This window comes from Pteronotus mesoamericanus, unplaced genomic scaffold (assembly GCF_021234165.1).
Source record: "Pteronotus mesoamericanus isolate MK-2021 breed Mesoamerican mustached bat unplaced genomic scaffold, CSHL_Meso_final contig_657, whole genome shotgun sequence".
Lineage (NCBI taxonomy): Eukaryota > Metazoa > Chordata > Mammalia > Chiroptera > Mormoopidae > Pteronotus > Pteronotus mesoamericanus.
Genome location: NW_026555229.1, coordinates 9,083,005 through 9,227,183, shown reverse-complemented (window position 1 = coordinate 9,227,183; position 144,179 = coordinate 9,083,005). Strand labels below are relative to the sequence as shown.

The following is a 144,179-nucleotide window of genomic DNA, read 5'->3' as shown; positions in this document are numbered from 1 at the left end:
CACTGTACCCATTGAACAACTTTCTTTTTCTCTCTTCCCCCAACCTCTGGGAACCACCAGTTTACTTTCTGGTGTCTTTTCTTATAAGGGCTATAATCCCTAATATCTTGAGATATAATGGAGGGACAAAGAATGCTTAATTTAAAATAGAGTATGCCTAGGGAACTTACCACTGTCCTCATGCATCAAATACCTGCCATGCATAGCTTCTGAAGAGACTGCTTTAAATCCTCTTTGGAAGCAAGTGAGATGTGAACTATTTTTATTATTTTTAGAATCTGGTTAATTTGAGTGGTCAGCATCAGAATCCAATATTGGAAAGTACATAGAAAAAAGAATTATGTCAACTTAAGAAGACATTATATAACTGAACCATCTTTTATCATGAGCTAAGATTCCCCTGGGAGGAAGGAGTTCCATACCATTACAGATGTTCAGATAAAAGCGGCTAATAAAACACAAGGATTTTGTCGAAGGTCATCCAAACATCATGCAAAATTTAACGGAAATGTTCCCCTTATTCTCTTCTAATGGTGAAATTTCTTTATGGTTTTGGAAAAGAGAAAGCAATGGTTTATTAGATATTTGGCATGACTTAAGTACAAAATTCAGTGTTGTATATGAGATCTAGAAAGTTGGAAACTGAAACTGTCTTGTGGATATACTCAAACACCGCATACTTTATCAAAGTTTAAAATACATATGGGAGGTAAAGGGCTTCCTTCCATTCCTGGTCATAATATACTATAAAGGACCATCATAAACTACCATGAAATGGGAAAATGTATTAACTGACTGCATTTATATGTTGAACACTAGGAAGTACTGGGATACGATGCCTGGGAGGAGGGAACCGAATGAAGTGAGTACTACAATTTCCCTGGACTAATGACTCGGGACAGCTTTTGAACTATGTGTGCAAAAATAGGGCAATGATGGGGGCCTGCTCATCTTGCTGAATGGAAAAGATAGAGATCAAAATTTAAGGAGACTCAGGTATATATAAATATAGGTAGAACCCTGGAACTGAGAGAAAAATTTAGAAAGAAAATTCTAGAAATCTGTGTAAAGATTCTCTTAAGGGATTGCTGAGTGATAAACAACCGATCTACAGGGTAAAACGACAAGGATGAACCAATAAGGATCCCAGGGCAGTAAGATGAACAGGATGCAAATCTCACAAAGTTAAAGAGGTGAAGCTTTAACCATTCAGAATGGACAGTCCTTTGTGATGCCCCAGAACAATGAGTGAATTCCCCAGAAATTTCATACTGTAGGATCAAGGCTGAACTGTCTTAGAAGAAAGGCCACTCTAGCTCTAGACCTATCTAAAAGCAAGTTTAAGTCATACCTTGAAGCAATCATATGGAGCCACACATAATCTAACTGGCAGACAGAACAGACTTCAGTGCTCTTGAATAGAAGACAAAATATAAAACATCAACAATGTAACATTCACCAAACTGAGCTATTACCACACATGCCAAAAAGCAGGTAAATGCGTTCCATAAACAGGAAAAATATAGGTCATTTAAAACATACCCCTCAGGAAAGGAGCAAATAAACGGAGAGGCAGTTCATATTCATGGATAAGAAGATCCAGCATTACCAAGACGCTGGGTCTTTCCAACTTGATCTGTAGATTCAAAGTAACCTCAATCAAGACCTCAGCAAGTTATTTTGCAGATATTGACAAACTGATTCTAATCAGTACTGCCAATAGAGTTATCTAAAGTACTATTGATAACGTCCTGTACTGATAACAGTGCTCTGTGCTGGTTTATTGCCATTCCAATCATACAGCATTTTCTTCTGGATTAAATAATGTACTCTAGTTGTCCCATATTGTAAAGTTGTTTCCCAGCTGGATTTTAAGTTCCAAGAAGCCCCCTACAAGTCTGAATTCTGCCATATACCCCCTAGCAGTGTTCTGTTCAGTCTTAAATTTACAATAGATAAAAACATTCTCATCAAGAACTCAGCATTTTTGTACTAGTACAGTGACCTTGAATGTCACAGACGGTGCGTCTTCTAGAGCAGTTTCCCAGGGTGGGGTACACAATTTACTGATGACAAATATACAGTTTCAGATGCTACACCAGTTATTTAAAACAAAAAAAAATTAAGCTTTCTATATTTATTTTAGTATGTATTAGAAAATATATAAGCAGAACACAAATCCTATAATTTCACAGATGATATTTTGAAAGACAAGGCTTAAGGTGGATATTGAGCCAAAAATAGAGAAGAAAGTAAAGATTTTAATTAATACAGGGGGAAGATGAATGTGGCAAAAATTATCAAGTTGATGTGGGAAGGTTTGGATTTTGTGGATGGGGGTTACTACTTCAAGATACACACTGGAGTGATTTATAACCGAAACGTAAGCACTGTGATTTCACTGCTATATTACATAGCCGCCTTCTGTACCTCTGCTCCTGCCAGCCTGCCACAAGCACAATCAAAACCATACACACACACACACACACACACACAAGCACGCATGCACGCACACAAAATGTAAACATTCCAGCTGACCACTGTTGCAATGATCGAAATGACTTACTCATGGACCTGATGGGCTCTAGCAGTGAAGCCCAGATCTCTGAGTTTATCCCCTGACCTCTGGCCAGTACCTCACTCTGTGGTTCATCAAGAGGAGGCTCCAGCAAATGGGTTCCAGGGTGTTTGCTGTGATTTATGAGCTTACAAACTAGGTCATGAGTAGGAAATAAGTGCCATTTATCAGCTTTACAGTCTCAATGGCATGGAGTTGGAGTTAAGAGCAGATTCTTAGACCTAATAATGAAGTAGCACCCACCTACCTGACAAAACAGAGGCTGCAGCTCACCTACTGCCCAAAGCAGGGATTTCATGCTATTTCTCACCAAACACTACTTTTGCCAAGCAATTTTTCATTTTCAGTTGGAAATCTGAAAAAAAAAAGGACATGTCAAAATTAATGTTGAGAATTGATTTATGAATTAAAAAATTGTGCCAAATTAGCACTCCAGATTTAATTTTATGTGTAGCAAGCTGCCAAGCAACGTGCAACATTTGCAGGTGACTGGGAAATTGTCACAAACGGCAAACAACGTCCTCCACCACCTTCTGCCCAGGCAGGAGAGGCATTGATTCTGGATCTAGGTGTTAGATATCAAAGGGACCTCCCTGACTATGGGACAATTTTAGATTATTTCCAATCTGCATTTTATATGAAGAACTTTCAGGTCCCAGATTTTAAACAATAGAAACTACTTTAATTCAGGTGCCTGTACTTAAATTCACATCTTGGGTCAGGAAAGATGAAAAAAACAGCCTATCTTCATGAACTGCTCTAAGAACCTGTAAGAACAACACTGTACAATGTTTCTCTCTGTTAAAAAGAAGTCTGTTTTTAACTTTTTCAACTTTTATAAAAATCAAGAAGTTACCTTTTTCTTTTTTGTTTATGTCGAGCACTATTGTGAAATAGGTTGTGATTTGTGTTGCATGGAACCTGACTTCTTTTCCTCTGCCCCCATATTCTGACTCAATGTCAAGGAACTCTTTAATAATGTCAAATCTTGACTGAATTACATAAACTTGATGTATCAAAATGGGACTTTTATTTTCCTAAGTGGACACCATAATTCTTTTCCTATTTTTAACTACCCCTTCTTCATGCCAGTCTAGTTTATTATGCTATATTTTATTATATATATTATCTATTTTATGTTCATAGAAGGGTACATTTTGTAAGAATCTGAGAAGACATCTGGTTTATTCTCCTTTGCACAAGGGAAACTGCGGTCCAGAGAGAAGTGGCTTATCTAAACTCACATGGAGAGTGATTGGTAGGAAGTCTGGTCCTTCCTGCTTTCACTCTCAGGCCAGAATATGTCCATGACACCCATCTGTTTGTTATAGTGGGGCCGGGGTCTGTGTTCAAGCGAAGACTCTGCTTTGTTCCCTATAGAAAGAATATCTTGAATGCTGGGTGAGCACATTTTTGCACACTTGGCCTCAATGCCACTCTTGAAATTTTAATGTGTTTTCTTGTCAATCAAATCAATGTCCAGAATCCTATTCTGCTCCTGTGCCCTGGAGTCTAAGTGCCTTCAGCATTGCTAGTGTGAATTTTGTCCTTTCTTTATGGGCCACAACAGAGTGAGAGCTGAACACTGGCAGAATCTAAAAAGGGAAGAAACTTTCCACAGGCTGGGAGATAATATAAATATCAGACTCTTGTAGGGGCAGAGGACACAAGTAAAATATTCAGAGGACGCTTAGCCAGAGGCCACACTGCAGGAGCCAAGTAAGTTACCATTTATTTCTGCATCCACATAATGCTTCTTATGTGAAGGTACAGTACTTGATGCTACAGAAAATGCAGAAAAAATACCTCATATATTCTTATGCTCAAAATTAAATTAGGAAGCCACCTGAAAAAAATTCTGGAAGAGGAGCTGTCAAAAATAGAAAAAGTTAATTCTAACAACCAAATGAAAGACACAAGCAAAAACAAAAAAAAAAGGTGTGTAATTTCCGTATAAAGTATAAGTTTTTTAGGGCTTTGGATATTACAAATTGCAACACTAATTGACATTTCTTGTTCACTTATTATATGCCAAGCACTGTGCTAAGTATATTTACATACATTAGCTTATTTAAATTCTTACAGCAGATGATATATTTTCCCTTTTAAGGATGAAGGTACTCAACCTAGACACCCTTTAAGTAACTAGCCAGAACTCACACAGTTTGAGGTATTGGAGTCAGGAGTCAAGTTCAGGGATTTTAATTAACAGCACACGTTGGCCAAAGAAGCCTTCATGGAAGGAACGGAAGTGAACCCAAAATTGTTTGTGATTTGAGTAGATGAAGATTAAAAAGAAGGACAGATCACTGAAGGGAATAAGAAGAGGCAAAGGATTTAATGGTTTAGGAAGCTTGTAATTTATGCCAAAATCACGTCTCTTGGGATCATATAATTGGCATGCTGATATATGTTACAGCAGGTGCCTGACAAGGTGGTTGCTTAGCATATCATGAACTGGAGGCACAGACATGGATTATATCCCTTATCCAGACAGATGACTTATGAAGTAACCCTCCGTTTGCTATTTCAACTAGAACAAAAGCAAGACAAGCCTGTTGAATCACCCTGTCATTTCTCATTTATTCTGTAATTTCATCTCCCCTAGGTGTGGGAAATATCACTAGCCAGACCCTCTGCACCTAAGAAACATCAACTTGAAGGAAAAGATACCAGAAAAAAAATAGATCTCTAATAAAGACGCTCTTCATCCAAAAGCAACACAAGTCAGGTTTGCAGCTTTATAACAGTGAGTCTGGCACTGCAATCAGAGGCAGAGATTAAATGTTTCTAGCTGAAACTAGAGATAATATCATTTTACACTTGAGTAGTGCTTTATTCTTTTTCTAGGTGGTTTTTGATATATTCTATTTTTAAAATTTGATCTAGTATCCTATTTCACTCCTCATAAGCGAGGAACCTAGGGCCAGAGAGTTAAAGATTTTGCTAAGATGATGCTGATGTTAGTGACAGAATTAAGCAGGATTACAGGCCTTCTAGATTTTGCCTGGTCAAAATAGATAGTGTATGCCTTTGCTATTAATTTTATTTCATTTACATAATTGTGTGGCTCTTGTTTTAAGGAAAAAAGAAAAATTCCATTTTTCTTCAAAATCACCACTTTCATTTCTTACAAGCTATATATATGTATGCATGTATATATGTGTGTATGTATACATATGTGTGTGTGTATATATATTTTTTGTTAAGTATTTCTGTCCTTTTACACTGTTTCTTTGAGCATTGGGACCATGTCTTAGACTCTTCGTATTGTTCATAGCCCCGCCACACACCAAGGCCCGGTGCAAGGATGCCCTGCCCTGTGTGCTGGGTGAATAACTGACTGTGCCTATGCCACCTAAAAACAGAGGGTTGCATGTTCGTAGTTAATCGCATTAGGGCTAAGAGGTAAACAGACCTGGCTCTGTTATTTATTATTTGTAGTATTTATAGCAAGTTTCTTCAAGTTTCTAATTTTTAGGTTGTTTTTTTTCCTTCTCTTTTTTTCTTTCTTTCTTTCTTTTTCTTTTTTGTAACATGAAGATCCTAATAGAACTTAATCTGATAAGAGTGTCTGAGAATTGAATTGCAAAGAATTAGTACATATGAGGTGCTTAGCACCATTTGTGGCATTGGTAGGTTTTTGGTTAATTGCAGCTATTATTATTTAACCCTGCTCATGTTTGGCAAAAAGAAGAGTCAAAAGGTCTTGCATTGCTGTAGTTGGTTACTGACATGTTTAAATATGTTTTGACACAATGAAAACATTCCATATATCATAAATATGGAATGTTTTCATTGTGTCAAAACATCCATTTGAACTCAGCAAGGTGTTACAAACATCCTTTAAAAACATCCATTTAAACTCAGCAAAATGTTAATTACAAAGAAGCACACTGTGTTCATTGAAAACACAACCTTGAGTTCTCTGTGCTGTGTGAGAAATAATTTAATGATTAGTTCTCCTTCATTAATACAGGAGAGATGGTTTTTGAAACTTTTTGTCCTTTTCATCTTGGTAGTTCAGCTTGTGCGGATGGTAGGCTTTGATGGTGATTTTGATGATACCAACTAACTTCTCTCCTTGTAACTCTGAGTGTCTATTTTGTGTTTAAATCACTGAGCCGAAGGCCTCACTGCTCTTCAGAATGACATATACATTGCCAGTAATTACCTTCCTAAAGTGGAAAAGGAATTAAAATAAAAGCCTGAATGTAGAAGGGGTGGCAGGTTTTTGGAAACGTGTATCGGCAATTTGAAGCATGAATAATTAATTTTGTCTTGAGATTAAGTTCAGTGTGTGTTTATGATCTATTGAAGAAAAAAAAAACACCTCTAATGGGTTCTAAATAAATTCAGTATCAATTTAAACTATTAGAGGAAGTTAAATCAAAATAATTAGGATATTAAAATACTTCGTGCATTTCCAATCACTGCCTTATTGAAGCTCTGGATCTTTTCCAAGGAGCAATAATAGCATGAATATATTAGAATGTTTGCTTCCCTTAGAATGTAACAGTTTACTCATATAAAGATGATGGAGAACTTGCAGGAGACAGAACACTAGATCGATGTGTTGACATATTGAAGGGAGTGGGTGCTATATAAATGACAAATTATTTTGTACATATAGATTAAAGACAGCATGGTGACAGTTTACCATTTAAAATGGTTGAACTTGGTTATTCCTTATTCACAGTAGTTGCTAATTTCACACTACATTAAGGGAGGCATTGTTTTGGTGACATTTTCAATTACTATAGAATGGGTTGGTAAAATCTGAGTAAGATTAGGGTGAATTCCAATACAACCCAATACAAAAAGGGCTTGATCCCTTTTTATGTTTGTGTGGAGCATAGTGAACACAGAAATCAGTTCACATATCAAGGATTGTGAGGCATACTTTGACACTTTTCTGAAGCAGCACCTCATTTGGTTGTAAATAATTTCGGTGATGCTATTTAGTGCCAGCCACAGTGGAATGCCCATCAACATTCGAGAGCTCTCGGACAATCTGGATTTAATTATTTTGGTGTTTTAAAGGAACTGGTCACTAAGTGATTTCCCTGCAATATTTCAATGTTTTCCTGTTTCTTTTCTCCTAAACATTTTCCAGCTCATCTACTTTTAATATTGTCCCTTGAAAATATTATTAATTAATCCAGAAAAATATAATTTGATAACTAGATATTAGAGCTGTCAGACAATTATTACAGCAATTTATAGTTTGCTTTCCTTTTTTTTTAGAGAGAAGCTAGAATTTCATTGCATCCTAAGTAATTTATTCTGAAATGGAAACATTGCGCTGAATACTTTGCTTCTTGGAGAATCAGGAAAGATAGCCAGGATTTGCAGAAATAGGTCCTCTCTCTGCAACAGATATCATAAAGTATAATTCCTAGCAATATTACAAACGATCCAGCAAAATAAGAGTAGTTTGAGCTCCAAGGAGTTTAATGAAACTATAAACAAAAATTAACAAGCAACCACAAATTATTCTTAGTAAAATTATGAAAATGTTTGTTATATATCTCAATGAGAATGAATAATAGATACTTAATTCACTATTTATACAGACATAGTGAGTTTCCTTTGTTTGAAATGCCCAGTTTGTAATGGTAATGGCAAGGCATTGTTTCACTGCCTCATTAGAAAGGGGTTGTTTTGCATTCAAAGGTTGTATATTTTCTAAAATAAGGCTGAGATTCAGCAATTGGAAAATTATCTTTAAAGGCTTTTGTCTCACTTCAGGGGATTCAAATGGAAGAGGCTCTAGTATTGATGAGGGAAAGATTTTTTTATAGTTAATTTCCATATTTCTAATAGAGAAAGTGTGTCTACCTTTGTCCCAGGACAGTGCTCAGGCATTCCTGCCTCTTCCTTCCTTTGTGGTCTGCCTATGCTTTAAAAATTCATCTTCTGCGCAGCAGAGCCAAAATAACCCTCTTTCAGTCTTCCTCAGTATGTGGATAAAGACTGCGTGAGAGAAGCCAGAAAGGCTGACAAAAGGAAGAGACCTCACTATGGTAGGGGAGCTTTGGGTTTGGAGCCTGATGGTCCTATGTTTTCTTGCTGACACCACAGACTTCGAGCAAGTGGCTGTGTTTCAATGATTCTCCATTTCCTCACTTGAACAATAAGTAAACCAATAATATTTTGCAAGTTTCTCATAGCAATAGAGAGGAATTATGTAAAATGGCTATCACAGTGCCTGGAAAATGTCTGCCACTCAATAAATGCTGGCTAGTAGCAATAAAAATAGTCAAGGTCACAGTTGCAATAGTAATACTGACACACAGGCTGGGTCAATTTCCTAAGGTGATCATCAGCAATGTATTCACAAATTATTGTTTTCTTAAACTTATGTCTTTTTTTTAAAAAAGATGTTATTTATTTTTAGAGAAAAAGGAAGGGAAGGAAAAAGGGAAGGAGAGAAACATCAGTGTGTGGTTGCCTCTCACATGCCGCCCCCGCCCCCTCACTGGGGACCTGGCCTGCAACCCAGGCATGTGCCCTGACTGGGAGTTGAACCAGTGACCCTTTGCTTCACAGTCTGGCACTCAGTCCACTGAGCCACACCAGCCAGGGCAAACTTCCAAGTCTCTTAAATCCAGTGCCTACATGGGCCAGCTGGATAGCTTGGATGAGTGTCTCAGAAGAGTGTGTGTGCTGTGAAGAATGGCATGTGACATTGAGGCTTCTGGTCAGGAAGCCAGCAAGCAGCTCTGGTACCTCAAATACCAGAGAACACAGACCCTGTGTAACTGGGGCAGGTATGACTTACTCCCAGTCAGTTTATTGTGTATAAGAGCAGTGTGAGTTTGAACAGCCCATGATTGCAAAACAGATCCAGGCTGTCAATGACTGTTTGGAATGTCTCATCTATAGAACAGAAAGCAAGGTGGTTAATACTAATTTAACATATCCCATATGCTGGTGAGCACACTTATAAGTACTGAACATATATTACTATATTTAAACCTTCCAATGACCCTGTAAGATAGGTATTAATGATCATATAATGATCACATCCATTTCACAGGTTAAAAAACAATGAAAAGAGATGTTAAGTAACTTGCCCAAGAGCTCTGTTATTTGGTAACAGAACTTAAATTTGAATCTACGTTATCTGACCATATAGTTTTTGTATTTGACCCTGGGATTTACAGACTCAAGTAAGGAATTCCTCTTATTTATAGCAACCGTTTATAGAAACCATTTATAGAAACCTGATTTATTCAAAGTGATTTTAAAGGACAAAACTGTATAGAACTTAAATTGTATTTTAGATATACATCAACATTTACTGAATATGTTAAAAAAATCAGAGCCCTGAATAAGGAGCAGCAATGAGGATAAGATATATAAGTTTAGTAAAAGCAAGAGAGCAATTTATTAAATAAGAACAGAAATACATGACTGGCTGTTTCATAGCAGACAGAGGGTTTTCAAGGGAAATTTCTAAAGGTTTTTGTTATTAAAAGAGGAAATTTGATTAGCAGTTAAATTAGCAGTAGGAGGGCTTGACAGACATGTTTCCTTTTAGTTACATCCTGAAAAATAGGTTTTATCTCAGTGGACAGACATTAAAGAACTAGGGGTCAGCGGAATCAAAGATTTAGTGGCAGAAGAGACTGCATTCTAGTAAATACAAAGAATAGTCCATTTACTCTTTAATTAGGATTTGTGGAAGAATGGAGGAAGAAGGTAGAAAGTTATATGAGGGCTGCGAGGTGCCAGCTAAAGTATTGTGTTTTCTTTTTGTTATAATTAATTGAGTCCATTCCATAATCATCACACAGCGCGCGCGCACACACACACATACACATACACACACACACACACACTGGCACCACCAAACTAACGCGAAGTTTCCGGAAGGACCAACATATCTCTAACGATTCAGCCTGGTCAGGCTTTGATGTTGGTGTCCACTCACCTCCTCCCTGCCCTAACAGGATTGTGAACAATCCGAGCAATAAAGAATCTTCTTTCCTTGGTTCATTAAGAAAAAAAAATTGTAGGAGATAGAGATTTTTCAGAATGAAGCTATAGATGGGGAAGGGGATTATGAATGGCCATGTATGTGAGCTGAGGATTACTAGACCACTACCCACGCTGAATTACAATTCTCACTCCACAAGAAGAAACATAAACTCACTGTAATCTATTGCTAACACAATATTGTTAGACAGTCACAGCAATTTCAAAATGGCTCACGCATGTTTGCTTCTAGAATGAAATGTTCATGCTTTCTGATTACCACTAAGTAGGTAGAGGTGGTTCTTTTCCATTTTCTTATTTGAAAGAATATTTTATTAGTTTAGAAAATATAAATGCAATTTCAAGCCTAACTAATGTGAAGCTCTTACAATCCAATACATGATACCTAACAGGAATAAACTAAGGTAGTGAGATAAGGCTATCCTTACTTTTTGGCTCCTAGAGTTCCTTGTTATAACATGTTTTATGTATATAGAGTGTTCACTACAATACAGGATAGGAAACAGGTCTGTGCATTTGCTGTCATTGTAACATTACTTACTATTTCGATTCATCATCAGCCCTCCCAGGCTGCATTGGAAGACGCACACCCTAAATCTATTTTGGTCATTAACCTCTTCTGTAGTGGTGCTGGATTCATGAAGGCTGACAAGGCAGAATTTGGACAATATCCTGCGCAAGGCCATTGAATTTTGCACCATTCACTGTGTATCTATTTATTTGCTGCCAAAGCCTTTAATTTGCTGTGTTAAATTACAATAGTAAAAATCGTCAACCCAAATTTTCCCCATCAAATACAAAGCATTAAAACACACATTACATTTTTTAAAGCACACATTTCTTATTCTTTATTATGTTGTACTTACTATGTCATTTTCCCTAGGGGGTGGGAAAGTGATTCAGAGGGGCCTGTCTTTGAAGTTATTTTAATCTTTATTCTCTCTGGTTCTTTCCTGGACTCATTTAATCTGCTTGATTTTGGAGTTATGATTATATCCTCCAGATAACAATTCATGACATCCTTCCAAAGAATTGTTCATTAAAATCTAATTTTTACCTTCTAATACTGGCTTTTTAGCTAATGAAATCTGCCATAATTATAAATATCTATCTCACAAAACCCCAGAATTATTAGTATTTATATATAACATCAAAAAATGAGGGAATAATATTAACATTGAAGTTAAAACTTCCCTTTTCATTTTGATGAAGTTCATAAATATATAGTTGTATATATTTAAATAAAAAAATCTTGTTTAGCATCTTTCAATATTTTTGTGCTATCATTAGAACTCTTTTGAATGGTACCCAGGGGAGACCATATCTAATTTCCTTCATGGCAGGAAAGACATCAGGAAACTTCAGATTCATTATTTAGCTTGATGATCTGAAAAGACTGAGAAAAATTTTCTGTGATATTGGGCTCTGGTCTACCCAAGGTGCCCTGTAATAATAGCCTTTCCTCATTTTTTTCTGAATTGTAAGATGACATCTTGTCAAAAAGTCAAATCGTTTATGAAGAGTTGGAACACTTTGCTAGCTCATAAGTTTAAGCTCTGCCTAAGCAAAACAATAACCTCTAAACTTTGCTGACACTGACAATGTAAGAGCAAGAGTGTTCGCTATGTGCACCTGTCGAGGGCCATGCTGATCTGCGTCCAGTCTGTCCAATCCAAAGCAAAGACTGGGGGATGGATAAGGAAGGTCCACAAAATATGAGTTCCACTGAAGCGGACTTCTGTTGGAGGGGAAAATGGACATATTATGGGATAGTGCAAAGAGGATGGACTTTGCCCAAGAATACAGGGTTAGAAAGTGGCAAAGCCGTGATTCAAATCCAGGTCTGTGGGCAGCCAAATTTATGTGATGTACCTGAGTCTCCTTTTCATTACTGGCAAAATGAGAATCATAAAGCCTAGGACCGTAGGGCTCATCCAAAGTTTAGGTAAGATGTTTATCCACCGTTTATTGAATGTTCTCTATATGTCAGTTTACTGTTTTCATTGAATACCAACTAAGGCCTGGGGACTAGAAGGAAAAATTAGCCAGAGTTCTTCAGTGACTGAATAAAGTTCATTGCCACTAGAACAAAGCATGAAATGAAGCCCATTGTTCACAAAGAGATAGCCTTCAGTTTCTTTCCCTTGGGCTGGTGCTTGAGACTCATACTATTGTGTCTTCCTTGAAGACAATTAAATGTGAAATATAAACTCCTGGTCCGTCCCCACCGCCCCCTTCCCAGCACTAAACTTCTGCTTTGGGAGGGCAATTAAACTGACATTCTGCATCAAAAGATACTTTTTTTGATAAATATAATTTGTATTCTTCCAGCGTAAAATGAAAGAAGACTTAACCAGGTTTATGTTCTTCCTCTTATTTCCACAACAGATTTCATTTCAGACACCTTGGCTAAATCTGATAGTTTTTTATCCAATATTTCATGAGGGGTTACACTGGCTAACCTCTTTGAATCTCATATCAAGAAGTCCTCAGCCTTTGAAAACTGAGTAAATCCTTCACATTATTTTGCTTATTTGTTCCCATTTTAGCTCTAATAGAAAAAAATGAATTATTTTCTTATGACTTTCTATACAATTTTTTAGATTCATAGTAAGTAAAACCTATGGTTTTAAGACCATCAACTCATAAGATTTTTTAGGTTCGTTACTATTTGTCATCTCTTTATGTGGGGTCCACAGCAAACACTGTATGTATTAATAATATATATTTTATAAATATTCACTAACAACATATATTTCATATGAATTAATATACATCCAGAAATCTGCACAGTAAGATAAAAAATAAGAAGAAATAATTTATTCTTTTTCCTGACCTCTAAACTCTCAGAGATGATTCATAAACTTTTACATGACTAACAAGTCAAACTAAGTACAATGCATTATTAAAAACAATAGTTATCATTTAATAAATGACATTTATGTGGCACACACTGTGCATTTATTATCACATATAAAAATCACATGTGATCTTCACCAAATTTCAACAAGGTATTGTAGCTACAATTTTTTTCTTTCTACAGGAAAGAGAGACTATACATGATCACATGGCTTGTTAAGACCACCTGACAAGTGTATGGTAGAGATGAGACTGGAACTAATGCCCAAGGTCTACCCACTGTTGTAGAGACTCTTTTACACATAGAGAGAGTTATATCAAAGCCAAGAGGGTATTGGGATGGAATGAGAGTAGCCAAAAAAATACCCTTTGAGGATATGTGTTCTATCAATATATATGCCTCTGCTAGGGCACAACCTACTGTGATGTTTTATATCTTTGAAAAACAAGTTATTTAGTAATTTGTTTATGCTGATACTGAAACAATGCATTTCTCATAAATACTAAGGCTCTTGGAGGTCTAAGCTTAGGAATATGAATTTCTTTACTGGGTGAAGTGAGCACACATCTTCATTTAGGAGACAAACCTGAGAAGCCCTTGAAATGAGGTTTAACCATTTGTTTTATAATCAAAGAACTGAAATTAAGTTGTTTGTTCAAATCTGTGGACATGTTTTAGGAGAGGAGATGAAAAACTGGCATTTGCTTTTTTTTAACTATTTCTATTTAGTTCATTCTATTCATTCATCCATTCCTTCCATACACATTTACTCTATGATTCTGTGCTAAAATTGTGTACATGTATGTATTGTGAAATAAAACAGCATGGAGCTTAGAGTCTGCTCAGTAGTGAAAAAGCCCTGAGAGTGAAGTCAAAAGACTTGGGCTGAAGTTAGGGCCCTGTGGTTAATAGTCATGTGACCATGAGCAACCAGCTTAAACTTTCTCAGTAAACCTTATGACAGACACTGTGTGTTGACTTCCCCTAAAGCCATTTTTTTCTCTCTTCCCCCTGCTAAAAGAACACTGATTTGGTTCAGATATCAAGCCAGGCAATATGCCTGAGGGAATATAAACTCCTTTTCTAGCACCAACGGTTGAATAATTTTACTCAAGCCAGTCATGGTTGTCCCCTCTCCATTTTCAGTCATTGCTTTAGGAAAGGACATGTGACCAACCTATTGCTGCCAACAAGGAGTAGGGGGATGTTGCCTGAGTGAATTCTAGGAAATACTTTCCATCCCAATGAAAACAGAAAGTTCAGGAAGAGAAAGATTTTCCCCTTTATTCTTACTCTTTCTATGCTAAGGGTTGTCATATGAGCATATGATATTGCTTTAGCCATCCTATAAACATGAATGGAGGATATTGCTAATCAATATGGAAGAGTAGATAAGTTAGAAACCCCAAACTATCTATCTATATTACCTTTATTTATTATTCTTAATAGTTATTGATATCTGCTCTAACATGCATATGAAACATATCAATATACATTTATCTTTATGTATATCTATCCATCCATCTAATTTCCTTTTTATCTCTTTCTTCCATACCCAAACACAACTAGAATAAAAGAGCGAGAATGACAATTATTTTGTTCACTGCTGACTCCCTAGTGGGATAAATAAATAAATTACTCTTTGACAACATTCTTGAGTTATTGCACAGGCCTCTAGACCTCTTATAAACCCTTATTATTTATATGACTTTACCCAAGTGTTCTGTTATTTACTAACAAGTAGATTTTTAATTTATATAATATATAACCCAGATTATTCTAAACCTATAAAATTTTGTATAAAATTGTATCCTGTTGATTTATTTTACACATGTTTAACAATTTGTAAGGTTAAATATATTTTTATACTTGTAGTCTCTACTCGTATTCTCCTTTTATAAATTATCTTCTTCCTATCTTATTCCTTTTGTGTACTTCAAAAACAATTTTTAAAGAACTTATGCAGAATGATATAAAATAGTTTTAATTTCTATATGTTTTTCTATAAATCTAGGCATCTACAGAGAGAAAGGGAAAATCTAGTAATAATCCCCATGCTAGGCTAAAACACATGAACATAATGTATTCAAACATCATTCTTGTCCTCAGCATATGTGTCCTCAGCCTGAAAAACAAGTTAATACTTATATAATGTCAAGAAACAGCAGGGGAATAAATATACAATATTTTCTCAAATATATGAAAGATAGTACAAGAGTTAAAAATGTACTCCCATAGCCATTTGTGTGCATTCAAGCTTGTGCTTATCTCTTTACATTATAATTATTTGCTCATATGTTGATCTTTTCTACTAGAATATAAGAATTTTAAACTTGGGCCTGCATTATACTACTATTTGTGTATCCGGCAGCCAGTTACTTTGTATCTCAGCATATGCTATGTTAGCACTGAATTAATGAGATATCAATAAGATATCATTAGTTTGAAAATACTTTGCAGAGAACCTGCATCTAAGTATTGAAGAGTGAGTGAGATTTGAAAGGACAGAAGCGAGCAAAGAATATGTATGTTTTGCATGGAAAAAATTGATGACTTAAATCACAGACATAGGAATGATTGTTTTATGGTCATGGATCAGTAAGGTATAAGAACTAAAGCAAGAAGGAATAAAACCATGGAAAGATAATGATGGGAAATGGGGTTCAGGAAGCCACAGATCATGGAAATCCTTAAAAATCAGGATAAGACACTGAAATTCACAGGTATTACAATAGAGAGCTTTGGGCAGAGTGGTGAGATGGTGGGAACAATGACCAAGCATGAGAGTTGGACAGAGAAGTGCAGAACAAGCAGAAGAACCAACTGGGCACATATCTTGTGACTGGTTTCAGCAAAAGAGGCAGGGACATAATGACATCAAGTGATCTCACTCCATCATCCATGGTCCATCCTACAAAGTCTATGAAGTCTAATAAAACATCGATATTTCCAACTCTATTTCACTCTCAACCTTTAAAGATTCCTATGTTTATTCAATACACATTTTGAACGTTATTCATATGTCATGGAATATGCAATTTGTGGGGATTCAGATGTTCAGAGAACAATGAAAGATAGCAAGTTGAAGTCCTCTGCCTCAAAATGCTCACCTCAAATCTATGAACTTATCTACGAAATTTTGAATAGAACGCTCTTTTATAATGTTGTGGAATTGATTATATATTTTATATCACAGGGCCAAACTCAGTTGTGTTACACTTTCATGGTTCAGTTTTCTGAGAAATTAACAAAACTCCAATGGTGATAGCGTATTAAAATCCACAGAAATGGGGTTGAGTGGAGAAGCTTATAATAGGCATCATTTTGCTACTGCTATTTATTTTACTCTGCTAATGACATGAAATTATATTCCAAAGGCCAGTATTAATCACTATGTTGATTTCTTCTGGAGGAGGTAGACTGCTGTACTATGTACTGAAGGATTTCAAGGAAAAAGAAAGTAAACCAAGAATCATTAGTACTCAATTAAGTGAAGAACAAATAAACCTGATATTTTTTTGGCCTTGTGACTCCATGTTTCTAGGGATGCTGTTGCTTAGATTAACAAATATAGACATGACAGGAAAAGTTGACTTGTAAGTATTAAGGGAAAATGGCTAACTTAAAAATTGAGTCATAAGACATAGGATAACTATAACATGGTAATGTGAACATATGAAATTAACAAGGCTATCTCAATTAAAAGTAGATGTGAAATCACAGTAAGAGTAATGGAATTTTTTTGTTGTTACTGTTATTGGTTGTGTTCAACTACAATAACTCCATTTTCCTCTAATTCTTTCTGATTTTGATAAGGTCACAGGTAAATTATCTTAGTTATAATTCATGCCTTTTGTATTTTATTTCTACAGTCTTTATAAAAGCAGGTGGGGGGAGGGAAGTTACAAAAATGCAGTACAATCCAAATAGTTGTCCAAGTCTCCAGAAGGCATCCTATATTTGCTCATGAATTCATGTTTATCTTTATTTGTTTTGTTTTTGTTTTTCCTTTCTCCCATATTCTTCTGCTGAGGCCATCAAAAATATGTTGATATACTACTTCTTCTTTCTCTCTTTGCTTACAACAACTTCCTTATTTCTCATTCTCCAATTCCGAAGACCAAGAGAGATGATATTTCATCCCCTTATTTTTTATTTATTCTATTACTCATGTTATAAAGTAAAACTACTTCATGTCCTCAGTGCTTTCACAAGTTTCAACAGGGCAGTTCTTTTCTTTTACTGATTTAAAAAATTCTAACCAGTCTATTCAACTATTGGATATAAATTCACGAAAGCTGGATTATAAAGCTGTCAATGATCAATAATCTTCTCTACTCAAGACCACTCTTCCTCTACAGTATTATTCTGTTATTCTTGGATGAACTTAGTGCTCATCAACTCTCTTTTCCTGAGATAAGTTATTCCTCAAAAGTCTATGGGGTTCATAATACGTAGAGGCTCTTGGAGGACCTGACTCACCTACAGACATGATCAGATAAATCTGAAACCTTGAAAGAATATAATTCAGCTTCCAACTTGAAAGCACCCACTTCAATATATAGGTGCACTAATATTGTTTTACATTTGATATATTTTTATTGTGTACAAGTATCTACATATAGAATAAAATCTTAATTTCAATATTACACAAAGGTCCTAAAAATATTTTTTCATGTATTATGCATTTAATGGTTAATTATGAAAAGAATGAGGATCAAATTTGACTCATTCTTAATTTCAATGTTAATATTTTAGTAATTCAAACATTTAATAATGAGTGTTTTTATAACTTGAACTTAGTTATCTCGGTATAGGCCTACATCAAAGATGTTCTAGTTAATCTTTTTTTTTTTGAGGTGTAACTTTTTTTACTGTGTTTTTCTCCATTACCATTTATCCTCCTTATACATTCTTCCAACTCCACCCACACCCTCCCAGCTGCAATCACAACTCTGTTGTCTGTGTCCATGTGTCCTTTACCTTTTAGGGAGAACACAAAGGTTTCCATAAGCAGAGACATCCCATGCTGATACTTGAGCTTGGACTGTGAAAGAAGTTTGTATTTATAATCCTACTACAGTATTCAATCTTAAAAGTAGATGTATCAGCCATTGTATAGTAGGTCAACCCCTGAACGGTATAATTGATAGAATTATTTGCTTGACCATCATATAGCAGCGATGTTCATATTAAATTAGTCCACATATTCTTGACTATCCATTTGCAGTTTAATAATTGTGGAAACTTTGTGTACCCTTATAATTATTTTAATTTGAAAATTGAGAACAAGGTTGAAGGCACAACTTGTTAGATGCTGAAAATAACCCTCAATGACCAGGAGTTTAGGTCTGATTTATTATGCAAATAAAGAGGCAGAATAATATATTCTATTTAATCATGCAGAATTTTTTTTGATGGAGTGTCCAGGCACACAAATGAATATTCTATGAGTCCAAAATCTTCTTCAGAAAGAAAGATATTTATATGGGTTTGTAAGAGCAAGGCGCGAGAACTGTGATTTACAGAAAATGGTTCGTCAATTTTGGAAAACAGTTTGTCTTTAAACAAGTGAATTTTATAATAAGAAAATTACCAAAAGCTTTTAGCTACTCAGGTTATTTAAGTGAAAGATGAATTCATCCATTATGAGCTATAAAACCCATTGATTACTTGACTTATTATTTAAACCTTATGACCTGAGGACCTTGTCTAACTGATATATCTGCCCTTCACCCAGAATGTATTTTTGAAGAATGATTTTATGATACTGCAGCATTTCAGGTAGGCACTGTTCTCTCAACAAACATGAGGAGATAATTCACATAGGTGAAAGATAATAATTTTAGAGGCCAGGAGGATTTTTTGGCAGCTATTAACCATTGCCACACCAGTGCCAAAACTCACGTTTCTGGTCTAAAACCTGAACTCAGGGGAGAACCATGAATAATTTTGCTTCTTACAGTATTTTTAGGGTCCAAGTACTATTCATCAAAAATATTATTATTATTTTTTGATAAGGACTAATACACATGTCAGAGTAGAATAATTAGGATGAAAAAAAATTTGTGAATCATTGCTAGGATTAGGTTGATGTGGGTTGTTTAGAGAAGAGAAAACAAATATTGCAAAATTTCTTTATTCCTTTATGCTAACTTTTCAGGTAGGTATAATTATCCTTATTTTTTAGATGAGAAATCTTCAGAGAAGTTAAATAATATTTTCAAAAGCATACAGCCAAGAAATAGCAGATCTAGGATTTCAAAATGGATTCCTCTTTTTTGCATACTTTAAGAGAAGGAGCATCAGTGATTTAAGAACTTGATTTTTAAAAACTATAAGATATCATTGTAAAAGATTTATATACATAGGGCCCAGCAGCATTAAGGCCTGCTCGAGTGTGGTTGGTAGAGTAATAATATAGGTGTAATAATTTATAGTTCTAATTTGAACATCTTACCTAAAATGTCATATGGTGTGCTTGAGTGCTATATTACTATGTTACAGAATTACATACTTATGATTTTGTAATAAAAGATTTTGTAATGATGAAAAAAGAGGCGTTATTTGTGCTAGATCCTGTATACATATGAAGATATAAAATATATATGGAAAAAATCATCATGAGTATAAAATTTGCACTAATATATTGCTAACATGCCAACATACTATGGGCTTATATAATTGACAATTATCTTCTCGTTCACTTCAAAAATAAGAGCACTAGTTATGACTAAATTAGTCAAGATTGCAATATTCATTGAAATGCTCTAAAACCCAAAATGAGCAGACTTCTTTCAGATTTCATGTTATCTCCACAAATCTCATGAGAACTTGATACATTTTTTCAAGAACATTGTAAGCTTACATTTTTTTTGGAGGGGGAACAAAACATGAGATAGAATTTGCACTTAAACTGGCAGATTTTAAAGTTGTGTTATTTGTGATGTTGAAAAGATGCCAAGGACAAAATTAACTTATGATGTTCTTAAAATAATGATGGCCACCAGCCTTCCAGTATGTCTAATGTGGAATCAGTCTCTGAAAAATGCTCCTTATTACTGAAATAATAATAATGCAGAGTGTTGGGAAAATTATGTTTATTTCATTGCTGCATCTTAAAGAGTCTTTGATGCTTCAGGGCCGTCTCTAAAGTAACCTTTCAACAGAATTTGAAAACAATTCTGGCTATTTACTATGTCTAGTCTTGCTCATATTCTCCCATATTTTGGGGTAACTCTTTCATAAGACTGTTGAATGGGGACATAATTTTTGCGTTTGAACGTTCATCTATTTCTACTAGTCTATTCCTTCTTGAAGGTATATATTTATTTCTGATTTTGTCATTAGTTGTCATGAGCACGAATTAGCTGCTTTGTTCTACATGATGGTAGGTTTCTCCTTCAGTGATTTGGGGAAGGAAAAGATCAGATTTCACAAAAATCCCATTAATGCCCTTGTTTAAAATAGGACCAAGAAGAATAGGAGTGAAGAATAGACGCCTTGATGATGGTTGCCCAAATGGCTTTTGCTCTCCCATTTTTTCTCTGGAGCTGTAGTAGTCTGAGTATAGCCTTCTTTCCGTTGTACCAGCTGTGCCATCCTCAGGCAGCACCAGATACTAGGGAAGAAAGGCACGTATTGGGGCTCGTATAGGATCCAGTGGTTGATCAAGGTAATGTCCCATTGAACTTTATCCATTAGAATTATCTGAGAGCAGAACCCACTCATGTTTTGCATTTGTGTCCACAGTACTTAGCAGTAACTTATTTAGAAAATGAAAGTGGCAGACCTATTCTCTTTCACTCTCTGTATTTCAGTACACTCACACCGACATTTTGTGGCTCCTTATACTTAGCTAAGGGGCTGAAAACTTAGGAGTAATAACCAGACTGCTTGGTGGAGCTTTTGGGGACATTACAACAATGTTTGGGATGATTCTGCATGTTATCAAAATAGGCAAATTTGGTGGAGGTATGGTGGAAGGATAGACAAAGGGAGAAATTAATTACAGTAGATTTTTTAACAGGCATAGAAGCAAAAAAGGGATAGCCAGAAACTTTCAGGAAACATTTGAAACAAATACCTATTTCAGTGACCTCACAGGGTTACTATTAAGAGCCCATGTTTTGAATCATATGAATAATAGTAAATATGTCAAACAGTATGGTTGGGGGTTTGAGGTTGCTAGTTAAACACATGCACTTCACCTCCAAATTCCAAATCAACGGGCCAGCTTCATTTCTGCTGATTTTGATTTAAGAACATGGCAGGAATGTTAATTTATAATGGGTTTCCTAGTAGATTCTCTTTCCTCTCCAAGTCTAAAGTTCAGGAAGGAAGACCACATCTGCAGAGCACACACTTACACAGCTGGTGACGCAGAGATGGTGGCCAACCCATGCCTTATCAAGCACAGAAAAGCTGAGATTCTGAGATTCATGGGGTACATTTATCCTTTAACATAATCCTGCCTAAGAGAGAAGAAAGGACCAATGGCTGAGGTACTTGAGCGTCTCACCAATCAGATACATTTTTCCCCCTCCACAAGGAGAAGCTGTTAAGAGAGGGAAGAGGGTAGATTCTTTTCCCCATGTCATCTGAACGATACACGTTCCTTATATACAGGTTGGCAGGAATTAGGGGAAAGAAATGAGGACATTAACATTATTTTCCTGATGATCATTGTGGCATCCCTGGTCTTTTTAGTGACACAGGATTCAACTCTTTGGGAGGGTCTTTAGGACAAAGGCTTAGTGACCAGGAGGACTGCAGACATTTTCACAGTGAGGAGAGGAACAGTGGTGGCAGCTTACAGCATGATCCCTCTCTGTCGCCTGTAACCCATTCTTATCACAGAGACAGTGAACTCTAGAGCCTGCTTGTTCCCTACTCAGATTGTCTTTCCTTGTCTCCTACCTCCCTAGGAACTCCCAAACCCTGTGGAAAGAATTGGGTGACAGTACATTTTATAAGTTGTATGATACAAAAACCCTAGAGCAGTCCTTTTCACAGATTGATCTCTCTTTGGATCTCTTTTCATAGTTTACAAAGACCATTACATAAAGGCCACATGGCTACAGAATTTTATCTTAGTAGTGTTTAGGTATTTCTCTCTCTCTTTGTATCTCTCTCTCCCTCTCTTTCACACACACACACAGCCTAAAAATTGCATGATTTATAAGCCTTTCTATATAAATGTGGACTGGAGGTGTGTGTGGGGAGGGAAGGCATTCAAGAATCATTGTTTATTATGGATCCACATGACAACAGCAGAGACAATTATAAACCCATTAAGAGAAAATTGACAACACAAGTGCACTAAAGTTGTGTTCCACTTGTTTCAATTGTGTTTAATGTAAGTGGCATTCTGTATTTTTCACAGTGAGGCTTCTAATCAAGGCACGGATAATCTTCTAATTAACTGTCTTTGTCTAACCTGAGTAAAATGCAGCTTTGTTTTGGGAAATCAAGTAGGTTATCTGATCCATCCAGCTTTTACCATGAGGCCTCTCTCTCCTTTTCCCAACAGCTTTGTCATAAGAACCAGAAGCATAGTATTTATACACTGCAAGCCTCATGCCGTGATGGAAAATATTATGCCAGTATCTTTACCAACTGGGCATATTACAAAACTGGGAATTGTGAATTGGTCATAATTTCTAATTTTGTATCCAGCGGCTTTGCTTGTCATTTGTAAAAGCGATCCCTAGCGATCCCTAGCCAGTGATTCTTAAGCCTGGCCGCACCTTAGAATCACCCAAGAGGGTTTTAATACCCACAAATGCCCACATTTCCATTCCAGAGCAACATACAATGATCAGAATCTCTAGAGGTAGGACCCCCTGGGAGGTGGTTCTAATCTGCACCAGAGTTGAGAGTCACTAACAGAGACTAAGGTTGGCTCTTTCTTTTTGTAAAGGGCCAGCTGGGAAATACAGGGTCAGGCACAAATAACACCCTTTTTATAATTATACAATCATAACCATGTAATTCTGTAACATAACAATGTCACACTCATGCATACCATATGCTGTTTTAGATGAAATGTTCAAAGTAAAACTATAAATTATTACATCCATATTATTACCCTACTACCGCACACAAACAGGCATTACTTCTGCCGGCCCCTGCATTTTAGGTTGTGTCACAACTATTTCGCTCTGTCACAACTGTTCACCTCTGCCATGAAAACAGCTGTAAACAATAGGTAAGGGAATGGGTATGGCCACCTTCCAGTAACACTTTTTTTATGACTATGACATTGTCATTTGTAATAAATACATATTTGGTCTTCTTCCCCATTTCTGGCAAAGAGCTCCTAAAACCCTTGAGGTTTCCAAAGTGACTTGAACATAAAGTGTCTTTTGTTACGATAATGAGGCGACTTTTGGAACACACCTAAGGAGGGGGGTTGGTTGCCAGGAGAACCAATCTTGGGACTAGAGGGTTAGAACTTTCAGTCCCACCCTCCAGACTTCTGGGTAAGGAGGAGGGGCCAATGGCCATTGACCAATGATTTAGTCAATCATGTCCATGAAATGAAGCCCTCATAAACAGGGTTTGGAGAACTTCCAAGTTGGTGAACATGTGGAGAATTGGGGAGAGTGGTGTGCTCAGTGGGGGCATGGAATTCCCTTGGCCCTCCCCCAAATCCCTTGCCCCCGTGCATCTCTTCCTTCTAGCTATCCTGAGTTATATTTTTATAATAAACCAGTGATCTAGTAAGTAACACATTTTTTTTTTAGCTGCCCTAGTAAATTAATTGCACATGAAGAGGGGTCATCGGAACCTCCAATCTGTAGCCAGTCAATCAAAAGTACAGGTAACAACTTGGCCTAGGGACTGGCATTAGAAGTGTATGTGCATTGGGGGGAAGTCTTGTGGTACTGTGCCCTTAATGTATGGGATATTTTTCTGTCTATGGGTAGATAGTGTCAGAATCGAGTTAAATTCTAAGACACACAGCTGATGTCACACACATTGTAATCCTCCCTCCTCCCACACACATTGTAATTGATTTCCAGAACCCTTTCAATAACTTATAGCAGGAAGCCATGTTTGACCTGCCAATATGAGTTTGGATTAACAACCCATTAATCGTGATTTTAGCCTCAGAATGCAGTAATTAATTTAATAAATGAGCACTCGCCACTATGCATTGACAAACAGCTAAAGAAAGAATTAGTTTTATAGTGAAAAAAACATCTGGGTTCAAAACCTTGCTTGCACTGCCACTAATGCTGTGTAAAAATATAAGAATGTCACTGAGTCCTTGTGAGATGCAGTTTCTTCACTTTTAAAATGGGAATAATGATTCATAAGTCAAAGGGCTGGTGTGCCACTAGATTTCTTATGAAAATGCCATAGTTTCCCTAGCTAATAATATTTCATATTTATTGAGTATTTACTATATAGCAGGCACTGTTGTCATCATTTCTTATTTATCACATTATTTCATTCTCTCTGAAATAGATAAAAATGGCACAGACTTACCTTCAATGAATTTTTACCACAATGGAGGAAAAATATATTCACAAATTGCTACATTCCAAGAGGGAATGAGGTTAAGTGGTGAATGCTAGAAGATTTGCAATGATCTGTTCAGTACTGATGGGGAAATCACGTATATATGCATTACTTAAAATTTTCAGAAAAACAACTGGTAGCTAAAAGCTGGATCTAATTTTATTTTGCATATCTGGGAGAAATAGAAAGAAGAGTATGGGAGAAAATAGGTGTGGAAGTGGAAAACTATGGTGTGTATTCAGAGATGGAAGCCTGGGTATGGAGTTGTCCTAGTGGAAAGGTGATTGTTTAGGAAAGTTAGCTTAGAGTCAAAATATGCAGCACTCTGATTTCCAGGTTAGGTAGTTCAACTTACTATAAATCAATAGAAAAATATTTAAGGTTTTTAGAGGTGTTATACATTGAGTGGTGATTTAGAAAGATTTATCTAACAGAGGAGGGGAGAAACTGTGATATAAATTTTTTATTATGCTCATTACATAGAGCTGTAATGATTAAACAACTTCATACAGGTAAAGCTCTTAGAGCATTGTCTGGTAAAGAGTAAGTATTATGTAACTGTTAGGAATTATTATTGTTTCATAAATAATATGGAATCATTATCCAGCCTTTTTCTTATTTTTCTTTTTTCATTTGTCTAATTTAACATAGCTTTAGAAGAAATTATAGAGGCATGTACATCTAACATTCTTTACTTATTTTAAGAAAACAATTCCAAAACTCAGAAATAAGGCAAAGAAGATGGTGACAAGATGTCGGTGTCAATCTGGTGCATTAACAAGCCTGTCCACAGATTATTGAACTTAGACCTAATACATTTACAAATGGAACCATAGGAGGCTTTGAGCAAAGGGGAACCTGTGTGCCCAGAAGTACAGCAGTGGAGTGTTCAATGAATGTGAATGGGAGAGAGGAAACCAGAGCTCATACAAGTTTTCCAGCTAAGAATTTACGAGAACCTTAAAGATTGTGTTGACAATAGTCATGTAAAGGAGAACATGGATTCAAGGGTCTTGATATGCTGAATGCCATTCAGAAGTAGAAGGAGACTGAATGGGAAGAAGTAGGAAGGAGCATAGATCAATGTTTTCTAAATAACAGAGTCATTAACAAAACTAAGGAGGTTTCAAGAAAAAGATGATTTGTGGTGAAGTTGTGGTTGATTTGTGGTGGACATCATTTGACTGTATTCACTTGGAGGTATTCAGAGTAGAGCTGTCTTGCAGACAATGGGAAATGTGGGAAAATTCAAACCAAATAGGAACCCTGTAATTCCATAAATAAGACAACTGAAATCCATGAGCAATTTTCCATGCAGAGATTCCCTGCAGCTTCTTCCTTTTCTGATAGTTCATAATTTGGTCAGGGCAAAAAAAAATGATATAGAAAATACTTGAATGTGCAATAATCCTCATTCTCTCCAGCAAATCACTAATCTGTGCTAACATATGCCTAGGGTACAGTGTTTTCCACCTGTCTTTACTTAGGGAAGACTTTTTGTGCTTATTACCTCTTTGATCTGATCTACATTTCATAGTGAGCTAGGTAATTCCTGTTTTCTCATTTCATGGTTGATACATTTGAAACATTTATTTACTCAAGAAGAACAATCACCAAAAAATCTGAAGTTAAAACAATCAATTATAAAATATTAAAATGGGTGAATGTGAAAACCCAACATACCTTTCTGTGCTCTTTCCTAAGGAATTACCAGTGATAGAGTCATTTAGTGTTGGCTGAAGGTCTCCTAAGAAACAGTGTAGATATGAGAAGTCTGAAGGACCTGGGAGCAGTGTTTGAAGGTAATTTGGAATCAGAAAAAGTTTCTGAGATGAGAATTTGCACAACCAGATTCTTTTAAGTGTATGATGTATACTCTATTATGGTAGACAAGACTGAAAAAGGACAGGTGAGTTAGCAAGCTCTGAAAGTGGGTCATGAGATTATGACTATTAAAAAAATACATGAAAGATATGCAGAAGTAGAATTGATAATGTTTAACAAAATTTTAGATGAAAGGAAGGAATAGAGAGAAACATGAATCAAAAGCTACGACATATTTTTAAGCCTGGGTAGCTGACGAATAGTAGTACAATTCCACATGTCAAAAAAGCTGGCAGGAGAAGATGAAATTTTGTTCTTTGTTCCTGAGCAAGGGGGCCGTTGAACATGAATGTTAGATTATCTGCTAAGTACGTTTATGGAGAGGAGAGGTGGTTATGAAGTGAAGATTAGGGTAAGGAGGAAGTCTTCAGTTGCTCTTTGGGTTGGAGTTGAACAGTAGAAGGAAGTCTTTCTTTTGCTGACACAATAGTTATCTGAGCCCTAAACTCTGGTAAAATAAGAAAGTTTCCTGAGTCCAGCTTCTAGGAAGTGTCATTGCAAGAGACAGAGCATACGTGCTGAGCCCTTGTCCCAGTGGAAACACCACATACATACCTGATGGGTCACTGCCTCCAGGTCACCAGGGGAAGGGTTGGGGAGTATGGACATGCCAGGAGTGGGAAGCTACTAGAAAACTGTAGGCTCTTTACACAATGTACAATTCTATACCACCTCCTAATATTATTTGAGTGCTACTTTTTTAAAAAATCATTTTTGTTTTGATTTTTATTTTTAGACAATTCAAGACTCCCACAAAATGCTTGCCAATTTTTTTTTTCAAACAAATGTCTGCTAATATCAATGTAGTAGTTCAAAAAAAGTGCAGGCTTTGCTCTCCTCTTAAAATATCAGAAAAGGCCAACCCTCTGCATTTTACCTTCCTAGTTCATTGAAAATGTATTTGTTTGGGGAAAGTTGTTTATTTTTTTGTTTGTTTTGTTTTTTCCTAAGCTTTGTCCTATACCCACAAGTAGCCCAGCAAATGTAATGGTTTCTGACAATAGATTGTGGTTACATTAATTGTAGGATAGTGTTACTTATTATGACCTTTATATTTTGGGTGACTGAACTAAATCCTCCATTGTTCTGCGGCTACAACCCCTGTCTCATACCAAAAGAAAGACCTATTCCAAAACAAAGCAAAAACACACAAAAAAGCAGTTAAACCCATGAACTCCTATATGCCCAGTTTTATACAACTAATCAGCAATCAGTTGTAATACATTCATTTAGTACGGTTACTTGGAAATTTTGGCCTGTAATTTATTTTGTAGCCCTTATTTACAGTGAGCACACTGATGAATTCTGCTAATGAAGCTGATACTGATAATTTGTTTCTTTAGCTATACTCAGTTTTACTTTATTCTCTAGTTCTTTTGAAAAATCATCCTTCAAGTGAATAATGTCAGAATTTCTGTCCCTACAATCTGCTACAACAACCATCTGTACCTGTGCCCCCTTTTAAAAGCTTCTGTTGATGCAGCTACTTTTAAAAGAACCAATTGCTTACTTGAACTAATCAGATTGTGTTGATAGCTAAAGTCGCTTTTATACTTCCCAAGTAAGATTTATTATCAGGTTGAAGAAAACCATTCTATTTTATAGTAACAAATACCTTCTATTATCTTCTCCATTCATTTTTTAGCTGTATTATTAGTTTCTGGAAGGTTTCCTAGTTCAGTAACAATCTCCAGCTCCACTACCACTCAAAACATGCAAATCTTTACTTACTTGTGTCTTTATGCTTTTCCCTTAAAAAAAAAGCTTCCAGATTCTTTGATGAAACAAATAGCTGCCTGAAGAAGGAGATTAAGGAAAACTCATCTCTATTTGTTGCATCCAGTGACTCTACAACCAGTCACCTTGTCACCAGTAATTATTGTGTGGCAGCTTTCATTTCAGAAGGTACTAGCGAATGGAATCACACCAATCCATCTCTAACACTGTCAGCATGCCAATGAAAATGAGTGAAATTGCAAGGGGAAAAATCCTGCATCTGAAACAAAACAAACAAAACATACAGGGTCCCTAAGAGGGTTTTTATCAGGACAAACAGTATCAGTTTAGCTCAGAGAATTAGGAATAAAGAGCTTCTTGTTCTTGGTCTCTGTGTCATAAAAGCAGAATATACAGCCACATGCCAGGTGTTGCTGGTGGCAGTGCTTTAAAAATGTAAGTTCTCTTTTAGATAGAAAAATTCTTTTCTTTGGAGGCTAATGTTACCTTCTTATATTTTGCCTCTTCATCAAGATTAACATGCTCATCTACTACTCATAACATCCAACATTTCCTACTCCTATGTAAGTCCAACTCAGCTCAAAGGGGCTTAAACAAAAGAGAATTTCTTGCATCCTACCCTTCTCAGATAAAAGCCCAGTACTGGAGTTTGCTTTATTAACAGTTGCACTCAGAACATCAAGTAATATCATTAGAACTTAGTCTCTTTCCTTCTATTTATCAATTCTGTCCTCCTCTTGGGCTGTGTTCTATGATGGTATATGCATCCCCAGGTATTTATCTTATCAGCTGAGCATAGCCAGTAACTCCCACACCTGCATTTCATTGGCTTGCGTCCTGGGCCCATCTCAGAAACAGTGGCTCCAACTGGATTGCCTGGTGTACATCTAGTTGACTAGGAGCATGTCATTTGTCAAAACTTGAGATGAAAGCAGGAGAAAGATGGTTTCCCAGTGGAATACCAGGGTACAGTTATTGGTGTATGGGTGAATATATGCCAAACACACAGAAACAAATGTAAACAATCTACCAGCCTTGGAAATGTTGTAACCAGCGACTTTTCTTGACTTCCTTTGTAAAGAAAGCCCCTTTCAGGCCTTGGGCAGAACAAATCCCTCACCACCTGGCATTTTCATAGCACTCAAATGTGTTTTGACCATAGCTTTTATTACAGTCACATTATTATTTCCTTAGACATCTTTCTTTCCATGAAAACAAAAAAAAATTAATTTTCTTTTCCCTCTTGTACACACTTGAATAGTGCTCCCATAGTAGAGTCTCGATAAATGTTTATGACACAGAATATTATACAGTTGGTTTTCATATATTCAGGCCATTGGACTTTGGTTGACATTTCATTTTCTTTCAGTGAGTCTAGGATTTTCTTCCACTGAGAAGACTACACTGATGGTTTTGACTTCTACTTTCTACTTTCAACAAATAAATCGCCCCTTAAAATTTCATGTGATATACTCCATGAAGTATTTTTTAGGCACCCTGATTGTTGTAGAGCATTGCTTGCTTATTAAGTGTATTAATTAATAATATAATTCTTGCCATGTATGTGTTTTTACAGTATGTCTAGTCAAATATATTGAAATGCCTTAGTTTACTGCACATTCTTCTGTAACTTTTAGAGCCATTACATGAATGCTTCAATAACATATGGCACATTGAAAAGTATGAACCACAAGAAGTAAAAGGAAAGAAAGTATATCATGAAGTTTGGAATTGCTGAAAAGACTTCAGCTAAATATATGTTAGTGATATAAATGAAAATACCAGTAGTTAAATCTGTTTATAGGTGAATATAAGTGACATTTCTTCATTTCCTATTTTCTACCACAGATATGTTTTATTTATGTAGTTAGAAAAAAATGCAGGTTTTTAAAAACTCCAAAGGGGATAATTTGGTTTTATATTATTCATGTTTTCTCTAATATTATAATTTTGCCATTATCAGTTTTTTTTTTGGGGGGGGTGTGTAATTATATAAGATTTGTAAAGATAAACTACAAATCAACCTTTGGTCATTGGTATTTCAAATTTTGAATTAGTGGTGTTTTAAATTAATGAGGACTTTGTACTCTTGGATTTACTATTGTATTTATTTTAATACAAAATTCAATAGATAATAATCTGCTTATAATTTTTCAAAGATAAGGAACAGCCTTTAAATAATATAGTGGTTACCTTAAACACTTAATCGTAACACAATGGAGAAATAGAAAACCTAAAAATTGGATGGTATTTCCTTAAACACTGGGTTAAATATTAGACAAAAACATCAAAATTTGGGAAATACATATCTGTTAAGTGTTGTAAGTGCCCTATATTCTTGAGTTTGGATCAAAGACACATGAATGTCTGTGAAGGCTTATATAATCATTGAAAAAATGATTATCTGTTAGTTGTCTGGTTCTGAGCAGGATGCTTGGAACAGGCAATGAGTAATACACAGTGACTATTATCAGAGACCAAAAATATGGTAGAAGAAATTTACAGAACAGAGTTTGTCATGTGCACCCATAATAGTGAGTTCAAGAGACTCTGGTGACTGTGTAGGGATTCAATAAACAGCTGACTCTTGAGTTAGGTCAAAGGAACCTGTGAGAGTTTACCAGTGGGCAACGGCAGGGTGGAGGACATGCAAGGGGAGCTGTATGGTTTCCAATAGAATATCTACTGTTGAAAACTCTAAACTGTGCTCTACTAATTAGCATGGTATTGATCAGTTAGATTAAACTAGTAAACATAGTAAAATTCAAATTTTTTACATTGGTTGAGTTTTGGAGAATACCTAGTTAACATAACAAATTTTGTTTTAATTCAACATATTAATGTCTCCTGTTCCACTCAAATATATCAATGAATCCAATGTTTTAAAATGTTTTGAAGCTTCCTAAGTTTGTGATGATAAAATCACAAATCATCATTAACCTTTACATGCTACAGCACACAAAAATGCTTTTAACTAATTTAACAATGACCTCAAGTTGTTTAAATATAATTTTAAATATAGGAGTCAGCATTTAAGATACAGGTGGGAATTTTGTATTGTAATGTAGCATGTAAATAAGTGTTTTATTCATTTCTGGCTCTGATAATTTTTTTTAATAGGAAGACCCTTGAGACACACATCTAAGATAAGGTTTGTACTAAGATTATAAAACTTGTTTTAGCTCGCATCAGTAAGTAGATGCTAAGGGCAAAAAGAGATTATGTAACAGTATAAATAATCTTTCTTTGTTATTAGTCATTTTCTCAATGAGTTTAAAGAAATATAAGAGAGTAGATCCCTGGATAAAGGGGGTACAGAGAGCTCTGGAGACACTTGAAGAGAGACTGGGGAGAGAGACTTAGGGGAGAGAACGGAGACAGTAGCCGGCAAGATCCCAGTGCGGACTCCTCCCCCATACGGCAGCAGCATGAGAGGACCCAATAACCCCGCCCCCAGGAGGGACTCTGCCCCTGCCCTGAACTGTCTAAGGCAGCCTGCTGAGTGCAGAGTGACTAGATTAACAGCTGAAGAAGACAGCCACAAACAGTAGAACCCTGGAAGTCTCGAACAGACTGCCTAAGGTCAGACAGGGACGACATCTGACATCATCAGAGGCAGATCCAGAAAGAAAAAACAGCAGTCTCCTACCATAGAAGTTAACACCACAAAGTCAGAAAATCAAGATAGATCAAATACAGAAGCAGAAGCAAAAGAGAAGAGTCTCACAAATAATGGCAAGACAAAGAAAGAACCCTTGGTTGAAGGGAAAGGAGGGATCCCCAGAAAGAGAACCAAATGAAATAGAGGCAAGTAAACTATCAGATATTGAGTTCAAACAAAAGTTCTAAGGAAGCTCAATGAGCTCAGTGAGCTCAGAGAAAATTACCAAAAACCACAGGGAAACTATGAGGAACTTACTGAAAACTATATCAGCATGAAAAAGGACATAGAAACTATCAATAAAGGACAAGAAGAAATGAAGAATACAATTTTGGAATTAAGGAACACAGTAGAAGGAATCAAAGGCAGGCTAGATAAAGCTGAGGACCAAATCAGCAAGCTGGAGGACAAGGTAGAAAAAGGCTCCCAGAAAGAGCAAGAAAATGAAAAAAGACTCAAAAAGAATGAAGAGGCATTTAGGGAAATCCAGGACAATTACCTGAAATGTAATAATATCCCTACAATAGGGATACCAGAAGGGGAAGAGGATGAGGAAGGGATAGAGAACCTGTTTGGAAAAGTCAGGATGGAAAACTTCCCTAACTGGAGGAGAGAAAAAGTCACACACGTCCAGGAAGCATGAAGGGTCCCATTCAAGAAGAACCCAATGAGGCCCACCCCGAGACACATTGTCATTAAAATGGCAAATATCAAAGACAAACAGGGAATCCTAAAGCAAGCAAGAGAGAAAGAGGTAGTAACATATAAGGGAGCCCCAATATAGCTAGCAGCTGACTTCTCAACAGAAACACTGCAAGCCAGAAAGGAATGACAAGAAATACTCCAAGTCATGAAAAGCAAAGGTCTGCAACCAAAACTACTTACCCAGCAAGGCTCTCAATTAAAATGGAAGGCGAAATAAGGAGTTTCCCAGACAAAAGACAGCTAAAAGAATACACTTCCACCAAACCAGCAATGCAAAATATGCTAAAGGGACTGCTTTAAGATGAAGGAAAAGTTTCTATGAATACCCAGTTCCTTTTGGAGTTGCCAATACTTGATATTACCAATATTTTTAATATTCATTGTGACAATGAATTTATTTTAATTTTTCCTTTACTATTTGTTGAAACTAAACCTATTTTTATATATTTATTGCCTATTTCTATTATTTTTAAAAAGATTTAAATGACTTTTTGGTATTCTTTATCCATTTATTGATTAAACGTTTATAGACTTTTTTCCCTAAAAAAAACAAACCTATTAACCATGTTTTAGATGTGTTGCAAATACATTCCTATTCTATTCCTTGTTCTTTAACTTTTTTATATGTATATTACTGTATAGTCTTAAATGTTTAATATAGTCATATTGTCAATATTTACTTTATAGCTTCTGGGTTTGAATATTTTATTTCAGGTTATGAAAAATATTAGTTCTATTTTCTTCTAAAACTCCTTAGATTCTACATCTTGATTTTTAACTCATCTGAATATTTCTTGTATGATGTATGAAATAGGGCTCTATATTTGTTTTATTTCAAGTAATAGTGGTCCATGCCCCTTATTTGTTGAATAAGCCTTATTTTACCCATGGATTTGAAATATCAGCTTAATCATATGTTACATTGTTAGACAGACATATATGTTTGTCTCGATAATGATCATTATATTTCATTGATCTACCTGATTATTTCTGTGCTGGTGTCATGTTGGTTTAATTGCTGAGACTTTATAATGGTTAAATTTTTAAATATTTTATAATTAACTTTGACATGTAAAAAGATAAATAAAATCAATCTGCATTTAAGAAAGAAAGAAAGAGAGAGAGAGAGAAATACAGGAGTGTTTAGTAATGAAAAAGTTGTATTTTAACCCAATTTATGTATTCATAAAAAGTTGCATTAAACATTCTAATTTTTCTAAAAGGAATGTTGGGATCGAGCTTTAAAGTATTGTTTAGCATATTAATGGGCTATCACCTGTTAGAACACATGTATTAGAAACATGTTTTCCTACTCAATGTTTCCTTTGGTGTTGATGGGCATCAGTTAGTACATCCCACTTCTCTTTGCCTCTTTACCCACTCTGTCCCCAGGAAGTAGAATGATATTTGAATATCTGACTGGTAACCTCCGCCCCACCCCCCAAAAAAACACACAAAAAAAATCTTGGTATGTTTTTCCCAGCCCTTTTATCATTGTTAGGGTAATGTAATCAGAGGACAATGTTCTGTCTTCTCTTCCGTCCTCCTTGACATAGTTCTTCTAGGGGTCAGACTCTGGCCTGGGAGGGGTGGGAGATGCCTTGTCCAGGGCTACCTGACTCTGAATGAGTGGGTGTTTTGTCCTGACAGTCATTGTCAGCAGGGCCCTTTGTCCACAGATAGATAGGGCTACTTGCCTACAGAGTGTGATCAGATTTATCAGGAATACAATTATTTATGGGCCCTACATGATTTACTCTCTTAAAACAACTTTTAATTGATTCAGAACTCTGGCAAAACAGGGGAGTTTTTTATTTGGTCTTCTCATACTTCACCAGTGGGATTGACTAAAAGGATTTGTCTTATTTTATAATCTCAAAGAGGTAGATCATAAGATCAAGGTTATGGAGGTTAGTAGGTAAATGAAGGGTATGAGAAAGGAGAGGGCAGTAGGTGACTAAGAACCCCCTCTACTCCCGGTAACACCGGGAGTGGTTTGAGGATGGTATCTTCCGAACCAGAAGAGCCAGCAGAGTGGCTGAGAAAAGTGAATTTTGTAACGACAAGTTGAAGCGAGAGAATTGAGATGAATCAGAACTCCTCATTTTTCCTGAGATTGGAAGGGAGCAACTATTTCCAAAGAGGACAGTCCTAGAGGACTCTTGAAGGAGGACAGTTTTGTAACTTTGTTTCCAAAATGTCGAGAGGCTTACATGAAAGAGCACTGGCCATGGGTACAGAAAGTCTTGAATGAACAAGCATCCCAACTCAGAACCAACTGTTACATTTATGGTCCAGGAAAACACAGTTTCAGCCTTTGGACCTTTTAGTGGCTTAAAAGACTTCAAGCACAAAAATGTAAAAAAACAAAAGGAACCAAAAGAAAAACAGTTAAGAAAGAGTATACACCATTCCCACCACCACATCCAGAAAGTCATATTAGTAAAGAATAATTTCTTTACTAATTAATAATTTCTTTACTAATTTCTCTAGGTAGAGACAAATGTATTTGAAAAAATAAATTAAAATAAAGTTTAAAATAAATAAATAAATAAAATCTTCAAAAAAGAGAATAATTTCTGAAGGAAAGTAAAAAAAAAAGTGACAAAATGAAAGCAATAAAGGCTAAACAAATAGAAGTTCTTGTTAAGAGAAAAGGGGAAAGAAACAAAGATTTTATTACAGCTAAAGAATCAGTTGTAAAACCTGGGGAGTCTTCCACTGAAACTGAAATTGATGTGGCTGCTTTCAAGGAAAAGATTAACAAAGCAAAGAATAAGAAACTGGGAGCTCTTACAGCTGAAGAAGTTAAGCTTAAATAGAAGCAGATCAAAAGAAGAAGAAAAAAGTAATATGCATAAAAACCCCTGAACTAGAACTTAATAAGGCATCTCTTTTTGTAAAAGATTTAAGGTATTAGGGCATTAGTTTCCTTATGTGTAAGAAGTGATACTCTGATTAATCTTTTTCTGAGTTTATTTTGTTCTTTATAGCTGTCCTTTATAAATATAAATTATTATATTAAAATAATATATTATTATATTAAAATTATTATATATTAAAATTATTATATTTAAATAATATCAAATAAGTGCCCATCAGTAAATGATTAGATTAAAAAACTGTGGTACATTTACACAATGGAATACTACACAGCAGAAAGATAGAAGGATCTCGTACCTTTTGCGACAGCATGGATGGAACTGGGGAGCATTATGCTAAGTGAAATAAGCCAGGCGGTGAAAGACAAATACTGTATGATCTCACCTATAGGTGGAATCTATTCAACAAAACAAACAAGTGAGCAAAATAGAACGATAGACTTGGAAGTAAAGAACAAACTGACATTGACAAGAGGGAATGGGGGAGGGGGATAACTAGAGAAAGAAGGGAAAGAGGCAAGCAAAGGAACACAAATAGAGAACTCACGGGCATGGACAATGTGGGGCGATTGACTGCGGGAGTGGGGGGGATGGAGCAGGGGAGAGCAACGGGGAAAATGTGGGACAACTGTAATCAAACAATAAATAAAAACTAAATACAAATATTAAATAAGCCAATTGGAGAAAAACAAATACCATATGATTTCACTGATGTTTGGAATCTAATGAAGAAACTGAACTAACAAGAAAAAGAGAGACAGGCTCATAGTTGGAGAACAGGATGACAGCTAGTGCTGACAGGGCAGTTAGTAGGTGGAGGGACTGAGCAAAAAGGAAAAAGGACTCATGGACACGGACAACAGTGTGGAGATTGCTGGGGGGAGAGATATGAGGGGACACAAGAGTAATGGGGAAAAGAGCACAGTAAAGATTTTTTTAAACATGTAAATGAGGCAGTTTCCATGATGACCAGCTGGAAGTTTATCCAACTGGGGATCCCAGGCAACAGTATGGAACATGGCTGCAGAGTTACCCCACTCAGAGGAGAGGAACTTGAACTACACATCCACTGACTTCCATCAGTCATGATTTGGTAGCTCCTCGTAATGGGCACTAATTCCCATTGGACACTTGGGCCTGCAGCACCCATGCAGAGAAGCTCTGGCTCCACAGAGACGCATTGCAAAGACCTCTGTGTGCTGACATCTGACAGTTTAGCCCCCATGCACTTAAATAAAAAAGGGTACGGTGATATGAGAGGGGCTCAACTGTGTCTGTTCTAGAGCTGGGCATGGAGGCTTCATTAGAGTGCATTGTGTAGTGAGCATTGAGTCTCAATAGTTCTGATCTCAATAGTTCTGACATTCAGATCCCCTGAAAGTCATCTACTTATGTGGTACTTTAAAATTGATTATACCAAGTCTATGCTTTAAAGAATCAATGTACAAAATTTGGAGCGCTGTCTGTAAAGTCAAGTTGCTATCCTAATTTAGCTCACATTGAATGCTTACCTGGCATTAGTTTTTATATGCATTACTTTTCCTATATAATTTTATATTCACAACTTAAAATTCTGTGAGGTAGCCCTCATGTATTATGCCTACAAGTCAGTGTGGGACAACTGAAATCAGACAGATTTGGAAGTAAAGCAAAACTAGATTTAAATTCTAGCTGTGCTATTGAATAGCTATGGTCTCTGGTCAAATTATTTTAATGTCTTTGACCTTTAGGTTCCCAACTTATATAATGCAGGTAATATTAAACACTCAACAGAGCAGATAATTAAAGGAAGATTACTATCTTCCTTTAGCATGAGCAAGGAGCCTGGCACATAGCAGACATTCAGCCAAATGGTAGTTTCCAGCACCAAGAGGACATGGAGTATTAGAAAAGTAGACATTTAGAGATCATTCAGGTAATAGTGTTGGAGCTAATTAAATCCAGATGCCTGACACTAAATAAAGTAGTCATTCTAATACAGCAGTCATCAATAGAAATCTGTGCCTTTGCTTTTTCTCGTTAGGTGCCATTTCATTGGTGACTATAATTGTTGTCTCTGAAGAATGAAACCAAGACTTCCCATTGAGATCTATTATAATCCAATTTATGTCTCATAAGTTTAAATTGCTAATTAAGTGATTTCAAGACAAACATCATTTTTGAGTGTTAGCTTTGTTTAAAGTGCTTTTCTGCTATAAATATTTTGCAATGGAGCTGGCATATACTTAACCCTATCATTAACCGTTGAATTTTATGAAAATGTTGAAGCTAGAAATTTGGAGTCTGAAACTAGGCTGTTTGAGCTTGAATCTTATTGTACCATTTCTTAGCTGCATTTGTGCTTCAATATCCTCATTTATAAGAAGTTTTCCAAGTGAGTAGGGGAGCAGAATGATCTAGGAGGGTGGAACACCATATGAAATGGCCCAGAGGCTGGGGAGAATGGAGAACCTAAATGGTGTGTCTACGGTATACAGAGGGCTGGAAATGGAGTTGGAAAGGAAAGCAAAAGCCTAGGAATACAGGACTTTGTGGGTTATGTACAGGACTTGAGTCTTGATCCAAAGAGAAATAGAAAGCCATTGAGAGCTTTGGAGGAGGCGGTATAGGGTTAGATTTGCATTTTAGGAAGCACACCCTGGTTGTTGGAGGAAAATATGGTAGGGGACAAGGGTGGAGGTGATAGCAGTAGTGAGGAAGATGCTGATGCCATTGGGCAAGACTCTGTGACTTGGATGATGGCAGCTCCCTTAGGCATTGGCTCTGTGAAGCCTGGTGTGTCTGCATCTTTGTTTCTCCCTCATGGAGACTCGGTGAACCAAGTAGTCATTCAGGGGTGTTCCATCCAAGGCCCTCACTGATTCTCAACACATGCTCTCTGTGTTCCCCAAACCTCTCACTGTAATGCCTCACCCTTGCCTACCATGCACCACAAGATATTTTATGCTTCAGGAGTATATACCCCAACATATTCCATCTTCTTGGTACTTGTTGGGAAATGCCCTGTCTGGTTTCAGGAACTGTAACCCCGCCAACAGGCTGGAGGGCCTCAAGGCTGGAAATAATCAAGGAGGCCTTAGAGAAACAGGCCCCTGAGGAGACATAACCTGTCCCCCACCCCCGGCAGGGACGTAGCTCCTGCCTCTCTGCTTTGCCCTGTGATGGTCACTTGTTGATGACAGATAAGTTTTCTCATGTGGAGATAACAACCTAAGCCAGACATTGACTGCTATGGGAAGCAGAGAAGAAATTGGGGGACACGGAGAAAGGGCAAAAAGGTCCGCACCCCTCGGCTCAGCTTGGCTTGGACACAGCCAGAGTCCTCATTCTGCCTGAAAGAAGGGCCCTGTCTCTTGGCTGCTCCCTCTCCCCTCCTGGTTCCATCTCAAAACAATACCAAAGACAGTTCTAAACCAGATCTGGCAGTTCCCAGGGAAATCAGGCCTAAAAGTAAATTCTTGAAAGTGTGCTTTGTTTTCCCTTTAGAAGCTCTAGCCAGGTCACGCTGGGAAGGAAATTTACATTATTCACAGACCCTAACCCTTTATCCTTTGGGCACTCTTATGTTTACTATGCTCTCAAGTTTAGTCTTCTCTCTTGCTTACTAGTCTCCTCTCAGACTCATGTAAATCGATGTGTTCCTGCCATTTGTTTTCTTCAAATCACTTATTCTCTGTGAACATTAACATATGGATGTAATGAGATCACCTGTTACCTAGCCCCACCAATAACCTTTTCAATAAAAGCCTTTGAACAAAGGGACTCTGGGCCTTCCCCACTAGGGGGATGTGCCATGTCCCCTCTTCTGGCAAACAGAGAAGTGTTTGCGACGACTCGTGTTTATTCCCCCGATCCGTGACACCCCCCGGGGCAGTATCTGTTGGATTCAGAGGCCCCGGTCCCATCTCAGCTGGCCCCGGACAGTAACCCTCAGATCCCGGGGCACCGCGCTCCCCGCCACACACTCTGTCCCGCCAGGCAACAGTTGTTGCCCTGACCAGGGTGGAGCGGTGACCCGTGGCGGTGCTACCCCTACACACACCACACGAGAGGTACTTCTGGTCTAATGTATTTGTAAAAAAAAAAAAAAAAAAAAAAAAGAAAGAAAAAAGAAAACTCAATTGTTTTACACAAAATTCAGGGCTTCAGTAAGTGGAATTTCAGATGGTTTGGGGATAAGTAGCCAAATTCAGGTAGTACGGAGGAGTATATTTTAAGGCTTGGAGGCCTAACTACACCTCCTTTTTCAGGAGACTTCACAAGCTAGCTGTCCTTGCCTTTCATTTCTTCACCCAAAGAGTCTCTAAAAATTCTCAGGTTTTTCAAGATGATCTCTATGTTATTTCTAAAATTTTCTTTTTCTTTCTCTTACCAGACCATTAGTGCCATTGAACTTGGGACAATGTTCAGTTGCCGATGTGTTTCTTCACCCTGCTCCCCTCCATCTTCCAGTCTTAACCTAAATATAGTGTTCAATATTCAATGATCTACAAATGTGTAATGCATTTTTCTCTACTTCTAAGGGTCAGCACATTAAAAATATTTTTTCTATTCTGTTTTAAAGAAAAGGAAAGATGGTTTTACTTTTCTATCTCTTAAAAATTGAAAGTCGTGGTTGTTGCATTTATCTATGTTAAAAAAGGGAAGCGTCCAATGGAAATATATAAAAACACAGGGCTCTGTTTTTACAACCTGGTCCATTTTCCCCAATGTAGCATTGAGACAACTTGAATTTCATTCACAAATTGAAACCAGCTTTGTCTCCTTTTCAAAATAAAGGGAACTTTGTGAAAAGGTCTCTTCTAAATGATCAAAGGCCTCAGATTTTCAAAGAACTCACTGCCACTCACACAGCATTTGCTATAGGAAAGGCTGCGATGGGAAGGGAGAATTCCAGCCATTGGAAAGATCTGTGGCCTGAAATGATAATGAAGGGATTCAGCAAAGATGGAGATAAAAAGACGTGTGACACTGAAACACAGAGGGGTTTTGATTGTTTCAGCATGTGGTCTCATTGGCACCAAATTCAGCAAGATGAGGATTAACATAATGTAATGAGACCAGCATTAAGGAACCAGGAACCTGAAAAAAGAGTGTTGAAATGATTCTTCACTGAGGGAAGACAGATCAGGATAGAATATGAAAGGAAGCAGAGAATATTCCTGACTATCAGGCACTGTCTCTCTTAGAATTGGCCCCTATCTTTAACAGAGGATGCGTCCAAAGCAGGAGTATTATCAATGCCAAGATATTTCATAAGTATTTCTTTGGAGGTCAGGATATTTTCTTTCCTTATGTAACTCAGACAACTTAGGGAAAATGCAATTTTAAAAAAAAAAGACAAATTAAATTCCATTTGTGAATGGATCAGTAACAATGCCAGGTTGTCAGAATGTGTGGAGAGATGGAAGACATTTGCTTCACAATTACTGGAATCTGGGTGACATCGCTGGGTGCTAACTGCTCCTCACAGTTGAAAAAGGGACTTGTTAAAACTTATTTAGTTGGATTTAACACAATCCAAGAGCAGGTAAATGAAAATGATGGGCTCCATAAAGGAGGTGCTATTAAGAAAAGCAGCAGGTAATTGCTCACAATAGGACTCCATAAAGTAGCTAAAAAAAAAAAAATACATGAAGAGGCGATGACCAAGCACAAGCCAAAAACAATGGAGTCATGTCCTGGAAGAAAAATAATTCATGATATATTTTTGAGGTCTTAATAAGGGATTTATAGTTATTTCAAGGTGTCTATGACTATTTTCCTTTAAAAACATATTGATATTATGTAGTTCTTAGAATATTCTTACCACGTTTTCTCTTTACCGATCAGTTTCCACAGTAAGCCAAGTATGATTATTTTTCTTTAAAAACGTATTGAATTCATGTGGTTCTTTGGCTAGTCTTATCGAGTTTTCTCTTTACTGGTCAATTTCCAGGATGGTCAAAGGGGAAGGGATAAGGTTTTCATATTCTTGTCATTTTCAAGGAAGATCTCATACTGTAATACACTTTATTTCAAGAAAGGGAATGTGTTAAGTGGTGTTTATGTTGTTCCTAGAGAGATAATGGATCATTATGCAGTGGGCCCATTAGGTCTTCTTAGGGTTATCTTAGCATGCAGTCATATTTGGAACAATGTTGAAAATTTTACAGTAGCCTCTGTGCAAGGCTTGGCAGCAGAGACTACAAAATAAAATCAAGAGAAAGCTTTTCTCTTTTTTATCATCAAATTATCTCACACTTCATGTCCCTTTCTTACTCTGGAGGATGAGGTGCTTGGGGAAATTCATTACATCATGTGCATGCAGTTCTTGCACCAGAATGAATGCTCAAGACCAACTTCTGGCAGCCTTCTCTGTGATGCAATAAAAAGATGGTCATAGTGTCTCCAAAGATTTCACAGGCTCGATCAAACTCATACAGCAGTAATCTGGGGCTTGGTTTGCCTTGCAGGTTTGAATACTTTTGGGTTATGAGGAGTATGGTTTTGTAAGAGTCCAGCATGGAATAATCATTCTCTCTAGCTTTTATCATGAAGTTACGGTTCGCATGCTCCCTTCCCCCCTCCCTGTCTCCCTTTTTCCCTCCCTTTCTTCTACCGTCCCTTTCTCTGTCTCTCCATCAGCCATCAGGTGACATATATTAAAGACAATTCTAGATCAAATAATCGGGGATTTGAGATAGCACATTTGTGTCCCCTTGCTGCAGGCAACTGAATGAACAAACTTGAACTTTACTAGAGCCCTGAGGTCCTGGGAAACAGAGAAGCTTAAGAAATCCTCCAATGCTTTTGTGTTCTGGGAAACAGCTTATTAGAAAGAACCACCCTTCCCTATATGTCTTAGACTCGTGTATGCCCTTCTTGTCTATGGACAAGGGCTAGATATTCACTGTTGGGACTGAGGGTCTCTTTACATGACCAACACTTGTATTATTCCTCTTCAGCGACAAATATCAGCGATGGAGAATTAGCCCTACCTGACTTGAGTCACCAAGGGGCTTGCAGGGCACCTTGACTGGAAGTCCCACTAATTCAGTATGCAGTGGAGGAAAGGTGATTTCTCAAGGAAAAGCTGTGATCCTATCCCAAAGAGGAAGAGGAAAAACATTGGGCAGGTAACAATAACAGTAGTTTACTAGAGTATGGCACTTACCCTGGAAGCGTGGCATATTCACATTTTATGTAAGAGAATTACACATTTGGGTGTCTGTACACATGTGGCTCTATGCTAGGGATTCTCATGGCTAATTGCAAAGTGGCCACTTGGTGTCACTTTGATATATAAAGTTTTATTCTCAGCCAAACAGAAATAAAATATGAACAGTTATAGTTACGTAACATAATTCTGTCTGTATATGCAATGTATTTTAGGAGCTCAGCCCACGATGCTGTATTAGAGGGAGTCATTACTATGCAGCTGACTCTTCGTAACCTATGTGTAATCCATGCGTAATCCGCATGAAATAGATACTAAATTCTCTAAGATTTTCTGACAGTCTTCTGCTTTATAAGCTACTGTGCAGAACTACTTATCTCTGGCCTACCATTCTCTCATTTATTTTGGCAATTCACAGGCATGGGCTAAATTATAGCAGCTTTCCCCCACCCAAAGGCATGTTATATTTCAAATGTGTAATAACCTGGCTAGAGTTTGGTCTGCAGGATTAAGCCTAGTTATTTTAGTCAAAAAAGCAAGACTCTTCCAAGAAATGTCCAGTGTGTGTGTGTGTGTGTGTGTGTGTGTGTGTGTGTGTAAGATACAGAGAGAGAGAGAGAGAGAGAGAGTGAGAAAGATCATTTATCAGTTTTTCATTTAAAAAAGGAATAACAATAATTTTTACCAGGGGCATATTGTCATTGAGTTGCTTAGAAACCACATACATTTTTTTAATGTAGAGCAGTTTCTGGAGCTGTTGTTGAGCTGAGCGTGGTAGGTAATTTAAAATTAGGACTGAAATGAAAGTGGCAAGGTGAGTGTCTATTTCAAAGGTGCATTATGGCATGAGAAGTTAGGGTTCAGTCAGGTTGATGCACAGACCGTATAAACCAGCTCAGACTCAGCTCATCTGAATTCTGCTGGGTCATGAGTCAGCTCATTCATTGCTCAGATGTAATACTCATCAAACTGCTTAACAAAGTCCTGAGAAAAATAAAACAAAACAAAATAAGACAACAAAACATGTTACCACCACCGCCAAATCTCCATGGAAAGACCTAGAAGTAAAAAATTAATGAGGCCAGTGTTAGAAAATGGTCACACTTATTTTTGGGGCTCCTAGAAAGTGGAAAGCACTGTCCTCGCACTCATCATAGAGACTTGATAAACTCTTACAAATTGATCAAAGCAGATTTTGCATATCTACAAAGGCAATATGACCATAATTGGTTCTTGCTTCAAATATTGGCTCTACCATTTGCTAATTGTATAACCTCTGACAAGTTACTAAAAATCTCTGAGATTCTGTGCCTGGAAAATAACAGTAATAATAACAGGGGATAATAACAGTAATTGCTTCCAAGTCTGTTTCTGAGAAGATTAAATGTAAGTGGTACCTCGGCACTCGTTGTTAATTCATTCCAGCACTCCTGACAAGTGCCAAAACCAATGAGTACTAAACAACACAGCATTTTCTCTTGTGGGGCATCATTGTGACTCATAAATTCTAGCAAGTGTGACAAATCCAGAACAAGCACCTAGTGCTGAAACATTTTTTTCTCATCAAAATGAGACGAATATGGCCCTAGCTGGTGTGGCTCAGTGGATTGAGCGTTGGCCTGTGAACCAAAGAGTCGCTGGTTCCCAGTGCAGGGCACGTGCCTGGGTTGCAGGCCAGGTCCCCAGCAGGGGGCACACAAGAGGCAACCACACATTGATGTTTCTCATCCTCTCTTCTCCTCTCTAAAAATAAAAATTAAAAAAAATCTTTAAAAAATTTTTAAAAAGTGACAAATACAGGGTTTGATAAGTTCTGAGGCCAATGACTACTGAAGTATGACTGTAGTAATGTATCATAGAATGCCTAAGAGTGTTTGTCACATAGTAAATTCCCCTTAAGTGGTAATTGTTATTATTATTATGTTATTACTATTATTATCCCATGTTTGCTTTGGGAAAGTCAGTTTCTTGGTTGCCTCTTCTATACAAGTCAAAAATTTAACTATTGATCTCTGTGATTATTTCTAGTTCACAGGACCATTTCAACATAAGCTGTCATGCAACCCTTGCAACCACCCAACGATATAGAGAAGGCAGCTAAAATTGTTTTCCATTTTAAAGAGGAGACAGAAGCAGCCCAGACTGATGAACTGACTTGTATAAAGTCATTGTATTACCATGACTTCAATGTAATATTTGTGGCATAAAGTCCTAGATATGGTCAAATCCTGATTTTTAGAATCTCCTCAAATATCAATGTTCTCATAGAGTTTCAGTCTCATTGAAGCCATGAATTTGCTGGGCAGGCAGTCACTCATTGAATGTCTCTGTCTGTCTCTGTCTCTGTTTCTCCTTCTGTTTCCATAGTAGCTGTAGGACTATATAATGTTACATTAATCTCCTTAAATCAGCTTGAGCACAAGACCTTGATGTATTGCTGAGAACATTTCACCTATGTGATTCTGCTCCTCTGGTTATGGAAAGCCACTCATTTTCACGGACATACGAAAGTGATTATTTTGCCAATACCTCTGGTGTCAACAGATCTTGTGATGAAGCCAGAGCACCTGCAATTGCTGTGGAATAAAACCAACTGGAGATCTTCAAGAAACTTGTTCAGCCTGATTTCTAATGTCATGGCTCTCAATGCATGAACTACAATGCCAAAGCCTTTTGCAATGTTTTATTAACCTGTCAGAGGCGTATCTATGAATTCTAATGAAGCCAAGAAGACAATGTTACCTTGCAGCTAAAAGAGTGTTGGAGAGCTTTTTTTGCCCTCAGTTTCATCCTATAGGATGTAATCAGATACAGCAGTAGCACTCTTTTTTCATTCAAGTTTCCTGGCTGCTTTGCATTCTCTCAGCAACCCAGCCCCATTGTCCAACAACCAAACAAATAGTAGCCTTAGATGATCACCAGTAACTCGTTACAAGAAATGAAGGGTTCCTTTAATTCTCTCAACAGGACAGGTGTGCTCTCTATCAGCAGGGATTTCAAGAACATTGTCAGTTACCATGACAGAACAAACTCAGATTGACAGGAAGTGTCACATACCAGCTTCTCAAGGCTCTAGGAAAGCTTTTATGGATCATTATTCATCTTTAAATAAAATACAGCTAAAGCTGACACTCAGGTTTGTAATGAGATGAACACCATTGATGTTTCCTGTACAGTAAGACAGGGAACACTTACTGAAAATTCCCAGAGAAGAAGACCCATCATTTTTAATGGGAAACAGCAGCCACTGGGTACTGATTGGGAATCCGCTTTATACAGCCTTCAGCTTGACACTTTGTGGGAGTCTCAGAATAATTAAAAGAAACAGTCTTGTCCTTTAGGAATCCATGACTTCTCTGGGGAGGTAAAATGTAGATGCTGAAAATAATTTTCAAAAATCATAACTGAACTGAATACTAAATTGAACATAGGCAAGTGTGTGTGTCTATGATAAAGGAAATATGTGTTTTGAATGATTAGGAAGGCATCTTTCCTGAAGGAATGAACTATGTTCTAGACAAAAAATGAATCCATTCCCTCCTAAGCAGCTAACATACTGAAGGCTACGTGCTAAATACTTTGTTTATTTTTGATGGGGAAAAGAGACTATGAGGAGTACTGAGGTCAATAGAGTGAAATGTTCCAATTTTTCAGTTTCCTGTAATAGAATTATATATCTACCCGCATACCAGGGTATATGGTGTTCGGATGTACCTTCTCTTCATTTTGATCTTGGCCATGTGACTTCCTTTAGTAAATGCGCTTTCAATGGACATGATGGGGACAGAAGCTTGAAATGTACTGTGTGGGTGGAATTGCTCTTGTATCTTTTTAAAAAATTATACTTATTGGGATAATATTGGTTAAAAACATATAATTTCTAAGCTCCGCCGTGTAAAGCCGTTTAAGTACTATTTCTCCTGCCCAAACCAAATAAAGAATATGCATAGACAAGAGCCAAGCCCAACAGTAGTTTATACCCAAGTGCAGCTGGATCCCGTTGTCCTGAAACACACTACCCAGCAGAGCACAGGCTAGACCAGTTAATTAGTTCTAACCCTGAAGATCAAGAGCAGGAGAGAAACATGCTTCTTGTTATAAGCCCCTAAGATATTGGAGTTTTTTTGCTACACAGAGAGATCTGACTGCTATAGAAATTCACATTGTCCTCATATAAGTTTTAATGTAGAGGGGATGTGATGGTTTGTATGTAAAAAATATGTACTATTCAGGAAGCAGGATATGTATTTTGAGAGAAATATAAAGTCCTGGGGAAGAAGGGGCACAGAGGAGGTGAGAAACCTCAGGTTAACAGTTTACAAAGTGACAGTAATATATGTGCCCCGAAGGAAAGGTAGGATTTGAGCAGATTGTAGAGAAGCAATGGAAGGATGGAGAGAAGATACCTGGAGTGTAAGCACATGACAGGTTTTTAAAATTTATAATGCAAATGTGTGACATTAAGCTTCTGACTGCCCAGACATCCATTTCAAAGACAGCTGTCTGGAATAAACACACTGCTAGCCGCAAGAGTCGGTAAGGAGCCAGACCACCCACCCCTGAAGTTTCTTCAGTTTTAGAGACCTCTGGCTGGCTTAGATATCTGACTGACAGCTGGATTTTCCTTTCCAGCAGTAGCTTCCGCTCTTCTGTTTTAAGTTCACCAATCAAGTGTGAACATGTGAAACCTGAGGCCTCCCGCCTCAACCCCGATAAGAGCAGAACCTTGGGACTGAACTCTCTCTTCCTCTCTCTCCCAGCAGCCTCGCTGTGTGGACTCAGGCATGCGGGTACCTCCCAGGACTTGTGAGTGATACACCTTGTTTGTTTTTTCAAAGTTTACTGATGGCTGTTGATGAGGTTTATTGTTCATTCAGAATAAGAACCACTAGGGTGGGTCCAGCCAAAACCGTTGGCTCTGAAAGGGGAAATGTCTATGGGGTCTTTCTGGGGGCCCAGGTTAGTGTTCCCAGGCATTGTGGCCCATAGTGTCAATAGCACAAAACATGTTGTACCCCAGTGTGCGAAGTGGAATACACTGGGGAGGGGAACTGTGTAAATAGGGTGGAGTATTTGGTTTCTATAGCTGCCATAACAATTCCCCACACATGTAGTGGCTTAACACAGCCCCCTATTCTCATCTCGTGGTTATGTAGGTAAGAAGTCGGGGTACAAAATCACTTAGGAACACTGCTTGGAGTCTCGCAGGCCAATAGCAAGGTATTGGCAGGTCTGTGCTCCTTCCTGGAGGCTTTGGGCACGCATTCACTTCCACACTCACTCAGTGTGTTGGCCAATTTCAATTCCTAGCAGCTGTTGGACTGAGGTCTCCACTTCTGTGCCGTGTGTCACCGGGCCTGATCTCGGCTGTTGTGGCTGCTTGCCTTCCTCTCATGCTTTGAAAGTGTCCTTCCTCCAGCATCAGGTGGGTCTGTGGGTGGACTCTATTTCACGCTTTTGAATCTCTTCTTTTTCCTCCCCTGCGGTATCTCTGACAGACTCTTTTCCTCCCCATTCTGCTTTTAAGGCCTCATGTGATTACGCTGTCCCCATCTGGATAATCAAGGATAATCTCCCTATTTTAAAATCAGCTGATTAGTAATTTTAATTCTATCCGCAAAATCTTTTCACAGCAGTTTCTAGATTAGTATTTGATTGAATAACCAGAGGACAGAAATCTGAGGTGGGTTGTGGGAAACTTCTTTAGAATTTTACCTACCACAGGTGGTATTTTAAAAAAATTAGTCCTATTTGAATAAAATGAAGGTGACAGGTAAGGGAGTATAGAGAGAGAAGCAAGCCCAGACAGACAGATTAGGGTTTGAAATTGGAAAGCTTCAAATGCCAGGACAAAAGTGACAGAGAGCAAGGGTAAGAGTTTTGTGCACAGCAGTCATGAAATCAGAATTCTATATTAGAATTCACTACATAACATTAGCAGCACATTTTGTTTAGGGAGAAGTTTCAGGAAACAGAAATTCCTATTTACAGGTTATTGCTATTGTCTATGGCCATTTTAATAAGATTTAACTTTGTTTTAAGTAGTAAATATAGTGAGAGGGACAGATATGTAAGCCTCCCAGCATCAGATCTAAAAGATTTTGGCCCATGAATAATTAGAATGGAAATTGAGGGAGGAGGGGTCAATAATCACTACAGTTTCAAGGATCAATGATGAAAAAGAAGGCAGTGCTATTAACTGAATAAGGAATAAAAGGCCTGGGGAGAAGGTTAAGTTTCCCTTGGATGGTTTCTGAGAAGAGTTACCCACAAGGCAGTTGGAAATATGGTACTCTGGGCTAGCGATACTGACTTGGCAGCTATCTGCAGAGAGACGAATGACAATGTTTGTGGGCACCTAAGACCAGTAAGAGAGGTTCAGGAGGCTGAAGAGAGCAAAATTAGGGGTTGAGAACAAAACTTTGAAGACCGTTTATATCTTGTGAATAGGAATAAGAACAGTGTGTAGTAAAGGGAACATTAATGAAACTCATAAGGAAATACCAATGCCACAAAGTGTGAAGAGGGTAGACTTTTAAGAAGGAAGTGATGAACAATGGTATAAACTGAAGAAAAATTAGTTTATTCATATCTTCGGCAAGAATTAGAAATTGTCCAGAATCTGATTTGCCCTAACAGATAGAAAAAAGATTTGAAGTAAGTACATTATGATCTCAATGTTGTAGAAACACACATTGCAGTGTTTTTAACTGTGCCCTTCATTTGCAGAAAACTCCTAAATATTGCTCCCTTAAGAATTCCTGATAGACAAAAGTCTCTTGGTGTCAAAAATACAGATAACTCAGGAAATGGTGAGGAAACACAAATTACAGATTCATGTTTTGGATTTTTAGGGGACAGAAGTTTCCCTGAAAGTTTTTTTTTTTTCCTATTATAGTTGACATTCAATATTATATTAGTTTCAGGTATACAACATAGTATTTAGACATTTCTATAATTTACAAAGTAACCCTCCAGTAAATCTAGTATCCATGAAGCATCATACTGCACTTTACATCCCTGTGACTGTTTCTGTAACTGGCAATAGGTGCATATTAATAGCTTCCCCCTTTTTACCTATCCCCCCAACCTCACTCCCCTCTGGCAACCATTAGTTTGTTCTTGTTTTGTTTGTTCATTTGTTTTGTATCCAGATTCCACATATAGGTGAAAGCATATGGTATTTGCTTTTCTCTGTCCTCTAGGTCCATCTGTGTTGTCTCAAATGGTAAGATTTCAATCTTTTTTATGGCTGAAATATTCCATTGTATATATGTATCATATCGTCTGTATCTGATTGTCTAGTGATGGACACTTACGTTGCTTTCATTTCTGGCTCTTATAAATAACGCTGCAATGAAAATAGGAATTCACGTATCTTTTCATATCAGTGTTTCAGATTTCTCTGGGTAAATACCCCTCAGTGGAATTGCTGAGTCATATGGTAGTTTTAGTATTGTATTCATTGCATATTTAAAAATGCACTAGCTACTATTATCATTTGGGATGGCCTCTGGGTGAACTTTAATTCAAGGACACAAACTTAAAAACCTAGAAATATATCCTCCATGTGCATTACACTGGTAAATTTTTATAAATTACTGTGGGTGATTTTAAACACCACACTGCCTCCATTTTTACTGCTTATAAATAAGGTATGTTCAGTTTCTCATGGTTCCAGCCTCTCTAGAAATGCCTCAAGAACAGCTGTTCCAACAGGATTTTGGCTCATTGGGTTTCTGTCAAAACTCAGAACTACAAATACTGCTCTGAAGATTGGAGGCGAGGGAAAGCTTCAAGAGTGAAAATGATTTTAAAGCTCAGAATAGCTCACATTGACTTTGGCAGAAGAAAGTTTGTTGTTTTTCTTTTTTTTAAAAAATTTTTATTCCTAACTCAAGCCTATCAAGCTCCTTTGTGAATTAAATAGACAGAGTTTGCAACTCTTATTAATAATCTTGTCATTATCAAGGTTAATTTTTCATTATTCTTTTTACTGTGAAGGAGATGAGGAGAGGGAACCACCGATAATAGGTAGAAATTAAGTATTTAGGCTTTAAAGTTAGGCTGCTGTTGAATTCCTGTTCTGTTGCTACTGGTAGGACAATCTTGGGCAGGTTGCTCAACCCCTGTGCACCTTGAAGCAAAATGAGACTGATGATAATGTCACCTCCTAGGGTTGTTATAAGGGTTAAAAACAGTCTTTGACACATAAAAACACTCAATATCATTAAAAGGCTCATTTAATTTAGTTTATTACTAAGAAGTTCCTTGGCTCAGTATACTCAGCTAGATCATATATATATATATATATATATATATATATATATATACACACACACACATATATATATATTTTATTTGCGCATCTGTATGTTTGAATAGGTAACATTCCCTTTTTTAGAACTACTCACATCATCAAGACAGGTTTTAACAATCTTGATGACATTTCAGTCTTAAAGTGGATTGGAATCCATAAACCTGCTCTGGAGAGCTCTCCAGCATTCTATATTAAGAGATAAATACACCTCTTGGGGAGAGTGAGAAGAGACAGCTTGCTGTGGTATAGTTTGGCAAAAGTTCTTCAAACAGTTGCGAAGTCTTTGAATATGAAGCCAAGATGTTCTTATGATGGGCCTTAATCTTCCATCAGGGTTACATTTATTTCTAAAGATATTTTCAGTTTCTGAAAGCTTACTCATTTTACTTTGGACCTAGAGACAGGGAGGTTGTGACAGCTTCTAATTCTTGTAAATTCTCTGGATATGAAATCCCTTTGAGATAATATCACTGACCTGGAGTAAGTACTAAGTGGTTTTTAACACGGTAAAACTACAACCACAGGAGACAGGCTAGCCCTCTGAGGCCTGTGATTTCTCACGACACTGTCACTTTACGGCAGTATCCTTCTCCCAGGAAATAGATTTGATTATTTTAGAATCCTGTGAGGATAGAGAATTTGTAGGGTTTTAGAGAGATGGAAACATGGACACTTCAGCTAACACAGGTCAGATTTCTTTTTTGGAGGCAGTACTGTTTGAACAAAGGCTCTTTTATCTTAGTTTCTAATTCTTTTCTGTTGAGGTTGAGAATAAATTTACATTAAAAAATTCTGACTGCAATCATCTTCAAGAAAAATACTTTTATACAGCTAGTTAGAAAGGGGAAGTGTTACCTGGCACTAATGACCTTATTTTTCACAAATTCCATGTATTTAACTATAGTTCTTTCTTCATTTTTTTTTTTTAATTTCAGGAAGACAATAAACTCTCCATGGATGAATTTCTCAGTCATAGCCTTCATGACGTATAATTAAATAATGACTTTCTGATTTTTAGAAAAGCCTTTGTGTTGAATTAGAGGTAGGAGAAGTGACTTCACCAGTCTTCATACAAAGTTAAGACGTGTAACAAGAAGGAAATCATGTAGATAAAATGACAAATAAAACTGCTCTCGTTTTAAAGGATACCATTATGGCTTGAAAAGGGCTTGGAAAGTGGTTATGCTTGGTTGTGCTACTGTTTCTATGGTAAACCCTGTAGCAGTTATTCTCAGATTTTAGTGTTCATAAGAGTAATCCTTGGTTCCTAGTACAATGGCCGATTTCTTTGTCCCACCTCACAGCTACTAAGTGAGGAATCTGAAGCTTACGCATAATGAGGGTTGAGATGAGCTGGCGTAAAATATCCTTCCTGTGTCCCCCATTTTTTCTTGTCAACAAATTTCCTTTGCTAAATCTCTAACTGGAGTCACATCCAATTTTTGTCTTCTCTAGTCACCTTGAACTTTTGACAAATAAAATTCTATATATTTGAATTGTAACAATATGATGCTTTGATATAGGTATAGATTGTGAAATGATTCCCACAGTCAGGTTAGTTTGCACATTCATTACCTCACAGTTACTCTGTGTGTGTGTGTGTGTGTGTGTGTGTGTGTGTGTGTGTGCGCGCGCGCGCGTGCGCACACATGCTATGAGAATGTTTAAAATTTACTCTCAGAAAATTTCAAATATACAGTCCAGCATTAACTGTAGTCCCTCTGCTGTACATTGGATCCCCAGAACTTATTTCTGTTATTGTTGAAGGTGCCCAAGCATCTCTCCAGTTTCCTCATTTCTTATCTCCCCATAACTACCATTTTATTCTGTTTCTATGAGTTCAATGTTATTTATTTACCTATTTATTTTTAGATTCCTCATATAAGAGGGATCACACAGTGTGTTTGTCCTCTGTTTGACTTATTTCACTTAGCATAATGTCTTCCAGGTTCATCCACATTGTTGCAAATTACAAATCTTTTCACGTTTAGAATTTTGGACTTTGTTCTGAAAACAAGGGGAAGGTTGGCAAGAGGCTTTTTGTTAGACACGCCCATGTCAGAGATGGCACACAATTGTATAATGGTATCAAGTGCTGGAACTTTTTTTTTAAAATCCTCACCTGAGGTCATGATCATTGATTTTAGAGAGAGGGGAAGGGAAGAAAATGGAGAAGGAGAGAAACATTGATTGGTTGCCTCTATATACTCCCAACCAGGGACCGAACCCACAACCTAAGTATGGGGACTGACAGGAAATGAACACGTGACCTTTTGGTTTACAGGACAACACTCTACCCACTGAGCCACCCTGGCCATGGCTCAGGTGGTGAAACTTTTTGTCTATCAAATAAGTTTGCCATTTAGGAAACAAAGTTTCCAACCGATCAACAAGGAAAAAGGGAGAGAACAAAAATTACTGGGATTATATTGTGGTGGGGTGTGGAAGGGAGTGATGAAAAAAGTAAGAAAGAAGAGGAGAGACAGAGTAAAAATAAGTAGAAAAATTAAAATTAAAGATAGGCAGGCATTATGTTTAAAGTACTACATTTGTGACTTTGGACAAATTACTAACTTTTCTTAAGACTCCACTTCCTCGTCAATTAAATGAAATTAATATTAATGCCTATCTTATTGAGTTTTTATGATAATTAAATTAGCTAATATGTAAAAATACACTGTTTTTATTCTTGTATTATTATTGTGCTGAGCATCTATCGTAATGAGATGATTAAATAAATTGTAGTACATCTGGCCTAGAAGTTCATGTGCTCATAAGGAACAGTTAAGTACAAAAAACAAACTGTGAAAGATGGTGGAAGGCTATGTCTTCCAATTTGTATGAAAAATTAACATTTTCTTGCATATTTGTACATGAATAGATTATTTCTGAAAGAATGACCAAGAAGCTGGTTATATTGGTTTCTCGTGGAAGTTGTCTGGAACCCCTTGGTGCATAAGTCAGTAGAGTCACATTTCACTATATTCCTCTTTTTTCTATTTGAAACTGTTATTATTTGCACATATTGCTTTTTAAATTTGAAAACAATATTAAATAAAATTTAAAAAAAAAGAATGAGAATAGCGGTTGTCTCATAGGTTGAGAAGATTAAATGAGATCTATATATAAAGTTAACATGCATCTGGCAATTAAAAATACCTCCAAAACATTGACAGTGGTTAAGACTGTTATTAATAAAGGAAGTTTCCTTTGGCTTTCAATGGAATTACAGAATGGATGAGAAATGAATAATTACGGAAGGATGGGACACGAGTCATGAATGAGGTGGATGTGTTGCCCAGCTGCCTCCCTTTTAGGGAAAGATTAACCACATTTTGTATGGTGAGGTTTGCATGCCTGGTAAACGTTGGCTTATCCCCATGGCTTCTTAGTCTTCTAATACGGCACTTCTCAACGTTTTTCATCTCATGACGCACATAAATTACTAAAGTTCTGCAGCAGTTCAAAAAATATGTTCTTTGCCGACTAGCCACAAAAATAGGCCAAATTTTGATTCATTCACACCAGATGGCTTTTGTTGTGTGGGCTCTTGTCATTTTTTTATTTGACAATCTAAGGGAAAAGAGGCCAGTGCCCCTGGCTAAGTAGTCAGGTATTGCATGTTTTAAAAATCCCAGTGGCGCGCCAGTGTGTTGAGGAGCACTGGTTGATAATCGTTGTTCTAATGCGTTGTACAGTCCTCCCAGAACATCTATTTTCATGGCGAGCAAGAGCTCAGAGGCTGGATCTCTGTGTGGTCCTGAGATTCTTCATGAACTGGAGTTTTCTTGGCTTCAAGCTTTACAGAATGTCTCCTATGGAGAGCTTGGATCCCATCCCATGTGTTGGTAAAAGTTTTCAGTTTAAGGGAGCAAGCCCAGAAGAGGGAATGCATGGTTTGGAGCTAATTGTTTACAAGGTAATTTTGTTTTTTTGCAATTAGAATGTCAAACAACAACAACAAAAGGCAGAATCCCTTAAGCCTTGGTTTGTTGCCGTTTAAGCAATCATCTAGCAAAAACAGGACCGTTATTGATAGTTTGAAAGTTTAAATTAGGCACTGGATAAGTTCTATTGCTTTTTCTTGTGTCAAACTGGAGCAGAAAAATTAGAGTCTGGAAGGGGCAATCCTTCACTAGGTGGCTAACTCAGACCATTCTTCTCATTGTGGTCCTTTGCCAACATCCTTTGTTTATGGATTTATTCAAGGAGCCACCATGAGTCAATCTGTGCCCCATTTAATTTCAGCAGACTGGAGCTGGAAACCTGTTTTATTTTCTTCTGCTGTACCTAGACCAACAAGAGGCCACCTTTAATTGGTGATCTGTGAGAAAGCAACTAGGCTAGAGCTCATTAGTGTCTGAGCTGGTGACTCTGAGGCCATCCACTAGAAATGAGCTGAGAAAGTTGCCCTCCATTGAATACTTTTTCTCAAAGTACAATCTAACATCATGCCATGTAAAAACAAACACTGAGGAAAATACTTTGTTTTTCTTAAATTTCTGTGCTGCATACAATTAAGTGTACTGTTGTGGTAGGTGTGTATGTGGCCCTGACATCTGTTTTACGTTGGGTGGGAAACCTCTCTCCACCGTGGTAAGACGGCACACTCTAAGCATACCCTAAGAGCACAAGGGCCTCTGGACAAGTTATAATTCTAAGTGTCCTTCCCCATTGTCTTGAGTTCTTCTTTCATTGTTCTATCATTTTTAGTTGGTTAATTATATTTTCTGGTCTGCACATTGCATGGCAATAGGAAACCCATTTAGTGCAAAAACATCTATCATTTGTTGTTGGTAAAGCACTAAAACTATTAGTTACCTTGGAACCGAAGGAAAGAATAATGGGTTTGGCTGTTCTGTTCAGCTGCTTTTGGAAATAGATGCTGTGGCAAGATAACTATTAGGTTTTTATTTTCTCAAGGTCCTACAACTCAGATAATCTGAACTGTTTCCCAGATAAGTCTATGTCCTTAACTGTCAACTTGAAAATGAAACTCGAGTTTCTCAAATCGCAGCTTCAGGCTTGCTTAGTTCACACTGTTCCTTTCTGAATTAGATTTTCATGCACCTCTTCATGCATGCGAGTTTGTTTTCAACCAACATTTATTGAATATTTATCACATCCCAGGTGTTGGTTGGGAGACTGAAGGTAAAAATGTGAATGACAATGCAAAATCTGATATGAAGATCTTTGGTTCAGAAAACAGACAAATAAATAAATGATTTTACCACAGTATCTTAGTAGTAAATACAGGGTGGTCTAGGAATGTAGAGGAGGAGCACCTAATTCAGACTGGGTGGGGCGAAGGATAAGGGAAAACTTCCAGGGAAAATTGACATCCAAAATGTATCTTGAAAGATAAGTAGATTTTGACTAGGAAAAGAGATAATTCAAATGTACTTTTTTTGAGCCTTAGAATGACATTTGCTTACGACTTAAGGGAAACTAGTGAGATAAAATCCATTGGGGGAAAAAACTGTAAAAGAAAAAATATGTAAAGAAAGCATTGAACCTAGAGTATTTGACACTGGAGAATCTGTAATGAGACCCTGGATAGAAAGGTAGATGAAGACAACACGCCTGACTTTTAACTCCCCCTTGGGCATAAAGATCAACTTCTAGTGACCTGAAGAGTCACTTGGAGTGCTTTTGAAAAATAATGATCTATTGGTTTTCTTTTCCATGAATTCTGATTTAGTAGGTCTGGGGAAAGATGTAGGAATGTCGATTTGTAAGAAACCGCCCAGATAGGCACAGTTTCCCTCACCTTAGTTTTGATTCCCATCACCCTACCCAGCCTCTTTTCTGTACTTCTACTAGCACATCTACAGGAGTCTGCTCTTCTCAAAAATAATTCTCTTCAACACTAAACAACAACAGAAAGAACACGAGAGGCATACAATTAGTTAAACTTATGCAGCACAAGATGCTATTGCTACTGTAAGCACATTCTAGGCTTTAGACTTAGAACAGCTTTACGAGGCCATTCTTGGATTTGTTTTCCTTTCAGTATATTTCTTGGTGACACAGCTCAGTTCCTGCAACAGAAGTCTGTCAGTTGTTCATTTTACCTGTAACTCATATGAACATAAACATTTACTTTCAACTCGACTGCCTACCTGAAGTCCTTCAGCTCTGTTTGTGTTTTCTACTCAAAGGAACACCCTCACCTTAGCTGCTTGTAAACAATGTTTTAATATCTCAGTTTAGCTGACACTCTATTTATTCTACACAGTCAGGGGCTTCTGTTGACTCCTTCCTAAGGATACTTCCCCAGGTTAGAGCTAATTTCACATTGATGAGTAATGCCTGTGGCAAAGCACTTGTATGCATACCATCCCAAGATATATGCATGGTGCTTAACTGAGGTTTGTTGAAGAATGAATGAAGATATCCAGTAATGATGAGTCAATTGGAGGTCCCTGTGTCTCAGAATACTGATATCAATAAATACAAACATGATATCTTACCCTGGGTCTTCTATATGACACGGGGAAAAGTGACTTTGTGAAGGCTCTATATCAGGAAGTCATTGAAATAATAATCTTCATGCCTACCTAATCTCATGTTGTTAGCTTACTTCTTGTGATTTCTTCAGAGATGGTTGATTAACTAGGAATTATTGGACAATGGTCACTAGGCTACTCTCTTTGAGAAATCGGAACTGTTAAAGTAAAATTATGATATAGGTGGTCTGAAGATACTTTCACTAGACAAATACTTTAGGAGTGCTCTGCTATGAGGGTTAGGGATAGAAGAGTAAAATATTGTTGAGTAAGAGCTTATAAATGTATCAAATTCACATAATATAACAATAACCACACTTGATTTTTATAAAAAAGGAGCCTACATTTCTACTCCTACATATGAACTAGTAAATCTTTAAACTAAGTTTCAGGCATTACAGGGGGACTTTTGTTCAAAGTGAATGGGTATAGAGCAGTAATTCAGTGATGTCAGGAGATCAGAATTAGAAGTGCAGTTATTAAGTGAAAGTCTGGATTACAATGAAAAGTCCCCAGCTGCCCCACCAAACCCAGAAACCAGGGCAGGGAGATTTATCATTTCATTTAGGGTTCAAAATCTTCAAGACAACACATCCTTTTATTTTTCAGAATTTAGATCTCTGATATGTACAGTGCAATAGGAGACATGTGCTGCTTTGTCTCTTTTAGTTTTCCTTTTGATGTCTCTGAGCTGTATTCTAATGATGAATCCGATGGGGTCATTCTCCTGAGAAGGCTTCTCAATTAAGAGGATAGGATACCCTTTGAAAAAAGGAAGATGAAATGTTGGTGAGCCAACATAGGAATTAACATTGAAAAATCACTTCTATACCATTGTCACAACATTGCTAACAACAATAGCAATTACTGTTACTTCAAAAAACTGTCAGTTTCAGATTGGGTGTGGAAGGTCAAACAGGAGAATAAAATTTCTTTGTTTGATTGACATTTTGGAGGCAATTCTCTTTCAGCCTGATCATCAGCCAGAGGCTTATAGAAACAATCTCTGAAAACTCATAGACAAAGTCTGTGAATATATGAATTATGTTAAAATAAAATGAAATAAAGGAAAAAGAAAACCTAATCCAGAGTACTTAGCTATTGCAAAGTTATTCTTTCTGCCTCCATAGACACATGGAAAACATATTTAAATTTTAATTGTTAAAGTAGATTAAAAACCCATTGTACAAACTTCCAATATAAGGTAAATAAGTACTAGGAACAGAATGTACAACATGATGACTATAGTTATCACTCCTGTATGATATATATCTGGTAGATCCTAAGAGTTCTCATCTCAAGAATTTTTTTGAGATGATGGGTGTCAACTAAACCTACTGCAATCATTTCACAATATATGTACAACATGCTACAAACCTTAAAATTACACAGAGATGTATGGCAATTGTTTCTCACTAAAACTGGAAAAATCCACTTTACATATTTAAATATTAATGTAATCTCAAAAACAATTTAACATTATTTACTGCAGATATTTTGTGTAGACACTGAAAATGATATTAGGTTTATAAGGGTCAATAAGATAGATATGGTCTATGCCCTCTTGAAACTTACATTCTGTTGTCCTCAGATCTCTTCATATCTCTACTTCCAGTTACTCCCTAGTCAATAGCATCCATCTCATGGCCTTAATATCAAGTGTAACAGTTCATTCCCAAATTATCTTTAGTCTGGACCTTCCCCTTGAACTTCACATTCATATACCTAACTCCCTAATTGTCATCTTCACTGGGATGATTATTTGGTACCTCAGATTTACATCTAAAATGGAACTCTTGTTTTTCTCTCACCACCCATGTCTGCCAATCAATGGCTTTTAAGTATTATTTATCTTCTTGTTATATCAAGTGATTAATTTTTCTTATCTGTAATACCGTAATTCCTCTCAGCTTCCAGTGTTGACTCTTCCATTCTATTTTCCATAGAGGATTGAGAAGGGACATTGTAAAATTTTGAGAGATCTTATACTTTCTTGTTCAAAACCATCTAGCAATTTCCCATCTCATTCTAGATAACAATCAACGCCCCAATAATGATCTCTTATGTGGTCTCCCCCTTCACCTTACCCCTACAATTCTATATGACTGCTAGTTCTCTGTTCATCTCCTTTCACTCCAAGCACATCTTCTCTTCCAGATTTTGCACTTGGTCTTTGATTTGCTTGGTATGCTCTTCTCCAAAAATACCTGCATACCTCATCTTTTATTTTATTTAACTCCATTTAAACTCACTTTATTAGAGTGGTCTTCTAAGCCATCTGGAATAATGCATTTATCTTCCTTACTTTGTCTTTAACTCTTTCTTCATGGTATTTCTCATACTTCTAATCATCTGTAATTATAATTGGCCATTACTCATTGATTCCATATTTGTGACTTCTCTTCTTTGTTAAAATTTATTTGTAACCATTAAATAAATACTGTGGCACTTTCATGGCCATTCACAGACATGTTCAAAGTGGTGAAATACTCGAGCACCTCGCTGAGGTCACAGAACGTAACACTGCCTTATTTAAGATCTCATATTACAAACACCTGCCTTTATTTTTTTGTTCTTTTAATTTTTATTTTTTTGTTCAAATACATTTGTCTCCACCTTCCCACCACCACTTTTCCCTGCCCTCCTCCCCCCTCCCTCCCTCAATCCTTCCCCACTTTGGCTTTGTCCATGGGTCCTTTATACATGTTCCTTGACTTGATCCCTCCCTTCCCCTTCCCTGTTCCCCTTCCTTCCCTCTTGACTCTGTGGGTTTCTTTTTTCTTTCAATGTTGCTGGTTATATTTTTCTTGTTTTTTTGTTTTGTTGGTTAGATTCTACTTATAGGTGAGATCATGTGGTATTTGTCTTTTGCCCCCTGGCTTATTTCACTTAGCATAATGCTCTCTAGTTCCATTCATGCTGTTGCAAAGGGTAGTAGTTCTTTTTTTCTTTCTGCTGCTCAGTATTCCATTGTGTAAATGTACCATGATTTTTTGATCCAATCATCTATGGATCGGCATTTAGGTTGCTTCCAATACTTGGCTACTGTAAATTGTGCTGCTATGAACATTGGGGTGCATAGGTTCATTTGAATTGGTGTTTTGGGAGTCTTAGGGTATAATCCCAGCAGTGGAATCACTGGGTCAAAAGGCAGTTCCATTTTTAGCTTTTTGAGGAAATTCCAAACTGTTTTCCAGAGTGGCTGCACCAGTCTGCATTCCCACCAACAGTGGACTAGGGTTCCCTTTTCTCCACAGCCTCGCCAGCACCTGTTGTTTGTTGATCTGTTTGTGATGGCCATTCTGACCAGTGCGAAGTGGTATCTCATTGTGGTTTTAATTTGCATTTCTCTGATGGCTAGTGATGCTGAGCATCCTTTCATGTCTCTGGACCCTCTGTATCTCTTCCTTGGAGAAGTGTCTGCTCAGGTCCTTTGCCCATTTTTTAATTGGATTGTTTGTCTTCCTGGAGTGGAGTCATGTGAGTTCTTTATATATTTTGGAGATCAAACCTCTATCTGATGTATCATTGGCAAATATATTTTCCCGTATGGTTGGCTCCCTTTTCATTTTGCTGATTTTTTTTTTTTTTTTTTTTTTTGTCATGCAGAAGCTTTTCTTTATGTCCCTTGCTTTAGGGGACATATCGGTGAAAATATTGCTGCATGGGATATCTGAGAGTTTCCTGCCTATGTTCTCTTCTAGGACTTTATGGTGTCATGACTTATATTTAAATATTTTATCCATCTTGAGTTTATTTTTGTATATGGTGTCAGCTGGAGATCAAATTTCAATTTTTTTGCATGTAGCTGTTCAGCTCTCCCAACACCATTTGCTGAAGAGGTTATTTTTACTCAAATTTATGCTTCTGCACCCTTTGTCAAATATTAATTGACCATAGAAACATGGGTTTATTTCTGGGCTTTCTATTCTGTTCCACTGATCTATGTGTCTGTTCTTGTGCCAGTACCAGATTGTTTTGATTACAGTGGCCTTGTAATATAACTTGATGTCCGGTATTGTGATCCCTCCTACTTTATTTTTCTTTCTCAAAACTACTGTGGCTATTCAGGGTCTTTTATGGTTCCATATAAATTTTTGAAATGTCTGGTCTATGTCTGTGAAACACGTCATTGGTATTTTAATAGGGATTGCATTGAATCTATAAATTGCTTTGGGTAGCATGGGCATTTTAATGATGTTAATTCTTCCAATTCATTAACGCGGTATATGCTTCCATTTATTTGTGCCTTTCTTATTTTCTTTCTTCAGTGTTGTATAGTTTTCTTTGTACAGGTCTTTTACCTGCTTGGTTAAATTTATTTCTAGGTACTTTATTTTTCTTGTTGCTATAGCAAAGATATTTTTTTTGTTCTGATTTCTGTTTCTTCTATTTCATTGTTGGTATACACAAAAATCTGCCTTTTTTAGCAGCACATCTTTTTCGTCTTTATGTCCTTTGTTGGTGATTTCACAGTTTAAAAGAGTGGGTCTCAAATTCCTAAGTGGGTCTGGTGTTCCTAAGTGCAAGATGTAATGTGCCTTACTGATAGAATACATGTGTTAGGTAGGCTTCATTTAAGTATGAGCTAAAGTCTTGGCCATGAGATCGATGTTAATGAATCATCAATATGTATTAAATAAAGTGGATTTAAACAGAACACACTAAGTGAGGTTATGTATTGATTACTTGATGAAAATGTTGTGATTATATGCTTGTTTGCACCTAACCTCTATTTCCTTTAGGAGCAATGGTTCGGTATTCACCAATTCAGTGTTTGCAATGACTTTATAGAACATAACTCTTACAAATAATGAGAATTGATTGAATTTTTTTTTTTATGTTTTAATCACCCACAATAAAACATAAACTTATGAAAGCAAGGAGTTAGTGTTTATACCTGTGTATCTAATGCTTAGAACAATGCTTGACATATAATAGGTGCTCAATAAATATTTAATGATGTAATAAACAGAAGAAAGAAAGATGTCTATTGAGAGAGAAATACGTTATGTTAGTATTTGAGAAATGCAATAAACTAGTAATAAAACCAAGGTGACGGTTGTTTCTGAAGGCAATAAGCACAGTGATGAGGCAGAAAGTAATTATTAGGCAGGGATGGTGTCATTTGATCTGAGACCTAAAAGGAGAAGGACAGCCAGCCCTGAAAAGGAATGAGGATAGAGTATTCTAGGCAGAGAGAATAAGAAGTGAAGATACTCAGTGGTAGAGATGGCAGCTTAGACTGAACAAAATGAGGACAGAGTGAGTGATGTGGAGAATTGTGAAGATAAGGTGGAAGAGGCAAGAGGATGCTAGACCAGGAATGCTTTAGATATTCTAAGAGAAGTAGGAATCCAATGAAATACTTGAAACAATGTGAACACCTAAATCTGATGTGAACTCCAAAGGAAAGAAACATAAGAAGGAGACAAATTGGTAAAGTGATTGGCCCAATTGTTAGTTGTCATGTATTCTTCAATTGCCATGTAACTATTCAGACATAGTGCCTTAAAGTTCAAGTACCTGCACAAGCTGCTATGGGGCTGCTAGTTTGATTTCTGACCAATGAACTCGAAGAATCTATATGGGAATTTTAGGTGGATAGCATGTAGCTTTGACCAAAGATCTATCCTCTATTTGGGAAGGCCCTCTCCTTCAATTGCAAGGATTTGGAAGAAGATATAAAGAAAGAAACTGGGGAGAAAGGAAACATCTGTCAAATGAATCCTGGTGATTTGATAATCAGGGAGTGTCAAAGGTTGTAAGCAGACTTAGTCCATTTTATTAGGGATGATATACATGGTCTGTCCAGAAGGTATCCAGCCATGTAATATAAAAACTAGATACATTTATTTGAGAAGATACAAGATACAAGAAATATTGTATGCATGACAATGACACCTCAGTTCCCTTCAAAGGAGGCACCTTGGGACCTCACGCATTTCTCCCTATCGCCATCAGCCTGCCCGCCATATTTTCCTGACTCTCATCCATGGTCTGAAATCTCTTTCCTTTCAAAGGTGACTTCAACTTGGAGAAAAGCCAGAAGTCACAGGGTGCCAAATCTGGGCTGTAAGGGGGCCTGAGTAATTTTTTCACCAAAAACTCTGCGTGAGACATTATGCATGAACAGGCGTGTTGTTGTGATGAATCTGCTCATAGTTGCAGCTTGCTGAATCATCCTAATAGTTTCTGTGGAGGAATGTTCTAACTTAATGCACAATTTGTTGCAGATTTGTTGATCTACGCACTCAGTCATTTTGAATGCAATGGCCACCCAGTACACACGCTCACTAAATGGCATCTGCTGCCCCAACTGACTAGTACAGTGAAGGTATGGTTGTTCATGCATGTGCATTCCAGTCCACTCTCCTTGGCTGCCAGGTGCTTCTGTCAACATTGATTTGCGCAAACCATTCTTGTTAGATTAAAAATGGTTGGACATTTTCCGGACAGACCTTATATATTAAGTCTTGTGTAGTGCTCAGCACTTAGGATATACTGAGTAAATGATAGTGCTTATAATAATAAATTCTCATAATAATTTTTGTGGCCAAGCAGTTTTCAAGTGTGTATGTAAGATAAACAAAACTTTGCCCCTATAATACATTTCTCTAGATGTCCACAATTTTAAAAGTGTTATTATTTAGGAGTAAATAAGTGTGAATGCTTATTTAACTGGTTCTTGTTTCTCTTGATATAATCTCTAGGCCAGAAAGAACATCAGAGATTGCATTGCTCTTTTCAATGTGCTAGGAAAGTCACTGGTATTAGACATTTCCAAGTATGTTGAGGAAATGACAGTCCAGTGTGGTTGGATTTAAGGTGTGTGTATGTGTGGGGAAGGCTTGGGACAGGTTTTGAATGTTAGACAGTGGTATTTATGATTGATTAAAAATGATAGGGGACCATTAATTAATTTTTGAAAAGAAAAACTTAAACAAATAGTGCTTTAACAAGAAAAATCTGGCACTACGTATACATGACCATGGAGTTGGGAAAGAATAAACTAGGGACATCTCCTAAGGAACTAGTATTATCCTAAGACAGAAGCACCTAGGAACTGAGTTAATAAAGTGAAGGTTGGGATAGAAAGGGCATAATAAATGTGAGTTATATTGTCAAAGGACAATATAAAAGTTTGCAAATTATACTCATTTGCCTAAATACTTTAGGTCTATTTTTGCATGTTAAAGTAATTTTTGGAGTGGAAATGTACACAAACATTTGACTTAGACATGAGAGAACCACATCAGAAATGCATTACAGTTATCAACTAGAAAAAAACAAAACAACAAAACTTGTTGACATTTAAGATTTTCAATGTGGTCGAATCGTGAATTAAAAACATCTGCTTCCCATATCTGAAATAGTACATTAAATTTATGTTACAGAGAAGGAATGAAAAAGCTATCAGTCATCCACGTAAAATATTCATGTGAAGAGAGTGTGCATTGGGTGACATTATATCACATCCTCTACAAATTTTCAGGTCAAGTGAAGTGAAGTGATTTATCAGCTTGTGCTAAATTGCCAATTCTCAAATAATGTACATCTCCAACTCAGATCATCTGAAAGGATTTATATCTTGTAGAGCACTACATGCAAGTGGCATTGTTTTTCTTCTTTGACTTTGCTTGAAGAGGAGACATTAAATACACAAAACTATTGATTTCCTTATTTCACAAACTCTTCCAAAAGCTTGTAACTTAACCTTATCCAACAAAGGGCAACCCTTTTGCATTTGTCAGTAATCATGTACTGTTTCAGAACATTTTGCTCCAGCTGACTATTTGTTTTCCCCTGCCTTTTTTGCATGATAAGGACTTAATGGAGAAATGGCAGAAAGGAGACCTTGAAAAACTGAGTTTCAGATGTCCAGAAAGTATTTGTAGATTTCTGCAAGATTTTGTGATTCCTCTTATTATATCATTTAAACCAATCCCAAATATTACCTTTTTTAATTGAAATGATAACAAACATGCTAATATATGAAAATAGTAGAAAAGCACAGATGATAGGAAGTAAACTTTAATCCTATCCAAAAAACTCAGTTTAATGACTGATTAATTCATTAAACAAAAATGGTAATTTTGTGTACTTTTCCAGAAAGTGGACATGCCTATATAAATGTGTGTATATTTATATATGACATGCATATATTAGTGTGTATATGGTATCTTGGTTCTGTATGAAACACTTTATTTTCAAATAAATATAAAGTAAAATTTACTTTTTGTTGTTACATAGTTTTATACATTTTTAGCATGTGGTTGTTTTGTGTAAACACTACAACAGCCAGGGAAAAGAACAATTTCATCACCCCCAGTAACTCCCTCATGCTATCCCTTTCCTGTCTAGTAATGCCCCCAGGGCTCACCCTAATTGCTGGTAACCATTGCTCTACACATTACTATCGTTTTGTCTTTTCAAAAAAGTCATCCAAGTGAAGTCATAGAGAAATGTAACATTTTGACACTTCTTTCACTGAGCATAATGTCTTTGAGATTTATACAAGTTGTTGGATGTATTGCCAATTAGCTCCTTCTTATTCCTGAGTAGTATTTCACTGTATGGATATACCACAGCTTATGTATACACTCACCAACTGAAGGCAATTTATTTCTAGTTTCTTGTGATTATTAATAGACCTGCTTTAAACATTTTTTGCAGAGGTATTTGTGTGGACTCAACTTTTGATTTTTCTAGGTTAAATACTTAGGAGTGGGATTATGGCAGTTGTATATTAAATGTATGTTTAACTCTATAAAAAACTGGCAGATTAGGGGGCTAATTTCCACCAACAATCTATAAGAATTCCAGTTTCTTCATATATATCCTCTCAGTGCTTGGTCTTGTTACAGTTTTTTGTTTTAGCCATTCTAATAGAATTTTAGTAACATTATTAACAGTTTAATTTTTATTAATAGCAAACTGTATCGAACATCTTTTTTGTGTTTATTTGCCATCCTTTTTGGTGAAATATTTTAGCGTTTTGCTGATTTAAAAAATATTTCAAGGAATTGTGTTTTTAAAGCGAAAAGAGCACATAACAATAGTACATATGAAATCTAGAGGATTTTTTTTTTATTCTTCCCTCCCTTTCCCTCCCCTCCTTTCCTTTGTCCCTTCCAAGATTGTAGGTATTTCAGTACAACTGTCTGTCATGGGGAAGGATATATTAAAAAGGGAAGAATTGATTCAGGAGAGAGTGTGGACAATTACTGGAGTAATGTCTTTTGTTAATTTTTTAAAGTTGGATTTAACTTTTTGTTGAGTGATTTGAAAATCTTCCTCAGTCTTCTGTTTGCCATTTCATTCTTTTAGCAGTGTCTTTTTGCAGATCAAAAGTCTTTAATTCTGTTGAAGTGCAGTTTATCAGTATTTAGTTTAATGTATCATGCTTTTGGACTCATGTCTAAATACTCTTTGCCTAATTCACAGGTGGCAAAGATTTGTTCTTAGATTTTGTTCTTAAAGTTTTATAGTTTTACTTTTAATATTGTTGAATTTTATTTTGTATAAGGTATATAGTTTAGATTAAGTTTCATTTTCTTTGCCAATTATTTCAGTACTATCTGATGAAAACACTATCCTTCTCTATTGAATTACCTTTCCAACTTTGTTAAAAATCAAAAGTGCATATTTTTGTAGGTCTACTCCTGGAATATATATTCTGTTCCATTGATCTATGTCTATCCCTTAACCAATACTACCTATCTTGATTACAGTGGATATATACTAGTATTAAAATCAGGTAAAGCAATTCCTTCCACTTGATTCTCTTTCTCTCTCTCAATTTTTCAAGATCATTAAGCTGTTTTAGGTTTTGTGCTTTTTCTTGTAAGTTTTAGAGTGAGTTTATCTTCATCTATAAAAAATGCTAGGATTTTGATAGGCATTGCATTAAACTTAGACATCAGTTTGGGGAGAATTGACATTTGGACTATTTCAAATCATCAAATCCATGAAGACAGTATATCCTTTTATTTATTTTTGTCTCCTTTGATATCTTTTATCAGAATTTTAAGTTTTCAGTACACAGATCCTGTACATGTTTTCTCAGATTTATAGTAAGATATTTTACTTTGAAAATATTTTAAATAGCATTATTTATTAAATAGGAATATAGACTCATACATTGATATTATATAGAGACATGGTAATTCTGTGCTGACCTTGCATTTTGTGACCTAACTAATAGTATTTGGTTGTTCTAGGAATTTATTTTTGGTAGACTTTTTGGAATTTTCTAGGTAGATAATGTCATCTGTGAATAGGGGTATTTATTTCTTCCTTTTTAATTTATATTCCTTTTATTTCTTTTTCTTGACATATTGTTAGGCTAAGACTTCTAGTTCAAAATTGATTAATCAGAATGAGAGTGGACATTTTTCCTTGATATTAATATTAATATTAGAGGAAAAACATTGTCTTTTATAATCAAATTTTTAGTTATAGGTTTTGATTATACATAAATGTTCTTTATCATATCTTAGAAATTTATAGTGTGCTGAAAATTTTTATTACAAACAGATGTTGACTTCATCAGATGCTTCTCATATCTCAGTTGATATGATCATGTAGTTTTTCCCCTTTAGGCTATAAAAATGGTGGATCACATTGAATGATTAATCAGTCTTGCATTCTCAGATAAACCTTACTTGAGCATTATGTAAAATTATTTTTATATGTTGCTAAATTTGATTCACTTATGTTTGGTTAAGGAATTTGACATCTATTGTTTAAGAAATATTCTTCCATAGTGTTATTTTCTCACATTATTTTGTCTGGTTTTGGTATTATTGGCCTCATTACATAAGAAGTATTCTTTTCTTTTATATTTTTTCTGGAAGACTTTAAGAGAATTAGTTTTATTTTTTATTTACTGATTGGTGGAATTCAGCAGTGAAACTATTTGGGCCTGAAGATTTAGATTTCTGAAGTATTTTAATGACTAATTCAATATAATTAATAGTTCTAGGACTATTTTTTAGGTTATCTACTTTTTTCTTGAGTGAGTTTGAGCAATTTTTGCTTTTTAAGGCACAGGACTATTTCATTGAAATGGTCAAATACACATGCATAGAGTTATTGTAGCATTTCCTCATTATGGTTTTAATATCTGCAGGGTCTGTAGTAATAGACTCTCTTTAAATCCTCATACAAGTAATTTGTGGATTCTCTCTTTTTTGCTTTAGTCAGTTTTGCTTGAGATTAATTAGCTTTATTGGTCTTTTCAAGAATCTCTATTGTTTTCCATTTTTTCAAAGTTTCTATTCTTATATTTGCTTTGGATTTATTTTGCTCTTTTTTTCTTACTTTTTAAATATGGATTCTGAGATTATTCATTTGAAAACTTCTTTTCTAGTCCCCTCCCCAGATTTTTGGAGGTATATTAACAAATAAAAATTATATATATATAAGTTGTACAACCTAATGTTTTGATACATGGACACATTGTGAAATGATCACCACAGTTAAGCCATTTAATACATTTCCCTTTTCAAATAGATACATTCCGATTTCCTCTAACCGCTTTTTTCTAATATAAGCTTTATTGCTATGAATTCCCCATGCACTGCTTTAGTTGCATCTCACAAAATCTGATGTCATATTTTCATATTTGTTTAGCTAAAAATATTTTCTAATTTCCCTTGAGGCTTTTACATTAACCATGAGTTATTTAAATGTATGTTGCTTAATTTCCCAGTGTTTTCAGATTCTCCTTTTATCTCTTTGCAATTGCTTTCTAAATTCCAATATAGTCAGAAAATATATTTTAATTGATATCAAATTTTTTACACTTGTTAAGGTTTATTTTATGGCCATAATATGGTCTGTTTTGGTGGATGTTTCATGTACACTTGGAATAAAATGTGTATTCTGCTGTTGTTGCTTGGGGTGTTCTGTGTCAATTATATCCAATTGTGTGATGTTGTTGCTCAGTTCTTCCATATCTTTGCTGATTTTCTATCTACTGCTTCCATTGATTATTGAGAGAGACATGTTGAATTTTCCAACTACAATTATAGATTTGTCTATATCTCCATTCAGTTCTTTCAATTTCTGCTTCATGTATTTGGAAACTCTGTGTTTAGTTGAATACGAATTTAACATTGTTATGTCTTTTTGGAGTATTGACATTTTTATCATTATGGAATGTTTCTCTTTATCCCATATAATTTTCTTTGTTCTAAAATCTACTTTGTGTGATATTAATATAGCCACTTCAGTGATATCCTTGCTTTAAATTTTACTATTTACTTTTTCTTATTATTTACTGCTTATAATGTAAATATGTAAAGCTATGATTTTTTTCCATTGCTCTCTCTTTTAACTGTTCAGAGAAATTGAGGTTTCATTATTGCAACTACAGTTATTTATTCTCAACATGAGAGGCAATTTTGTTGATTTCTATTATTTGATATTCAGGTTTTTTTAAAGAATTTATTTATTTAATTTTAGAGAGGGGAAGGGAGGGAGAAAGAACAGGATAGAAACATCAGTGTGTGGTTGCCTTCCACATGCCTGCCACTGGGGACCTGGCCTGCAACCCAGGCATGTGCCCTGACTGGGAATTGAACCAGTGACCATTTGGTCTGCAGGCCGGCACTCAGTCTGCTGAGTCACACAAGCCAGGGCAATATTCAGTTTTAATTTTATTGAATATTCTTTTGCTAATGCCATTTCTGTTATTTCCAGTTTAGATAAACTATTGTTTTATTTTTTTATTAACTGTTTAGTAAATTTTAATATGTGTTCCATAGATACCTGAAACAATATTTTTCTTGTACTTCAGGATTTATATATTTGGCAGAAATGACTGTTTGTCTATTCTTTCATCCTATAATACAACTTTCTGTTGTGTGCATGGCTTCTTAGAATAAAGACAAGATGTTCAGCCTCCATGCAGCATGATGATGAATTTCTGGCCAATGGGATATAAGCATATGATTTGTGAACTTCTAGGAATCTCCTTGAGAGATAGCTGTAGGCATTTCTAGCCTATTTTTTTCCCTCAGCTTTTTCCTTCTACAGCTTGGAACATAAATATTACTGCTGGAATTCTATCTTGGATCATAAGAACAAAGGGTCACTCCTTTGTCATAGCAAGTGGGAAAACATAGGAAATGTTAGTTCCTGAAAACTTCGTGAAGCAAAGTCACAACCAGGCCTGGATTGACCAACTATATATATTGTTTTCATATATAATAGAGACTTATTTTGCGTAAAGCGCTATTGTTTTGGGTTTTCTTTTACCTACCTTGACCTAATTCCAATAGCACCCTTATACTATGTTCTTTTTCTAGATAGTTATGTCATAGGCATCACTACCATTAATAACTTTATGGATTTATGCCTGTGGCTTTCACTGTGTATCATAGATATTTTCTTTTCTTTCCTTCACTTAAACTTTTATGAATAGTAGGATGATGTCCTGTCTATAACAATTAGCTCTTTATCACAGATCATTTTAATTATATTTCTTATTCTCCCACTTAGCTCTGCCAGCTCCCTGTTATTCTCCTCCATTCTCCATTTCTTTGTGCCTTTGCCATTACTACATGTTATCTTTTTTTATTTATTTTATATTCTATGCCAGTTTAACACTCTTAAGTTCCTCATCCATAAGTGAGAAGAGGAAGGGTTTGCCCAGAGAAAGTGCCTTGACTTTGAAGCCAGTTTGACCACTTCACCTTTTATGCAGCAGCTCCAAATGAACTGTGATGAATCATGGGCACTGCTTAGAAGGAATTGCATCTACCATGTTTTAAAGACCTAGAAGAACAGTTTTGGATGAGTTGCTTTATTACTTTATAGCAAAACACATACAACTCCTGACCTATGAATATGTTAAGTTTCTTCATAGGGATAGTTGTATTTAACTGAGGCATTCTTTTTTTTTTTTTTTCCTTGATCAAGTCACTTCTAAAGTTCTACAAGTGTTTAGTAACTGTAGCCAACCCCTATTGAAGTTTATGGGCTAGGGATCAGAATCATGCCAATATCTAGTGAGGGGAACAAATAGCTAAACTCATAACTCCATCCCAAATCCTACTCTTCAGTTGTTAAAGTAATTGGCTCCAAGCACCAAAAATGTTATCCAGCTCTAAGGGAAATAAATCTACCTTCCCAGCACGCCCTCTAGGTAAATCTATTGGGCTGTAGACATAAAACTAGAACTCTGAAAGAAATTAAAAATTAAGTGAATTAAACCAGCTGGTGAAAGACAAATACCATATAATCTCACCTAAAAGTGGAATCTATTCAACAAAATAAACTAACGAACAAAATAAACCACAGGCACGGAAACATGGAGCAGACTGAAAGTGATCAGAGGGTGTGGGGAAAGAGGACAATGGTGGAAAGAAGGGGAAAGGACTAGACAAAGAACATGTATGAATGACCCATGGACGTGGACAACAGAGTGGGAATTGACTGTGGGAGCAGGGGGTGGAGGTAGGATGGGTGGGGGGGGCAAAGGGGGGAAAATTGAGACAACTGTAATAGAATAAATATGACTTAAAAATTAAAAAATAAAACAAAACATGTAAAAAAATAAACATACCTTTTTTAAATTAAAAGGATTAAAAGCTATCATCACAAATAATACTAGTTTTTTAAAGAGTCTAGTTAAAAGATAATTTCATGCTTTTTTCTTTTACTTAAATACAAATGGATAACAAATAGAGGATTTGTCTATTTAAATATCATTGACCTCAATGTTACCATTTTCAAAGGGTCTGTACTAGTTTTCTATGGCTTCTGTAAGAATTCACCACAAACTGGATAGCTTAAAAAACAACAGAAATAATGCTCTCGAAGCTTGTGAGGCCAGCAGTCCAGGATCAATGTGTCAGCAGAACTGGTTCTTTCTGGGGGCTCTGAGGGACCATCTACACCATGCCTCTCTCCTAACTTCTGGTGGCCCCAATTCTTGCCGTGTAGCAACCTAATTCATCTGTCTTTGTCTTTGCAAGACTTTGTCCTCTGTGTATCCTTGTGTCTCAAGTCTCCCCATGCCTTTCTCTTACAAGAACACCTAAGCTAATATGATCTCATCCTGAGGTCCTTAACTTAATAATATCTGAAAAGATACTTTTTTCAAACAGGACCATGTTCACAGGATTTGGGGGTTGGGACGTGGATATCATCTTGGGCATCACTTATTCTACTCACTACAATGTCCATCATATATTTAAGTAAATGCGGTTTGTTTTCACATCTAGTAGCTATAGACCATAGCCTGGGCTGTGAATAGGATGTCTTCCATACAACCAAGAAGGAAAGGTGATGCTGGAGCACTCACTGGAAGGAGGAAATGCTCTCTGAACACAGGTCTCACCCTGTGTGTTACTGGCCTGTGTGATCTCCTCAGAATATAGTCCCTCTCATGGTACAGTGCAAATATGGCAATTGTATGTCGCACAAAGAAATTGTTTCATATAGAACATCATTTTCACTCTATGATTTCAAGATAACATAATACTTTCAAAAATATCTTTGATTAAAAACAGGTAAAGGTACGCTTGGGCAAAATAAGCATGCGAGGTCTGAATGATCCACCATCAAGGCATTAATGGATTTTGTTGAAAAACTTACTGAACCACTGCTGATGGTTATTTATGAAAATTTACTGAAAACTGGGAAATGACAGAATTAAATGCCAACCCTGTATCAATTTTCCAGGATAGAATGAACTGCTATCATGGTAATTATGGTTCAGTGAATGTAACTTAAACCCTTCAATAATGATACAACTATTAACAAGAGGAACCTGTAAAAACCTCTCAAAGGTAACACAGTCATGAACAATAAATAGAATTGCTTTATAAAAAATTATGACAGATGGAATTTAATAGCTTTTTGATAGGATTACCAAATTAATAGACTATGGAAAGGAAGTGATTATAATATGTTTTTATTTTATTATATGTGATAGTGTCTTCTGAAATTTACATCAATTCAAATTTCCTGGAAAATGAGTAGTGCCTGGTGGGTTGAAAACTACTTAAGGCCTCACACAGTGAAAAATCGACAGCAAAGTAAGTAGTTAGTGGAAGAGTAGGCTATGGTGACCCATTTGTATTTGAAGTGAAGCTAAGTTTTAATAACTCATTGGAGATCTCAAATAATTTTATTGCTAGAAACTTGTATCAGTTTAGAAAAATTAAAAATTTAGCATGTTAATGCATGCCAATGAGGCCAGCAAACAATGGCTATCTTTCCCTTACTTTTTAAAAATTTAAATATAAAGAGAAATAGGAAGGTAATAGAATCTGGAAATAAGATGACTCAGTAGCTAAAAGTAAGATAAAGAATTTGAATCTGGGCTTTAATTTAACTGTGAATGCTGTTGGATTTAAGAGACTTTCTGATATTTTGGGTTTTTTCTTTTCATTTTTCAAAAGAGATATTTTCAAAGATATTTCCTTGTTTTAGGTATGTTTGATTCTTAAGAGAAGTCCCCAAGGGCATGTATGACCCGATAGAGAGGAAAGAGGGTTTTATGTTTGAAAGAATATGAATCATATGAGTTTGAGTTAGGAGTTTGGATAGGAAAATGGAAAATAGGGTCAAAGATCTGAGAGTTGTAATTGAGAAAATAATTGTGTCAAAAGTATAGCATAAAAAATAGCATAGCATTAAGCATGAGATTCACCAAGATTTAATTTTGTAAGGATATGTTTATTTTAGAGAGAGAGAGAAGGGGGCAGAGAGACACAGAGAGAGAGAGAGAGACTGATCGGTTGACCAGTTGCCTTCTGTGTGCACCTGAACCGAGGATCAAACACACATCCTAGGTATGTGCCCTGACCCGGGATTGAACCCACATCCTTTTGGAGTACAGGACAATGCTCCAACCAACTGAGCCACCCAGCCAGGACCACCAAGATTTTAAAAGACATTGTATACTTATAAAATAAATTAAAAATAAAAGTGCCAAATTTCATATACAGCATGTGTTTCATATGTAAATAGTATGCAGAAAAAGGTAAAGAAAGCATGTTAAAATTATAACCATTATGTATTATTATTGTGTGTCACAATTATGAATGGTCTTTATTTTTATTTTTTTTGCTGACTTTTAAAAATTTTCTATAATGAAAATGTAATACAACAATAATCAACCTTCTGAAAAACTAAATTTTTATATGTACCAATGAAGTTGACTTGGGGATAAGACATAAAATCATGGGAGTTATGAGCAAGCAATTATTTATAACTACTTATTGTGTTAAAAATATAACAGAAACTCTATGTACCTTATTTCCTTTAAACTTTAAAATTATCTTTTGAGATAGATGTAATTCTAATGGCCCTTAGAAACATGGCTTTGGGTTTTGGATAACACATTGATCAGAAGATGCCAAGTAAATAAACTGGAGACACCTTAGAAAAGAGGAGAATGATTAAAGAGCATTGGGTACCATTTTATGATGAGACAGAGTTTATAGAGAGTTCTGTCAGGCATAATTGTGGTCAAAAAGAGATATAGGACATACTGTGATGCAATTATTTAAAGAGCAGAGAGCAGGTAAAATTGGTGGAAGGTACTGAATTTTCATGAGATAGTGGGGCATTAAAACTATTCCATGAGAGTTATATTTAAATTTACCAAAGAGCCTACAGTTTGAAATCAAATATTTGATATTTTAATATTTAATATTAATACTTATCAGTAAAACTATTACTATGTACTAACAAGAGACCCTGAATGCATCCTGAGAACATGTGTGGAAATACAGAAGTCAGAGCAACTGGACACTGGTAAAATTGGGAGATAACCCTTGATAATGGATCAAGGCAATGAATGCTAAATCTATTAGGAGATAAACTAATAAGGATCATTATAGATGTTGTATCAGGCTGACAACATCTAAGCCTATTTATCAGGATTAAGGTCACAATGAGGATCAACCAAAATTATGTCAGTGGTTGGGATATAATAACATGCTAAACCACCTCTAAGGTGTTTGTGCAAAAAAAAAAAAAAATTCAAATCTAGGTCTATTCATGCTCCTAGATTTAACATTTGGTTCTCAGCAAAAGAGGGACAGAGGAAATCCACAAATAACACAGAACAAAAATCCAGTTTAACATATTCATTGAAAGGAAAGAAAAAGCAGGAAGAACACATAGACTCAAAGACAATTAGGAGGAAAAATGCCAATTACTGGTGAGAATGTGCAGCAACAGTATCTCTTACTCATTGTTGTTGGAATTCAAAGTGTTACTACATTCATTTTGGAAGACTGTCAGCTTCTTACAAAATTAAAGAAATTCTTATTAGATGATGCAGTGAATGTGCCCCTAGGTATTTATTTACCCAACTGATTTCAAATTATGTGCACACATATGCCTTTACACAATCTTTAATAACAACTTAATTTATAATCACCCCAAACTAAAGCAATCGAGACATACTTCAATAGATGAATGCGTAATTGAACTGTGATACATCCATGAAAGAGGATATTGTTCACTTATAAAAAATAAGTGACCTATCAAGTCATGAAATGACATGGATGAATATTAGGTTCACATTTCTAAATGAAGAAGAAAGTTTTAAAAGGTTACATACTATATGATTCTAATTATTTGACATCCTGGAAAAGGAAACCGGAAACAGAAAACTGGAAACAGTAAAAGAATATGTGATTGTCTGGAATTTGGGAGGAGAAAGAAGGGTTGAATAGATGAAACACAGAGGACTTTTTAGGGCGGTTAAACTATTCTGTATGACACCATATGTGGGTATATGACAGTAAGCATTTGTTAAAAAATCATTGAACTTTATATCACAAAAAATGAACCTTAATGTATGCAAAGTTAAAAACTCATTTAGGAAGTGGAGGAATTCCATGACAAAATGCAAAATGTGACAAAACATCTTAACTCTATTACAAATAATAAAAACAACTCACTGAAGAGAATGGGGGGAAAGGGTATTGACATAAGTAAACTTAGAAATGAATCAAGTTGAAAAAACAAAGCAAAAAAACCCCAAACTATACACAAGTACTATATGCCAGCTGATAAAGTTGTCTTCCATACGCATACAGGTTAACAAATGTGATACTACAATATATGTGCACTGGAAGTGAACACTTAAATAAACACATGGCAGATGATGTAAGCCTGGTTTCTTGCTGTTGTAGTAGAATCTTATAGATAAGTGAGAAAGTGGCGAGAATAATTTGTGGTTAATTAATTAGTGTTGGAGACATCAGTATGAATTTATGTTTAGCTTAATATAAATATCGATGGTTACAAGAAATTTATAGATATGTGTAAATACATGGGTTGATATACCCACATTTCTTTGCCCTGTTATCTGAGAAGCATAAAATAAGTGATACCCCTGTAACAATGAGCACACCTAGACTAGGTTTCTCCCATGAAGGAACCAGCGTCCATAAAGAAATGGCTGATTCTAGAACTACAGGAGAAACATACAAGATAAGGCTCTGTTACCAAACAATAGACTCGCAATGGGGTGCTCAGATGCTATTACTGAAACAATTCCCTCCCCTTCCCCGGAGTTTCTCAGTTATAGGTCCCTGTGCCCGCCGCCCTTGAAATTTTGGCTCTTAATGGCAGTTTGGTGAAAAGGAAAGGAACTATTTATTCAAAAGTTATATAGGTTTTGATTGATGGCTAAATGTTACCATTAAATCTCAAAATCCCTTTAAAACACTCACCAGCACACACAGTCCTGCCTTCTCCGCCTTGCCAGTCAGGCCAGCCAGGGGTACTGTCCAGAAGAAAAAGAACAGACGTCTGGAACTCAGCGAGGCAGGCTTCTCGTTGTTCTCAGCACCATCCGCTGCGTTGCTATGATCTCCAGCTCTTAATTAAGAACCACGTGGCACCTTCTCATGGCCCACTAGCAAGAGTCCTTTCTCCCCTTTCCTTCCCCCAAGGTCTTCACTTTGTTCCCTCACGACATGGAGCAAACCACCTCCAAACTCTCTTGCACTTGCACTGTCATAGGGGAGCTGCCTGCCCAGTTACATCCTGGGTTTAAGTTATACAAACTTTCCAGTTAGCCTTGTTGAGATGCAAAATAACCATCTTTGCATATGAGGTTTGAAGCTATCATGCTATTATTGACATGCAAAATGACTCTCAGTGGCTCTGCTCCAAGTCCCATCCCCCATGGCAGTCCACCTTGTGATAGGCATATTCTATATTTTTCTTGGACACCCCAAGTTTTGGACCCCATTACAAATCCCCTTTTTGTGGGGGGCTAGCTGCCCCATTACAGTACCTGTCCAATTCTACCAATTCAACTATTTGTTGAAAAGGCTGTCTTTACCCCATCGTATGCTCTTGCTTCTTTTTTCAAATATTAACTGACCATAAAGATGTGGGTTTATTTCTGGGCTCTCTAATCTGTTCCATTGATCTATGTGTCTGTTCTTATGCCAGTACCTGACCGTTTTGATTACAGTGGCTTTTTAGAACAGTTTGAAATTAGGTATTGTGAACCCTCCAACTTTGTTCTTCTTTCTCAAAATTACTGAGGCTATTTGGGGTCTATTTTAGTTCCATATACATTTTTGGAATACTTGTTCTAGATCTGCAAAATATGCCATTGGTATTTTAATAGGAATTGCATTAAATCTATAGATTGCTTTCAGTAGTATGGGCATTTTAATGATGTTAATTCTAATTCATGAACACAGTGTGTGCTTCTACTTATTTGTATCTTCCTCATTTTATTTTCTTCAGTGCCCTATACTTTTCCAAGTACAAGTCTTTTACCCTCTTGCTTAAATTTATTCCTAGGTACTTTATTTTTTTGTTGTTGTTGCAATAATAAACTGGATTGTTTTCTTAATTTTTCTTTTTGATAGTTCCTTATTGGTGTACAAAAATGCCAAAATGAAAAGGGAATTCAGTGCATGGGAGAACATATTTTCCAATGATACATCAGATGGGTTTAATCTCAAAAATATGTAAAGAACTGATACAACTCAATACCAGGAAGACAAACAATTCAATTTAAAAAATGAGCAAAGGACCTGAATAGATACTTCTCCAAGGACACAGAGATGGCCTATAGACATATGAAAAGATGCTCAACATCACTAGCCATCAGAGTGATGTAAATTAAAACCACAATGAGATAGCCCTTTACATCTGCCAAAATGGCCATCATTAATAAATCAACAAACCACAAGTGCTGACGAGGATGCAGGGAAAAGGGAACCCTAGTGCAGAGCTGGTAGGAATGCAGACTGGTGCAGCCACTGTGGAAAATAGTATAGAATATCCTCAAAAAATTAAAATGGAATTGTCTTTTGGCCTAGCAATTCCATTGCTGAGAATATACCCTAAGAATTTCAAAACACCGATTCAAAAGAATATATGCACCCCTTTGTTCACAGCAGTGCTATTTATAATAAACAAGATTTGGAAACAGTGTAAATGCCTATCAGTAGATGAATGGATAAAAACACTGCGGTACTTTCCATAAGGGACTACTACGCAGCAGTAAAAAAGAAGGAATTCTTACCTTTTGAGACAACATGAATGGAACTGGAGACTATTATGCTAAGTGGGATAAGCCAGTCAGTGAAAGACAAATACCACACGATCTCATTTATAAATACAATCTAATGAACAAAATAAACTAACAAGCAAAGTATAACTAGAGACATAGAAACACGGAAGAGGCTGGTATCTGCTAGTATCTGGAGGGGAGGTGGGAACTGGTTGAAAGGAGAAGGGATGAGCCAGAGAACATATATGCATGACCCATGGACATGGACAGCAGTGTGGGGATTGACTAGGGGAGTGAGGGGGGGGCTGGGTAGAAGGGGGCAAAGGGGAAAATTGGGACAACTGTAATAACATGAACAATAAAATATTTAAATTAAAAAAAAGAGAAAAGTGAAAAACTGTCACCGCCCAGCGGAGTCAAAGGAGACATGATGACTAAATGGAAGGAGGTATTCTGGAAGAGAACAAGACATTTGGGAGAAAAACAAAAAACAAAAAAGGAAATCTGAATGAAGTATGGACTCTGTCTAATAATAATGTATCAATATTGGTTCACTAATGCTAACAAATGTATCATAGGAATGCAAGAGGTTAATAAGAGGGGAAACTGGGTGTGCCACCCGGGAAACTTGGCCCTGTTGCCAGTGGAAATGGGATTCTTTTGGTCATGGGAAATACATTTCGGGGACCCAAGCATAGCAGTGTTTGAAGAACAGTGGTAATATTTATTGGAGCGAAAACAAAGAACTGCCCCCCCTGCGCTCTGTGTCTCACCCACAGCCAGGAGGCTCGGCTTTGCCCTGGGCCTGGCGAGCACAAGCGCATGCCTGGAAGGCCAGGATCCGAACTGTAATGCCATCACCCTGGGCCTTGGTCCTCCAGCCTAGTCTCTGCTCCTGGCTCTGCTCCAGCCCAATGCCCGCCACGCTTGGGCCCCCACTTTGGCCTTTGCGAAGCTTTGATTGTATTACCTTGGGCTTGGGAAGGAGTAAGCTTTCTTTCAAACTAACCAATCTTCCTAATTCTTCATGGGCTTGTGGTGAGCCCCACCCCTAATCAATCCCTTTCCTGAGTTTTTCTGGGTTCCGTGCCCTTATCCTATCTGATGTTTTCCTTAAATTTTCCCAGACTAGCCTCCTCATCTTTATGTTGCCATTTCAGCCCCTGCTGCACATGTGCCCAGCAAAGGAATTTCCCCTTTATTGTTTCTATCTCCTTCTGTAACCAGAGCTATTGGGCCAGTTGTCCCCCTCAGAGATTGGAAAGCCAGGATTAAGTTCCTTCAGCAGAGGATGAAGTTTTCCCCTGCGCAGTCTGTGAAGCTGCAGCCTCCTAGTGAGTCAGGCTTAAAGTCTGATTCCAATCACTTCCTTTCTTTATTAATAACTAACTAGTTACCTATACTAACAGTATTATTTTCTCAAATTTTTGTAAATGTAAAACTTTAAACATAAACTTCTTAAACATAAAACTCAAAAATATTTTCTAAAGTTTAAAGACAGCCTAAGATATTTACACAAAATCTGTGGTATCTCTCTGAATAGTGATTTAAATAGACCAACTCTAACAAACAAAGAAATAAAACAAAGAAATTTTAATTTCTTTGAATATTTGATGATATTATAGAGTTATATTGGTTGTTTTAGCTATGATAATGGTATTATGATTCTGTTAGTGGAAAAAAATCATGAGTCTTTTTTTAGAGTTGCATGCTGAAGTATTCACAGAAGAAATGACATCATAACCCAGTTTGGAAGGCGGAAAGGAGAAGTAGGAATTTTGCATAGAACAAGATTTGCTATATATTAATAATAATTAAAAGTAGTTTCTGGGTTTGGAGAGTTTGTGACACTATTCTCTCTACTTCTGTATATATTCCAAATGTTTGAGAATCCAATTTTTTTTAAATGTGTGTGCAAGAAAATAAAAGAACTGGGGAATCTTGAAAAACCACTGTTGCGGGTTGCAGGGAGTGTGGTACAAATATATTTTGAGTTTTATTTCTAATGCTATCCAATTTTGACGGTGTTTATGTCCTAAATGGTTTAAATGTCTAGGAGGAAATATACAGCTCACACTTAGAATGATTTCTGAGGGCAAAGGGAAGGTTAGTCTCTGGAAAATGTTTGATTTGACTAGTGTTGAACCATTTCATCAAAGCATTTTTGTCTCAAACTCATCCATAGTACTGGCCCACCAAGCAATTCATAATCCCTTGAATAATTTTATGGAAATGGTTGCCATAAAAGTTTTTGTTCTATCAGTGAGATGTAGGTTATTTCTTCAAAAACAGACATTAATCCTCTTTGTTTTTGTTTTTGTTTTTAAACTTGCTTTTTCTTATTTATCTAGTGCTTGAATATCTTTATGTATATATCTGCCTTTATGTGGAATAAAAGTCTTTTTCTCTGAAAATTTCCACTGTGATAAACAATCACGTAAAGCCCTGCTATATGCAATTTTTGAAAGATATCAGTTACTGTAGTTTAAACCCAAGGTAAATCCATAGATGACTTTTATGTTAGAAAGATAGTTTGTTCTTAATTCAGTAACGGTGTGTCTGTTGTAGGAAAATGTATAACAACCAATTATGACAAGTTGGTGTTTGCTTTTTTCTTTTTCATTTTTTTGTAACTGTAATGTTTTGCAGACTGTTAGGGGGAGGATATGGCCGCAGTGGGAACAAAGGCCAAATGTTTGGCAAACTCAAATAATCACGATGTCAGCCAGACAATTTCACATCTATTCTGATAGCTCACTGGAAAATAGATATTTTATTACCTTACTGTTGGCAGAAGGTAAGGTTTATTTATTGAAAAATGTCCAACTATATGCACTAATGTATAAAAATCTTCTTTATGCTATGCAATTCTGTAAATATTAAGGACTTCTCTCCCTCCCTTTCTGTTTCTTTCTATCCCGGTCTTTCTCTGTCTCTATTTATCTCTGTAAAAATTTAAGTTGAGTTGGAAACAATTTTTTCCAAGATCACTGTTGATTAGTAGCAAAAATAAACTAAAATCCAAGGCATCTTTCCACTAAATCTTAATGTCTCGACTGAGCTTTGCATATCATTATTTCACTCTCTTAGCATGATCCCCTCTAGGGAAAATCAACAGAGAGGAAGGAAGTTTATTTCACTTCACATCAAATCTGCTTCTTTTCTCATGTGTGTGGATGTGTATGTGTGTGGGTTTGCTTTGCAAAAATTTGTCAGAAGAGGCAGATGGAAAAATGCTTGAGAACAGACAAAACCTCGGTACTGAATAAACATCAAGTTTTTTTCACACTGAGTCTATAGATAGTTATTTCACCTTTGGCTAATTCCTCCCTCAGCAATGGATCTGAAAATGTGCCTATCTGTGGTTAGAGCTGTTGTTGTTATCCACCTTAATAAACAGTAAAACATTTTCATAAATTCATCATCTCACACCGTGATCTGCTGCCTGTAGGATAAACCCTGAATGTTGACATTCGAGTTGGCCCTCCGTTATCAGTATTATCTACTATTATCCCCCAGCGTAAACCATGTTTACTCTTTCTGAAATGTCTGAACCTTTTATTCTTATTTATATCACTTCGATGAGTGCCTCCCTCCGCAATCACTTTTTTCATCCCTAGTGCTAATCCTAGCCACCCCTTACGGAGACCCCTTCTGGTAGAATTTTCTGCTTTCAAAAGCTCCCATGACTTCTATTTTTTGAATACCTCCAGCAATAATTCATACTAATAAATAGGAGGACTTCCAGATTGCTGGCAGTATGTGCACAAAACTGAGTACTATGTATCTTTGTATGTGTAAGCCCAAAGTAGATATGATATAAATGTAAGGCTAATAAACAATAGACAGTTTTTCCAAGGCACAGTGTTGCATGCTGAACCCCAAATGGTTAGTGGTTAACAAGAAAAAAGAAGCATAATCATCAGCCTAGGGCAGTGTTTCCTAAAAGCCTATGAATCATGGATCAACCGAAAGTGTTGCATCATAATCACTTTGGGAGCTTAACAAAATCATTCCGAGCACTACCCCAGCAGGTGCGATGCTGATTTGTGGGTGTGTCTCAGAATTCTCAAATGGAGCACAAGACAGTTAGCACTGAGAAAGGCATTTGTGTTCATATAAAATTGAAATTTTCTAGCTTTAGGCAGAGAATTTCTACCATAGCTGTGCATTACACTCACCTGGGATACTTTCAAATCAAGCTCATGCCAGGGCCTCACCTCTAGAGATGCTGGTATAATTATTCTATATTAGGCCCTGGTAGTAGCATTTTAAAAAGCTCCCCAGGTAGTTCTGATGTGCAGACAAGGTTAAGAACCACTGAATAGATATCCTTTTAAAATTCAATCTGTCCAAACCCCTTGAAATGTATGACTTTGGCCTATAATTTTAGCCATTTCTCATGCTTTTTCTTTTCCTTCTCTTACCCCACTCCACCTCCTACGCAAACCAGGTGATACTTTCTTCTTTGCTGGAGCAGTCTCCCCCACCCCCCAACTTAGTTTTTAAGAATTTGTATTTGATGAAAATGGCCAGTGGAATGAATTCACCCTGAATGCATTCTACAGGGGGAGGGGAATGGGTGTTGAGGTGTTTATTGCACAATTCCACCATCCGATTTATCTTCTTAATGAGCAAAGGAGCTGAAAGATTCTTTTAAAAAATGCTTTATATACCAAGATAACGAACTGCCTGGGCTTAAATGGTAGTGGGAACTAATTGTTTGCTCATGTCTCAAATAGGGCAGCAGAGAAGATAGTTTCAAGAATTAAAAAAGAAAACAAACACGTATCAGATTCCCTGTTTCCTGGCAACCTAAGCTGTCTTGTCCCCTCAATCCATGATTATCTTTTTTTTTTAACCTGAAAACTTCACGCTCTCTTTCCTAAGAATTCATTACTTTTGCCAGTATTGAGATTTAGCTTTGGAAATGTTTCAATGCTAGGTCAAAAGCTACAACTAATGCTTGCTTTTGAATCATTCTGTCATAAATTTGAGACCAGAGTCTGATGTGTAATTTATTCTCTCAAAATGAAAGAGAACAAACCATGTATCTATTTTTTAAAGCAAGCCAAGCATCTGGCTTTTTGCCTCCTCAAAGATATGTACAGATAATGGGTATAGGTCCACTCGTCCCCCGGATGAAACAGGTACATGCATTGCAGTCTCAGATAATTGCAATTAAAAAAAAAAAACAAAAGGAGAAATGTTCTATTTTGGTCTTCAATTAATTGGGTCCTCAAGGCACCAAGGCACTAGGCCTCTTAGTTTTAGAAGCAGAAGAATGTAATGCCCAGAAGACAAAGGCATAAGGATGCACACAACCTTCTCCAATGGGAGACTGTAGTGCAATTTGTGGTTGCTATCTTTGAAGTTGGCCCTTATCTAGGGCTTGCATTTGTATTCCTATTGCAGGGGCTTTTGATGAAACAGCTGTGCATATAACCAAGGGGCTGTAGGTGAGTTCTGGCATGTGAGCATCGATGAACTGGTTGTTATTACAGTGATATTCCTGAAGGGAGAAATGTTCATTGGTTACTGCAGCACAAAATGAGCCCCAGAAAATGTCTCCTTTATTTGGAGGACAGGTTTTTTAAATTTTAGGCCTTTGCAATGAGTTTCTGAGTTTGGAAATAGCCAAAGAACAGGTGGTGGAGGGACTTTGGGTTACACCCAACCATCTCTACTTTCTGGTGGACGTGCCTTTGTGTGATCCCCTCCCTCTGAGTATGGATAGACCTGGGGTTTCCTGCTAATTAGTACATTTGACAAAGTCATGGGATGGCGGTCCCCTGATCAGTTCATGTTATACAGCAAAGATGATGGGCTATTACTCCAATTCTGCATTACATCGTGGGAGACTTCATCTTACCAGACTGAGACTCTCTGTGGTTTTTGTGACGTGTGTGGCCGTGTTGAAGACCACCAGGCTGCAGGGAACTACATGAGCTTTTAGAAACTGTAAGTGACCCCTGGGAGTAGAGGGCAGCTTCCAGCCGGCAGTCAGCAGAAAGCTTGGAGCTATCAGTCATACGACCCCAAGGAAAGAAATCTGTTAACACCCTAAGTGAGTTTAAACCTGATTCTTCCCAATTAAGCCAGATAAGAATGCAGCCAATCTGAATTGTTAAGTGTAGCTCTGTGAGAGGCAAAGAAGAGCACTGCACTAAGCAATATCCAAAATTCTCACTTAAAGATTCTGTGAAAAAAAGAGTTCGAGGCCACCAAGTATATGGTAATTATGCAGTAAAAGAAGATTATAATATAATATGATGTAATATAATATAATATAATATATAACAGACTTCCTGGGGGCTTTAAAACTAGGATAAATAAATGACCCTAGATGGCATTTGCTTGCCTAAACAATGTAATTTAAAAATGGCAATTTAAATCTGCAAAACACCATAATTTTCTAAGTTGGTAATGGGTTTTATTATTTTGGAGAACTTTCACTCATTCCTACCAGACACCAAACTTTGGGGAAGAAAATAAACTTTTATGTTCTTAACCTGTTCTCACTATAACACATTGACTTTATGTGATTCCTTTTTTTGGTATTTGTTCTCATAAATTTTCATCATAAGGAAGAGGGAATAATGTTCATTTCTCATCAATGAAGGTATTGTTTCCCATTCTGCATTTCCAAAGGATTTCTTTTGAAAAGTAACAAAGGACTTCATTACGGAAACTGGGCTTCCGGGGATGGATAATTTATACACTTTGTTATTCACTGTTCAGTTGTAATAGCTCACAGCAGGTGTCCTGATCTTTAAAGTAGGACAATCATATAATATATTTCCGATCAGAGGCTAGAAGGAAAGTTGCAGCCTACATAATGGAGAAATTAATTAGGCACACTGGTTGTGAAAAAGGTCTGCATCCTTGCATACAGATGTAGGTTGCCCAATTCTTAGAAGGATAGTGCTTCATTGCTTTCTCTGTCCAGTCATATTTTTCTATTTGTCTTGCCTACCTTAAAAATGTAATTGAATTAATTTTTCTTTATATAATTGCTGGGATGCAGCTAATTTTATTTTTTATATTCATCTGGAGTATAGTTGCAGAAAAGTTAATAAAATATATTTAAAACCATCACATGATATTGAGAGAGGAAAAAAATGTAATTATATAAATGATTCTAGCTGGACCAATATCTAGGTTTATTTTTACCAGGTACATAGAGGCACTTGCAGCCTCTGGCAGGGCTGCTTTCCTTTAATGTAAAATAACGAATATTGATATTTAGACATTTTCCTACCAGGTGGCCATTGTTTTTCAGTTGCAGACTAAATCTGTGTTTTAAAAATATTAACACAGTATATTAAAAATTTCACAGTGCTACACATTACTAGCACACACACATGTGAAATAATGGGTGTGTGGATGTCCAATTACCCACCTAGTTACCTATGAACTCAATTGAATTTCATTGATCTATACATTTCTCCTTCTGCCAATACTATAGCCACATGAATTACTCAAGCTTTGCAGGAACTTTTGAAATAGGAGGAGCGAATCCTTCAACTTCGTATTTTTTCAAGTTTTGCTTATTCTGGGCCTATTGTACATTCAAGTGAATTTTAGAATCATCTAGTCAGTCTCTGCAGAAAAGACAGTTGTAATTTTGATAATCAATTTGAGGAGTTTTGCCACTTTAACAATATCAGTCTTCCAGTTCATAAAGGCAGAATCTTTTCATTTATCTAGGCTTTCACTACTGTCTTTCAACAATACTTTGTAGTTTTTAGTGCATAAGTCTTGCACTTCTCATCTCTTGCAGGAATGAATTTGTAAATTTATTTATTAAGCATTTTATTATTGCTGATTCTATTTTAGATGAAATTACTTTAAGTTCATTTTTAGATTGTTCACTGCCAGTGTTTACAAATACAACTGAATTTTATATAAGCACCTTTTATCCTTCAACTTGCTAAACTTGTTTATCAGCTCTAGTAGTTTTTGATGGATTCCTTAGTATTTTCTATAAACAAGTTCATGTTGTTTGCAAATAGAGATCATTTTCTATTTCTTTTTGAAATAGTTACCTTTTCCCCACTAGTATCCTGGCTTGCAGTACAATATTAAATAGAAGTGGTGAGAATGGACACCCATGCCTTCTTTCTGATCTTAGAGGGATCATTTTCTGTTTTTCACCAAGTAGTATTCAATGACTATGGGTTTTCACAGACAATTTCATTGTGTTGAGGAAGGCTCTTCTATTTCTAGTTTGCTGAGTGTTTTTTTCCCCCCAAGATCGACTGATTGATTATTTATTTATTTTTTTTATTTATTATCCTTTTTGTTCGCTATTACCATTCTGTCTTGATTTCTGTGGCTTGAAACAGGGGGGGGGATTAGTTCTGTTTTTTGGTGCATTTATCTATTTATCTATTTTTAGACAGAGGGGAAGAGAGGGAGGAAGGGAAAAATATGTCTATGTGTGTGGTTGCCTCTTGCAAGCGCCCAGCTGGGGACCTGGCCCACAACCCAGGCATGTGCCCTGATTGGGAATTGAGCTGACGATGCTTTGTTTTGCATGTCGGCCCTCAATCTACTGAGTCATACCAGCCAGGGCTGCTGAGTGTTTTTCTCATGAAAGTGTGTTGAACTTTGACAAATGATTTTTCTGTATTTATTGAGACTAGGTTTTGTCATTTATTAATCATGTAGGGTTTTCTTTTTTTTTCTCTCTCTCCACTGATATGGTGTGTTCTATTGATTGCTATTATGTTGAATCAATCTGGAAATTCCTCAGATAAAGTCTGCATGGCCATGGTATATAATGTTTTTCATAGGTTTCTGGACTTATTTGGTTGAAGATTTTGTAGTAATATTCATGAGGAATGTTGGTCTTTAGCTTTTGTTTTTGTTTAAAAAATTTTGTCTAGTATTGTTACCAGGGTAACACTGGCCTCATAGCATGAGATGAGAATTGTTTTCTCCTTGTCTAGTTTTTGAGAGAGTTTGTGAAGAATTGATGCTAGTGTTTCTTTAAATGTATGATAGAATTCACCAGTGAAGCTCTCTGGTACTTTTCCTTGTGGAATTTTTTAAATTACTAACTCATTCCTTTTTGTATATCTAGCCAGAATTTTAATTTTTGTGAATCCTGTTTAATGGTTGTGTGTTTCTAAAAATTTGTTCATTTCATCTAAATTATTTTTCATCTAAGTTAATTATTGACATGCAACTGTTCATACTAAATCCATAAAATCATTTTCATTTCTCTAAGGCGTGTTTTCTTTTTAAAGATTTATTTATTTACTTTTAGAGAGGAGAAGGGAGGGAGAAAAAGAGGGAGAAAAACATCACTGTGTCGTTGTATCTCATGTGCCCCCTGTTGGGGATCTGGCCTGCAACCAAGGCAATGTGTCCTACATTGGGAATGGAACTGGTGACCCTTTGCTTCACAGGCCAATGCTCAATCCACTGGGCCACACCAGCTTGGGTTCTAAGGTATGTTTTAACATCTGATTTTAGTAGTTTGAGTATTTTCTCTTTTTTTCCCCTTGGTTAGTCTATCTAAAGGTTTATCAATTTTGTTGATCATTTTTTAAAAACATCTTTTTGTTTTATTGATGTTTTCTAGTTTTTTTCTATTTTCTATTTCACTAACCTGCTCTGATAATTATCTTTTTAAAAAAATTTGTGCTTTAATTTAAAAAAAAATATTTTATATATTTATTTTTAGAGAGGGGGAAGGGAGGGAGAGAGGGAGAGAAACATCAATGTGTTGTTGCCTCTTGCACGCCACCTACTGGGAACCTAACTGGCAACCAGGTGTGTGCCCTGACTGGGAATCGAGCTGGCTACTCTTCGGTTTGCAGACTGGCACTCAGTCCACTGAACCACACCAACCAGGGTTGATATTTATTAACAGCCAGCTCTGCTTGCTCTCCTTTTGCCAGTTTCCTAAGGTATGATTTGAGAACCTTATTCAATTTTGATGTGGTATTTGTAATAACAATTTTCCTTTAAGGACTACTTTTACTATGTTCAGTAAGTTTTGGTATTTTGTGCTTTTGTTTTCATTCATCTCAGAGTATTTTCTAATTCATTGTGATTTCTTCTTTAAACAGTTGGTTAAGAGTATATTGTTAAATTCCCACATATTTATAAATATCCAAAATTTCCTTTCTGTTACTCATTTCTATATCATTCCACTGTGGTCAGCGAACATACTTTGCATGATTTCAGATTTTTAAAATATGTTGTGACTTGTTTTGCGGATGACCATGTGCCCCTCTATCCTGAAGAATGCTACGTGTACTTGTGAGAGCCATGCATATTCTGCTGCTGTTAGTGGGCTATTCTATAGATGTCTGTTAGGTCAACATGGCTTCTATTACTCTTAAAGTGTTTTCTTGCTGACCTTCTGTATTGTCTTTCAGTACATTATTGAACTGCAGTATTGATATCTCCAACTATTATGAATTGAATTATTCATTTTCCCCTTCATTTCTGTAATTCTGTCAGTTTTTGCTTCATGTATTTTGGGACTCTTGTGTTAGAGGCTTAAATGTTTATATTTGTTATATCTTCTTAATAGGTAGCTAGAATTAGCATTATTTAATGTCTTTCTTTTTCTCCACTAAATAATTTTGTCCTAAAGTTTATTTGTCTAATATTAGCATACCCAATTGAGGTTCTTTTGTTTTTGTTTCATGGTATATATATTTTTATCTTTTCATGTTCTACCTGTTTGTATCTTTGAAGCAGTATATAGTTGAATGATTTTTAAAAATTCTTTCTAATAATCTCATCATTATAATTGTAACATTTAATCCATTTAAATTTAATATGATTGCTTATAAGGTAAAATTTGCATCTGCCATTGGTTATTTGTTTTCTATTCATTACATGCATTTTATTAGTCCATTTCTGCATTACTCCCTCATTTTGTATTAAATAGATTGTTTTAGTGTATCATTTTAATTACCTTTAATTTATTTTACTATGTTATCATTAAAATTACTTTAATGGTTGCTCTGGGGATTGCAATTAATGTCAAAATTTATAACAATCTATTTTGAATTAATACCAAATAATTACACTAATATGTCAAAACTACTTTTATAGCCAAATTCTCTCCCTTCTTTGTGCTGTTATTGTATTACAAAGTACATATTTATACATTGAATATACATCATTCCAGTTATGATTCCTACTTTATTTACTTTTCTTTTAATCAAATTGGTAAAAAATCATTACAATCAAAAATATATTTATCATTTGTCTTTTATATTTACCTATATAATTATCTTTAGTGATGCTCTTTAATTCTTAATTTGGATTTTAGTATTCAGTGTTCTTTCATTTTGACTTAAGAAATCCCTTAAACATCTCTTAATGACATATATTCTATGGAGAAGTTTAGATTTGTGTATTTGAGAATGTCTTAATTTTACTTTCATACTTTCATATTTGAAGAATATGATGCTTGATATAGATTCCTTGGTTGACAATCTTTTTTCTTTTTTTCCCCAGTTTGACTCAGTCTACTTATTGACCTCTGGTCTCCATGATACATGACATTAAATCAGCTGTTAATCTTATTGACAAGCCTTTGGATATGAGGAGGAGATAGCTCTCTTTTGCTGCCTTAATGATTCTTTATCTTTGAGAATTTGATTGTTGTATGTCTGGGTGTGAACTTCTTTCAATTTTCCTACCTGGAGTTTGCTGAACCTCTAGGATATCCAGATTAATGTTATTTATCAAATGTGGTATAGCTTAACATTATTTAATCAAGTGTTCTTTCTGATCCTTTTTATCTCTGATATTCTGGGATTCCTCCAGATTGTGTATGCATATATTGATACACTTCTTGGTATCTTTTTCTCATTCTCTTCTCTTTCTGTTTTTTCTTTCTTATTTTTTAGATTTGATAATCTGAATTGACCTGTATTTATTTTGCAGATTCGTACTCCTCCTGCTTGTTAAAATCTGCTACTGAGCCCCTCTGCTGATCTTTTATATTTTTAGTTCATATATTTTTAAACTCTATAATTTATGTTTAATTCTTTTAAAAATAATTTTGACTTTTTGACATTCTCTATTTAATTATATATAACTTTCATGATTCCCTTTATTTCTTTAGGCATGGTTTTCTTTAGAGATTTAAACTTGTTTAACATACCTGATTTAAAGACTTTGTCTAGAAAAATTCAATTTCTGGGCTTCCTCGGGTTCAGTTTCCATTGGCTGCTTTATGTCTCTGTCTATGGGACATATTTTCCTATTCTTTCACATGACTTGTAATATTTTTGTTGAAAAGTAGACGTTTTAAATAATATAATATGACCATTCTAGAAATCAGATTCTTCCCCTTTCCCAGTGTTTGTTGCTGTTATTGTTTGTTTAGTGAATTTTCTGAATTAATTGTGTAAAGTTTGTGCTCTCTCTCATATAAGGCCACCGGCCTCTGCTTAGTTAGCTTGGCAGTTAGTTGATGAGTGGACAAATATTTTCTTTTATTGTTGAAACCAGTAAGACTGCCTGCCTCTGTTGAGTGTTCTATGTGTGCATTTGGTGTTTTCAACACTCAGCTGGACAGTTTATAACTCTATATTAACTTTAAATTTCTGCTTCCAATAGAGGTTGAAGGGTGATCAGAAGTGAGAGGTTAAGTGAGAGGTTAGGGCCTTCTCAGGTCTTTCCTGATCATATGCACTGCCCTATACATGGGCATAGCTTACTACTTTTCCAGGAATATTTTTAAAATATATAATCTTTTTTAAAATATATTTTATTATATTTAGTCCCCTTTTACCCTCCTCCCCCCAACAATCACCATCTTGTTGTCCACAAGTCCTTTTTGCTCTTTGCTCAATGCCTCCACCTCCTAACCTCCCCCCACCCATTAGCTGGCATCTGTTCTCCATCTATGAATCTGTCTCTATTTTGCTTGTTAGTTCAGTTTGTTCATTAAGATTCCACATCTGAGTGAAATAATATAGGACTTGTCTTTCTCTGACTGGCTGAGTGCACTTAGCATAATGTTCCCCGGGTCCATCCGTACTGTAGCAAAGGGTAAAATTTTCTTCTTTTTTTACAGCTGAGTAGTATTCCATTGTATAAAGATCCCATTGTTGTTTTATCCACTCATCTACTGAAGAACACTTGGACTGCTTCCATGTATTAGTGATTGTAAATAACCATGCAATGAACATAGGGGTGCTTATGTTCTTTCGAATTAGTGTTTTAGGTTCCTTTGGATATATTCCCAGAAGTGGGATCACTGGGTCAAAATGTCGATCCATCTTTAGTTTTTTGAGGCATCTCCATACTGCTTTCCACAGTGGCTGTGCCAGTGTACATTCCCACCAGCAATGCAAAAGGATTTCTTTTCTCCACATCCTCGCCAGCACGTTTTTTTCGATTCATTGATGATAAGCATTCTGAGAGGCGTGAGATGGTATCTCATTCTGGTTTTAATTTGCATTTCTCTGATGATTAGTGACATTGAACCTCTTTTCATATGTCTATTGGCCATCTGTATGTCCTCTGTAATGTTCTCCACTTCTTGAGAGAAGTGCGTATTCAGGCCCTTTGCTGATTTTTAATTAGGTTGTTTGTTTTTCTGGTGTCGAGTTTTATAAGTATGTTATAATTTTGGATATTAACCGCTTATCAGATGTATCAGCAAATACCTTCTCCCATTCTGTGGGGTGTCTTTTTTGTTGTTGATTTCCTTTGCTGTGCAAAAACTTTTTAGTTTGCTGAAGTTCCACTTGTTTATTTTTTCTGTTGTTTCTCTTGCCTGGGCAGATATATTACATAAAAAATTTCTCTAAGGAATGTCTAAGATTTTGCTGCCTATGTTTTCTTCTAGGATTTTTATGGTTCCAGCTCTAACATTTAAGTATTTGATCCATTTTGAATTTATTATTGTGTGTGGTATACGAAGGTGGTCTAGTTTCATTTTTCTGCATGTATCTGTCCAGTTTTCTCAACACAATTTATTGAATAAACTATCTTTAATCCATTGTATGTGCTTGCTTCCTCTGTCAAATATTAATTGACTATAAAGATGTGGGCTCTCTATTCTATTCCATTGATCTATGTGTATTTGGTAGTACTAGGCATTGTTTGATATTAAGTAGTGTGATTCTTCTAACTTTGTTTTTCTTTCTCAGGATTGCTGTTGCTATGCAGGGCCTTTTGCGGTTCCATATACATTTTTGGAATATTTGCTTTAGTTCTGTGGTATGTCATTGGACTCTTGATAAAAGTTACATTGAATCTATAGATTGCTTTCAGTAGTATGGACATTTTAGTGATGTTAATTCTTCCTATCCATGAACATGGTATGTACTTCCACTTATTTGTATCTTCTTCAACTTCTTTCTTCAGTGTCTTATAATTTTCTATGTACAGGTCTTTTACATCCTTAGTTAGGTTTATTCCTAGGCATTTTATTCTTTTTGAAGCAATTGTGAATGGGATTGTTCTCTTAATTTCCCTTTCTGTTACTTCATTATTTGCATATAAAAATGCAACTGATTTCTGAATATTAATTTTGTATCCTGCTACTTTGCTGAATTCATTTATTAGTTCTAGTAGTTTCTTGGTGGAAACTTTGGGGTTCTCTATGTACAGTGTCATGTCATCTGCAGATAAAGATGGTTTTATTTCTTCCTTTCCAATTTGGATGCCTTTTATTTCTTCTTCTTGTCTGATTGCTGTGACTAGGACTTTCAGTACTATGTTGAATGAGAGAGGTGAAAGTGGACATCCCTGTCTGGTTCCCGATCTTAAAGGGAATGCTTGTAGTTTTTGCCCAGTGGGTATGATGCTGGCAGTAGATTTGCCATATATTTTTGAGCTTTTCAAATCCACTTTTGGACACCCCATTCCCCAGACTTTTTTGCTTTTTCTTTTTCTGTTCCAATTTAATCGTTAATGTGTTGTTTTTTTTTTCTGTTACCAGTTAGTCACCCTTCCCCGAGTGATCACCACATTGCTGTCCACATCCATGAGTCCTTTTTCCTTAGCATTTCCCATTAAGCTTTTTTAAGCCAAGAGTTTGCCCTGTTATATGGTGCATCAGGCTGCCACAATATTTAACAATTGCCTCTAGTTTTCAATAAGTGCCTCAGAGCAAAGGCTCTTTGTACTGTGCATGCTGAGTCAGGTTAAATAAAGTCAGCCCTGCAAATGTGGTATTTAGGAAGACAAGAGACTGGTCAGATAATGAGAATTCCCTGGGAACAGGGCTCTGAAGAAGCTCTAACCCCATTCTGCTTCCTTCAGGTTGTTTATCACTGTGATGTGTACTGTCAGGTATCAAGGATACTACAGATGTGAAGAGAGAAACCTGGGAAAAGTGAAAGTTAAATTGCCATAGGTCTTGGAGCTCTTACTGTCAGCTGTTTTTCTTAAATAAGCATTCCCCAGATTGCTGCAAACCTCTGATTAATTTAAAGACTTCTAAAGAGTTTGATTCTGTTTTTGCTCATGTTCTTATTGCTTATATGAAGGAGATGATTGGGTTTTAATTCAATTCTTGCTCCATCACTTTTGCTGGCTTCTGCATCACTGAATGAAGCTCTTATATAAGCTTTCACAAACTTAATATGACTTTTCCACAAAGTATATTAAATAACTCTAGTATATTTTAGAAATGATGATTTTGAGAGAGTGAGATAGAGAAACAGAGCTGTGTAAATGTATATTAGCTCTCACTAAATTCTTGAATGACATTTGCATGCTCTTTATTTATGTTTGTGACAATATTGAAACTTCCCTGAACTGTCTATATCTCAGGATTTGGTTAAATGATCACTCAGAAAGAGAGGAACCTATTTACCCAAGAAGTTTGAACTGAAAATGAAACTTTGGTTGCATCCTTTTATTTATACACTAAGAAAGATAAAGTGTTAACTACAAAGGGCATCTTGTTTCAGGGAGCATGATCAATATAACTGCTTCTGCTAAAGCAGGTAACTTCCACATTACTCCTCTGGTCCCTATCCATTATTTACTTAATTAGCTATTGATTAAAAAATTAACCAACCAACCAAATAACTGATATTTAAAAATGTAACCTAGCTGGTGTGGCTCAGTGGATTGAGTGCCAGCCTGTGAACCAAAGGCTGGTTCAATTCCTAGTCAGAGCACATACCTGGGTTGTGAGCCAGCTCCCCAGTAGGGGGTGCACAAGAGGCAACCACACATTGATGTTTCTCTCCCTCTCTGTCTCCCTCCCTTCCCCTCTCTCTATAAATATATAAATAAAACCTTTAAAAAAATAAATATTTAAAATATACAAGTAAAAATTGTTAGATAGGCTATAAAAGGAAAGAAATTAAACCAACGTAGATTCCACTACCAAGAGATAATCACTTCTAATACATTGTTATATATTCTCAGACTTCCCAATATACAAACATACATATGTAGATATGTTAGATATATTAACATTTATGTAGGAAGTCCTTGTAGAAATATATTATATTATATCTCATTTATTACTGTTTCTAATGTAAAGTATATTGTCAATATGAGATGTACACTTGCATTATTAATGGTTGCTTTTTATTACTTTAGGCTCTACTGTGATTTAAAGAATCACAGCTATTGGATATTAAGCTGTCTATATTAATCCCTATCATTAGCACCATGACATGAAAAGAGCTTGAATCTTTGCAATCTTAATCATTTAGTTTTAATGACAAATTTACAGAGTTGGAATTGATGGATCTAATGCCTTCTATTAGGCTTTTGATACATACAACTGAATTTCCAATATGTAGCATAGCAATTTGCATTCTAAAAGTAGGTTTTGAATACCAGATGGTCTCTGACTTACGATTTTTGACTTACTGTTTTTCTTCTTTAAGATGGTGCAAAAGCAATATGCATTCAATAGAGATTGAAGTTTGAATCTTGAATTTTAACCTTTCCCCAGGCTACCAGTATGTGGTACAATATTCTCACATAACGCTGGCAGTGACAGCAAGCCACAGCTACCAGCCAGCCATGTGATTGTGAAGGTAAACAATCGATACTCTGCAGTGTTCTGTGTTGCCAGTGTGTTTTGGATATTTTGTTCTGAGCCCATTTAAGGTAAAGAAGGCTAAGCTTTGACATTTGGTAGTTTAGGTACATTAAATGCATTTTCAACTTAAAATGGATTTATTGGGATGTAACCACATTGGAGATTGTGGAACATCTCTACTGATTTTAACATACCAAACAGTATTGAATCTTACCGTTACCTTTCGTCTTTGCCATTCTTTCTATCCTGCTATTTTAAACAGCATCAATTTGAAAACCAGAGCCCTTAAACTTATTTTTATCTGTTTTTAAAAAAATATTTCCTTCTAAGGAAAGAATAAACAAATAGGACTTAATCAGAATAAGAAGATTTTATATGGCTAAAGAAAATATCAGCAAAATGATATAGGAACCGACCGTATGGGAAAATATATTTGCCAGTGATATCTCAGACAGGGGTTTGATCTCCAAAATATATAAAGAACTCACATGATTCCACTCCAGGAAGACAAAAAATCCAATTAAAAAACAGGCAAAGGACCTGAACAGACACTTTTCCAAGGAGGACATACACAGTGCCCAGAGACATATAAAAGGATGCTCAGCATCACTAGCCATCAGAGAAATGCAAATTAAAACCACAGTGAGATATCACTTCACACTGGACAGGATGGTCATCATAAGCAAATCAACAAACAACAAATGCTGGTGAGGTTGTGGAGAAAAGAGAACCCTAGTGCACTGTTGGTGGGAATGCAGGCTTGTGCAGCCACTGTGGAAAGCAGTTTGGAATTTCCTCAAAAAGCTAAAATTGGAACTTCCTTTTTACCCAGCAATTCCACAGTTAAGATTATACCTTAAGAATCCCAAAACACCCATTCAAAAGAACCTATGCACCCCAGTGTTCATAGTAGCACAATTTACAATAGCCAAGGGCTGGAAGCACCCTAAGTGCCCATCAATAAATGAGCGGATCAAAAAGCTATCGTACATTTACACAATGGAATACTACACAGCAGAAAGAAAGAAAGAGCTCCTACCCCTCTCAACAGCATGGATGGAATTGGAGAGCATTATGCTAAATGAAATAAACGAGGGGGTGAAAGACAAATACCATATGATCTCACCTATAAGTGGAACCTAATGAACAAAACAAGCAAGCAAGAAAAATACAACAAGCAACATTGAAAGAAAAAACAAACCAACAGTAAAGAGAAGGGAGGAGGGAGCGGGGTAATGGGAAAGGAGAAAAGCAAGAGTCAAGTTAAGGAACATGTAGAAAGGACCCTTGGACAAAGCCAAAGTCGGGGAGGATGGAGGGTGGGAGGTGGGGGTGGGCAGGGCAGAGGAAAGTGGTGGCAGGAAAATGGAGACAAATGTATTTGAACAATAAAAAAAAATATTCCCTGTTTTTCCTCCAATATTTTCCTGTTCATATTCCTAGAGTGGTCTTTTCTTTCCCCAAGTGATTTGCAACTATTTTTATATGTTTAGGATATTTAGTGTTTTTGTTCTATAGGTTATAGTTGGTTTGGCCATTAAAGTTGTGTATTAATCTGGGGTTCTCCAGAGAAATGGAACCAGTAGTCTTTTGTTTTCTACCGACCTTCAACTACTTGGATAAGACTCACCCACATTATGGATGGCAATCTGCTTTACTCAGAGTCCACTGATTCAAATGTTACTCTCATGCAAATACACTGTATCACAGAAACATCCAGAATACTGTTTAACCACAACCTGCACACTGTGTCCCAGTGAAGCTGACACATAAAATTGCTTCTGACTTTTTTGTCATGCATAGTAAAGTTCCTTCCTTGGACAAAGATTTTATAAATACTGCTCTCATTTGCATTTTTTAATCTGTGTGCGATTTACTGAGGTGTGTAATGTGAGGTTCAGATATAATTTTACATTTTTAAGTGGTTAAGCAATTTCTCTAACATCATGTAGTAAACAGAATAAATACCACCCTGAAATGTTCATGGACTCATCTCCTCAACATATGAATCTGTTACCTTACACAGCAAAAGAAATGTTGCCAATATGATTGAGATAAGCATCTGGAGATGAGGTATTATTCTGGATTATTTGGATGTACACAATATAATCATGAATGTCCAGCCAAAATGGGGGCAAAAGGGTCAAAGTCAGAGAAGGTCATGTGCTGACAGAAGCAGAGATTGGAGTCATCCACTCTAATGATGAAAAAAGGGCCATGGGCCATAGAGGGCAGAAAACTTTTAGAAGCTGGAAAAGGCAAGGAGATGGCTTCCTAGAGCCTCCAGGAGGCACAGCACCCTTCGGGCACCTTGATTTTAGCCTGCTGAGGCTGACTGTGTACCTCTGATTTACAAAATTGTAAGATAATAAATTTGTGTTCTCTTAAGCCACTAAATTTATGGTAATTTGTTACAGAAGAAACAGGAAATGCAATACACATCATTTATTGAGTAATTCATCATTTTACTCACTGATTTGATATTTGATATTTATCATGGTTCTTCCAGGTATACTATTTAGCAAAGGACAAGCTTGTGTATTTTAATCTGAAGTCATGTCCCCTTGTAGCTTTCCAGCTCAGAAGTGTCACTCTCAGGTCCCCCTTCCCCCACCCTCCCCAACCTCACCAAAGGAAAAGGAGGTCCCTCTTTAGAAAAAGAATTTGTTGTCTTCAACAAGACATCCAGAGTGACTTTTTAATAAAAGAACAAAGTGCAGACTCAGAATCTCTTATTTTTCCTCTCTTAGTGAAAAAGTATCCTTTTTCCTCTGACAGCTAGGTAAAGTCTTGCTATTAAACCTCAGAATAATATGTCTCAAAGGCCATTAAAAAGTTTTCATCCCCAAAAAGAATTAAAAAGAAGGAAAGGAGAATACAGACTCAGAAAGAGGGGTGTTCCCACTTGTATCCTTGTCTCCCTCTCTCGGTATGGGTGGAGGGAAAACGAATAGCACAGGTGCATTGTTCCACACTCTGGGAGAAACCCTTCTGCGTAGACCCTCCCCTTCCCAATAATGTGAGAGACCCGAGTAGAGCTAAGTGAGGACAGGAGTCACATAGTGAGTAGAGAACAGGTTTAGTTGTTGGCACTGATGGGCCTCCCTACGCCTTCATATATTTGAATACAGGGTTAGAGACAGAAGATCTGCCTTGATGCTCATCCTACTCCTCACGTGAGGCATAACAGCATAGGTCAGCCACTAGGAGAACATGGCAGGCTCCAGAGTTCCTGAGGGCAGATTCAGCAAAAGAAACACTGCTTGAACAGGTAGTGTCTACTAGGTTAGGGAAGGCCCACTGAGTAGGTCCAAGAGCTGAGGAAGAATAGACCCCATGTTATCAGCTATGACTTCATCTGAACTGCCATATTTCTCACATGATCATTATAGTAGACTTGTAACTTGTTTTCCTGTTTCCACTTTTATACCCTAATAATTTATTATGCATGCAGCAGCCAACATTTGTTAACCCTCTGTTCAGAACCCTCCAAAACTAATGGGATATGTTTCTATCTCAGAGCGAATGTCGACATGCTAAGTCACCTAACTCCTTCCATCTTCTTACCTTATCCCCCTACCACTCCTCTCATCCATGTCTCTTCAGCTACCACAGTCTCCTTTGTTTTTCCTCTAACATGTAAAGCACACTCGCACCTAAGGGCCTTTGCACTTGTCTTTCCCCTGCTAGATCAAGGGTGTCCAGCCTGTGGCTCACAGGCTATAGGTGGCCCAGGATGGCTATGAATGCAACCTGACACAAAAATCATAAATTTAATTAAAACATTATAAGTCTTTTGTTTGTTTGTTTTCATTAGTGTTTTTACATTTAATGTGTGGCCCAAGGCAACTTCTCTTCTTCCAGTGTAGTCCAGACATGCCAAAAGGTTGGACACCCTGGCTCTAGAGTGTGTTTCTTCTGGACACATGCTTGACTCAACTCCCTCATTTCCTTCCACTCTCTGCTTAGATATTACTTTATTGGAGGGTTATCTTCCATTACTGTATATGAAATAGTATCCATGCTGTGCCTCACTCTCCATGTTCCTTCCCCTGCTTCATTTTCCTTCTCATGCTAGCACCTGACATATGATATATGTATTCCATTATTTTTTGTCTCTTCCCTCTAGAATATGGAAAGAACCATGCCTGGGGCATGACAGGAACTCAATACACATTAGTTGATTTTAATGAATTAATTAGCCACAGTCAAAAGAACTGTAGTAGAGTAGTGAGAATATGTCTACTCTTTAATATTGAAGAATGAAGTGCAATCATTTGGGATGCCTCTATATTGGAATTAATTTTTTTCCTGTTAACTTAAAATAAGGGCCACATCTGTGTAATTCAAACTGTGGCTTTAGACTCAATATTTAGGCTGTAGTCTTCTGTGTAACACAAAGGAAAGATCAAATTGTAAAAATCTACATTAATCTCAGAGCTTTTAGTATAAGTTAGGTGTGAGGTCAAAGAGAAAAAAATTCTGTTGCTTTTTAGAGCAGGAATGTTTATTTCATTTCATTATCATTAAAAAAAACTTCCATAGACTTCATTCTCTAAAGAGCACTGTAAGGCTGATTCCCTTTCTCCCAGATGAAAATTTCTTCCTTTGCCTCCAGTAGTATGTGTAATTAAGCATTGCACAAAAATGAATAGGGATGTTGGAGTACATTTTTTTCCTCAAGAATATCACATAGGTCTGTGTGATACATTTAAATGTTATGATATATCTGATCCCATTTCACTACCTCCCAAAATATGCTGATGTCACACAGATTATTTGACTATTTTTGATATATTGGAAAATTCATAATGACCTCTTTTTTCAATGTACTCATACTGTATATCATATAATTAAATGATGCTATGAGGAGCAACACTACCTAAAAAGGGTAATTCCTCCTGAGTTCTCAGAAACCCAATCCATTGACTGAACACAGGATCTTCAAACATTTAATTTCTGTAAATTATTTCACATTGTTATATGAATCGAATGATATAAATATAGAGAATAAGTTTTAGGAGAAATGCTGCATATGACATTAAGGCAAAATTACTTAATCTGTTCCTACTTTGTTTGCCTATGAAAATGACTTTACACATCATAAATTCTCACAACCCGATCAAATTGTCCATCCGGTCAATGTGTAATAGAAGGCCCAGCGTAGCATTTTTTGTTTAGCTCAAGCTAGAGAGCATGTGTTCTGTGGTGGGAGGAGTCCTGGTCTAAGAATAAAGGAAGCAAGTGTTCTGTTCCAATTAGCTCCCTAACTGTGGGTTTCAGGTTCTTTATGAGCAAAAGAGCAGGGTTGGATGAGTGGCACTGAGAGCCCATTTGGGACCCTGTTGATTAACTTATTTTTTTTTTAAATCATGTTGTTTGGATTAACTTTAATTTGAGGAGGGAGTGTTGAGAACTAAAAAGGAACTTAACTTGAGCTTACGATTTTATCATTAGTAATAGTGAAAAAAGGGGCAATTTACTGAAGTGCACATAGTAGGAGAAAAACTTGTGGTTCTACCACACATGACCTTTAAAGCCCACCTAAAATCATTTCCTTCTGGGGCACCTTTTCTGGACTAAGAAAAGGAAAAAATTCTTCATGACTCCAAAGCATTAACTCACTAAATCGCAGCCTTCAAAATGTACTCCCCAATTAAAAATTCTACCTGAAACATCATTGTAAAATTTTTTGCCAGTATTTCCTCTTCTTTATTTTGTTAAAATAATAAATATATGAATAGACTTTTTTTTTTCTTTTTAATTTCATCAAGTGCCTAGTTTTGAAGTGAAGTTAAATTTGTGTGGTAAATAACTCATCATTTTGTAACAATGAATAATGGACCCTGGAAGATCAGGTTCTTTGCTCTTCTTATTCTGCTAATAGCAGATTCCTCAAGTTCTATGCATTAAACATAATGATTTTTCTGGGAATATGATGATAAAATGGAAAAATAATGATCACTGACTGATGAATTTATTGGAGGTGGTTTGTTCCACTTTCTTTTAGATTTTCCACATCTACTCTGTTAAAGCATTTGATTTCTATTTGTAATATATTAGATTTATCATTTAAACAAATGATCATCAGAAACTATCAGTGTCTAACATAAACTCCTGCATACTAACGTTTATACCGCATTTTGCCTACAATTGATTTCTTCACTGAACTATTGAAAACAACATTCTGAAAACCAGATGATTCAGATCATGACTTTCTTGAGCCATGAAAGTGTTGGCCTAACACATAATGTACCCTGGAAATCCAAGAGAGCCAGGAACGTTCTGCAGTTTTCCATATCTAATTCCAGGAAAGAGTTTTTTCAATTGTCCAGAATGTTATATGATCTAAGAGAATTCAGTGAAGATTAGTGTATGCTTATACAATACAGCTTCAGAACAAGGACAAATGATTTATCAGTGTATGAAAGTTACTTTTACAAAAGTACCTAATTCTAGTACAAAATTTAAAATGCCCTTTAAGAAACCCCTTGAAACTAGAAACATAAAAGCTCAAAGACCCTCAAGTACATAAGTTTTATCTAGCTGTTCTGCAGAAATGTTACCTGCAAGTTAATTCATGATGCTCAAGCAATAGTATTTTGGAAGGAAGCTGTGCAAATCTACAGAGAATATAAGTCATCAAAAGGCAGGTATGTGCCAGGAACTAGCTGGCTGAATATGAATAAGTATTATACATTTTCCTCTTCATATAATTTTTTTTAAAGAGAGGTATTGCCTGAGGAAAGGAGTTTTGTACCTGGCAACGTAGGGGTGGCCGAATATCTTAACAAGGGGAAGAGCAGGGCATTGATAGTAACAAATAATTTTTCTGAGTCTACCATGTCATCCATGCCTGGATTCATGTTCAATGTAAAGAGCATTTAGTTAGACTGGAAGTCTTCTTGTAAGAACCCCGGTCATTTTGGATCAGGGCCCATCCTAATGGTCTCATTTTAAATTAATCAATTCTTTAAAGACCCCATTTCCAAATGCAGTCACATTCTGAGATACTGGGGGTTAGGGCTTCAACATATGAATTTGGGGGTAAAGGCACAATTGAGCCCAGAACACTGCACAAGAGGTGAAAAATGTTGATTTTTAAAAAAACAAACACTCAAAAAGAGATAACTACCTAAACTTGAGATTCAGTTAGAAATGCTGAAGAGCTACAGACTTTTTCAGAGTACTTTCAATAGGCCACACCAAGAAACCACTAGGATGCCAATCTGGAATAGGTACTGATGCTGTTTAGTTTGTTGCCTTCAGAGAACTGTGATCACTGAACAGTTGCCATGCTCTGGGACAATTTAATTGCTACAACCAGTTTGAATGGCTTCTCTTGCCAGGCTTCCTTAGGTAGAGGACTCTTCATTTCTTGGTCTCCTGATTTGCTTCATACACTCCAATATCCCTACCCCAGGAAGACTAGGATAATTTCCCCAGTTATAGCCGTCCATGTAACTTTATTTCTTCTGGCTAACGCACATACTAATTATAAATATAATTTTTCAAATAACTATGTGTTTAATATTTTCCTTTTCTATTACAGAAGTCTTGTTGACAGCTGTATGCCTAGTACAACCTCTATGACATGATACATGCTCAGTGATTATTTTCTGAATGAATGAATGGATGAATGAATGAGTGAATAAATATAAATTCACTTAGGGTCCCTCAGTCTTTTGCTTTATGTTCAGCATCATGGTTTTCCTATGATAACTATGCTATATGATTCCTAATCTCAGGGAAGGGAAAACCTGATTGGAAGACAAAGGTAAAACTAGTGCAATGAAATTGAATGCTGGAATGTATGGTGCTGAATGAGATGGTCATCAGGAGAGAATATGTAATACAGTATGTTTCTTGAAGTAGGTGGGATGTAAACTAGGCTTGGAAAGACAAGGTACATATGGAAAGGGGGTCAAGCAGGTTCATAGGACAGAGAAAGGCATAGAGTCAAGACAACCCATGGACTTAGCAAGGCAAAGGTTTTTGCTTCTATTATATGAATTAAGCCTTTTCTTTGTTCCTGAAATGAGGATCCTTCAAAAAAGAAGAATGGTTTGCTATTTCTTTACTACCACCATCATTATAAGCAGAAAAGAGTTATTAAATGAACAAATACCACATGCACACACCTACACGCAGTCTAGAAGCAGGACTGGAGGATCAGAACCACAATCCTTGATGCTGATGAATGGTGGACTTCTAGGGCAAGTAACACAGATGGATAAAATGTTGGTCTGTTTTACAGCGAGAGCCAGTTGGCAAAAGTTTCACCAAATTAACTATTATGTTATTGTTTTATATTTTTCTGTGCAAATCAACCAGTTCATAAAAAGAAAAGAAAATCAACACAAACAAATGCCAATTAGAACATGTAGAAAGTTCCAGGGAAGTTTTTACAAGGATCTGAGAGGAATGAGGGGGGAGCAGATAAGAGTAGCAATGTCCTTAATAATTTGACAAGAATACAATAAGATCCATAAGGGTGGCGACTCACTGGGTGTATTTAATTTAGCATTATGGCCCATGGTTTAACACAGTGCTTTGCACATAGTACATGCTTAATAGATATTGAATTTATGAATATATGTATAATGACTATTTACCATCTAATAACTTTAAATCCCTATATATGTCCATAAACACTTCTTAAGATTTTGCTCCAACAAAAGCACAAATAAGACTCACATGTAAAGTATTCAGGCATGGATCAAATTTGGTAATTCTAGGTAGCCTGGAACTAAGGACTCGAATCCAGACAACTGAAAGAAGAAATTATTATGTGATTTTGAACCTAACTTCATGGATGTCCAAGCATAAAAAAATCAAGTAATTTGAGGATGAGGGCTGAAATCCCACAAGGAATCAGCTACAGGGCATTTTGGCTTACAAGAGCCTCTAGTCCATTGGGGTTTTTTTCTGGTTGGCTCCACATTTTCTTCCTCTTGTACGCAACTATTTGTAATAAAAAATTGTACTAATTCTTGAGGAAAAAATTTCATACTTCAAGTTGGTATCAATAGCTCAATAAAACAATATTGCTTTATGATTTCAAGCATCTCTCCTTTTGGGTGGATGACAAGATGTGTCATTTTGAAATGCTGGCATCTTCCTTAGGAGGCAGGAGTGTATGGATGGGACTATTGATCAAACATCCAGAGAAGGAAAAAGAGAGAAACTTGGAATGAGGTTTCCTTTTTCTTTATGATGAGCCCATCAGCACTTTTAGAAACAAAAACTTTGAATGAATTGTATCCCAAGTCTCCCTCTCTACTTCTCTCCACCTCTCCTGCCCTTACACTGAGCCAAGTCACTGTTATCTTTAACTGGAACCACAGAAGATGCTTTCCAATAAACATCCTGCTTCCACTTTTGCTCCCTCTCAATCCTTTTACTCACATTGCAATCAAAATCAGTTTCTTAGAATTTAAATTTCATAGGGCAATCCTCTAGTAAAAATCTATAACTAATTTCACATCAGTCTTAAAGACAAAAATCCATAATGGTGTTGTCTCCAGGCCCCAAGATTATCTTCTGATAGTCATACCTTTTTTCAGTCTTCACACACTGAAAGGGATTGATCTGTGTATCTAATAGGGTAATGACAGGGTGCGACTTCTGAGGCTAAGTCACAAAATACATCCATGTCTTTGATCTTATTCCCTCCTGGATCACTTACTCTGGAGGAAGCCAGCTTTCATACATTGAGGACATTCAAGCAAAGCAGCTTATAGGGAGAAGTTTGTGTGGTGAGGAGCAAAAGACTCCTGCCAACAAGCAGTACTTACTTTCCAAATATGTCATGAGTCCCGTGTTAGTGGATCCTCTAACCTCAGTCAATCTTTCAGATGCCTACAGCCTGGCTGAGAGCTTTGCAACCTTGTGACTAACTAGGAGATGGAACCACAAAACTAACCAACTCCTAGATTTTTTGACACACAAAAATGTATGAGATAATAAAGAACTTATAGTTTTCAGCTGCTAAGTTTTGTGATAACTTTTTATTTTGTGGTATATAAATGACATGCATGTCTTATAAGAACTGAAATCATCTCTTTTATACCTCCTACTTTGGGATCATCTTGTGCCACTCTCCTTTTGACACATAGAACTTCCGCCATACTGTTCTCTGTTCAGTTCCTGGAGAGCTCCATGCTCCTTGCTGACTCAAAACCTTTGAATATGCAGAGTCCTTCATCAGTTGCCCAGATAACTCTACTTTCATTTTGAATCAAATTTACTTCTTCAGAATGTTCCCTAACTCCTCTGATAAAACAGGATCCCCTCCTGTATGCTGTACATGTTTTCTTCATAGTATTACAGTTGTATTTTTGATGTTTAGGAGAATATTTGTGCATTTTCTGTGTCTTCCACTACAGAGTAAGTCCCATTATCTCAAGAGCTGTGACTGTCTTGTTCATTGCATCCCTTACACCTGGTGTAGTTTTTCATAAATAGACAATCATTACATTCTTTTTGTTATAAAATGAAATAAGAGGAAAACAAAGTTTCCTTGACATGTGTAAAGTACAGTTATTTATACTAATTTACTAAAATTATAATATACAAGAGCCCTTATAATTTATTTGAAAAGGTGAATGATCCAATTAAAAATGGACAAGGAGATGAATCCAAAATCTACAAAAGTATTGGGCTTCCAGCTGATTATTTTGTTTCAGACAAACTCTTTCGCTAAGAACAAGTATATAAACTAAATAAAGTATTAAAAATACAGCTCTCTGAAGGAACAAGGGTTTCACTAGAGGCATTAGTAATTTGCTGAGTCAATATCTAGAAGAAAAGGGAATTCTAAAAAATAGGGTTGATATTTGGTGCTGCCTTTTCTCTGGTGACTAAATGTTGGTTATTTCTGCCATTACTGAAAATAAATATCATGACTGAAAAACTGAGCAGTGCTTCAAATAATCTTGCAATATCGAGGAGGAAAAAGCATTGCAATTCATGGCCAACCAAGGAAGAAGGGCCCTAATAGACAACTTAAGCTTGGAACCCCAATATGCTCCATCCTAAGAATAAAAGTAAACTGGAAATTGAAAGCCCTCTCAAGGACTGAAGCAAAGTTTTTAATAATTTTAAACACAGATTGAATTAATGCAGTGGGTCTCGGATCTAGCTACATATCCAGAAGCAAATGAAATTCTCTTGTCCTGAGACTTGAAATTATCCTTCATAAAATTTTTTAAAAAATTTATAGCATTTTTATGTATACAGAAAAACTAAGAGGAATGTAGAAAGATTGCCCATATATATCTGCCCTTAAGCACGCATAGCTTTCACCATTTTTATCAACACCCTTCACCATGGTGGTATATGTGTTACTGTTGATGAGGCTACATTGACAAATCATGATCATCCAAAGACCATAGTTTATATATGGCCCACTCTTGATGTTGTACCTTTGATGGCATGTACAAATGTATAATGACATGCTTTCATCATTATAGTATCATAAAGAGTATTTTCACTCCCCTAAAATTCCTCTGTGCTATTCCTAATCATCCTTCCCTTACTTTTCTAATCTCTGGCAACTATTGACCTGTCTCCATAATTTTGCCTTTTCCAGATGTCATATAGTTGGATTTATGGTATGTATCATTTTCAGATTGGCTTCTTTAACTTCATAATATGCATTTAAGTTTCTTCCATGTCTTTTTATGGTTTTGACAGCTCACTTATTTTTAGTACTGAATAATATTCCATTTCCTGAATGTACTACTATTTATTTATCCATCCATCTACAGAAGGACATTTTGGTTTCTTCCAAGTCTGGAAAATAAAATTATAGATATAAACAGCAGTATTCAGGTTTTTGTGTGGACATAAGTTATCAACTCTGTTGGGTAAATATCGAGGTGTATAATTGCTGGATGATATAGTAAGAGTATATTTAGTTTTGTGAGAAACTGCCAAACCGTCTTTCAAAGTGGCTCTACCGTTTTGCATTCTCACCAGCAATGAACAACAAGAGTTCCTGATGCTCAAAATTCTCATCAGCATTTGGTGGTGTCAGTGTTACATACTTTGGCCATTCTAGTGGGCATCTCATTGTTATTCTATTTTGCCTTTTCCTGCCGATAGGTGATATGGAACATCTTTTCTTATGCTTACTTGTCATTTGCATATCTTTGGCTAGGTGTCTTTTAGCTCTTTGGCCCACCTTTTAATCTGGTTCTTTGTTTTCTTATTGTTGAGTTTTAAGAAGTTTTTGTGTATTATAGATAATGTTTTTGTTAAATGTGCTTTTTGCAAACATTTTTTCCTGCTCCGTGGCTTATGCACTTATTCTCTTGATATTGCCTTTTACTGAGCAAAAGTTCTTGATGTTAACACAATCCAATTTGTCAATGATTTCTTTTAGGATTGTACTTTTGGCATACCTAGAAAGTCATCACCATACCCAAGGTCATCTAGGTTTTCTCCTATGTTGTCTCCTGGGAATTCTATAAATTTGCATTTTACATTTAGGCCTGTGGTTTTGAGGAGAAAGAATAGAAAGATTAAAGGTATTGTATTGTGCAGAGAGAAAGGAGAAGGTATAGGCAATTGAAAGAATTAAAGAAAGAGAAAGAAAAAGGAAGAGCAAAGGTGTTGAAATATATTTACATATATATAAGAATTGTCTTAAAATTAAAATGCTCCCTCAGGCTGATGGGATTTTAAGTCATTTTTCATTGATTTGCTACACTGTATTCTTTCATTTGCTATTTTAAAATGAGCGTGCAATGTTTACATAAACAGGAAAACATAATAAATCTGAATTTAATGGCTTGGAAAGAGCTTTTAGAAGGACATTTTATGGTTAAAAATCTAAAAATGTCTGTTTCCAAATTGACACAAAAATCTTGCACCTGAAGAGACTTTGAAGAATTTCACAATATGACCAGTCTGAAGACAAAAATTTATGTAATTTTTTTTTCTATTGCTATTTGAACCATAGCCTACTTTGAGAGATATTTTTTCTGGAAAATAACTCAGGGAAAAGTATAACACAAAAGCACTTTTATTTTGAATATCTGCATTCTATTTTGAATATATGCACTATCTGTTTAAGAGCATCCTTGTGTCAAGTATAGGATGCATTCACTATTTTTTTTCCTCTGAGTAATAAAGCTGTTAGAAGCTACAATACAGACTGTGCATAATGCCTGGCTCAATAGTGAGCTGTGAGTTAAAGAACAATCATAATTTGTTAATTTTTCTAAAATTCATTAAAAAAATCCTTTCACATTAATCTCTGTGATTGATAAAGAAGGCAGGCAAGCTGGCAAATTTTAAATGATTGAAAGTGATGCCGATGGCCTTCTGCAAAATCTGATTACCACTTTGATGATTGATTACTTGCCATTAGCACAGAGGGGGGAAAACGCCTAGAAATTGAACCAAGTAAATCAAGCAAAATCTTTCTAGTTTATAGTGAACACTTAGACATGACTCAAAAATGTTTTACCCGAGATTTCATTTTCTGTAAATATATGTTGCCTTCGCATATGAAGTATCCATTTCAGTGACTTTGTCTGAACTGCACTTTAATCATGTCTTCAGGAAAGTCCGACTTGCCCAGCTCTCTTCCCCAGGCTTCAAGGCTGGTGTGATTTACTTAAGTGACACTATACCACTGTATTTGTATTCTTCTTTTTTTGGCAGCTTCTAAGGAATGCATGTTGCCGTTGCTGGGGAGACGTGAACATTGAAAAAATTCCAAAGGAAGTGAGTGGAGTAAGGGTGTCTGCCTTTGCTTAGAAATGTCCTTCCGTTTGCTAAATGCCCCATGTCAATTTGAGCATGTGTGCATAGTTCAAGCATTTGTACATTGATTATACATTTATACCTCTTTGTAACATCATGGATCAGCAAAGACAGTTCCATAGTATACCACAACTACAAATGAGTTATTCCAAAGGGGTGTAAACAGAGAATAACTATCATGATAGGATTTATTATCAACTGACACATGACACAGGATCTATTGTAGCAAATTTTCCATATTCATTCAGATGATTTATGGATAATTATGGAGAAAATATTTGTATATTTATATATCATCCTTGCATGTATCTAAGATACTTAGTAGTGTTTATAAATATTGAGTGGCCCACCATGTCTTTATTAGCAATGCTGGTAAATGTTAACTGACATTTACTGTGTGCCAGCATCATAAGAAGTGACTAAATGTCATCATCATGAGCAGATACTATATATGCCAGCATTGTAGGATCAAAATTTACAGAGAACCTGCAGTGTCTAAGACTAAGCACTTTCAAGGTAGGGCCCATGTCCGTATTGTTTATCTTTTTTTTGTACTATTTATCTTGAGAGTTTAACAAAATGCATAGTACAGAATATATATGTTTTCCACAAACAGTTTTTTTAAAAAAATGAATGAACAGATTAAGCTATATAATTCTTAAGTTTCAGTTCCCCTTTACCCCCTAAAAATATTCTGTGAAATAGGTGTTTTTATTGACCTTGATTTAAAGAAATTAGACCTGGAGGAGATAATTAACCTTCCATGTATCCATACCTGATTAGTTGACTCAGAATAATGTTTTTTATGATATTTAAAAACTTGAAAGCATAGATAGTTACTTGTAAATTTTTAATAAAATGAAGTGGCCAGAAAAAAAAGATGTTCTAAGAATTAACTCTAGACATGGGTCAATGAGCTTCTTTGACCTTCAAGATGCTCTCTATAGTTCTCTTTAGTTATTGAGATTATTCTGTATTAGTTTCCTCTTGCTGCTCTAACAAGTACCACAAGCTTACAACAATAAGAATTTATTATCTCGCCGTCCCTAAGGTGAGAAGAACCAAAGGAGTTTCACTAGGCTAAAAATATGTTGACCACACTTGTTCCTTCTAGAGACCCCATAAAGAATCTGTTGCCTTGTGTTTTCCAGTTTCTAGAAACCACCCACATTTTTTGGCTTATGAATTTCCTTCCATCTTCAAAAACAGCAATAGCCATGTGAGCCTTGCTCATTGCATCACTCTGGCTCTAGCTTTCATGTTCACATTTCCTTCTCTGATTCTTCTTCCTTCTTTTACTTAAAAAGACTCTTGCAATTGCATTGGGCCCACTTAGATAACCCAGGATAACCTCCTATCTCAAGATCTTTGGTTTAATCATTACTGAAATGTTCCTTAATCACAGGTTCCAGGGATTAAAACTGGAACATCTTTGGGGTCATTATTCTACCTTCTACATGGTCTATATAGAGAATACAAAGAAGTTGAAAAAACAAATGTCCCAGAGGCTTTATTTGACACTCTTCAAGTGGTAAATCAATCAGTACTGTTAATCCAAAGCAATATGATATTAAGATTGTTCAATGAGACATGTTTTGAGTAAAATGCTAATTTATTGAGTTTATTTTTGCCTGTGTTTGGGATTCTGGATTATAGGTAAATATATCAAGTACTAATGTATGTTCACATTGTCTTGGATCTGAGGAAGTCACTATGGAAGAAGAGTTGCATGCATTCGATTTCATACACAAAAGTGTCCACACTTCTAAAAGTGATAAGAAATAGGACTCTATTGCATTCTCTTTTGAAGAAGACACTCAGAGCTATATTCAAAATTGTTGTTAGATTTTTATTGTAACTCAGACCATCTTGATTTCTCTACAAGAACGTTTGGACTGCAATTGAACTAGACTGTTTTAATACTAAGTCACCTTGCAGGTAATATTTTAGCCCCCTGAATCAAACTGTTTCTCTAAGTCAGGTGATTTTTCATCAACATGACTTTCATTATATTATTTTCCTACTCAAATTCTTCATTTAATGTCTGTTATATATAGGCTGACTCAGACATGTTTTCAGAATTCTCCTTAGACTATACTCAGCTGAAAGTTTAAGCTTTCCCTACTCTCTTAAGGAAGATTTTGTTTTTCTTGTGTTTACATTTTATTCCAAAAACTGCTAAGGGATCTCTGCACATGCCCTGGAGCAAAAAGAATGCTCATGGAAAAATCTCTGGACTTTTTTCCCCAACTTCAACCCAAATCCCTCAGTACTGTCTGGTTTACACATTGGATTTCAGCTCAAGATAAAGGAAAAATTCCATAAGGGTTTGGGAGGAATTCATATTAATGGCTGTTCTCTATGAACCGTTTAACTCTTACTGACAAGCAAACATCTCACATATTCTGGCTTCTTACATTTTGCTGCTGCCCTTTGCCTCCTCCTCGGTTATTATTCCCTGTCCAGATCCTCTGTCCTCAAGGGCAAACTTAAGTTTCATCCTGTGTGCAAGGCTGTCCTTGAGCACTTCAGCACAGTGTAATCTCTCCCTCAGAATCATTAACTATGGCACTTAATCATATATTTATTGCCTGTTTTTGGTTATACCCCAGTGCTATGTATATTGCATGGCATGTACTGACTACATCATATAGGGCACAAGATGGAAGGAAGAAAGGAAGGTAGGGAAAAAAGAAGTTGAGCAGAAGCAAAGACAGAAGGAAGAAAGGAATTTAATGTTGCATGCATCATATTAAGGTGTCATTGAACTTTCACTTCTTTGACTTAGCCTTTAATATATAAATAAAAATCTACCCAACTAGTTTGAAGGTAAAGGAGCCAACAGTAAGTTTAATTAATATATATCAGCTACTCTAGGGGTGCATTATGTGAATATCCTCTTTAATTTAACATTCATGGCAGTGCTGTGAAATCTGTCCAAAAAGGCAATTGGAGCTGGGGGAGAAGAGCAGCATTTCCCACATCACACAGCACTAGCAGGGGTCAAATTAGAGTCCCAGGGTGTGGGAGTTATACACATGTTTCCTGAGGTTCCCAGACAGCAAGTCACAGCTTTCCAAATCTCACTGAGTACCTGGAAGAAAGCAAATATACACTTCACATTTTAGAATAAATAAACAAAATGTGAAATGCCTTATTAAAGCAGGATGACATTAATGCCTTTTAATAAACTACTACATTCCTACAAGTCTTCTACCACCAACTTCCCCACAGCTCTAGCTGTTCAGAGTCCAGACATTAGAGCCATCTTGCCATAATTTCAGTTCTAATTCTACCACAAATCAGCAGTATATTCACAGTCCATGGACTTAGTCTTCTGTGTTGCAGTCTTTTCATTTGTAATGAGAGGAAAATAATTGCACTCACTTCATAAGGTTGTTGGGCAGGTTCTATGCATTTAGCCGAGTTCCTAGACCATAATAACAACCAGCATTTATTGAGCACTGGCTACTACCATCAATTCCACCAATATTTACTGGGTTTTTAATAAATGCCAAGCATTGTGCTCACATTCTCACTATAAACCTCCTAACAGATCCATAAACTTGGTACTATTACTGCTCCCCTTATAGATGAGCAAACCGAAGCTTAGAATAGAAATTGCTTGCTCAAGGTTACTAAACTAGTAAATGAAAAAGCTGAGCTCAAACCCAAGTCTGTCTGATTCTCATGATCTAAATTACTAGGTCTCAGCTGAAAATATAGGCTTCTCTCTGGCTTGCTCTTGCTGGGGTTTTTGTGTTATGTCCTCTGTGTATAGCACCTCTCCCAATATACGTGAAGTATGATGAGTCCCTTTTGTTATACTCATTAGTGTTCTAGCATCTTAATTCATAGTCTATGGCTATTCTCAGTGAGTAACCCTGTAACTCCATTATCTTTTTGTCAGATCTGAGTGTTGTTTTGGCTATTCTTGAATCTCATTGTTTTGGATTGTAACACACACACCCCCCTCCGTCGTCCTTCTACTCTGAGTTACCTTAAAAAAATGACCTGTTATCAACATGACATGACATCAGTTAGTGGCCGCACTGGTGGGTTTAAGTATCCTGATGGCTCTGGGGATACCCTCATCTAAAATAGGGCTCCCAGAAGAGTCCCATTTAATTTCCCCTCATAAAAGCAGCATGCTGTAAGCAATGTTAGAGGTTCTGTGCCAAGTATGCTAATCTCCTGGAAAATGCTTCAGCCTGGAAGGGGTTGCTCTTCACTACTCCTTAATCCAATGTAAATGGACAACCCATTGACTGTTTTTGCTGATTCTGAAGGTTGTCTGCTATGTGCTATTCATTTAATATATATGATTTTAGCTTTTCCCACAGATACAAAATTAGGATGTAGGACTATAAATAAATACATATTTTAAAGGAGATTGGAATCCAGTAATACCAGATATAACACTTCATGACTTCGCATAAATTTTCTCACCTAAGCCTCATAATAGTCCTGAAAGAAACAAAGTATTATTGTAATCTTTACATGTGAGCAACGAGAGGCTCAGAGAGGTTTAGTATCTGGTATTGCAATTAAAGGATATTTGAGTCTGAAATCCATCCATCTTATATTGTATCACAGTGGCCACTGTGGGAAACCTCTGTGGCCTTTTGCGGAGCAAGACTCTTACTGGTCACAAGTTACCTCCTTGACCTCACCCCCACCCCACTGCTGTTCATGTTGCTCAGCCAGGCTGCTCTCTCATAGCTTCCTCTGCACACCAAGCTTGTCTCTCCCTTAGCAGCGTGCTACTCTCCTGCCTGGGACACTGTTCCGCTCCATCTTAAAATCATCCTGATATATCTCCTTGGGTAAGAGAAACCAAAGAAAAAATAAACAAACGGGACTACATCAAACTAAAAAGGTTTTGAACAGCAAAGGAAACCATCAACAACAAAATGACAACACCCTGAGTGGGAAACATATTTGCTGATACATCTGATAAGGGTTTAATATGTAAAATTTATAAAGAATTTATAGAATTCAACAAAAAAAAAAAATCCAGTTAAAAACTGGACAAGGGACCTGAAGAGACACTTCTCTAAAGAGCACATACAGATGGCCAATCGACATATGAAAAGATGCTCAAAGTCACTAATCATCAGAGAAATGCACATTAAAACCACAATGAGATATCACCTTGCATTGGTCAGAATGGCTATCACCAATAAATCAACAAACAACAAGTGATGGCAAGGATGTAGAAAAGGGGGAAAATGTACATTGCTTTTACTATTCCATACTGTGAAAGCAACAAGTGATGTGCCAGAGATTAGTTAAATCTGCTTAGAGAAAAACACACAGCAGCTAAGAAAAATGAACAAGATTCCCCAAATTCTTGTAGACTCTTAGTGGACTAAAGCCAAAAAATGAAGTATGGGTAATGTAGGAATAAAAAATTCTGTTTACCTGATACATCATTTGGAGTTTTTCCATGAGTCTGTCTGGTCTTTTATTCTTTCCTGAGAAGGTGGCATACTGGAGGGAAGGAAACCCAGTAACGAAAACACTGTGGATCTCTGTGCATTCCTCAAGGCATCCATGCTGACATCAAAGAGCAAGTTTCAGTGGGTAATAGATCTTGGCAGGCATGACAATGACTTTTTCCTTCCTTGGCCGTGTTTTTCTTCCAAGGTGCTAGGGCTCACCATAATATTTAATGGTAATGCAACTTATAAAGCACCAGGGTTGATGGAGGGTGGGGGAAGTTTAAGTCAAACATTGTTTTCCAGATAAATTGCTTATCTTTTTTTACTTTCCCTTACCCAAGAATCATGTCTAAAATAGCCTGGTAGTGTGTGCCAGTTCCATTGAGTTGTTTATCTTCAACATCTGGGAGAGATCTCAGGTTTAGAGGTTCATGAAAATAGCAGAAAGATTAATTTAGGCTGGATGAATCCACTCTATTGAATAAATAAATAAATATATATACACATGTACATACACACATATACTGTGCTACATTGTTTATATTAACATGATTAAATACAGTAACTCTGAATGTTATACAGAGGGATACTGCATTTTCATTCTTTCAAATGAAGTAGCTGGTGAAATCTCTTGGCTGCAGATAGATGAGGAAAGAGTCTCTGTTGTCATAGAACCTGAATTTCCATTTAATTTTTTCTCTGTGTCCTATGACTAGGCACATGGCAGTCCACACTGAGCTCTTACTTCTTCATGTCAGTTTAGGATTTTCAGGAGATTCTTGCCATTGCTTATATTCTTACTCAAAGATCCTCTTAAACTCTCAGAATCTCTTTGTTTACAAATTACAAAAAAATCCCTCTCAAAATGCTTAGCCCGCAGAACAGACCTTAGTGTAAGAATACAGGATTTTCTTCAGGAAACCCAGTTTAGGGACTAGAACCAAATCACAGAGAGGTCTGAAACCTGGGGCTGTAGAGCTCCCAAGAACCAAAGCAGATTTAAAAACAAAACAAAACAAAAAAAAACCCCAGATCTCCCTTTCCAGGCACACAATTTCATCACTGCTTTTCTATTTATTCTTCATCTCCTGGGTTTACAGATCAAGTCCAAATGACCAGCAGAGACTGATTAGCAGTAATTAATCCTGATGCAAATAATGCAGACAAAGTGGATTGACCATCTTGGATGAGATAGGTATCTATTTGTCTCTGCATGAATCAGCAGTGATCATGGAGAAAAGACTGCTAGGGCAAAAGAGCTGCAGGAGCCCATTCCTTGGGCTGAGCTGGCAAAAGTATCACAGGGGAGAATTTGTGGGCTTGGCAGACACTGCAAAATGTGCTCACTGCTGGTACAGGTGTCATCTCTCAGTAGATTTTCAAGAAGGATTTGTTCTCCTCCAATATGTTAATATTCAGTCCTGCGAGCTGCTAGTTACTTACTGGGCAAAGTCTCTGCTTTGTGTGTGTGATCCAGCTTCCTGCCTCCTCTCTGCTCTGAATGTTTGGCGTTCCCTTATCAGTATCTTTTGGTTCTTGTTATCAATATTGACACCTTCTGTGTCCTTTATTAAGCAAATATTTCTTGGTTGTTCATGGCTAAATCTCTGTGTTACAGAGATTTATGTGTTAACATAAAGATAAATCAAAATATTAGTTTTTTCCCCTTGCTTACAGGTAAATGCCAATGACTGATGAAGAAAAATCAAACAGTGATTTTGTTTATTTTATGTTTATTTCCTCTCTCAAATACAGGCCTAGTACTCTCCACCAATCCTACAACACATGTCAATTATCTGTATTTCCCCACTCTTCAAATTGATTCTCTTCGAGTCCTCTATTTTAACCATCTTTTACATTCCAATGATAGATTCCTTCATAATTTACTGAGCTAATACAAACAATAAATAGATACTTGTTTATCTTTCCAACATTATATTTACCAACCCACCTGCATTTTTACTCATTCTGACTGCTTATAATGCCTGGATGTGTTCTTACTCGTAGACCAGGCTGCCCCTTCTATTTGGACACCTGATACTATCCTCTCTGATTCAAGAGCCTCACTCCTGCTTTATATATACACTCTCTCAGTCATCATCCATTTCTCCATTTCTATTGGGTAAGTCGTCAACCACAATAAAAGCACATTCAAATATTTTCTATTCAAAAATGTATTCTGTTGACTCCATCACCTCATTCTTGCCAATATCTTATATTTCTATTCACCTATAATAAGATTCTTACAAGTGTAATGTATGATTGCTATTTCTACTCTATCATTTTGTATTCTTTTATCAACTACTATAGTTGTGCTTCTGTTCCTGTCACTCCACTAAGACAATTATTGTCAAAGTTATCAATGACATCCATTTCACTATCCAAATGATTACTTCTCTGTTCTTACTTAAACTCTTTATGTACTAAGCATGGACAGTTATTCTATGACTGTTCAAACATTTCTTCTCTTGGCTCTGGGACAGAATACTCTCCTGGATTTCCACACACTTGGTGGCCACTTGTTCTTGCCTTGTTTTGCTCACTGCTCCTGTTCTGCTCAACTTTTCAGTGCTGCATGGCCCCATGGGTCAGACCCAGACCCCTCTCTTCCCTAACTACTCATTCTTCCTAGGTGAAATCAATCAGCCTTCTGCCTATAAATATCATTATGTGCCCTTCAGCTTCAAATTCAGTACTCACAGAATGACCAGGTCCCACAACTCTATACCAGTACATGTAACTACTTACCATATTATTTGGATTTCTAATAGACATCTTAAACTTAAGAGACATGAACTAGAGTTCTAGATTACTGCCCATTTTCACTCTACTCATCCTGAATCCTATGCTTCTTAAGTAAATATTAAAACCACTCATTTAGGGTCTTATACCAGCAATCTAAGAGCAACCTTTAGCCTTATATTTCACTCCTAAATCAACTCCCAATTTTTTGACTCTTCTTTCAAAATATATTATGTATACATCTATTTCTCTGTCTCTCTACTGCTACAGCTCTTATTCAAATCACCATCCTATCTGGCCTGGACTTCATTAATAAATACTTGACTTTCTTTTTGTTTTCTTCTTTTCCCTTTTTAAAACTATTCTTTGTCTCAATACATCCCAGGTTAAGTATTTTTTTTTTTAAAGTACAAGTCAGTTGATTCTCCATGCTGAAATAAAACCCTCTAGTGGAACTTTGAATTTTAATCTAACCCCTTACTCTGATCTACAACATTTTGCATGACCAGGCCTCTGACCCACTCTCCAAAATCATTTCATATCAGGCTTCCCTAAGTTTATTGTAATCAAGAAAAGCAAAACAAAATAACTACACACACACAATATTTTCTTTCTGTTCTCAACACACTAACCTTATTCACATTTCGGGATCTTGGTTAGTTCCCCTGCTATAACAAAATACCAGAGACTTGGTAGCTGAAATTATAATTACTTTTTACAGTTATAGAAGCTGTAGAGTCCAGGATCACAGTGATAGCAGAGGTGGTATCTGGTGAGGGCCTGCTTCCTGGTTTGCAGAACAACAGATTTCCTTTTATACTCTGACATATGCCCAGGCCATAGCAGGTTTTAGCACTGCCTGTTGTGGAATGCTCTTCCTTTTTACTCACACTTGGCCACCTTCCTTGTCTTTCAGATTCAACATTATTATTGTCTTCTAAAAAAAGTCTACCTTGACCATCCAGTTCCTTTTTAACATGTTAAAGGTATTACCTGCAGAGCACTTATCTTTTGAGACTGAAACAGTATTTGTTTTATGGTGCATGCTCAAAAAATATTTGTTGTTGCTGTTTTTGCATAATGCTATTGACATTTTGTGGGGCATGGATTTGTTTGTTTTTCACTGATATAAAAAGCAACGTCTAATTTGATTTGAATTATAGCAATTAAGACATAATGCAGAGTGCAACTTAAAATAAAGCAAGGAGGAAAACTGAACACTAAATTGAATATTTTCAGAAACAACATGTAACTAACTGAAGTGGAATAAATCTGCTTTTGAGAAGATGAGGTGGTAGTGAGACTCCATAATGATTGTAGTTCTTAGGATCCTGTTTCTACATCTTATTGAAAAGAAAATATTTATACTGGAATATTATCTTTAATTTTTACATGAACTTTCTGTGGTATGTTCTTTGTAGGAAGCATGAAACCAGGCTGGCACTTTGTCCTTTTATCTCATGTCTGTCCCAACTACTAGCCCAGGGAGATGGACTTTGGGAATTCGAGGCATACTGTTGAATGATTAAGGGAAGTCAACAGGCCACTTTATGGGAAAACTCAGACAGTGAACTATGGTATCCAAAGAATTGTTCTTCCTTTCTCTTCTTTCTCTTCTACCACCCTCCCTCCCTCTTTCTTTCTTTCTCTTTCTTTCTTTCTTTCTTTCTTTCTTTCTTTCTTTCTTTCTTTCTTTCTTTCTTTCTTTCTTTCTTTCTTTCCTTCCTTCCTTCCTTCCTTCTTTTTTCCTCTCCTGTTTTTTTTTAAAGTTATTGTTGGTCAGTTACAGTTGTCCCACCTTTATCCCCATTGCTCACCCCTACCCTGTCCCCCCATAGTTAATCCCCCCCCTTGTCTGTGCCCATGAGTCGTCTATTCCTGTTCCTTTGCTTGCTCTTTCCCCTTCTTTTCCCTGTTAACCCCTTCCCCCTCCCCTCTGGTCATTGTCAGTTTGCTCTGTATTTCAAAGTCTCTGGTTCTATTTTGCTCATTTGCCTGTCTTGTTGATTAGGTTCCACTTATAGGTGAGATCAAAGAATTGTTCTTAATTGTACACAGTGTGCTTGCATATCCTTCAGGAATTTGTAAAAAATGTATGATGGGATAATTATATGATTTCCATATCTGTATATTTAATATTGGTCATTTTCTACCTGTAGCAGAGACATGTGTTGTTTATATTGTCCAGCAGCTGTTCCCTCTTCTAGTATCATTTTGGCTTTCCCATGGGGAACCACCTGCTATCCCTCTTCCCAGGTACAAGTTTTCTGTGGAGTAGGCTACATTGTGAGCTTGAGGAGTGGGGATGTTTCTTAGCCTGACCAGTCAGAATACCACACACCCTTGGCTATAGTAACTGGTTCACTGACAGATAGATCCCCAGGATCAATAACATGGAGTGAGATAATCATTAGAATTGCTGAAAGAAAAGCACTCTTTTCTGTTTTTCCAGGGTCTCTCAGGACAGAATGGAAGCGGCAGTGCTACCCCAAAGAGAGTGAGGCTGCGGCTGGAAGGGCCCAGGGACAAAGGGAGATCAGCCTGTGACCGCGAGCCAGCCCGTTCACAGCCCTCTTCCCGTGGGAACTTGTAAGTTTTTATTTTGATTCATTTTTCCTGTACCTGGTATTGAAAGTGCTTCCCCTGAAATGTTTAACTTTGGGTTCTTTTATCTGTTCCCTCATATTTTGTTGTCCTCCTTTCTACCTTCCCTTGTAAATTGGACTCAAGGAAACTTTCAGTATTTGCTCATTTTGACGCCACAATCTATGCTAACTTGTATCGATTTCCAAGTTGCATTTGTGGTTGTCTTTGTGGTAGTGTGGCCATATCACACTGTATTTTTGAAAGCATTGAGCGTGGAGAAAATTCTTAATAAAAAGAGTTACATTACAGAGAATTATCTTTTTATACCACTGTGTGGATAGATAACATGGCATTTGGTTTTGAAGTGAGTAACATACATATAAAATGGGATACTACTGAGTCGTAAAAAGATGGAATCTTGACATTTGTGATAACATGAATGGATCTTGAGGATATTATACTAAGTGAAATAAGTCAGATGGAAAAGGGCTAACACCATATGATCTCACTCATATGTGGACTATAAAACCAAAAGGTAGCAAAAAAGCCAATAAAACAAATAAATACAGATTCATAGATACTAAAAATAGAACAGTGATTAACACAAGGGAAGGGGGTGGGGCAGGGTGAATTAGATAAAGGCGTTTGAATACATGGTAATTGAAAGAAACTAGCTTTTGGTGGTGAGCAGGAAATAGAATATACAGATATCAAATCATAATGTTGTGTACCTGTGACTTATATAATGTTATTAACCAATACAATATAAAATAAAAAAAGCAAAACAAAACACAAACCAGGTCCTGCCATCCCAAGCTTTCATTTTTGATTGGGAAGATAGGATGGCTTATGTGAAGCAGTTGACTGGGGGAAACAGTTTCTTGTGGTTGTCAGAATGAACGGTACTATTGAATTTGATGCTTAGAAAAAGGATAGATGAATATAGTTTGGTGTATCCAGAGAAGGATTTGTGGAAAATTGGAAACTTGAATTGCATCTTAAGGGGTAGGTATGCTGTGTGTGGTTGGGAAAGATTCAAGAGCCTGTTTTTGGTGAGGGGCAAATAGTAAAACCTCGGTGCCTTTGGAGAACAATGAAGCCAGGGCAATTGAAGCACAGGACGTTCTTTAATAATAATGAGATATTCCTATAAAGTGCCAAGTTAGTCATCTAAACAATGTGGTCTGGTCAAATCTCTACACAAACCTACATTAGAAGGACTTCCTTCCAGTCTGTTTTCCTGAGAGTTGAGGGTTTTTGTAATTACGTAACTTGCCCAAATTTTTAATCGGCTTATAGGTGGTAGAGTGAGGAGTAAACTTTACCACGTGACTTACTGAGGAGTAAACCTTAGCACGTGACTTACTGCAGAGCCTGCACCAGGAAGGTTGCTTTGGCAACGTGGAGCCAGTTCACAGAGAGCCTCCAACACCAGGCTGAGGACTCTGGTGAGAATTCTGTGGAAGGGTCTTGAAGGAATTTTCTAGTTGCCCATGTAGTAAGGTTTAAGTTGAAACAGAATTTTGAGGCAGTTTGAAATACCGTAGCTCTAAGCTGTCTTCCCTTGGGTTCATGATGCTGCTCTACTAAGGAAATGTGTATTTTAAGTTGGATTAAGTTGCTCATGTCATTTCAGTTTTCCTGGGATACCTCCTGTTTTCACTCCTGGATCTGTTCCCCTCCTTGTTTCCACAGATAACAGTAAAATTATGATAGGACCAGGAAGGTCAAAAACAGTTTTCCTTAAATGTATTTAAAGTCTATTTGTAATTTTTCTAACAGCTGCAAAGTAGCTTTTTAACATGGCTTGTAATTGAAATTATTTTGTAATGCAAGTCTTGTCATACATCATTAAGATCATCCTCCTACCTCCAGGCCGATTTCAGACTGCCCTGCTGAATAAATCGAATTTGTTTATAGCTATCAGAAATGCAACATTAGGTTTGGTGATTCCAAAGTGACTTCTACATTCAGATGTTCAAAGTCTCACCAACTTTAGAGTTGCTTTGCAGAATTTGTTCTTGTCTTGCTTACCGGGATATGGGAATACCAGTCTTTTCTTATTTACTATAGGAGATAATCTTTTCCCCTGAGATCTATGTCTCTCTCGCCATTCAGTTTAGAAATGGAGAAATCCCTGTGTTGATACCAGTGCTTTGGCCTTTAAAACTCCCTTTCAGCCCTGCTTTGGCATTTCTGATTATTTCCATTATCAGTCGCTGCTGTCTGAGCATCACTTTCGCCCTTTTACATTCCTAGTGGTACTGAGGAATCTGTAGGCGGAACGCAGTGTTCCATTTTAGTTCAGTTTTATTAGGAAAAACGGTTACATAAACCCTTATCAGTGTAAACATACTGGAATTAGGTAGAGGCAGACTCCGGAGATAGGCAAGCATGTCATAAGCCTGAAGCAGGCATCATAATACGGGCACACCTGAAATATTACAGGTTTGGTTCTGGACCACTGCAATAAGGCGAGGCGTTATCATTTTTGCTTGTGGAGGGTTTTGTCTACACTTTGTGCAAAACACAGCATCTGTGAAGCACAATAAAGTGAAGCACACTGTAACAAGAAATGCCTCTATTCATTTGTAGAAGCCTAAATCTGGACAGAAGAGTAGAGCCAGGTGATAGCCATAAAAGGGAAGTAGGAACAAAGCCAAGGGCACATCAGGCATGAATAGTAAGAGTAAGTCAGGGTGATGCAGAGGCTAGAACGTCAACGTGGGTCAAAACCCAGCACACATCAGAAGTTTCATCAGGAATGGAAAGACAGCACTGAGGCAGAACTCTGCTGGGCTGGGCCCTGATGCTGCTGGATTTCATTTTTAATGCTTATTTTCACCCGTTCCACATTCAAGCTTCTACTTCCAGAGATTCCATAAGACCCCAAGTGATTTATGCCACCCTTGATTGAAAACTCATGTGTGGTGCTTGGCATATATTATCACTAATCTTCCTGAGGACCCTCAAGGTAAGTATTTTTACTTCACTTTTACTGATGAGGAATTTCAACTCAGAGTGATTGAGTAAATCTATCCAGGGTTGTACAGGTATGGTGTAGCAGAGTCAGGATTCATAGCCAGTTGTGTCTGAAGCTAAAGCTTGTTTGGTTTTCTCTGAACTCACTCACCTGCTCTCCTTTTATCTAATGAAGCCCAAGACAGAATGTCGCCTCTCCAGTTGGAATCAGAACTAAACATGGGTAGTAGACAAAGAGAAAAAAAGAAAATGTAGAATTTAAGGAGTTGAAATGTCTTTTCAGACTAGCTCAGTGAATTCACCAAGGCAATTCAGCTTAACACTGCCAAAACTATTGCTGAAACCCAGTCTCTGGATTTCTAGGCCAGTATGCGCTCCAAGAGCTTAGACCCTTTAGAGAACACCATTGGGTGTAGAGGCTGTGAGAATTTGAAGTCGATACCATTTATGTTCTCTCCCCTGTCTTCCCTGACAGGCTGTACACTTCAAATCCAGATATGCATTCACTTAGTGACCAAACACTTTGACCTCATTAAGGCTCAAGACTGGTTTCGTCTGAATGAATAGCTCTATAGCAATGAGTTCACACCAAAAAGGTCGTAGGTGAGTGCTTGTGTCAAAATTAATCTGCTGTACATGAGTGGGCAGCATGTGATTACATCTTTTGGTGGTTGTTGAAGCTAGGTAACAATGAGTAGCAGAAACAACTGTAACAACATAAACAATAAAAATAAAATTAAAAATATTCCTTTAGCCTCAAGGGATTTGTTGCAGCTTGAATTTGGCCATGGAACATATTATCATTGAGTGGCAATGCAGTATTGCTGTGGAAGAGGTGTTCAAATAATTTCTGATAATGTGAAAACCACCCCCAGATCTAGTCATTTGCACTGAAGTAGGATGAAGCCCTGGAGCTTAGGATCTGGTTCTGTTTTGGGCATTTTCGGAAAAGAGAAACCTTGAAGATGCTGGATACCAAATAACACTTTTATTGACTCAGTTGTAATTTTAAAACCAACAAAAACAGTAGAACTAATATAATTCTCTGTTCTGCAGGGTAGAATTATTCCACCTGCCAAACTGCTGCCTAAAGAATCTCTCTAAAACAGTAGTTTCAAAGTGTAGTTCCCAGAGCATCAGCCTCAGGTGTTTTAATCTCACCTACGGAGTTGTTAGAAATCAGATTCTCAAGATGCACCTTAAATCTATTAAACTTTAATGCCCAGGAATTTGTGTTTTATCAAGCCTTCCAGAGGATGCTAATGCTCACTAAAGTTTGAGAACCAATGCCCTAAAATCTAAACCTATGTGTGTTGTAGTGGGCGTATATATCAGGACCATGCTGTCTGTACATATCAGGAATCAACTGAAATGAGTTTAAACTAAGAGGATATTTACTGCCTCCAGTGCTGGGGGAGCCAAAAGGTGCACTAAAGTTCAAATGTGATTATCATAGCCTTGTGTCTCTTCAGCACTTGCAGGTTCTTTGTATGTAAAGAGAGATGATGGTAGCTCTAGGCTTGCATGAATTTTATGGACCTTTTTCCTAAAAGCTGCACTCAAAGTACCAGGAAGCTTACTTTCCTTTGCCTCTCCTGGGTCATTGGCACATCCCTGACCTAATAATCTTTGCAGGCCGTCTGATGGAGATTCTGATGAATAAGATTTGGTTCCTGTGTTCTATCCAGAGCCTGTGGGTGTTATCAGCACCCCCTGAATGAAATCTACTAATATCATTTTCCCAAAGGAAGAAATGTAAAATATCAGCAATAACAACAACAAAAAGGAACAGGAGGAATTCATTAGGAAATCATACCCTTATACTGTTGTTGCGAGTTGAATTATGTCCTCCCAAAATACGTTAAAGCCTTAGCCCCACCACTCCTTACCCCAGAAGGTGAACTTATTTGGAAATATTGTCATTGCTGATATGATTCATTTAGCCAAGGCCATACTGGAGTGGGGTGGGCCCCTAATCCAAGTGACCTGTGGCCTTATAAAAGAAGAAAAGTTGGACACAAACACATACAGTGAGGTATTGTGAAAACTGGCGTTGGGCTGCCCTAAGCCAAGGAATTCCCAGAAGCTGAGAGAGGCCTGGACTGATCCTTCCCTTGTGCCACCAGAGGGAGCATGGTCCTTCCAATAGCTCCGTTTTGGACTTGTAACCTGTAGAACTGTGACACACTAAATTTACGTTGTTTAAGGCATCCAGCTTGTGGCACTTTGCTATGGCAGACTTGGGAAACTAACACAAAGGTCAAGTGGTTATTCCTTCTAATGGCATACAAGTTTTATATCATTACTTTCAGCACTGCATGCAAATTAGACCCCATTTAGGTAGTATATCATTCACATTCTCAGGACACATGGCATACTCACCGGGAATAACTGGAGAGCATTTGATAAAGTCATTGTTTAGAAAAGTGTGGGTAGGGTCATGGGAACCACCAAAGGGTGGTTGTGGAAGTATCCAACACCAGCAGCAGCAGCAGCAGCAACAAGATGCTGCCAGAAATGCTGCTGAGCTGCCAGGTGTTGGAGGAGCCAACTGAAGCAGCAAGCCAAACCTGAGAGAGTGAAGCCTTTAAATCACTTGCTGTAAAGGTTAAAGCAAGTGAGAACCAAAAACTGGAGAAAGCACAGACTCTCACTGTTCCATTTGTCTCCCTTAAATGATGAGCCGGCCAAGGGTGAGGGGGATCAGCACAGATGTGACGATTGTCTCACTGGTGAGGGAACCACGTGAACAAAAGGCTCTGGCTGTTTAATGGTCCCTGAGTTGGGAGTGGGGGGAGGCATGGTGAGGGGATAGGGCTAGGAGGGAAAAGGTGTTGGCTACTGAGATGTGACAGTGCCTTCAGCATTTCCCTGTCCTTCCCATAAAGAGACCTTGACAGAGACACCTGCATATGACCTGTGCCTGAGGCCTCAGATTCAGAGACCTAGGAATGAAGGCTCTAGGGCTAGGAACGCAAATGTTGAAGAGAAACTTCCAGAAGGGCCTGCATAGTGGGCTGCAGCTCCCCCTAGAGACTGCAATGCACTGGCTGTGCACTGGGCCTAGGAGGAGAAGCCTGCTTCACCCCATGAGGACTGGCAGGTAAAGAAACCTTTGCAACTGCCTTAAAAACCACACATAGCTTTTTACCTAGGAGCCAGATTCCTCAGATGCCACTACTATGCCAGACCAAAAGAGGCAAAAGATGAAAACAGTGCACTTTGAGCCCAGCGCAGGTCATTGCCATGGTCATGGGAAAAAACACTACTACACTTAGAATGGCAGGTAGAGAGAGAGTGAGGTGGGAGGAGCAAATTTCCCAACATCTTCCTTCCCTTGCTTCTTCTTCCCAATCCCATCGTCTAAATCCAGTCTTCAAAAAACTACCAGTGCTTGGGCTGTATCTTTAGGGATTTGGATAGAATTAGTTACAAGGCTTAGGCACTTGTATATACTTCTCAAAGCTTTAAAAGGAACTCTAACCTGCACAAAAAGAAGTTCACAAATTATAAGTGTAAGACTCGACAGATGATCAAAAAACGAACACACTCCTGTCACCATGATGCAGATTGAGAAACAGACCATCGACAGAACATCCCTCCTGGGATCCTCTCCCCATCATTGCTTCCCAGCTCCCCCCAAAGGTGACACCCAGCCATCCTCATTTCCAGCAACCACAGATGCGTTTACTAGTTTTTTAACTTCATAAACCTAGAATCATACAGTTTATATCCTTTTGTGTCATTCTTCTTTTACTGCAATGGAATCCATTTCATCAAGGTATCTGTCCAAGTTCTGATGGAATAGATCTTGGAGCTGTACTGCCATGTGTCCCCGCCTATGATGTCAAAACTTACCAATGGGAGAGCTGTCATCTGGAGTCTTTCAAAGGCAGAGCCACTTCATGTTTGGGATCATAACTAAAACAGGGTTCCCATACGCAATCTTCCAGCAGTTAGACAGCAACTTGTCTAAAAGCATTACAAAGACGTCTCCTGGCAGAATTGATGTTGTTTCTTATTCCTTCAAGTCAAATATAGTAGAGCCTATATCAGGGATTCAAAGAATTCTGTGCTGATGTCTCTAAGATAAGATGGTTTGGAGTGATGAATTAGAATGGAGCATGAAGAACAGCTCATTCTATCAGGCAGGGGAGGAGGCAAATGAAGAGAGCAGTGCTGATGGTGGAGGCATTATACACGCTTAAGAAGACCTTACTTGCAGAAGAGAGGCATAGTCTCTTCTTCATCGCTGGGTCAGAGGTTCTGAGAAATTTTCTGTTTAGTGGTGAGGACAAGTCATTTCAGTGATTTGAGTACAAGGTGTGGGATTGATGATTACTAATTAATGACTATAGTGTATGAATGATGCAATAAATGTGATTTGAGGGACACAAAAGGCAGCACATAAAGGCAGAACTGAGATAACAATTTCAAGTGATACATGGTAGATATTTAGACCTTAACAGATTCTAGAATCATCTGTATACTAAAAATGTGGCAAAGGATACAGAAGGTCTACAATAAGGAAAGATGGTTCATTAACATACATACTGCATACTGTACATGGAGAATGAGATTATAGTGTATAATTCAATAAAGCCTTATTTAATTGCAGGTGATGGACAGTAATATCAAGTTTAAAATCCAAATGAGACTTAGTTGAATCTTTCATTTTTTACCAAGTCAGTGTTGTGTAACTGGGGCCATAATGTCCTGCTCAGTGGCGAAAATCTAGTTAGTCCCTTTTTGCAGATAGCAAATATATTTAGAACTTAGCTTGAAGAGAATGGTGTGTGACAAGGGCTTCTCTGGGGAGACTCCTATATTTTTAAAAAGAGGAATATCTATGAAATACTATCTGCTCTGTCTCCAGAATTCTGCATCCAAACCAGCCTAGCATGGTCATTAAGACTGGATGGCATAGACAATTCCTTCCTGGTAGAGGCCCTTAATGTAGCAAAGCATCTCCAGTCCCTCTTTTAAAGCAGTGTTTCATAATCTATCTTGTTTTAATTACACATAAAGTCATGCTGATGAAGAGAAATCCCAGTTGATGCTCTCTCTGACTAGGTAATTAATTCAGCTAACATTTTCACTGGCAACTGTGGATCTTGAGAGCCGTGCTTTGAACTACATGATTTGCTATAAATCTTTCTTAAAGCAACTCTGTTTTATTCAGAAATTTTTCTTAATTCTACAACTCTGTGCTTTTATGTCATACTTATAACAGAAAACTTACGTTTGCTGACTTTAAAATTGCATTGAGTTTTATTTTTCTGGGAAAACCCCTAATTTTATAGCTCATGTGACATTCACTGTTCTCTCACTATGGAAAATATTTTAGCATTCACACACACAAAAAATATCTCTAATGACTGAAATTATTCTCAGGGACTTGGAAGGTAGGCAGAGTCTCACAAATCTCCCTCGGACACTATGTTGGTGTTCTTGCCTGCCAGCTGTGTCACTCACATTGAGGACTGGGAAGGTAGGGTTGAAAAGATTTACAAGATGTGTGAGAGGGGAGTTAAATCCATCAATTCAAGAACTGTTTCAAATACACACAATTTGAATGGCAGCAGTGACTTTTAATGAACAGTTCCCTCTGTCAAAGAGAGGATGAGGGACTGAGGTCTCCTATGTTCAATACATTAGGATATGACAGTTTCCGGCTTTCTGAAGATGCTTGCTCTAGGCAGTATGCTTATGAGTAGGAGAGAGTGATATTTATAGAGAAATCTTCCTGAGATACCTACTCTCGGTTTATTGTAAATCCATTGTTCTACTTTCACTGGTCTGCAGTGAAATGAGAATGTTGTCAATTTTTCTTAATGTTATTATTATTAATTATAACAGGTTGTTCTTTAATATTTTTCTATTACTTTTGTTTTAAAATTATTATTTCTGTTATGGCAGGGGTTGTTATTGTTGCTGGTTTTTGGTTTATTAATGTCCTTACTTAAAACCTTCTTAAAGGCAGATGACTTTGTTGGATAACATTCAAATTTTTTAAAAAGTCTGTTCTGTGAATGACAAAAGACTGAAAACTGCTCCTTTATAGGATGTTATTCTATGTAATCACAAATATAAATAAAGATGGGGAATTGTTTATATTTCCACTCTATAAATTGTAATATGGAAATACATGGTGGGACAAAAGGTTAGTGAAATGAACTTTGTCTCATTGTCAATTGACAACTTAGGTAGAGTGCCAACCTTCTGTTGGTCAATGTTCCCTTAAGGGAAGGGTTTACAGGATATTTACCCTCATTTCACACTAATCTGCATCCTGACTTACATTGCACAAAGAGGAGTTGTTATGACTTGGTCTGATATTTTCATGACTGTGATGATTGTGTATAAATGTAGCTGGTTCTGAATTCCATGTGGCCTGAGTGCTAAGAGGATTCAGCCCAGGTGTGGATATGACCTTCATTCTTTTGTCTCTTTCCTTCTGTGGTTATCTACTTAAGTGTTTAGCTGGATGGAGTACAGCAATGTCTGGGATTCATGTTTCAGACCAGTGGGGGAAGGGGGGATTCTTATGTGGGGTTGGAGCTAGACTTAGATTTGGGTATCATAATATTGGGTTGGCCAAAAAGTTCATTTAGTTTTTTCCATAAGATGGCTCTATAGCACTTAGTTGTCTTTAACTTCATTCAAAACAATTTTGTTAAATTCTATTATGACAGCTGTTTATCAAAGTGCATTAAAAAAACCATCAAAATTGGTGAATTTTTGTGTAGCCATTTTAATATTGAAGATGAAAGAAAATACACAACATTTTTGGCATGTTATAGTTTATTATTTCAAGAAAGGTAAAAACACAACAGAAACTAAAAAAAAAAAAGATTTGTGCAGTGTATGGAGAAGGTGCTGTGACTGATTGTATCAAAAGTGGTTTGCAAAGTTTTGTGCTGGAGATTTCTTGCTGGATGATGCTCTTTGGTCAGGTAGACCAGTTGAAGTTAATAGCAATATCATGACATTAATTGAGAACAGTCAATATTATACCATGGGGGAGGTAGCCGACACACTCAAAATATCCAAATCAATGAAGTTATTGATGAAAATGAAAAACGTATCTTTCATTGTATGGAAAAAACCAAAAGGACTTTTGGATGAACCCAATATATTGTTATTCAACTCCATGATACCACTGTTTCTTGTTTATATAACTGTCTTGAGAAAATTGGAAGTAGAGATACATTCTGGGACAGAACTTGGGTATTTCTAGATCCTCTGTCTATGGTTCCACCTAATAAAAACTCAAAAACAATTAAGAAAAATACCCAAGTATCATGAGAAATATCAACTCAGCTCTTTTGGTCTTAGCAGAGATTTCGATAAAGCTCAGAAGTTTCTGAGATTATTAATGGCTGGTTTTGTGCTGAATTTCCCCTAGTAAACCCTTTTCTTACTCCATTATCCTGTTTATTTCTTCCTTTCCTAGATTGCCATTTACCTAATAGATTTAATTCTCATAGGATATATTATGCTTCATTGCAATTATTTTTTTGAGATTTATGTCTTCTGAATGACAATAAATACTTGGGTGTGAGGGCTGAATTTCATTTATCTTTGTATCTTTAACACTTAACACTCTGCCTGACATGTGGTAAATATTCACTGAAATTTATTGAATGAGACCAAGAAGAAATAAATGAGTGATTTAATTAGTTTTATCAAGTTTGGTGCTCATGCAATTTTAATAAATATTTAGTTATATCAGTACAGATAATCAACACTGTCTTTAACATTCAATTCCTTCCAATCCTAGTCCTATGGACTGATAATAGGAATTTTCTTTTCCAACCCTTGTTGAGTGCACAGATTGAGTTTTCTTTGGTTTGAGAGTCTCTAGCATAGCCACCAAAATGTCAGTCATTTCCTTTCAATAAGGCTATCACCAATACTTTGTCTTGTTATTATGAAAATATAGGACATTGGCTTTTGTATTTCCATGTGACAGGCATTTGACTCAAATTAATTAACAGCTTCATCTGGTCTGACTAACATTGTTAGTAACAGCAAGTTCTTACACTAGTGCATAATTTATTGACATTACCCAGGAATCCAGTATTCTATAGTATATTATCATTTCTATAATAAGTATTGCTAACAGTAATGCCAATAACAGTTTTCTTTTTGTGTGTGTGTTCTCTAGCACATCTGTTTACATTCTAAAGGCATTCTTTATGTTTAGGCAGTTCCATGTGGATAATTTTTTTTTTCCAGAGGAAAAAACCTTAGCATACAGAGAAATGTTGTTCTCTTTTTGGTGCCTTTAAATAGCTATGTTATCTTTTTAAATAGTAAAAGTGAGGGGAAGAAATCTGGAACTGGTCTCCTGTTTGTTATCAACAACTACAGTTTTGTTCATGCAGCATGGAATGGCAGTGAGTCTTTTTCATTTCTGATAATTCAATTTCTTTGTTTCTGCTATACTTGCTAGTGCTACAATTTAATGAAGTTTAAATAATTCCTTGAGATGGTCAGCTCTGTTTTTTTTTTTTTCAAAAATAAATCAGCCCTTCATATTTATGATTCTACAAACCCATAGATTTGCTACCTTCCTGTAAACCCATATGTGAAGTACATAAAGTTACCCTCTTCTGCCCTAGTTTCTTTTCTAAAAAATAAGGGTTTTGACTACAATTTTCTCCAACTCAAATACACTATGAATCTATGACTATTGTTTTTTAAAATAATTCCAACTAGTTAATTTAACATTCTGATTCATTTGTGTGTTGTATTAACAACACTCTCAGGTTTATATTGCTGCAAATTTGGTAAATATGTCCCCTGAAAACTTCAGCTAAACACTGATTTTGCTGACAAAAATATTGACCAAGATAGCCTGGGGACAAAGTCCTGTAGGGTATTGATACATTAGTTGTTGCTCTTGGACATGTTACTTCAATCAATTATTAACCTACTAAATTTTACTAATTTTAAACTTATTTTATGCTTTACATAAAGATATCAAGAAAGGATTTTCAAATGCTTTACTGCAATCCAGTTCTACTCTATATACTTCAATGTCTGACTTAGCTAATCATCTTTCAACTCCACAAAAAATGGAATGCGATTAGTTTGATATTGCTCATTTTCAGTTAAGCCTGTCTTTAAAAAACCCATTTTTGCCTCTTAATACCCGCAAACTACTTCATTAAAATATCATTCTAGAAGTCTCCTTGGAAATTATATAAAGCTTGCTAGTCAGAAGTGTAAAATATGCCTGTTTATTTTGAGTCTTGCAAAGATATTAGCCCATCTACAGTTTCTTTATATCATTACTTTCTATCTGATTCTTCCAAGAAGCCAAAGGTAGCTCAAATAAACTCACTTATTCCCCTTCAGCATCCCAGGATGCAAACCTTCTATAGGTGAGCCTGGAATTGTCACTTCTCGCCCACCTTAGACTTCTGTAACCATTCACCATAATTACTTGTATATCGTTTTCTTCATCAGAGAAGGCATACATAATGTAGGAATTGAATAGTTCAAGTTTACCTTTGTTGATAACCAACATTAAAGCAATTATTTCTTTCAGGAACTCTCATTCCCTTAATACTTTCTACAAAGTAGCTTTAATTTTGCTGATAAAATAATCATCGTGGTTTATCATTATATCTTTCATTATGTTACTCACTCAAGGTCATCACAGATCTTGTCACACAACCACCGTGATTTCTCTTTTCTACCTCAATGGTACATTACAATGACATGGTCAGAATTCTATTTCTTAGAAAATTACAGCCCTCTCAAGCTATCTTCTTCCCAGGGCGAAATGCCATGAAATCACTCCTATGACCTGTATATTTAAAAAAACAAAACAAATGTGCCTACTTAAAAATCCATGTTAGGCATTTGATAGCCAGTCTTCACATCCATTTATATTAGAGCTTAATAAGTAAAGTTGTTAATTTTATTCTTAATTAATCGTCATTTCAAAGTGAATTCACAATTCTACCACTTTGATTTCACCAATCAATATTCTGTATTTTAGGCTGGAGTCACAGTTTCCCTATATTAAAGTTCTTCAACTTCAATGTTAACAAATTGGGGGCTGCATAATTCTTTTCTGTGGGACATTGTCCTGTGCATTGTTGTAGGGTGTTGGGTATCATCCTTGTATTCTATCTATTAGCACCTTCCCGTAGTTATGATGTCTCTGGACATTGGCAAATGTCCTATTAGTAATTAAATTACCCTACTGGAAAGCCACTCCCCTACCAGATTCCTTTGCTCACTGGGAGATGAAATATTCAGTCAAGATCCTCTTCCTCGTTGCCATTTCCTAAGCAAGTCTTCAAGCCACCACACTCCTCCTCTGTGGCTGGAGCATAATGTACAGTGATAAGTAATTTATCATCCTTTTCTCCTGCTGGTCAAGTGGCTGTAATAAAATATTTTTTCCTCTAATTTTTAAATCTTTAAATACTTGTGTTTCTTTTTTTAAATTAAACCTCTATCCTCAGGTGAATGGGTTTTTGTAGCAAATGTATGTACTATCTAAATACAAAGCCACTCTACATCCTTTCAGGGCACAATTTGGATTTTAAATGGTTATAAAGTAGTATTTGCCTTTTAAAAATGTGTGTTTTGGAAGAGTTATATACTGAAGTAATTACTCATAATATACATTTATAAATAAAGGTAAAATAAATGGTGAATACATTGCTATGGAAGTTTGAATAACATATCTACAACTTTTGGTGTGATATGAACAAGGAGAATAAAGAAGATAGAACTTTGGACTTTGAAAGAAATGTAGGATCAAGAGGAGAGACCAAGAAAATGGGAAAGTTACATATGGTAAAACATGACCAAGGGCATAAAACTCCAGAAAGCAGAATATTTGGGGGACGTGTACATAGTTTAAGAGTGGAGCTGGAGACAAAGGTTCAGGGGAAATGGCGAACATCTCATTGGTGGTGTATTGGGTTTCTTTAGCTGCTATAATAAATTACCACAAGCTTAGAGGTTTAAAGTGACACAAATTTATGTTTTCATAACTCTGTGGGTTACAAGTCCTCACTGGACTAAAATAAAGGCATTGACAGGACTGCATTTTCCCCAGAGGCTCTAGGGAAGACTCTGTCTCCTTGCCTCTTCCAGCTTCTAGGGGTCTGTTGCACTGCTTGGCATGGGGCCTGCCTCCTTCATTTTCAAATTGAACAGCAGTAGGTGAAGTCTTTTTTATGCTGCTGTCTCTTGGTTCTCTCTTTCCAGGAAAGTTACTCCAGTTTTAAAGACCATGTGATTAGTTGGACATACCCAGATAATCAAGACAAATCTTTCTAGCCCAAGGCGCTTCATCACATCTACAAAGTCTCTTTTGCCATATTAAGTAACATCTTTACAGGTTGTGGGATTATGAAGCCACTTTAGAGGAGGGACATTATTCTACCTACCACAGATAAATTGGCTAAATGCAGAGACCCTTGAATAATTTATTCCAAGGGGTTTTCTTAAGTCTGTGGAGAAGGAGGAGCCATTAAAGGAGATCAAGTTTCATAAAGAAACTCAGGTGGGCATCACACATAGGAAAGTATATTTTCATCACTTTGGTAGGCTTCAAGTTCATTTCTAGTTTTTCCTTTAGTTCTAACATTTCTTTGTCATTTACTTGACCCCCAGCACCTGGGACTAGCATTTAACACCTATACTACCAGTTACAATGCAACCAAGATCCCACAAGTGCCAAATTATGTACTGGAAGTTTTCACATCCTCCTTGTTTATGTGCTGGGAATCAAAGTGGAAAGAAAGTCAGCCAGGGCAAGAATACTCAAGGGCAGGCCTGAAACAAAATTATTAGCTCTATATCACCTGGAACATGTGAGCCATGGATAGAGCAACGGGATGGGTTTGGGCAGCTATAACAGTATATCACAGACTAGGTAGCTTATTAAACAATGAGAATTTATTTCTCGCAGTTCTGGTGGATGCAAAGTCCAAGATCAAGGAGCCAGCAGATGTGTCTGTTGAGAGCCCACTCCCTTCATTAATAGCACTGTGTCCTCACAAGGAGGGAGGGATGAGGCATCTCTCCTGGGTTCTTTTATAAATGAACTAATCTAATCCCATCTACAAGGGCTCTACCCTTATGACCCAAACAATTCTCATAGGCCACACAACCAAATAATATCACATTGGGGATTAGGTTTCAACATATGAATTTTAGAGAGGACACAAACATTTAATCTAGAGCATGGGTAAAAAAAATAAAAAGTAGAGCAATCACAACAGACTAAGTAACAAGAGTTTAAAATGAAGCAAAGTCTGCCTTAGCCAGATATTCTCTCATACTCTCTTCTTGCAGTAAGAGCCAGCAATTTACTTTCCAAATCAAGTTAACCTAGGGCTCAAGCTCTGATGATTAGCATTTCTCCTTAAGACCTGCAAGACCTGCAAGACCTGGAAGACTTGGAACTGTGCTGATAGGAAAATCATAGGATATCGGCTACAGAGTACACTTAATGATCAGCACTTTCCAAACCTGCATTAGAGTCTCCTGGGGGAAATTTTTTCAATATATATTCTCAGACCAGCCTGCAATATCAGAACTTCCAGGGGGGAGAAATCAGGGAATCTGTATTTTTAAACAAGATTCCCCACCAATGTCTTTAAAGATAGCCTGGCGCAGGTGAGTGGGCTGACTGTGGAGATGACAGATATGAATCCTCATTTCACAGCGTTACATTCAGGTATAAAGGAGTAATGATCTTTTTACCAAAGTCACATTTAATGCCCTAGAAGTCCTCAGCATAAATGTCTGTGGCCCAGTCACTGGGATGTGACAGTTTAGAGTCCAGAAATGCCCGCCACATATATCTTCTGGCCAATAAAAGTTTCATGCACGGTGCTTCTCCTTTGCCCCAGACAATTTTGGCCTTGCCTTTACAAATAGAAAAACCTAACATGTAACCCTCAAAGGATTGATGTTATATGCCCATGTAGATGTCATCTGCTCCAAAGCATATGTGGACAATTGCTTGGCTCCATCATGAGGAAGGTAAAGGCATCTGATCTGAACTCCCCGGCCTCTTGTTTTCCCCCATCTCTTTTCACCAGGTCGGCCTTTTGTGCTTGAAAGGCATTCAGGTCTTTCTTGGGCCTGTGATACATTCTCTGAAATCATTTTGGAGAACAAGGACTTGATTGGGGTGATGCATTTGAAATGTCAGAAGTCTTTCTGCCTCATCTGAAAGATATTGGCAACGCTGATAGATGTGCTCAGAGATAATAGGAACCGAAGAAGATCTTTGGAAAGTTCTTATAAACTATCTCAGTTATTCAATTTTTTACTTTTCATTTTTTTCTTTTGGATTAAACAATGTACGTAATGCAGATAAATACATGAGGGAACATTTTTTTTAAAAAAAATCAATCAAACCTAAGTTCTAAATACATGTTTTGTTTAGTGCCTCCACCCTCTCCCCTAACTTTGCATTTAACAGCTAGACACATCTAATCCCAGTTTGGTTTTGCATTTGAGGAATAACTGGTAATGCTGGAGTTTGTGGGGGGTGCAGTATTGATTCACTTCTTCAATAAATATTTAATCTGCCCCATGTGGCAGACAGACCTTGAGGTGGCCCTGTGATCTTTACATCCTGATGTTCATGTCCTTGTGTGATTCCCTTTGCATGAATGTGGGCAGAACCTGTGACCTGCCTCTAACAGATAGAAGATGGCAGAGGTGACAGAATGCGTGTGATTGCATATGTGATTACGTGGTGGTGTTCATCTTGCTGGAATCTCTCTCACTTTGACTGTGAGGAAGCAAGTGGCCACTTTGGAGAATTGTACATGGCAAGGAACTGTGGGCTGATACTGTGTATGGAGGGTGGTTTACAGCCAACAGCCAGCAAGAAACTGAAGTTCACTTTCTTGTAGCTATATGGAATTGAATTCTGCCAACAACATGAGCATTTTTTACATAGTGGAGATGCAGTGGCTGCCAGTAGTGTCTTGCTGGTTTGCTCAAGAGAAAACATGTTTTTATCAGATATAGCATACAGTCTGTTGACCTCCGTAGCACTGCTTTAAAAATTGTTCTTGAATTTGATAAAGACAAATTAATCATACCTCAACATCATTAGTGCAAAGTAAGCTCCTTTTTGAAACAATAACTAAAATTAATAACTAAAGTAGTTTTATAGTTGTGATTATGCAAATGTTTATTCTTACATTTTTATTTACTTATTATATTATTTATTATTCCTCTGCTTTTGCCCACTACTGTATATTTTTAAGAATAAATGTGTAATAGAGTATATTTGAATGCAGAAAATTATATACCTCTAATTACTTAATTTTTTAACTGTCTCTTATTGGAGGATTAATTCTCTATACTCAGGGGAGTAGCTTCCTTGTTTTTACTTTTTGAAAAAAAAAAGTGTGAACTCTTGAAATCGAATAATGCCACAAAAAATAAAGAATGTAAATCAACATAATAAATGCCATTAATGCCAAGTCCAGACCTAATATCCTGCTCAGTGAGGAAAAGCTGAGAATATTTCCTCTAAGATCAGTAGAAAAGTAAGTGTACCTACTTCTGGCACTTCTATTTAGCATAGTATTAAAAGTTCTAGCTAAAACTAGAAAGAAAAGAAAAGGCAAGAAAAATAAATAAAAGGCATCCATATCAGAAAGGAAGAAGTAACATTGTCTTTGCAGATGTTATGATTTCATATATTAAAAAACCCTAAAGAGTCCATCAAACAAAAGCAACCCATTGATTCATATGGAACTACAAAGACTATGAATAATCAAAACAATTTTGAGCAAGAAGAACAGAAGGCATCATACTTCCTGATTTCAAACTATATTTCAGAGCTATAGTTATCAAAACCATACAGACATATAAACCAATGGGAAAGAATAGGATGCTCAGAAATGAACCTATCCATATAGTCAAGCTTTATCTGGGTGCAAAGAATACAAAATAGTAAAAAGATAGTCTCTCCAATAAATGATGTTAGACAAACTGAAAATTCACATGCAAAAGAATAAAATTATACTCATCTTACTCCATACACAAAAATAAACTAAAAATTAATTAAAGACAAACATAAAACCTGACATTGTAATAATACTAGGAGAAAACCCAGGGGAAATGAATCTCCTTGACACTGAGCTTGGCAAGGATTTTTGGATATGATACCAAAAGCACAGTAACCAAAATAAAAAATAAACAAGTGGGGTCACATCAAAATAAAAACGTCAGCAAAGCAAAAGAAACAATTGAAAACATGAAAATGCCACCTATAAAATGGTAAAAAAAAAATTCGAGAACCATATATGTGGTAAGGGATTGATGTTAAAAATGTATAAGTAACTCATATAACTCAATAACAAAAATAAAAATAACCTAATTAAAAGAATGGATGAAGGACATGAATAGAACTTTCTCCAAAGACGACACGCAAATGGCCAACAGGTATGTGAAAAGGTGCTTAACATCACTAATCAACAAAGAAATGCAAATCAAAACCACAGTGAGATATTACCTTACACCTGTTAGGAGAGCTATTATTAATAAAACAGAAGATGAAAAGTGTTGGCTAGGATGTGGAGAAAAGGGAATTTTGATTCCCAGGTAGTGGGAAAGTTAATTGGTACACCCATTATGGAAAATAAGTATGGTGGTTCCTCAAAACATTAAAAATAAAGCTAACATGATTAGTTTCATGGTTTACATTTAGTATTTTTAATCCATCTTTATTTCTCTATATTATATAAAGGAACCAATTTTATTGTTTCTCAAATTAACTGTCATACAAAATCTTTCTAAATACCTTTAAAAACTTTATAAAAACCATCTTTCCTGTACATTTAAAGTTAACATTTTTTCATATGCTAAATTCCTCTCTGGGAAATTTCAATAATTTTTCATTAATTTGTTTAACACTGGTATACTATTTTTTAATATTTGAAAGCACAATATACTTTTTATAACTCTTATTTCAGAACAACCTTGTTTAGCCAAAATATTTAATTTTCTATATAGACTTTGGTAAATATGCTATTTCATAGGCCCTGGACATTTATCTTTAAAATTTGTTCCTAGTTTATTTATATAGGTGATGTAACAAATGGTATTTTTGTAATGTGAGTGTATACATTTTTAATAAATTACTGAAAGTAGATAGAAAAACTATTCCTATAAAATTCTCATGTAACAGTCACCTTAAAGCACTCTCACTTATTCTAATATGACTTTTCTGTTAACCGTTCTTTTATTCTTGTGATACGTCTTTATTTCTAAATAGCTCTTTCTTTGGATCCCAAATGCTCCATTTCGTTGTTATTTTCATGTTGTAGAATGAGTCATTCACTGCCTCACATGTGTCTCACTGATTAATCTTTCTTGTTTGAATACAGGTTTATGCAATCCTTTACTTTGCACAAAGTTTTGAATATTTTCCTTGATTTCCCTTGTTGTCCAAACTGGTGCTGTTGAAGGCAATATGAGTTTTACTGTCTGCTCAGTCATCTAAAAGCCCAGGGAGCTGAAGAGGAGAAGTAAGCTGTGGGCACTCACACCAAGAGACCACACTAAAGCATGGGTTTGGTTAACTTGATATATCTGGTGCTTACACTTGGCATATGATGTGACTCTGTCTTGTCTCTCTCACCATATACTCTAGACAAGATTTCTGCTTGATAAGAATACATTCACACACTACTGGCATTTTACCTGAGGTAGTTTCAGTACCCTCCATGTTTCCAATGTAGCTGCTTTTAAGGAATGTTCAGTACATGGTCACAGTAAACCAACTTTTGCACGTGTTCCCCCATCTCATCCATGATCACCCTCCCCTCTTGCCTCTCCCTTCTAAATTAGAGTGTATTGGTGGGCTTTGTCTGATCCTTTTCTATATAACTTACCAGCTGTGGACCACTTTCCAGAAAGACTACATGTGAATGCACTCTTGATATCTTCCTTTGAGCTTGTGGAAACGCTATATGAAGAAATTCTTCAATTTGTTCTAAGTTGATTGTACAGGGAATGGTCATGTAGAGGTCTATGCTAAAGCTGACATCTAATCTTTACAATCTTAGAGGCTATCTTTTCTATTTCTTTTACTTCTTTCATATGCCAAATAACTAAACACCCTGTATGCTCAACATTTTTTCCCTAATACTTCCACAAGCACGTGAGCATTTAGCATGCCACATGGCCTTGGAAAATGTGTTCACTATGTTCTTTCTCTTCATGTAGCTGTGCAATGGTTGTTGTAACCTGCTGTCATGAACATCATCACTGTGGTGTGGAGTGACCACCACAGTCACTGTGCATTGGCAATAATTCTGTGTTTCTCAACATTTGTTTCACTATCATTCCACTCTAAGAAGCATTTTTAAACATAATTTCCTAATTAAGAAGTCCCCAGTATGAATTCTTAATACAGGAGATAGACCATTTACCTGATTATGTAACCTGACATTCCAGAGGGTCACGGTCCCCTGTGATTTCTAGATTTATTTTGCCCCTTAAGAACCAGTTTTAACCCTTTTCGTCACAATATTGCCCACATTGAGAACATGGTGTAACTTTTGTTCCAGGCAATGTATTACATATTTTATATTCATAATATCTGTGTTTAATGGGTTATTTCTGGATATTGGACTGGCCACTTCTTTGATGATGAATTAACATAAAGCTATTTCTTATACAACTCAACTTGTGCATTTTGTCTTCTAAACATTTGGGCATCCAATACTGTTGTCCTTTTGGCCTTTCTCATGCTTGATTTCCCCTGTCAAGTCCCTTACCACACCCACTTCTGCAGAGTCCAAACCATGAGAAATGAATAGTGTCAGAAAATTGAAGGACTGATACTACATTATACCATGTGACAAGAACTGTGTCTGCCATTGTAATGAGATTTTCAAGTGTTAGTCACCTTTTATTTTTCTTACTGCATGACACCTCCTGAACCAGGCTCAAAGAAGTATTGAAGCTACCTACTTCTTTTGTGGGAGGGGTGGGGTGGGGTTCCTGCTTGTCCTAATGCATTCTATAATTTTATTAGTTTACAAACCTGTGGCCATTGTATACATACTGGTTTTTGCTTTAAACATGTGGTTTTGGAACGTGGTTTAAAAAGTGTACTCACAAGAGACATATCTGTAATATGTGATCCTGTTCTCATTGGTCACTATTGGTTAGACTATGAATGGTTGGCATTCATTCATAGGTTAGTTAATTAAATTACCTATTAAGAATTTGACCTAAGAGACCAGAGTCAGGCAGTACTGGAGGAGAAGGAGGAGAAATAGGGAAATAAAGAAGATGAAGGAGAAGGAGAAGGAAAGGGGGGGAGGGGGAGTAGTAGGGGGAGGAGGAGGAGAGGAAGAAAAAGAAGGAGAAGTAGGAGGAGGAGAAAGAGAAGGAGGGGGAGGAGGATAAGGCGGAGGATAAAAAGGAGGAGAGAGACTTGCTATCAACATTATTTTGTTGGCAAAAAATAATATTAACAAAAATAATGGAAGGAACACAGTCTCACACTAAAAGACACTTTAAAATCAATATGCTGGATATAATTTTAAAAAACTCACTAAATTGTTTACTTTTTTATTTTATAGTGATCTGAGAAAAACTTAAACTCTTATGAGAGTGAGCTCTTCCTAATATTTGGTCCAAGATTAATAAGTGTTGATAGACTCTCATATATTTCAAAACCTGAGATACAGATAATTGAAAAGCCAATTCTTTTGCTCTTGCTTTGACTTGACATAGATGAATTTATTCCAGGAACTAGTGATGGTTTCATACAGATGAATCATATTGATTGGCAATTACATATGCCTTTGTAATAAACAACAGTTATATTAAGCATTAATAGATGTCATTTAGTTGATTGACATAATCTTTCAAAACATGAGGCTCATGAGAGAAATTACTGTCATTTTTTATTTTATTACTAAAAAGCACCTGCTTGGCAAACTGAATTTGCAGTTAAGTCAGTGCTGATGGGAGTGACATGGAAAGTTCTACTTCACTTGGCTTCCTCTTCTTGACCCTCCTTGCACTTGATGTGTGATGCAGCAATATATGAAAAGATGCTCCTGGGGGTCTGGGACGGCAGAGGAGGGGCTCGAGGCCAAAGAGTGAATAGTGACTTGTGTATCATTATCCCACACATTTTGCCTTTCTATAAATGTGTGGGGATAATGTTACACAAGTTACTTTACACTAAGGCTTCAGTGCTGACTCCACATGTACTAAGTGAAACCCGTGACCACTTAAGATACATATGCCTAGGAGACTTAAATTATAATAACTGGCAAAGAATCCAATTTATGCAAATTCATTTTGCTGTTAATGTTAAGTGAATTCTTGCCTAGATTTTCTCTCTTTTTCAGGGTCAAACCTGGCGTAAGTTGAGATTTGGTTGAACTGCTTTAGAAATTTAATCAAGTGTTACCTCAGCAGGCAACAGATGGAGGAAAAGCCATTTGATATTAGATCACTAGCAGTGTGCCCAGGACACGATATGAAGCACAGATGTTTATCTGCAATGGCCAAAAAGTTGGGAAATGAAAACTTGGAAGGAAGCAATTGAGTTTCAAAACCTCTTCAATGCCATATTGTAAACAGGCAGGGCGGTCTCCAAGGGGTGGCATTAATACCTGGTTCTCTTCCCATCTTCTCATAATAGGGGATGCTCAATAGTGCTTGTGCTGAGCAATAACACCTCAAGTCAGAGATGTCTTTTTATTTTTTATATCTCTGAACAATATTCCTAATCAATGTGTTTCTGTGAAAATTTTCTTTTCTTTTCTTTTCCCCTAGTTTCTCCTTTGAGTTTTACATTCAACATTTTATTATCTCTCTTATCCCTCTTAAGATGTAAATTCAAACCAATTTCCACACATATTTTACCCCCTTTAAAAATGTATAATCTAAAACATTTAAGTGTCTCAGGTATCTTAGTCACAGTAGCCCTCAAGAGAACCTTTTTATTCCTTAAAGAATTGTGTGTTTTGGTCATGTATCTGGTATTTTTTGATGAGATAGCATTTTATATTCTAACTTCTCTAGAAACTGTTTCTCATTCAGCAGAGGGAAAATATTTGAGTGAGATGTCCCTTGACACCATCAGTGTGTTATCTGCTCAAAGTGGGATTTTTATTTCTATATGTAAATAGGCTCACCTCTCACCCTGCAGAACCTGGGAACAACGGGCAAATGGAGAGTCCTCCAGCTAAGGTGCACCCCTTCAATTCCCTTGCCAGGGTCTAGTCTGTACTGCAGAGATCCAGAGCAAGTG

The 144,179-nt window shown here is 36.6% G+C and overlaps 1 pseudogene; it reads left to right on the top strand.

Annotated features, from left to right (window-relative positions):
- The first annotated feature begins 35,171 nt into the window (after positions 1-35,171).
- LOC129077041 (KRR1 small subunit processome component homolog) lies at positions 35,172-120,908 on the top strand (annotated as a pseudogene).
- The last annotated feature ends 23,271 nt before the right edge of the window (positions 120,909-144,179 follow it).